Source organism: Carcharodon carcharias, chromosome 18, assembly GCF_017639515.1.
Source record: "Carcharodon carcharias isolate sCarCar2 chromosome 18, sCarCar2.pri, whole genome shotgun sequence".
In the NCBI taxonomy this organism is placed as follows: Eukaryota; Metazoa; Chordata; class Chondrichthyes; order Lamniformes; family Lamnidae; genus Carcharodon; species Carcharodon carcharias.
Genome location: NC_054484.1, coordinates 39,598,126 through 39,742,304, shown reverse-complemented (window position 1 = coordinate 39,742,304; position 144,179 = coordinate 39,598,126). Strand labels below are relative to the sequence as shown.

The window sequence follows — 144,179 nt, the reverse complement described above, 5'->3', positions numbered from 1 at the left end:
AATGAAAATAGAGTAAAAACTGGGAAATAAGAGTACTGGTCCGTACTGGTCATATATACCTTAAAATGGAACATTAGTAGAAACTGGGAAATAAGAATACTGGTCCGAATTGCTTTTTCCTATTGGGTAATTGGCTGGTGGCCAGTCCTGGCTGATGTGCTCCTAGAATGATTTGTTTGGCCATGGGGAGTTTGAGGCCAATTCCGGGGGATTCCTGGTCCTTCCGAGAGAATTGGCAACCCTTTATCCCCACATGGACCACCAGAGGTATGCTGCTTTTTGCCATCTTCAATAGCCCTTCTAGCCATTCCGTATTGTGTACTGCTCTAAATATAACTCATTATCTTATGCCATGTCGCTAACCCTTAAAGTTTTCTTCTCCCCTGATTTGCCTCCGACTTGCTGCACACCTGCCCTCAGTGTACCTGATGGCTGAGGTTTCCTAAAGGCCAGCTGCCTCCACCAAAGTCTCAAAATTTCTAAGAGTTGGCCTTTTGACAAGCCCTTAAGTACTTTACTTGGCCTGTTAATGAGCATGGGAGAACTTGGAGCTTGCGTTGTCTTTTGCCCCACAAGAAACGCGCTCTCTGGAAATGGAGGCAGCACCTCTGGCTCTGTGAGGTTGCCGCCATTTCTTTTTCCTGCCCACCTCTGTTCCAGTCCAAATTGGGCTGGAAAAATCCAACCCCTAGAGTGGGACCATGAACCCAGAACCTTGTGACTCAGAGGCAAGAGTGCTATCAGCTGAGCCACCAAACATAGCAATCAATCTCTTTCTAGACCAATACTTTGATATCTAATACAATCAAGGTAAAAGATGATATCATTTTCAAGGATTAAGTTTCATTTCAAAGCCAAAATATCCTTATAACTAAATGTTGTGGTCCTCAGTTTTCTTTTTGTCGAGCCATTTCCATAGATGGGAGTAGATATAGGGGTTTGGATTACTCATTCCCAAATTACAATCAAGTCTAGCAAGCAAATATCGGTTTTTAACTGCCTGGTACACTTTTATCATCAAGATGGCTGAGCTTAGCAGCAGGCCAAAAACTAAATACATCCCAATCCCACTGGGTATGAAAATAGAACCACCTGTAAGTCATGTCCTGTGGAAGTGATGAGATCAAGTAAGTTTTATATAAAATTTCCATTCAGCAAACAAAACCAGGTGCAAATTTGAAACTTTCAGAGGTTAACCACAGATTTTTGTTAACATACACAAACTGCTCAAACTTCAGTTCCTACATTACAGTCTGGTTACTCTGTCGGGTATGTCATCAAAAGATATTCTTGCAATGATCCATTACGTACGTTTGAACTTAAACTCCTCCCAGTATTTGTAACATAACCTGTAACAATTAGTGTTTTTTTTCCATCTGTAATAAAAGTGGTGGGCGCCGATCTAAGTTGGTGAGCGTGAGAACTTGTCAAATAGCAGGGGACTTGAAACCAGTGGTGATTAATTTCTCTGTTTATCAGACATCTATTATTACATTACAGACAATATTCTTTGTTTTCTTGTAGGTCCTGACTAGTCCTTGCAGTCTTACATATCAGGTGTATCCAGGCTGACTTAACTTTTGCCAACTTTGCACTTCTGATGTGCAAATTTGTATTTCCAGCTGCTGGCTGGAGCAGGCTTCTTATACAATTTGTCAGGCTTTAGTCTGGAGGCTTGTTCTATTGTGCTATTGTAAAACAAGTAGAACCACTTTAGTAAGGAGATTGCAGCAGTCAGCAGGCTGAAACAGGAATTGATCTGCAGACAAAGCAGCAGCACAGGGAAGGATCAGATGCCTTCTGACCACTCTCATGCCATAAGCCTTGGCCTTGTCAAGGCTATATCATGATGACAATTTCATTCACAATGTTCCAATTTGGCCGGAGGGTCAGAGGCTGGGCTGTTGAAATTTTGCAAGTGCAGTTGTGAATAAGGGGATAGATTTTTTTTCCAGGGTTGGATATGGATGGAGGCAGGGTTGGGGTGTTGAAGGTGCACGTAGCTGGTGAGTGATACAAGGAAGTGATCAGAATATCTGTAATTGATATGAGACTAGCAAGACCCTGTGAGATGGCAAAGTCAAAGGGGTCAAGGTTAAGGGTCTGGCCGTGAACATGGGTTGAGGAGAGTCAGGGAGGATAAGGGGGCAGTAAACTCCAGCATTTGACCGATTATGGTATTAAGGCACCCTAACAAAATTGAAGCCAATGGAAATCACGGGGAAAGCCTTCCACTGGCTGTCGATCCTGCTGCATGTGTCAGGACCTGGCTGCTGGTGACCTCCGGTACTGACCCAATCAAAGATTGCAGGAGTGCATCATAGGTGCCTATCTACCAAATAGATTGGAAATTGCAGCCTAGTAAGTCTAATGATAGGGCAATGAGGAAAAAGCAGCACAGTTGTGTTAATTTATGATTGCTCCAGTAAAGACACAGGATAGACATAATCAAGGAGATTTGTCTCTATGCTGTAAAAATTCCATGGCAACTAAGGATGAGCAGCAAATGCTGGTCTTTCCAGTGACACCTACATCCCATGAATGAATAAACAAAACTGTCCTGAACACACAAAAAATTTGTTGCCTTTCTGAAATGAGCTCATCTGCTTTTCCCAATCTATATGCAAGTTAAAATCCCCCATTCTCCTCTGCTACATGTTTGTCTAGTCTCTGCATCTATACATCATGGCACTTCACAGCTGCTATCAGTGGCCTATAAACAACTACCACTGCTGTCTGAAATCCTTTTCTATTTCTTAATTCCACCCATAATGCCTGCTTACCTCTCATAGTATCCTGTCTTATCTTAGGAAAAAAGCCCTTGACCCCTTTATTCCTGCAATCTATGGCCCCATCTCCAATATCCTTTTCTTTCCGAAATCCTTGAAAATGTTGTTGCCTAAAATATCCGTGCCTGGAACTCCCATGTTTGAATGCCTCCAATTCAGTTTTGCTCCTGCCACAGTACTGAAAGGGCTCCTATCAAAATCATAAAAGACATCTTTGTGAATGTCATATCCTTCTTGACCTGTCTGTAACATTTAACATTGTTGATCCTCCCAATGCCTATCCACTGTTAGGCAAGTCTAGACTCACCTAGTGCAAGGTGAGAATGGAGTTATAATCCTTGAAGTTCCGTTTTAATTTAGCTCCTAGTACTCTCTTAACAAGACCCCTTTCCTACTCTTTCATAGACTGTTGATCTCAGCATGGACTATACTCCTGCTCCAATATCCTTTCATGCCAGTTAAAAATGTCCCTCAGCCTGGTGCCAGGTGGGCAACATATCATGTGGGACTCTTGATCCTGCTTACAAAAGGTGGAACTTGTCCCCTAATTATTGAATCCCCTATTACAAAATCCACATTACACTTCCCCTACTCCTCTTGTTTCACAGCTACTCTAAGGCACCATGGTTAGCATTCTGACTATCCTACTGATAGTCTTCATCCTTATCTATCATCTCAGCCCCAGGAAAATTTCATTGACTCTTCCCTTCCTTGACTTCTCTGCCTCCATTTCAGTGACAAGCTATCAACTAATATTCACGACAAACCCACAGACGTCCACAACTACCTTGACTGCACATCCTAACACCCTGTTTCCTCTAACGAGTCTGTTCCATTCTCCCAGTTTCTCCATCTCTTGTTCAGATGATGCCACCTTCTAATCCAACACTTTTAAACCAGTTTATATTTCACCTTTTTTCTATTTTTCCTTAGTTCTGTTGAAGAGTCATACAGAGTCGAAACGTTTACTGTGTTCATCTCCGCTGATGCTGTCAGACCTGCTGAGTTTTTCCAGGTATTTTTATTTTTGTTTTGGATTTCCAGCATCCATGGTTTTTTGCTTTTAACTTCTTTCTCCTCAACCCCAGCTTGGTTGACAGGATCCTCCACCACATCCAATCTATTCCAAGCATTTCTGCTCTCATTCCTTCCCCTTCCTTCCAGAACCATATGAGGATTCCCCTTGTACTTGCCTTGCACCCCGCTAGCCTCCATATTCAATGGGTTAACCTCTGACATCTTGGACACCTCTAGTGAGCTGCCACCACCAAATAAATCTTCTCCTGCTCTCTCTCCTTTCAGCGTTCTGAAGGGACAGCTCCCTCTGTGACATCCTGGTCCATTCTTCAGTCACTGCCAACACCCCCTCCCTTTCCTATAGCAACTTTCCATGCAAGCACAGGAAATGCAATACCTACCTTATTGCCTCCTACCTTTTCGTTGTTGTGGTATAAAGATGGGACCACTCAAGTCTGAGAGTTTCCAGAAAGCAAAGGTTTTATTCAAGCATATGCTGGGAGGACACAGCCTGGTTCCACAGTGTGTGTCTTCAATACAAAGGCTGCGTAGCATATTTAAATCTTTTAGTTATCACATTTCATTACACTGCCTACTACAACCTCCAGTTACATACCTAATGACCAGAATTATTCAGGCTGATGATATCTCTGTTATGTCACTGGGAGGCTGGGAAATGCCTTGGTTCTAATGCCTCCCAGTATGTGCTCTTATTGCCCTAACATTTGTTTAGCCATCCTGTGAAGGTCATTAAGTTTTATGACTTGTGATTGGCAGCTGGGTTCCCACAGTACCCATACTCATAATGCCTATGTGTTGGCTATATTTCCCATCATCATTCGAAAGAGCTCTCATAACTATACTTACCTACTTTTAAAGCTATTATTGCTCATAACTACATTTGTCTACTGTTAAAGCTGTAGTGCTCATCTTAATATCAGTTTTAATATTGAATTATTTCAATTACTCCACTTCACCATCTATGGCCCCAAATACTCCTTCCAAGTAAAACAAGAATTTACTTACTTTTTTCAATTTAGTATACTGTATTTGTTGCTAATGACGTGGTCTTCCTTCATTGGGGAGACCAAATGCAGACTGAGAGATTGATTTGGAAAACCCTTCAGTTTAGTCTCTAAGCATGACTCTAAGGTATGTGTCACTTATTATTTCTATTCTGCACTTTGTTCCCATTCCTACCTTTTAGCCCTTGGCCTACTACCGTGTCCCAGTGAAGCTCAACAAGCTTGAGGAACAGCACCCGTCTTTTGACTCAGCACCCTACACTCTTCTGGATTCAACAACTGAATTCACCAATTTTAGATCACAACCTCTACCTCCATTGTGTTTCATTTTTTTTTTTGTTATTTTACTGTTTTGGTTTTTTCTTGTTTCTTTCTTTATTCCTTCACTTTGTATTTGGATGACTGTTACTTCACCATTCACACTTCATCTGGCCACATCTACTGTTTCTTTACTTTACCCATTACCACTTCCTTTGGCTTTTGTCATATCTTGTGGTCTCACAAGTTTGAAATATTCACACTATTAGACAAATAATATTCATGCCACATAAATGCCAGGCAATAACATCTCCAACAAAGGAGAATTTAACCATCTCCCCTTGACATTCAATGGCATTGCAATCGCTGGATCCCACACCATCAACATCCTGGGAGTTACATTGACCAGAAACTGAACTGGACCAGCCAAATAACTCACCTCCTGCTCACCAAAATCTGTCCACCATCTACAAGGCACAAGTCAAGAAGTGTGACAGAATACTCTTCACTTGCCTGGATGAGTGCTGTAGGGGGTGGTGGTGTGAGTCAGCTTCATCTCTGACTTCTGAGTGGTCCAAATTGCTCCCACTCCCTGCGTTCTAGACCTTGGACTTATTTGGGGGTTGTGACAAAGTGCAGCAGACAACTGGTTTTGGTGCAAGAAAAATTGAGTTTATTGAAATCACAAATGAACTTATAACATTAGGATTGCACTGAGATTATACAGACTTACAAAGTACACTTAGTTAAGAATGGGGAACACACGACATAATGAGGGAAAATCATGCTACTAATCCCCTTACCCTTGTTCCACCCCCAAAACCTAACTAAATTGAACTAGGAGAGGCCAGGGATCATGCTCACCAACCCGGGTTCCTTGACAGTTTGAAATCTAGCCAGGTGAGCTGGTTGCAGTTTTGGGGTACACTCTGCCGTCCCCACGTGGTCCTGGTCTGTGGAAATGAAGGTTCTTCATTTGGGTGAAGGGCACGGTTGTGGGTGGTCGATCTTCATGGAGGGCTGCGGTTGTGTCTTTGTTGTCTTCAGTTAAGCCTGCCACCCCGTGCCCCTCGCCTTGATGTTGCCTGCGGGCCTGCAAATATCCATATCTCTTCCTCCACTTGGCTCAGCTCCCTGTTTAAACTCTGCAAAACTGCTCCCAACTGCTCACTGCCCAAAACTGCTTTCAAAAAACCGTTCACACTCAGATCTGCTGGCCCAGTTATACTTTTTTTTCAAATTTCTTATCTCAATCCAAATCAAGGTTAGTTCTTTATTTGATTTTGGTGGGCTTCCCCAGGTATTTGTTGTCTCATTGATTTTAATGGGCTTGCATGATGTTTTTCATTGTCTTCCTGCCCCCATAATTAGTGTTGAACTGAAAGCCAATGTAGGAGCGTGTGTATGGTGCCACACCAAACAGTATGTGTGTGTGTGGCCACACTGAACAGCGTGTGTGTGTGTGTGTGTGTGTGTGGCACATGGACTGCAGTGATTCAAGAAGGCGGCTCGCTGACACCTTCTCAAGGGCAATTAGTGATGGGCAATAAATGCTGGTTGAGCCAGCAATATCCACATCCTGTGAACAAATAAGAAAACAAATACTGGAGCTTACATCGAGTGCATTTTTCCAGATTTCACCATGTGCTGCATAATGATACATGTTGTTCTGGTACACTGACTGCAGTTCATTAGTGAGTGATGAGGAAATTTGGATATACCTACAGTTCCTAAATCACTTTGGAATAATATAACAGCTTTTGTACCATGAAACCTTTGTCATTTAATCTCTCCAGTCCTCTGCCCTATCACAAGACTTCCCTTTGCTCTTCTACCCCTCCCGCTTTCATTTTCTAAAAATCTATTACATTTCTATCTTTCCTCAGTTCTAGTGAAGGGTCATTGACCTGAAATATTGGGCGGAATCATCTTAGATTTGCACTAAGTACGGTAGCAGGTGGGAAATGGATGTTTTACCCACTGGCCACAATGGCTGCTTTTCACGCCATATTGTCACAATCCCACCTCATTAATCATGGATTCCTGGGAAACAAGCTGCTTTGATGGCGGGCGGGCTCTCAACGGCCACGATGTCATCACCTTGCCACTTCCTCACATCAAGCGCCATATTTAACGCGTAGCAATCCACACACCTCTCAGTGCTTCCAGCCCAGGAATGCTGCACAGAAGACATGGACCTGAAAAGCAAGAAGACTACAGCCCCCTGATTTAGTGATGCTTCCTTGGAAGGCCTTTTGGATGCCTTGGAGGCCTGCTGTGATATCCTCTGCCCCGACTCTGCCCGTAGGATGGACAGCAACATCATCAAACTGGCTTGGAGGCAGTGGCAGCAGTGGTCAGTGCCAATGCCCTGCAAAAGAGGACAGCCACCAAGTGCTGAAAGAGGATGAATGATCTCCTCCGTTCCACCAGGGTAAGTCACTCTTCTCATCACTGTCAACTCATACTCACAAACCAATCACACATCCACAGGGCCCCCACTCACTGCCAGTTCAAGGGACATCACCATTCATACTCATGCTCTCACACACAACTTCATTGTCCTCATCCCATCCATGGCACCACTCACCACCCACACATGCCAGGCATCTTTATCATCTGGCCTGGCAGGCATCCTGCTTACACTCTCTCTACCTGTATTCATCCAGGACAAGCTGGCACACAACGAGGAGAGGTCACAGACTGGTGGAGGAGTGCCCCAGCATCAAGGTTCTAACACACTTTGAAAATAGAGTCATCCAGCTGGCTGATGAAGATCTGAACCGTTCCTGTGCTGACGATGAGGTCAGTGGTGCTCTATTAACTGAGGATCCAGCAATACAACATCCATCAGATAACCATGCTGTGAGCAATGTGTCCTGTTCCCCAGTCCTCTGCCATGCACTAATTATCTCTCCCTGATTTTGGAGGCACATCAGGGAAACAGCTACGGAGTCCACGACCCAGGTGCTTGACTCAAGTCCCAGAGACACCTCGGAAGAGGAATCTGCTGAAACCGCAATTGAAGACCCATCACAGCACTCACCCACACCCTCCACCAGCACAGAGACACATACCTCGGTGTGACTTAGTTCTAGAGTAGCCTCGGGGTCACAATCTGGTGAGCACATGACACTATCTGCTCCACAGCAGGTGGTGGCAGGAACTTCCCAAGTCTCCAGCACCCGGAGGACTGCTGAAAGCCAGAATTCTGCTGAGTCTGAGTCAGATGATGAGCACCTGGTCTCTGGTATCAGTTGCTGGAGCTGCAAAGGCACGCCCGGGAACAAAAGGAAGGGATGTCCGCTGCACTCCTCAGATTGTAAGGCACGATAGAGCAGTCCGTCTGCTTTCAATCTGGGGTGATAGCTCCGACATGCCAATGCACCGAGGTCAACACTGGTAGGATGGTGGCCACCATGGAGACCTTGGTCCAGCACAACGGTCCTGCACTGCTGTGAGGGCTGAACTTCATTGCTGATGCCATATTGGCTTCCAATATTGTCAATGCAAGAGGGGTGCAGGACAGCTCCAGCTCATTCCACTTTTCCCTTCTCCTCAAGGAGTGAGCCTGGGGCCCTCATGCACCATTGGGAGGAGAATCAACAGTTGCACGCCCCAGAGTCATCCACTCAGGTGACTCCAGGAGTGTCCAGCCCATCCGAATCCCCTCTTCCTGTGATCCCAGCAGCTCCAGCTCCACAGGCAGGAGGGTGCCACTACCTCATAGCAGGACCCCAAAAGCAGGCCGAGGCCCTCCAGGTCTCAGCTCTTCAGAGGATGTCCATGAAGGTCATCACAGACAGGGCGTTGTAGTCAGTAGGCTGCCCCCACCTCCGCTGTGGATGTCTGGGGGAGCACCAAGACATAGTGGCAGGGTTAGGAAGATTAAGAAGATGTATTTGCACAGCCTGGGCACAGGTGCTAATCACTTGTACATAATGTGCACTATTGTCAATAAACTCCCAAGAATGTTTCCTTGCCTATGGCTCCTTGTTCTGATGAGCAGTGTTCATGTCACTCAGATGTGAAACCTTGGTTTCTGCACAAGATAAAGGCAGGTGTCTCAGTCCAGGGCCTCTTCCCTGTGCAGTGTGTAACCTTCAGACCAAAGTGAATGATGCTGCTGAGGAGGAGATGGAGTGTCTTCCGATGAGGAGGACATTGACAGGGATGAGGGTGAGGATGTCCTTGAAGGTGAGGATGCTGACAATGAGGCCATTGCACTAGCTCAGGAGACCCTCCAGATTCAAACTCACTGGACACATTACTGATGCCTGCACCTCGATGATGCTTGTCATTGCTGCCAGGATGTGTGGGCAGGCGTAACAGAGTTCCATCATTCTCTCTGTGTGCTCTCAGCACCTTTGAGGTGGGGCTGGACCCCCATCTCTTCAGCATCTGTGACCGATGACGCTGTGCTCCTGAAGGCTGACAAAGGATCAGGAGCATTAAAGTTTCATGGCCGTGTCTCCATGATATGACCTTGATCACAGAGCGCAAGTGAGCTGCCCTCAGCCAGACAGGTGTCAAACATTCACAGAGGCAACGTGAAGATCTATTGAGTGTTTTCATCATCATGTCATCATCATCTTCCTGGAATCTAGCGACTATTAGGGACTCCACTGCGTCTCCATGACAGGACCCTTATCACAGAAGGTATGTGCGCTGCCCTCAGCCAGACTGGAGTCAAATGTTCACAGATGCAATATGAGGATTTTTGATGTTTCCTCACTGCATGTCGTCATCATCCCCCATGAATCTAGCAGCTATGAGGGTCTCCTGAGCACATCTGCCTCGTCTGGCCAGTGGGATGGCCTCATTGCCAGCATCCTCACCTTCAAGGACATCCTCACCCTCATCCCTGTCAATGTCCTCCTCATCGGACAACACTCCATCTCCTCCTCAGTAGCATCAGGCTTTGAAGGGTGCAGCGGGTGATGATGATGTGTGACACCCTCTGTGGATTGTATTGCAGGGCTGCACCAGACCGGTCCTGGCACCGGAACCTCATGTCAACATTCCGATGGTTAGTTCCACCAAGGTTCAAGCTGCACCATGAGCCTTGTTGTACCTTTGTTGTGCTGCACTCTGAGGATGCATTGGTGTCATCAGCCATGTCCTCTGCGGGTCGCCCTTGTCCCCAAAAAGCCAACCCTGCAGCCTTTGTGGACCCTTGGAGGATGTTGGGGATCTGAGACCTGCTAAGGATGTAGGAGGCGTGGATACTCTCTTGGAATCATGTGCAGACCTGCAGGATGTGTTTCTGGTGGTCACACACCAGCTGAATACGCAGCAAGTGGAAGCCATTGTGGTTGACATAGTTGACCACTTCTTGCCACAGTGATCTGCATGCCAGGTGAGTGCAGTCGATGAGACCCTGAACCTGTGGGAAACCTGAGTTCTGGGCAATTCCCAGTGTTCTTGCTTCCTGGCTTTCCTGGTCCCAAGTGAAATGCACAAAGTTCGGTGCCTTCGCGAAGATGGCACCTGTGACCTCATGGGTGGAGGGGTAGAGGCTTCTGATATCCCACAGAAGTCACCTGTGGAGCCCTGAAAGGAGCAACTGGTATAAAAACTGAGCACCGTGGGCACTTTCACTGTCACTGGCAGTGGACACCCTCCATGTTCCCGTGGCTCCATAACCTGCAGCAGGTGGCAGATGTGACCAACCAGTTCCCTAGACATGTGCAGTCTTCTGCAACACTGGTTCTCAGTCACTGCAGGAATGAAAGGCGGTGCCTATAGACCCTGGGTCTAGCTAGGTGCCGACCAATAATGGTTTGCTGTGGCTTCTCCCTCTGCGCAGCCAGGCGCCTCCATCGGTCTCTTCTCCTTCGTCTCTGTGCTTTGTAAGCCACGAGGCATACAGCTAGGTCACCAGGCTCCATGCTCCTGATGTACTCCTCCTACAGGATAAAAGAGAGAGAGGCGTGGGTTAGTTTAGGCATTCTAAGAACCTGTCTTGGTTAAGTCTGAAGGCCCCTTAATTTATCCCGGAGAGTGCTGGCCACCACTTGGATGGACACAATTTAGTGCACTGCATGGCTGTCCAAAACCACATCCACCTCCATCCCACTGACTGACTGACAGCAGCTTTGCCCATTGGACTGCATGCTGTGCTCTCAGCTCAGGTACAGACATTCTCCTAACCTGCGCCGCTTGGCTGCACTGTTAGCTTGAACCATGGGGGAGACTGATCCAAACCGGGATGATGATATTACAAGAGGCTGTGAGTGCCTCCACCAGTGACTGCTCCATGGCCAGCCTTAGCAAGGAGATTGTACAATGTCATCCAACTGTTCTGCAGTCCACTAAAACGCTCATTAAATTGCAATCTGTGCCCAAGGGGTGAAAAGCTCTGGTGGACTTGGTTGCACTTTCAGGCTTCTGCGTTGCTTGAGTGGGCAGATTATCTAAAAGCCTGACTCTAAGCAGGTCAATGCGGCTGCACCTGAACTATCTCAGCTGTGGAAGAATGGTCACTTACACAAGGTTTGCCAATGCGTGGCTGCTTTCCTCCCCACCCACCATACCAGCAAACCACCCCCCCACCCCCCAAAGCTTGTGCACTACTGTCAACCGGAGTGCTGGCCTTGCCCGCACCGCCCCCACAACTCGCCTCAACCACAGGGCAGCCCTTGCCCCGGCACCGCACTGTCAGCCAGCTGGGAAAAAGCGACTTGCCTGTGCCCCTGCCTGAATGCACAGCGCCTCAACCTTGAAGTTCAACAGTTGACCCTCGCGAGTGCTGCACAACGTTACTGCACTCACCTCCGAGTTCCCCTTGAAGTGCAGCTCGCCAGGTAAGTCCAGCTTGCCTTATAAATGCTGTTGTGAAACATGTCGGTGTGCAATCATGCAGAAGTGCTTGAATGATCCATCATGGGGGCATGATTCCGGTGAGCTGAGCTTATGATGATATACAACTGTATTACAATGAAGTTCCCAATGTCTGGTGGCGGGAAATGTGGCCCGCCATTGACGGGTGGAGCAGACAGTCGCAAACTGGTTTCATGAAGGCGTGAAACCAATTTTTGGCCTTCCTGCCATATTATCCGTGGGTGCCTACCATGACATCTGCCCCCAACAGGAGTGGACAATTCCGCCCATTAACTATGTTTCTCTCCACAGATGCCACCTGACCTGCTGAGTATTTGCAGCTTTTTCTGTTCTTAATCTGCTTGACTAACCTTACCCTACAACTCATTAAACCACATAGCTGCTTTTAGTGACAGAATACTACAAAACAAAACATTCTTAACTTAGCAATTCTAAGCTATAGGAGGCTGACTATTCCAATCTAAAAGGCCCATATTTTATCCTGGACCCATTACGTGAGGGGGTGAAATTTGAGAGAAGAGGTACTGGAAAGGCTGGCTATGTTTAGAGTGTAAGGTCACATGATCTAGATGACACAGAATGTACTCTGGGTGGGGAACTTCAATGTCCATCACCAAGAGTGCCTCGGTAGCACCACTACAGACCATGTTGGCCAAGTCCTAAAGGACATAGCTGCTACACAGGGTCTGCGGCTGGTGGTGAGGGAACCAAGAAAAGGGAAAAAAACACTTGACCTCATCCTCACCAACCTGCCTGCCGCAGATGCATCTGTCCTTGCATCTGACCTGACAGTCCCTGTGAAGACGAAGTCCTGCCTTCACATTGAGGACACCCTCCATACCACCATGCTAAATGGGATAGATTTCGAACAGGCCTAGCAACTCAAGACTGGGCAACCATGAGGCACTGTGGGCCATCAGCAACAGCAGGATTGTACTCACCCACAATCTGTAACCTCATGGCCCAGTAAATCCCCCGCTCTACCATTAGCGCCCTGTCAAGTGATCAGCCCTGGTTCAACGAAGAGTGCAGGGGGCATGCTAGGAGCAGCATGAGGCATACCTAAAAATAAGGTGTCAACCTGGTGAAGCTACAACACAGGACTACTTGTGCATCAAACAGCATAAGCAGCCAGTGACAGAAAGAGCTAAGTGATCCCACAACCAATGGATCAGGTCTAAGCTCAGCAATACTGTCATATCCAGTCATGAATGGCGGTGGACAATTAAACAATTGACAGGAGAAAGAGGCTCCACAAATATCCCCATGATGTGTGAGCCCAGCACATCAGTACAAAAGATAAGGCTGAAGCATTTGCAACAATCTTCAGCCAGAAGTGCTGAGTGGATGATCCATCTCGGCCTCCTCCAGAGGTCCCCAGAATCACAGCTGCCAGTCTTCAGCCAATTCAATTCACTCCACGTGATATCGAGAAACATCTGAAGGCAATGGATACTGCAAAAGCTACGAGCCCTGACAACATTCCGTCAATAGTATTGAAGGCTTGTATTCCAGAACTTGTCACGCCCCTAGCCAATCTGTTCCAGTACAACTACAACACTGGCATCTACCTGGCCATGAGGAAAATTGCCCAGCTATGTCCTGGATACAAAATTCAGGGCAAATCCAACCTGGTCAATTATTACCAGTCAGTCTACTCTCCATTATCAGTAGAAGGATGGAAGAGGTCATCAACAGTGCTATGAAGAGGCACTTGGTTAGCAATAACCTGTTCACTGATGGATTCTGCTAGGGCCACTCAACTCCTGACCTCATTACAGCCTTGGTTCAAACATGGATGAAAGAGCTGAACTCCCAAGGTGAGGTGAGAGTGACTGCCCTTGACATCAAGGCAACATTTGACCAAGCATGGCATCAAGGAGCCCTAGCAAAAATGGAGTCAATGGGAATCAGGAGGAAAACTCTCCGCTGGTTGCAGTCATACCTAGCAAAAGGGAGATGGCTGTGCTTGTTGTACGTCAATCATTTCAGCTTCAGGACAGCACTGCAGGTGTTCCTCAGGGTAGTGTCCTTGGTCTAAGCATCTTCAACTGCTTCATCAATGACCTTCCTCCCATCATTGAGTCAGAAGTGGGGATATTCGCTGATGATTGCACAATGGTCAGCACCATTCATGACTCCTCAGATGCTGAAGCAGTCCATGTCCAAATGCAGTTAGACCTGGACAATATCCAGGCTTGGGCTGACAAGCGGCAACTAACATTCATGCCACACAAGTGCCAGGCAATGACCATCACTAACAAGAGAGAATCTAACCATCATCCCTTAAAAATCACTGGCATTACCATCACTGGATCCTCCACTACCAACATCCTGAGGGTTACTATTGACCAGAAACTGAACTGGACTAGCCATATAAATACTGTGGCTACAAGAGCAGGTCAGAGGCTAGGAATCATGCGACGAGTAACTCGTTTCCTGACTCCCCAAAGCCTATCCACTGTCTACAAGGCACAAGTCAGGAATGTGATGGAATACACCCCACTTGCCTGGATGAGTGCAGCTCCAACAACACTCAAGAAGCTTGATACCATCCAGGATAAAGCAGCCTGCTTGATTGGCACCGCATCCAAAAACATTCATCCCTCTCCACCACCGACGCACAGTAGCAGCAGTGTGTACAATCTACAAGATGCTCTGCAGGAACTCACAACGGCTCCTTAGGCAGCACCTTCCAAACCCATGACCGCTACCATCCAGAAAGCCAAGGGCAGCAGATAGATGGGAATACCACCGCCTGGAAGTTCCCCTCCAAGTCACTCACTATTCTGACTTGGAAATACATCGCCGTTCCTTCACTGTCGCTGGGTCAAAACACTGGAACTCCCTTCCTAACAGCACATTCACTGCAGTGCTTCAAGAAGGCAGTTCACCACCACCTTCTCAAGGGCAACTAAGGGTGGGCAATAAATGCTGTCCCAGCCAGCGAAGCCCACATCCTATAAATGAATTTTTAAAAAAGACCATCCCATGCTGCTGTTGCAGTTTACTTTGCACTGCAGCCAACTCTCACTTGCAAGCAGCATGATCTACCTGTTCCTCTCTTTCTCTCTCTGCAGCATTCTGAATGCCACATTCACTTTCTCCTTTCCCTATCTAATCTCTGTTACTCCCGACTGAGGTCCTCATTTGACTTTTCCAAAGCTCCTCACCTTTCACATGCCTCCGAATACTGGCTTTTAATATATTCCACCTCTGCTGGTCAATTCCTACAGCACATTTTTCCCAGTTCTTCTTTCTCCCCTCTGTCTCCTCTTAGAAAAAACCCAGAGAATGTTCTGCAACTGCATGCTGATCTTCCTTTTCTCTAAAAATGTTTGCTAATTTTTCTTCTTTCTGTAATAATTTGGCTTCTTTATCAGCTAATTTAGCTTTATACTCCTCCAGGTTTTGCCCCTGATCATTACAACTCACTTTTATTTCCATCATCTGGATCTTTAATCTCCTGCATTTCTCCTGTAGTGCCAACAATCAAACTGCTTTTAACAGCCCGGGTTTACGTGTGGATTCCCCATCCAAAGCTCCGCCTCAAAGACTGGATCATCTGAATGTCTAATGAGTTGAATCTAATCCTTCTTCAGGGGTAACTTAGCTCTCATCCGTGGTCGTCTTCGAGCTCCTGGCAGCTCGCCAAAAATATGTAAGATGGCTTGAGAGTCCCTTTCAGAATCTCACTTAGGTTCGGAGCCGTACTCTGGCTGTAATAGGATTGAGTGACAATGCTAATAAAGTGTTAAAACAACAATCTTATTGAATGAATAATAATAATAATAATGACAATTATTATTGATAATATAAAAAGAATTAAGTAAAAAAAGAAAAGCCAACTTTATTGAAAAGAGGTAGCATGCTATATATGTTAGAAGAAAAGAAGACAGATTTGTTTTTAAAAACATAAACAATAATCTCAAATTGGTCTGTACCATGACAGGATGCTAAATTGGTAAAGATTCCCCTTGGTGCATACATACCAAGTTTCTGAGTGATGTTATGGGGGTGGACTCTTCGGCCAGTCACTCCAATGTCCCTTCCTCCCACAGTCTTCAGTGGTTGACTGTTCCACACCGACTGCATCCCTGAACTCTGGAAGCATGGAATCTTAAAGAAGTCTCTTTAAGCCAGATTTCTGGCTCCATTCCAGCCTTTTGAGACTTAGTTCACATTTTCTCAAAACAATAACACTGGAAAACGTGAATCCATGTCAATTCTCCTCACACGCATTGCAAGGCTTTGCAGACTTCACATTCCAAGTTATTCGAGAATCTTTTGATGGGGTCTTCCCATATGCCATCATTCAGGCTGTAGTCCATCAATCAAACTCCATCTCCTGTTGCATCCCGTGTAAGACCACTCTCGTCTTGGCATGTAGTTCAAGGGTCATTGGGGTCAAAATACAATAAGAACAATTCCTCTTTTTAAACAATGGAAAAATATGTGTTTTTTCTAGAAGTGTCCCAAAAATAAATGTTCAGTCAAAACAACACCTGTGTGATACACAAAAGAAAAAAATCCTCAGGAAAAAGTCCAAGTCCACATAATAATATTACTGATTATATAATTGATCACTAATCAAAGTTCAATTATGTTCAGATTTAAATCAACATCTACAAAAAATCAGAAGTGAAGCAAAAATGAAATTATGAAAAATCAGTGATTACGGATGAAGGCGTACAACAGGGAAGCCGTCAGCGGATTGGAGAGTGGCAAATGTGACACTCTTACAAAAGGCCAAAACATCTCCCCACCCACCCACCCCCCCCCCCCCCCCCCCCCCCCCCCCCCCACCCACGCTGTTCGCGGCAGGTGTCATGGCATCCAGGGGTGGACAATACGCAGGAAGGCCAAAAATTGGCTTCATGTCATCGTGAAACCAGTTTGCGATTGTCTGCTCCACCCGCAAATAGCCACGTTTTCCACCTCCGGATGTCAAGAACATCATTTTAATACATTTGCATCTAATTATGAGCCCTGCTTGCCAGAATCATATCCCACCTCAAATTTACCACCCACGACAGCGGGAAAACATGCCGGCCAAGAACACGTCTGGACAAGTGTGATATGCAGAAGTCAGGACTTACCAATAAAGCCTTGCTCAGATCGCGGACATCCACGGAGCAGAAGATACTGGAGCCCTACAGCTACCGGATCCCGGAGGAACACACGCAAGATGTGCTGTGTGGATTCTCATGGACGTGGCTCTGCCACGAAGCAGCTCATAGAAGGTGGGAGGTTCTGTTGATGTCTGGAGTCTACTTCGGAATATCACGGACTTGCCCATGTGCTGCTAAGGATGATTGGCAAGGGTTGGGGGTGGGGGGTGGTGTGTAGGGGTGGAAGGAGAGGAACATCCAGTTGTGAGTGGGAGAGGGAGGTGAAATGGTAGGGGATGAGGGGAGGTGAGGTTGGGAGGAGGGAGTAAATGTGTCAGGGGATGAGATTGGGAAGGGGAGGAGGAAGTAGAGGGGGAGGAGTGCGTAATAGGGAGAATGCATCAACTGGGGAGGTCGGCTTATGGACGGAGGAAGGTGTAAGGGAAGGATTCTGGTGGGGGTAGGGAAGGAGTCTGGGGCAGAGGGAAAGAGTCCAGAAGGGGGAAGGAGTCCGGATGGAGAAAGGAGTAAGGGTGGAGGAGGGAGTAAAGGTGGGGGGAGGTGGGGGTGGTGGTGATGTCCAGGTGAAGGTGCAAGGGAGGAGTCTTTGGAGTCAATGACTGCCTCCTGGGGAGCAAACTAAGGGTGGGTTAGGTCAGAGGAACAATGAGTATGAGATGGGTCAGAGGAAGGGTGGGAGGCTGAGGCTGCAATGGTAGCAGCAGAAGGGGCAACGATGGTGGTTGGTGGCGACTCAGAGGCATGCAAATGGGAAAGAGGAGATTGGGGAAGTCAACGTGGATGCTGGTGGGATTCTCAGGAAGGTAGGGAACATGCATGTTCACCTTGAATTCCTGAATAGAAAGGAGTTCTAGTTGGTGGGTGATGGTGGGGAGGTGGAAGGTGATGTCGGGGGGTCAACAGCGATGGGGGAATGGATGTGGGTAACTGGGAGAGGGCAAGGACAATGGAATTGAGAAATTTGACTATAACCATGCTTTTCAAATCGAAAGTGAGGGGAGATGCAGGTCAGCTCAGATGGAGAACTGAAAGAGAATCCCAGCAGGCAGCACTGAGATGAGCATTATGGAGGAAGGCTCCGCGTGTGTGGGGGAGTGCTTGCACAAAGCTCCAAAAGGCCCTGCCACAAACACACTTCTCCCTGCAGAATCTCTCATGGGCCGATTGCTTGCAGCTGAACTGTTAGTTGCGGCGGGGGTGCGGGGTGATGCAGGGGAGGACTTGCAAAATCTATAAATGAAGCTGAAAGACACCATTACATATTATTCAGTGAAAGTGAACATATTTTCAGATTATAAAGTGACAAAATGTGTTCACCTGTGCAACCACTTGTGATCAGAAGTTCTTAACTTTTCTAGGCATGTTGTGATGTGGAAGATGATGTGTGCCAGGCAGACCAGATCCACGAGGGAAACTTGGTCAGGCTATCACAACAGTTTTGCAATTTGTACATATTTCAAGTTGAGTCCACCAAGACTTTTAGAGATTTAAAAAAGTTAAATTAAATATTTATTAACAAAATAAATGATGTCAATCACTTACGTAAGACTACAATTACTAATATAATAATTCCTAAAATTCCTAATTAACCTGCCTCCCAGTTACACCCCCTTTAAGGCAATGGTCTAAAAATAGATTTTAGATTTTAAACAGATCCAGCAAATTAACACAATACATTGGACAGTGGAATTCCAAATGGCTTTTCTCCAGCTTCAGTTTCGGTAGGCAGCAGACTTATGCATAAACACTGGTGGCTTCATTAAGGCTATTTCATACACTTCTATTGGATTTCACATGGCCTTCTCCTGACACATAGGCTCTCTTGAATATGTAACTTCTATTGTTTCATATGTCTTTGAAACTGTATCTTCCTCGCAATGTAAAAACTTTCATGTTGCTACAATTTATTGTTAGTTACCTTTGGGAAACGTAAACACATTCCTTACCCTTGCTTATCTGGCCAGTTGCAAACAGACTGAGATCGCTTTAAAATCCAAATCTCCCTTAATTTATCTAAAAATACAAATTCCCTTCACACTTTACATGCTAAGCTAGCATCTGTTTTTACTTATCAGCATATCAATCATCTAGATTCTTTTGATGAGTTAGAACTTCCAGTCTACTTGATCCAAATGTAATTAAATCATACACAGGCAGACCCAACCATATTTACCCCCAAAAACCTACTTCACTAATAAACCAGAAAACTATTATGAGAATTATCATACTTTCATGACAGCCTACCTCATCTTTTAGGTGCTGCCCTAGCATCCGCAGGAGGGGTGGAGACAGCCTGTGCAATTGTTGGCCCTGATGCCTTGGCATGCATCCTCTGGAGAGCCAAGGCCCCAGCTTGCTTTGACTGTCCTCCTGTGTGTCAGCTGCTCCCTCTGCAGTGACAGAGAACAAGGTTGAGGGAGTCAGGCAAAGTGGACTCAGAGGGAGAGGACTGCTTCTGAGATTCCTGAGTGGATGACCCAGGGATATCCAGCTGCCGCTCCTCCTCCTCCTTTTGGGTGCCTGAGGGACTCGGCCTGACTCCCTGAGGGGAAGGAGCACCTGGAGGGATGTCAAGTGCCCCATTTCCCACTCACATTGCTGCCGCAGGAACCTACCCAAGACAACCATGTTGGATTGCAGGTCTGTGTGCTTCACTGCATTGTGCTGGACCATGGTGTCTGTCATCCATGAGCGGAGCCATGGATGGGATGAGGACAAGAGCTCCAGAGGATATGAGCCTGATGAAGATGTGAGGGTGTGTGTGAGAGTGACGTGATGGAGATATGAGATCTCTGTGGATGTGTGAGTTGAGAGCAACGAGGTAGTTGACTTACCCTGGCAGAATGGATGAAAGCATTCATCCTTTTCCTGCACTGGATCGCTCACCTCCTCCATGCTTCTGTGGCACTCACTGGTGCTGACTGTCACCATCACTGACTCCCAGGCCGGATTGGTGAGTCTGGTGGACCTCCTGTGGCCAGAGCGGGGTAGAGGTCATTGCGGCAGCCTTCCACTACGTCCAGGAAGTGCCCTAGAGAGGTGTCACTAAAGTTGGGGGCTGCTGTCTTCTTTGCTTTTGGGGCCATCTGTCATCTGGAAGAGCCCTGGTCTGTAGCCATGAAGTAGGTCTGTGTTCTGGTGCGCTTTAAATATGGCACCCGGAACAAGAAAGTAATTAGGTTATGGCATTGCAGGCAAATCTGCAACACCTCATCTGCTAGCGATCCGCCATGTTCCCCATGAATGCATAATTAATGAGGCTGGATGCACTGGGAATGGAACGATGCAGTGCAAAAAGCCACCATTGTGGCCGGCGGGTGGAACATCCTTTTTCTCGCCTGCTACCACACTCTGTGCAAATCTGGGATGATTCCACCCAAAATGTGTAAAGGCACTTCTCCAAGGATATTCTCCAGGGGTCAGTGCTAGGACCAATGCTTTTCTTGACATATATATATGTATATATATATATATATATATATATACACGTATAGGATTGCATAGTAATATTTTAAAATTTGCGATGATACCAAACTTGGAGGTGGCTCAATAAAAATGTATTTAATTGTTAGGAACTAGAGATATTTTTAAGCATTTGTAAGTATTAAGTATAAGTATATTTGTATTTGTAGGTGTTAGGAATGAGTTTTAGCTTTAAGTTTAAGTTTAATTTGTATTTCTATATTGGTGTACTAAGAAAAGGGCAACTTGAGAGTTTTAGTTTCACTTTAAATGATGCCTGCATTATAATGAGCTTTAATGACCCTTGAAGGGGAGTTAATACAAACACAAGGTAGAAATAACTGGGTTGTTGCTTAGCAACAGGAGTCCCACACAGATACAAGAAACAGAAAGCAATTTTAGTTCCGCTGAAACCAGCTACCAGGAGAAGCTGGACACGGGAGAGGGAAGTGCAGGAAGCAGGTTCCAAACTAAAGAAGAAAGTCCTTAAAAAGGTCCCAAGACAGTTAAGTCAAAGGACTAGGTCAGGAATCTAGAAAAAGTTAAGTGAAATTAAAAGTAAGGAGCAGAGAGGAAGGCTTGAAGCTTAAAGGAAGAAAGCTGCAGCATGCAGACTTAAAACAAAATAGGCTTGTGAGAGGCCAAAAGATCCAAAGAGAAAGCTGAAGGACTGTAGCTCTTTACTATAAGCTTGTGAAGCAGTAACGTTCTGTTGGCATGGCTGAGTCTAAGAGAGAGAGATTGTGTGGGAGAAAGGTTGAATGCACATTGAAGAATGTTTTCTTGATCAGTAAGTTTCCTTTCCAACCAGAGAGAAGGCATTGCTGGATCAAGTCCTCGGGAATGTAGGGGGGCTCATGGAGAATGTCACACTGGGGGAAGCATCTTGGGAATAATGACCACAGGATCATAAGGTTTTTCATGACCTCAGGATATCCCAAAGCACTCTACAGCCAACTAGCTACTGTGAAAGTGCAGTAATTATTTCAATCTAAGAAACATAGCAGTCAGTTTTGGCACAGCAAGCTCCTAAAGCAGTGTGATTAAGGCCAGATAATCTGATTTAATGATGTTGATTCAGGGATAAATATTGACCAGGACAAGGGTCAGTTTGGTTTCTTTGAAATAATGCCATGGGATCTTAAGCTCAGCTGAGAGAAGAGATGGGGCTTTGATTTAACAACTCATCTAAAAGACAGTACCTCTGACAGTGCAGCACTCCCTCAGTACTACATTGGGGAGTCAGCCTAGATTTTTGTGACTAAGTACCTGGGATTGGGTTGAATGCACAACCTTCTGATTACAAGGGGAGTGTGGCCCTGCAGTACTACATTGGAGAGTCAGCGTATATTTTTGCGACACGGAGCAGGAATTTTCGCACCCTGCCCACCTCCAGGATCTTCCTGTCCCGCCACAAGTCAATGGACTTCTGGCTGGGATGCCGCCTCGCCCACAGTGGATCACGCCCGTGATTGGGCCAGAAAATCCCCGGCCTAAATGTGTGGAATTGGGTTGAATACACAACCTTCTGATTATGAGGGGAATGCATCATCATCTGAGGCTGACACTATGGAGAAGCACAAGGAGCAATATAGAATGAAAATGCTTAATTAAAAGAGAGCTAATTTAGGTAAATTGAGGAGGGATCGGGCTGGTGTAAGTTGAAGTCAATTATTGGCAGGCAGAAATGTAATAGAGCAATAGTCAATCTTTAAAGAGGATATAATTTTGGATATCATTTAGGCACAGCCTTGTTACATTCCCAAAAAGGGGGAGAAGGAAGGCGACTAAAGCTAGAACTCCCTAGATGAAGGAATTAGAGAGCAGAGTGGGATGAAGAATTGTTAGGAACTAGAGATAGTTTTAAGCAAGTTATAGGTGTATTTGTTAGGTGTTAGGAATTAGGCATATCTTTATATTTAATTTTAATTTGTAATTCTGTATTTGTGCGTTAAGAAGGGAGGGAACTTGAGTTTTGGTTTCACTTTAAAAGATGCCTGCATTTCAATGGACTCTTTAATGGAAATTAAAAAAAACACAAGGTGGCAATACTGTGCAGTTGCCTAGCAACAGGGATCCAGAGAGAGATACCCACAGAGATAGAGAAACGCATAAAAGTAGTTTCAGTTCAGTTGGAAGCAGGTGCCAGCAGAAGCTGGACACAGGAGAAGGAACTGCAGGAAGCAGGGTACAAAGAAAGAAAATAAAAGTCCAGGGAGTGGAACAGGAGAAATGACCTAGGAATAAATGAAGTCAAGGGAGAAGAACAGGAATCTGAACAAGATCCTGTTCAGTGCAAGTGAAAGTAAGGAGCAGAGGGGAAGGCTCCAAGCTTAAAGGGACAAAGCTGAAGGATGCAGACTTAAAGCAAAATAAGCTTGCGAGAAACCAGAAGATTTGAGCAGGCAGGCAAAGGTTGGTGACTCCTTACAATGGGCATGTGAAACAGTGGTGTTCTATTGGATGGCTGAGTATCTGAGAGAGAGTGTGTGAAAGGCAAAGCTTGAATGCACATGGCAACCGAGGGGAGAGGAACATCTGAAGGAGTGTTTGAAACCCTGGAGGTGGACCTATGTGGAAGGCGTTTGAGAGAAAGCGTCGTTTGGGAGAAGATTCCAGAGCGAGTTCTTCGAGACCGGGGATTGGAAACCTTCAGTGAGACTAGGGGATCCCCCAATGCGATCTCCTCTACATTGGAGAGATCAAATACAGACTGTGTGACTTGCAGAACACCTTCAGTCTGTCCGCAAGCATGACCCAGACCTCCCTGTCGCTTGCCATTTCAACACCCCACCCTGCTCTCATGCTCATATGGCCGTCCTTGGCCTGCTGCATTTTTCTAGTGAAGCTCAACGCAAACTGGAGGAACAGCACCTCATCCTCCGACTAGGCACTTTTACAACCTTTTGAACTGAATGTTGAGTTCAACAACTTTAGATCATGAACTCTCTCCTCCATCCCCACCCCCTTTCCAATCCCCTTTTCAAATAACTTAGAATTTTTTATATATATATTTTTTAACATAGATTTTTCTTTTCCCACCAATTTCTATTAGTTTTAAATGTATTTCCACCCATTGTTTTATCTCTACCTTTTAGCCTATTTTGATCCCTTCCCCCCACCCCACCCCCACTAGGGCTCTCTGTGCCTAGCTTGTCCTGCTTTCTACCCTTAATGTCATCATTAGCACATTCCTTAGATAATATCACCACCATCAACACCCGTTTGTTCTTTTGTCTATGACATCTTTGGCAATCTCTTCTTTGCCTCTATCTGGCCCTCTATCCAGCTCTACCTGTCCCACCCCCCCTTCAACCAGTTTATATTCCACCTCATTTCTATATTTCTTAGTTCTGATGAAGTCATACGGATTTGAAACATTAACAGTGTTCCTCTCCGCAGATGCTGTCAGACCTGCTGAGTTTTTCCAGGTATTTTTGTTTTTGTTTCAGTGAGACTAGTTGGCTCATGGTGTGACAAGTGCCCGGGGGGAGTTGATGAGGGATCCATAGCATCTGTTTGGGGCTTCAGAGTGTGAGGTGTCTGACCACATGTCGCCTGTTGGTTTAGATGGACTATGTACTTACTGTGAACATGAGAGTATAAGATAGCTTTGTAACATGTCTTATCCTTACGAATCTGTGTATCTCTGTAAAGGTACAGTTGTGGGTGGAGTATTGCAATATAGTTCATCTTTCCTTATTTAATAAATGGTTTCATTCTTTTGTTAAAAGTTCATCAGCTAACTCCTGTGACTCTGTTTAGTAGCCGCACTCCACGCTTCTACACAAAAAATAAAAGTTAGGATCTGTTTTTGACATGGCAGATGATGTGTACCAGGTGGATCAAATCCAAGAGGAAAACTCGATCCTGCTATCACAACAGTTTTGCAATTTGTATTTCAAGATGTGTGTCCTGAATTCAGTAGGAATAAGTCCACCAAGGGCAGAATTTTCTGCCTGTCTGGTGGGCCTTGCGGGAGTGGGCAGGTGTGGACCCGATTGCTGCCCACTATCGGGTCTGCACTGCAATTTTACATGGGTGGGCCAATTAAGGCCCGCCCAGCATGAAACGCGGCTCCTGAGGACAGCAGGAGTGGGCGGGTGGCAGTGGGACAGCAATGACCACAGGGTCCAATGGTGACCCGGTGGCCTGTTTAAAAGAGCTCCTGCAGCCTTGTGAAGGCTGTCAAACAAAGCCAGCAGAAGGTCTCCCCACAGCGCTGCTGGTGAGCAGGCCAGGCAGTAGGGTAGGGCACGGGGGGGCACTGTGTTCCTCGTTTTTCAAAAGATTGCCTTGCTGCCCTCCTCGAGGAGATGGCAACAAGGCGGAGGTGCTGGTCCCCCAGGACGGGAGGAGGAGGCCCCCCCACCACATGATGAAACGTACCTGAGAGGAGGTAGCGGAGGTGGTGAGCTCCCGCGACGTGGTGCGCGCACCTGGATCCAGTGTCGCAAGCGTTTCAACAATCTCTTGCGCTCGGGAAGGGTGAGTACCATGTTGGCATTGGTCACTTAACCCAACAGGTAGGTTTTCCCCCCCGGCCTCCCCCATCCCCCCCAATTCTGAGTGTAGTGACTGCATTGAATCATTGATGACGTGTGTTGTTAGGTGGGCCAGCAGATATTGCCCATGCCGAGGTCACCCTGAGAGGGTGGTGATGAGATGGGATCTGCAACCCGCAGCATGTGGTACAGTGACACCCACATTATTGTTTTGAGGGCAATCTGGAAGAGCTGTACCTAGGCGCAGTGCTGGAACTGCAAAACATGCCAAAGTCAGGGTGCTGACATGCTGGGAGGGGAGCTTCCAGGTGGCAAGGCGCCGAACCATCTGCTGCCCTTTGCGTTCTATATGTTTGTGCCTCCTTGTTTTGCAAGGTTAGACTGTATGGTGCCAAATGTGATGTAGGCAGCATTTGGCCAAGGGGGGACAGGCCTGGCATCTTTGTGTGAGTGTGCAGCAGCTGCGAGGTGAGGACACACTGGAGCCCTGCAATGTCCCACTCTGGTTGGGGTGGGACAGCAGTGAAGAGATTCCAGATACAAGTTGCACTAATCAATGATCTTCTCTCCTTTTCAGAAGAAGAATGCTCATAATGCCACCAAGCGGTTGAGGCCTGGCTGAGGGCCGGCCCAGTTGGCCATCATTACCAGGTTCAAGCAGGAGGCCCTCAATCTGGAGAGGCGCCATGCGTCCAGGTCCACCGGTGTCGGTGAGGCTGGGGTGCCATGGGCAGGTATGTGTGCCCAGCACTGAGGGCACCATTAGTGTCCCAGCAGCCATGGCATTGCTGAATGTTAAGTGATTGAAGTTTGCAACATAGCTTGACAATTGATTACGGAAGGATGAGCGCATAATGATCCGGGGGACAGGGATGCATATTGACACTGCCTCCACGTTAATTAATTAAATGTCCTTATTCTTCCTTTCAGCATCAGCGGAGCAGGGCCGGGCGGAGGAGGCACAGGGGCCCCCTCTCACATCTGAGGGCCCTGAAGTCTCTGACCCACCAGTGTCACACCATCTCTGCCAGGCAGGCACCAGCGCAGATACTAGCACCTCGATGGGAATTAGATGATCAGCCAGTGTCCTGGGGCACAGTGGTGAGGGCACTTCTCAGTCACTGGAAGGGCTGGCGGAGACAGAAAGTGCCCATGGCGCCAACAGTCGGAGGACTGCAGGAGACCAGGCACATGCTCAGTCGGTGGCTGATGATGTGCCTCTGGAGTCATCCGTGAGGCAGTAAATGCTGTAAGTCTAGCAGGGTGTGTGGGAGAATCTGGCGGAGATACATGAGGCTGTGCTTGGCTTGGTCTCTGTGGTGAAGCGCCATGCTTCCTCCATGGAGAGAGTGGTGATTCTCGTGGATAAGGTCCTCCTGGAGACCAATCAGGGCTTCCTGGGGATGAGCTCAGACCAGCAAGCCCTCACATTGGCATTGACCTCAGCTGGTCAGTGCCAGTGATGGAGATGGTCTGGGCACCAAGTTCCCCAGCTCATTGCCCATCCATCTACAGTGAGAGGGAGGTCCGAAGTGACCTCACATTGGCGCAGCAGTTGCCTGTCCTCTCTGCGGGCTCCTCTCAGGACTCTCCGGATGAGGGCGGCAGTTCCTCTGTCCCTCTGCCAGTGACCGTTGCATCCGATGAGGTTGCGGCGACTGGGGAGATGCCAGCTGTGGAACTGGCCGCTCCCTCCCAGGCGGGGCCAGCACAGGCTCCACGGGCCAGAGGATGGCTGCTAAGATAATCGAGGCCAACAGGGCAGCACAGTGAGCAGGTTGTCTCAGATGCCAGTGCCAGCGTGTGGGGAGCACCTAGACGTGGCACCCGAAAGCGTAAAATGCTAAGGCACCTTAGGCACACCATGGGTTTCTCACTGGTGCTTTTGTGTTGCCCCGCAATGAGGTCATGATTAGTTGGTGTGCTGTTTAACATCTTTGTCATTTTGTTTCCTTAAGTTCATTTTGTTATATCATTAAATTTAGACATGTGACCATGGCTGAGGGTGACTCTTTTCCTCTGCATGTGGATGGTTACCCATGATGTTTACCCATGACAAGCAAAGTGGATAATGGGGATCCTGTAGATGTAGTATATCTGGACTTCCTAAAGGCCTTTGATAAGGTGCCGCACAAAAGATTAATACACAAGATCAGATCACACAGAGTTATGGGTAATATATTAGCTTGGATAGAGGATTGGCTAACCAACAGAAAGCAGAGAGTAACAATAAATGGGTCTTTTTCTGGATGGCAAGCTGTAACTAGTGGGGTGCTACAGGGTTTGGTCCTTGGGCCCCAACTATTTACCATTTATATTTATGACTTGGATTCAGGGATAGAAGGTACTATAGCTAAATTTGCAGATGACACCAAAATAGGTGGGAAAGTAAGTTGTAATGAAGAAATAAGAAATTTACAAATGGATATGGACAGGTTAAGTGAATGGGCCAAAATTTGGCAGATGGAGTTTAACATGGATAAGTGTGTGGTTATCCATTTTGGTCGGAAGAATAAAAAAGCGACTCATTATTTAAATGGAAAGAAACTTCAGAATGCTTCAGTACAGAGGGATCTGGGTGTCATTGTGCATGAAACACTGAAAGCTAGTATACAGGTACAGCAGATAATAAGGAATGCAAATGAAATTTTGGCATTTATTGCTAAAGGAATAGAGTACAAAAGTAGGGAAGTGTTGTTGCAACTGTACAAGGCATTGGGGAGACCGCACCTAGAGTACTATGCACAGTTTTGGTCCATTTACTTGAGGAAGGATGTAGTTGCATTGGAGGCGGTTCAGAGGAGGTTCACCAGCTTGATTCCAGAGATGCGGGGCTTGTCTTATGAGGAGAGATTGAGCAGTTCAGACCTATACTCGCTAGAGTTTAGAAGGATGAGAGGAGATCTAATTGAGGTAAATAAGATGCTAAAGGGGATAGACAAAGTAGACGTGGAGCCGATGTTTCCCCTTCCAGGGCATTCTAGAATGAGAAGCCATAGTTTTAGGCTAACGAGTGGTAGATTTAAGTCAGAGATTAGGAGGAATTACTTTTCTCAAAGCGTAGTGAATCTGTGGAATTCACTACCTCAGAGTGCAGCAAATGCCGGGACGCTGAATAAATTTAAGGAGATAGACAGATTTTTAATTAGTAACGGGTTGAAAGGTTATGGGGAGAGGGCGGAAAATTGGAGTTGAGGCCTAAGTGAGATCAGCCATGATCGTATTGAATGGCGGGGCAGGCTCTAGGGGTTGAATTGCTTACTCCTGCTCCTAGTTCTTGTGTAGTTCTTATGTTATGAGTGAGTTGTGTCACATTGAGATTTATTGATAAGGCCCTTAGTTAATGTTCTTATCCAGGCAGGTTTTGCACTTGGATATCGAGTATGGAGCCTGCTGCACAGGTTTGTGTTAGTGGTCCATATGTGGTGTTCTAGCTGAAGGTTTGTTGGATTAAAGCCTCCCAGGAATCCCTGCCTCCCTGTAGTATGCCCAGGTCAGCATCTACCCCCTCAGCATTTCCCTGTGCATGGTCATCCTTGGAATCATTGCTGAACTCATCGTGTGCAGCCGCAGCCACTGCGTTGACGTCTTCATCGGCCACTGTGTCCCCCTTTCCAGCGCAAGATTGTTGAGAGTGCAGCATGCAACCACTAACACCGACACACGATCTGGGGGGTACTGGACTGTGCCCCCTGAACGGTCCAGGCATCAGAAGCACATCTTGAGAAGACCAATGGTTCTCTCCATCACAGCCCTTGTGGAGGCGTGGCTCCTAATGTACCGTTGCTCAGCTTCTGTTCTTCGATGGCAGAGAAGCGTCATGAGCCACCTTCAGAGGGGATAGCCCTTGTCACCCAGCAGCCATCCACCTAGCCGGGCTGGAGCACTGAAGAGCCCCAGCACCTGGGAGTGTCTTGAGAATGTAGGCATCATGGGAGCTGCCTGGGTACCTTGCACAGACTTGTAGAACCAGCATCTTATGATCACACACTATCTGCACGTACATGGAGTGGAAGCCCTTCCTGTTGACGAAGGCACCGGGCTCACCTGCTGACACTTTGATGGCCACATGTGTACAGTCCATAGCACCCTGGACACGGGGGAAGCCAGCAATGGCTGCGAAGCCTCTGGCTCACTGTCTGGCTGGCCTGGTCCCAGCGGTAGTGGATGAACGTCAATGAATGCCTGAACAGAGCATCTGTAACCTGCTTGACACAAGTGTGGACAGCTGATTAGGAGATACCACAAAGATCACCCACCGACCCCTGGAATGAGCCAGAGGCATAGAGGTTGAGGGCAGCTACAACCTTTAGAGTCACTGGCACGTGGTGTTCACCCACACAGCCGAGATCTCAGGACCTATCATCTGACAGATGGAGGTGACTGTCTCCCTTGAGAGACAGAGCCTCTTTTGGCACTGCACCTCAGACATATTGAGGTAGCTGCTTTGCTGCATGTATACCCTGGCAGCAGGATTGTGGTGTCTTTTGCGGCCCCTTCTGCCTTGGACTTCCTGTTGGCTCTGCGCCTCTGCTCCCAAAGGTAGCTCCCCTGGAGGCTGAATGTGGACTCCTGGCCTCCTCCCCCTTCTGGCCCTCCCTTCCTCCTCAGAGGAGCTACCTCCAGAGGAGAGCACAACTCCCATTCCCAGGCTAAGGGAAGGCTTCCTGAAACCTGCAGGCCCCAAAAAGGATCTTCACTGTAGAGTGCTGACCTGAATGTTGTGATCTTGTCCAAGCAGCTGGTATGAGTTTTGAAGTATTTCTGCTCACAAAGGCAAGTACCAGAAACTTTCCAAATTAAATATCTGACTGAGCGGATTCGTGACCCCTCTTATCCCGTCAGTGGATGATATTTATATAAATGCGTCCTACCTGCCTGCCCATTGCGCCCATGCGACGACTTGAAGGTCGCATGGGGCCTGAAAAATCGCCATCAATCGGTGCCTCAGGGGCCTTAGGTGGCCCGTTAATTAATGGTGGGCACACATCAGAGATCATCGCGTGCCCACCCGCCGACCGAAATATCGCGATGGCGCACCGTGACTTCGGGACGCTCGCCTGACATCACTGCGCGTCATTTTACCCATCGGCATACAGGGCCCACCCCCGCACGCCAACAGGAAAATTCTGCCCCAAGACTTGAGGTTTTTTAGAAAACTAAATTAAACATTTATTAACAAAAAAGGTTTCAAGCACATACATAGGTCTACAAACTGCTACTACCAATAGCTCCTAAAACCTGTAATTAATCTGGCTTCCAGTTATACCCCAGTTAATGCAAAGGTAAAAAAAATAATAGATTTAAACAGATCCAGGCAAGTCAACACTTTACCCTGAACAGTAGAATTCAAAGTGGCTTTTCCCAGCTTTGGTTTCTGAAGACAGCAGGCTTGATGCACAAGTACTGGAGGCTTCTCACACTTGTGTTAGATCTTACAATGCGTTCCCTAACACATAGCCTCATTCACCTTTATACATGTTTCTCCCTTTTAATGTAAATCCCTGTTATGACACAGCGGAAGGTAAACGCTGAGCTGTTCAAATCCCAGAGGGAAACTTGAAACAACTGCCACAACTATTTTACAATTTGTATTTATTTCCAGAATATGTCCTGATTTCAGTGGTAACAAGATGACTGAGTCTTATAGGTTTCTTACAAAACTAAACCTTTATTCATAAACAAATTATTTTAAGCACATACAAATTACCAAGTAAGGTTTACAAATTACTAGAAGGCTAATTCCCATCTTACCCACTTAAGCTAAATCCCCATTACACAGGCAGAGTATACCCTGAACAATCAAATTCAGATTGAGTTTTCTTCACTTCTGTTCATGTAGGCATTCACAAAGGAGGAATGTTCCTACTGGGAAGACCTGGAAATTCTTGTGGTAGCACAACATGAAGTCTGCAAGTTGGACAAGTCCTCTGTTCATTCAGCCATGGTCCAATACACTATATGGAGAAAAAATGGCCGTTAGTCGAATTATTTAATTAGTGATTAAATTCACAATTAACATTGATTTCTGAAGTATTGGTTATTGAGAGGTGCATGAACTATGGCATAGTGATAATAGGAGACTTTAGCTACACCGATATTGGGTTCAATGATTGTGTTAAGGGCAGAGAGAGGAGAAATGTCTGAAGAATGTTTTCTTGATCAGTACCTTTCCTGTCCAGAGAGGAGGTATTACTGGATCAAGACCTGGGGAATGTAGGGGGGCTCGTGGAGAATGTCACACTGGGGGAAGTATCTTGGGAATAATGACCACAGGATCATAAGGTTTTTCATAAAACACAAGTATAGCACCTTTCATGACCTCAGGATATCCCAAAGCACTCTACAGCCAACAAAGTATTTTGAAAGTGCAGTAAATCTTCCAACCTAAGAAGCATAGCAATCAATTTTGTGCACAACAAGCTCCCAAAGTAGCATGATTATGGCCTGATCATCTGGTTTAACGGTGTTGATTCAAGGATAAATATTGACCAGGACAAGGGTCTTCCTTGCGTTTCTTTGAAATAGTGCCATGGAATCTTAAGCTCAGCTGAGAGAGAGGAGATGGAGCCTTGACTTAAAGACAGTACCTCTGGCAGTGCAGTGCTCCCTCAGTATTACATAGGAGAGTCAGCCTTGATTTTTGTGAATAAGTGTCTGGAATTGGGTCGAATGCACAACCTCCTGATTATAAGGGGAGTGTACATCATCTGAGGCTGACACTATGGAGAAGGACAAGGAGCAATATAAAATGAAAATACTTAATTAAAAGAGAGCTAATTTAGGTAAATTGAGGAGGAATCTGGCTGGTGTAAACTAGAGTCATTTATTGGCAGGCAGAAATGTAATGGAGCAATGGTCAACCTTTAAAGAGGATATAGTTTTGAATATCATGTTGAATATCTTGTTACATTCCCAAAAAGGGGGAGAAGGGAGGAAGCCAGAATGCCCTAGATGAAGGAATTGGAGAACAGGGTAGAATGAAGAAGTGTTAGGAACTAGAGATAGTTTTAAGTTATAGGTGTATTTGTGTGTGTTAGGAATTAGGCATATCTTTAAGTTTAATTTGTAACTCTGTACTTGTGTGTTAAGAAAGGAGGGAACTTGAGTTTTGGTTTCACTTTAAAAGATGCCTTCATTTCAATGAGGTTTTATGACTCTGTAACAGAAGTTAAAACAAACACAAGGTGGAAAAATTGTGCTGTTGCCTAGCAACAGGTGTCCAGAAAGAGGGACCCACAGAGACAGAGATAAACAGAAAAGTAGTTTCAGTTCAGTTGGAAGTAGGTGCCTGCAGAAGCTGGACACTGGAGAGGGAACTGTAGGAAGCAGGTTCTAAAGAATGCAAAGAAAAGTCCCAAAACCAGGGAGTGGAACAGGAGCAAGATCCCAGGAAGATGTGAAGTCAAGTGAGAAGAACAGAAATCTGAACAAGGTCCTGTTCAGCGCAAGTAAAGGTAAGGGGCAGAGGGGAAGGCTCCGAGCTTAAAGGGAGAAAGCTGCAGAATACAGACTTAAAGCAAAGACTTTGCGAGAAACCAGAAGATTCGAGGAGACAGCCAAAAGATTGGTGACTCCTTACCATGGGCATGTGAAGCAGTGGTGTTTTGTTGGCATGGCTGAGTATCTGAGAGAGTGTGTGTGGAAGGCAAAGCTCGAATGCACATGGTGATCCAGGGGAGAGGAACATCTGAAAGAAAGTTCGAAACCCTGGAGGTGGACCCTTGTGGAAGGCATCCAAGAGAATGTGTCGTTTGGGTGAAGATTCCAGATCGAGTTCTTCGGGGGTGGGGATTGGAAACCCCCATGTGAAAGAGGTCAGTGAGACCGGTTGGCTCACAGTGTGACAATGGTCTGTGGGAGTTGATGAGGGATCCATAGCATCTGTTTGGGGTTTCAGAGTGTTGGGTGTCTGACCAGATCACCTATTGATTTACACGGACTGTGCTCTTCCTGTGAACATGAGAGTATATGATAGCTTTTGTAACTTGTCTAACTTGTCTTATCCTTACAGAACTGTATATCTCTGTAAAGGTATAATTGTGAAGGAGTGTTGTAATATAGTTCAGTTTTTCTTTCCAAATAAATATTTTATTGTTTTGTTAAAAGTTCATCAGCTGACTCCAGAAGTAAAAATGGGCAAGGACAGATGTCAGCCTGATAGTACAAATGAAAATGAGGCTGAATATATAAAGTACAGAGAATTGAAAAAGAAAACAGGAGGACAAAGAGACAATTAGAATTGATTGGCAGCTGACATAAAAGGGAATTCACTTCTATAGGCATGCTGAAAGGTTTGGCAGGGGAGTGGTTGGGCCAATTAGGGAGACAAATGGAGATCTATTGGTGGAATCTGAAGGCATGGTTGGAAATAATAAATGGGTGTTTTTCAATAGTGTTTAGTAAGGAAGAGGACTTTATCAAAGCCAAGGTAAATGGAGATTTTGGGGTACTGGGTGAGATAAAGAGAAGGTACTTGAAAGTTTGGCAGTGTGCTGGCCATAATCTTCCAATCCTTAGATATAAGGGTGGAGCCGAAGGACTGGGGGATTACAAATGTTACACCTTTGTTCAAAAAGGGGAAAGGGTAAACCTGGTAATTACATGCATGTCAGTTTAAAGTCATTGGGTGCAGCCGGGGGTGGGGGGGGTGGTGGTGATGGGAAAGAGGGGACAGTTTTTAAAATTATCAGAAAATTGTACAAACATGGATAATTACAGAATCACACAGTGCAGAAGAAGCCCTTCAGCCCATGAAGTCTACACTGACACGTGAGCAACACCTGACCTACCCACCTAATCCCATTTACCAGCACTTAGCCCATAGCCTTGAATGTTATGATGTGCCAAGTGCTCATCCAGCTACTTTTTAAAGGATGTGAAGCAACCTGCCTCCACCACCCTCCCAGGCAGTGCATTCCAGACCGTCACCACCCTCTGGGTAAAAAAGATTTTCCTCACATCCCCCTAAACCTCCTGCCCCTCACTTTGAACTTATGTCCCCTCGTGACTGACCCTTCAAAAAAGGGGAACAGCTGCTCCCTATCCACCCTGTCCACGCCCCTCATAATCTGGTACACCTTGATCAGTCTTCTCTGCTCCAGCGAAAACAACCCAAGTCTATCCAACCTCTCTTCATAACTTAAATGTTTCATCCCAGGCAATATCTTGGTGAATCTCCTCTGCACCCCTCCAGTGCGATCACATCCTTCCTATAATGTGATGACCAGAACTGCACACAGTATTCCAGCTGTGGCCTCACCAAGGTTCTATACAACTCCAACACGACCTCCCTACTTTTGTAATCTATGCCTCGATTGATAAAGGCAACTATCCCATATGCATTTTTCACCACCCTACTAACTTGCCCCTCCGCCTTCAGAGATCTTTGGACACATACACCAAGGTCCCTTTGTTCCTCAGAACATCCTAGTGTCATGCCGTTCATTGAATACTTCCTTGTCAAATTACTCCTTCCAAAGTGTATCACCTCACATTTTTCAGGGTTAAATTCCATCTACCACTTATCTGCCCATTTGACCATCCTGTCTATATCTTCCTGTAGTCTAAGACACTCCACCTCACTGTTAACCACCCGGCCAATCTTTGTGTCATCCGCAAACTTACTAATCCTCCACATAGTCATCTATGTTGTTTTTGTAAATGACAAATAATAAGGGACCCAGCACAGATCCCTGTGGTACGCTACTGGACACTGGCTTCCAGCCACTGAAGCATCCTTCTGTCATCGCCCTCTGTCTCCTACAACTAAGCCAATTTTGAATCCACCTCATCAAATTACCCTGTATCCCATGTGCATTTGCCTTCTTTACAAGGCTCCCATGTGGGACCTTGTCAAAGGCTTTGCTGAAATCCATTTAAACTACATCAACTGCACTACCCTCATCTACACCTCTAGTCACCTCCTCAGAAAATTCAATCAAATTTGTTAGGCATGACCCCCCTCTGACAAAGCCATGCTGACTATCCCTGATCAAACCTTGTCTCTCCAAGTGGAGATAGATTCTGTCCTTCAGAATTTTCTCCAATTGTTTCCCTACCACTGATGTGAGACACACTGACCTGTAGTTCTACGGCTTATCTCTACAATCCTTCTTAAATAGTGGAACCACATTAGCTGTTCTCCAGTCCTCTGGCACCTCCCCCATGGCCAAAGAGGAATTAAAAATTTGGGTCAGAGCCCCTGCGATCTCCTCCCTTGCCTCCCTCAGCAGTCTGGGACACAAATTATCCGGACCTGGAGATTTATCCACTTTTTAAGCCTGCCAACACCTCCAATACCTTGTCACTCCCTATACCAATTTGCTTAAGAACTTCGCAGTCTCTCTCCCCGAGTTCGATACCTTCATCCTCATTCTCTTGGGTGAAGATGGATGTGAAGTATTCATTCAACACTCTAGCGATGTCATCTGGCTCCACCCATAGATTGCCCCCTTGGTCCTTTATGGGCCCTACTCTGTCCCTGGTTATCCTCTTCCCATTGATATACTTATAGAATATCTTGGGATTTTCCCTACTTTTACCAGCCAGAGCTTTCTCATATCCCCACTTTGCTCTCCTAATTGCTTTCTTAAGCTCCACCCTGCACTTTCTGTACCCCACTAATGCCTCCACTGATTTGCTTCCCTCGTAGCTGCTAAAAGCCTCTCTTTTCCTTCTCATCGTAACCTGAATATCTCTGATCATCCATGGTTCTCTGGATAATAAAGGAGAATTAACACGGATTTGTTAAGGGCTTATTTGGTCGGCAAACTTCATTGAGTTTTATGGTGAGGTAACAGAGAAGATGGATGAAAGAAGTGTAGTTGATGTTTTGCATGTAGATGTTTGATGCACAATGCAGAAAAAAGTGCAAGGTAACACATTTTGACAAACAATACAATTTTAAAGGGGGTTCAAGAACAGAGGGAGTTGGGATGTTTGTGTACAAATCTTTGAAGATAGCAGCACAGTTTAACAAAACAGTTAATAAAAAATACAGGGTGTGGGTTTCATAACTAGAAGTGGAGTTCAAAAGTAAGTTTTGCTTGCTAAAGCTACACCCCAGCTGGTGAATAATGTCCAATTTTGAGCAACATACTTTAGGAAGGATGGGAAAGTTTGGAGAGATTTAATAGATTGATTCCAGGCATGAGGGATTACAGTTAAATGGATTAACTGGAGAGGCTGGGGTTGTTCTCTTCAGAGCAGAGAAGATCAAGAGGGGATTTAATAAAGATTAAAGACAGGATAAATAAAGAGAAACTGTTTCCAATGACTCAACTGTTGGAAACCAAAGGGCAGAGGTGTAAGGTGTTAGCCAAAAGAATCAATATGAGAAACAAAATGATGCAATGAATTGATAGGATTTGGAATGCACTGCTTGATAAGGTGATGGATACAGATTCAATAGCAGCCTTCAAAAGGGCATTGGATAAATGGAGAAGAAAAAAATTACAGGAATATGCAGAAAGAGCAGGGATTGGGACTAACTAGACCACTCTTCGGAAGAGCCAGCACAGACTCGATGGATCAAATGGCCTCCTTCTGATCCATATTGTTCTATAACCCCCTTGCTGCAGTGTTCTATAACTCTAAGTAGGAAAGACACAGTGCAGCAAAAAACCATGTTTAATTCTGCTATAAATTTAGTTGAAAGATCTAGAACAACTGAGAATAACTGGCAAAGCAGTCCAGTCAAAGATAAAATATCAAGCTTTGCATTATACAAAGCTATGTGATAGGACATAAATTCACCCCACAATTTCTTACTCAGATTTCATGAGATTTCTGTTGCACCACTAGCAGAACCCAAGTGTTTCTCAGTAACAAGTTGCTATAAAATAATATTTAAGTATAACAACGTAATACTTTTATATCTCCTAGTGGCTAGTTATAGATTGCAACCGGCAGATACCCAAGAACAAGTTACCTTTTCCCTGTTAGATAAAGAATAGGGGATCTAAATAGAACAAAAGAGAATGAACAAAGGGTGACGGGGCAGTAGGGAAAACTTTTCGTGGGTGGGTTGTTGGGGTACAGAAAGTGCGATTGGCTCAACAATGAAAGAGAGTTTGCAACCCCTGTCCCTTTACTTCCCCCCACCTCACCATCCAAGGGCCCAAGCACAGCACTTCACTTGCACTTCACTCAATTTAGTCTACTGCATTCACTGTTCCCAATGCGGTCTCCTCTAATTGGAGAGGCCAAACGCAGACTGGGTGACCACTTTGCGGAACACCTTCGGTCTGTCCACAAGCATGACCCAGACCTCCCTGTCACTTGCCATTTTCACACACCGCCCTGCTCTCATACCCACATGTCTGTCCTTGGCCTGCTGCAATGTTCTAGTGAAGCTCAACGCAAACTGGAGGAACAACACCTCATCTTCCAACTAGGCACTTTGCAGCCTTCCGGACTTAATATTTAGTTCAGCAATTTCAGATCATGAACTCTCCCCTCCATCCTTTCCGATCCCCCTTTTTCCAATAAGTTATAATTTTTTATACTATATTTTTTCTTTTCCCTCCTATTTTTAAATGTTTTTCAATCTATTGTTTCACCTCCACCTTTTAGCCCATTTCGATCCCTTCCCCCCACCCTACCCGCACTAGGGCCATCTGCCACCAGCTTGCTTCCCTTAATGTCCCCATTAGCACATCCTTTAGATAATATCACCACCATCAACACCCCTTTGTCCTTTTGTCTATGCCATCTTTGGCAGTCTCTTCTTGGTCTACACCTATCACTGGCCCCCTATCGAACTCTCCTATCCCACCCACTTCTACCAGCTTATATTTCATCTCATTTCTATATGTCTTAGTTCTGATGAAGGGTCATACAGACGTGAAACATCAACAGTATCCCTCTCCGCAGACGCTGTTAGATCTGCTGAGTTTTTTCAGGTATTTTTGTTTTTGTTCAATGAAAGAGAGTTGTTGGTGATATGTGTTCTTTTGTAGCTATTCCAGCGTGAAAGCCAGATCTACTTTGTTGCTGAAGTGAGATCTTTGTATGAGGCAATTTTCACCCTTTTTGTGTATTCCATTACCAGATATCAGCTGAAAGAGCAATCAACGTATTATCAGGGCTCCAGCTGCTTCTTTACAATTAGGAGGAGATATAATATTATTCAAGTAACATTGTGATTTGTTCAGTTTTGACTTGCACTAATTGCTTATTGCTACTTTACTAGTGACATGAGTGAGATTTAATAAGTGTGTATCAGTTTTGTACCAATTTATAGAAAGTTAACATGCAGGCAACTGAAAGCAATTGAGGCAGCAAATGGTAAGTTAGTCTTTATTGTAAGGGGGTTGGAGTAAAAGAGTAAGGAATTATATAGGGCTTTGGTGTGACCACACTTGGAGTACAGTGTACAGTTTTGGTCTCCTTTTGCAAGGAAGGATTTGGTTGCCTTAGATGAGGTGCAACAAAAGTTCAATTGTTTGATTGGGATCAGAAAGTTGTTTTGCCAGGCAGGTTGAGCAGAATGAGCCTATATTCTCTAGAGTTTAGAAGAATGAGAGGAGAAAAGTCATTTCCCTGGCTAGAGAGTTTAGAACTTAGGATCATAGTCTCAGAAAAAAGGTCAGCCATTTTGAACTGAGATGAGGAAAAATTTCTTCACTGAGTTGTGAATCTTTGGAATTCTCTACCCAGTGGGCAATGGATGCTCAATTGTTGAGTGTATTCAAGATTGAGATCTATAGATTTTTGGACACCATTATAATCAAGGGATATGGGATTAGGGCAGGAATTTGGAATTGAGATATAAAAATCAGCCATGGTCTTACTGAATAGTGCAACAGATTCGAGTTGTATGGCCTACTCCTGCTCTTATTTATCATGTTCTTACGTGTAGTGGTTTCCAGTGTGAATTCAAATCCTATATTCCATTAGTTGTTGAGCTGGTGTCTTATGCATTATGGGCACCTTGGATGAAATCAATAACACCTTTTTGGTAAGCAAGAAATGGACTAACCTCAACCTAACAGAATATATTTAGGACAGTCTTGATTTGCAATTTCTTGTGCTAAAAGAAAGCCTGTATAGATATGTAGATTCAGTCCACACTTTACTCTCAATGGATTTTTAAAAATGCGATGTGGACATCGCATTCATTGCCGATCCCTTATTCAGCGGGCATTTTAAGAGCCAACCACATTGCTGTGGGTCTGGAGTCACATGTAGGCCAGACCAGGTAAGGACAGCAGATTTCCTTAAGGACATTAGTGAACCAGATGGGTTTTTATAGCAATCGGCAATGGTTTTGTGGTCATCATTAGACTTTCAATTCTAGATTTTTATTGAATTCAAATTTCACCATTAGTCATGGTGGGATTCAAATCCAGGTCTCCAGAGCCTGGGTCTCTAGAATACCAGTCCAGTGACAATACCACTATGCCACCACCTCCCCTATTGACATGTTCCTATTAAGAAATTTTCACTGTGATAGATCCTCTTTCTCTTTATTTGTTCTATATAGGTCATAGAAATAAAGTTAATAATGGAAAAATGTGATGATAATACCTGGGTGTGAAACTTGTGAGCACATGGTAAAACAAGCATGGACTCTATAGTAAGTTCTTCGTGACAGATCACACAAGGGTCTTGTTCTTCAGTCTACAAAACACAAGGATTATTTTGAGTTGCAACAATTCTTATAGTATCTCTATACACAATGGACTAATGTCCTGGCAGTGCCATTGCAGTTCTGTATTTAAAGCTAAAATTAAACTCTCAAGTGCACTGATACACATTTATTCATTCAGTGAACTTCACAATTGCTATGTTAATTGTAGATGTGCAGAAGATCCCTTTCACATATGGTAAACGGCAAGGACACATGTGTTTTGTAAGCTGAATATACTCAAAGGGATCTTTTGTGTCTTATGTCCACATGGGGAAGAATTTTACGTTGATCAGGTGGGCGTGCGCCTGACCCGATTGGACGTGAAATTGTGTGAGAAGACGTCAGGCGAGCGTCCTGATGTCATCCCACGCTTGCACGATATTTTTGTTGGCGGGCGCATGCAAAAGTCGGAAGCACGCCCACTGACAAGTAAAAGGGCAATCAAGCCCATTAACTGAGCAATTGACTACGATTTTTCGTGGCCTACCTAACCTGGCATATCTGCCAGGCGGCCTTGGACCTCATCCAAGGGTGGGGTGAGATTTCCATTATGAAATAAAATAAAAATCTGTGGGGAGCATTTTATCATCTGTATCTTCAGGTGCCTGATTCTGATGTTTGGAATTTTTTCCAGCTTTTGAAACTTTATTTGATGGTTTTTGGGTCTGCAGACCCCTGAGGCAGCTCTCTGCCTTCAGGGAGCTTTCTCTCTGTGCTCGCCAGTGCCCGCCTTGACGTCATCGCCTGCCCTCTTCCTGCCCCCACTCTGGCCATCCAATGTGAAATCGTGGTCGGGGGCCAATCACGGTCAGCAGTCTGTTTCCCAGCCGATCCTGGGCCTGCTGATTGCGCCCGCCCGCCAAGCTAAAAATTCAGGCCATGGGATAATGAGCTTTGGATGCAACACAGTCCAGCTGGTATTCTGGGGCTCTTTCTAAACACGTTCCTCTTCTGAATAATAACTATCATAATTCAAACTTAAAACATGTAAGTGATTTCCCAAAAGTATTCCTTGTGCACCGAAGTCTTCTTGAGCTCTAAGAAAGGCTACAAAGTTCAACATAAGTTTAATCTAATGTGATATCCTTCAACATTGTATATGTTATCTCTGTGCTATCTTTCTTCAGCTTGGGGGAGAGGAAAGTCTAGATAACAGACTTCTTCAGGCCACTGAAACCAGATTTTAATTGTGCTTGTTTATAACTGTTATTTTAATCCTCTTCCTCTCCATCCTAGTCAAAGATGGAGACCCAGACAAACAGAACCTATCAATGGGTCACAAAATTTCAATGTTATTTGAGGATGGGATTCAAACCAAGCCCTCTTGGAACAAGAGTTTAATTCGCTACTGTTAGCACTATCCACTGTAACAATGACAGTTTCACATAAACTGTTGATGAGGTCCCTTTTAAGAAATGAATGCCACAATCAGTACAAATGAGCAACAAATTTTCCAAATCACATTGGGGTTAATTCCAAATGAAAGTATTCTGGGAATGCATCTCATAGAATTGCGCAGTGGCAGCCTGTGATTTCTTTCATTGATTACTTTGTAAAGGTGGAAAATCACAGGTTGGGAATGCAGAGTTTCATGCCAGGAACACAGAGGAATTGTAACTTCTTAAAAAATATATATATAAACTGGCTCAAAGTTTTATATGCCTAGTGTTTCAGTACATTATGTGCTAAATGTAAATTACCAGTCCCCTGGCTCCTTCCCAAGACTTAAGTCCCTGTTGCCTAGACAAATGCCAAACAGATTGAGGAGAGGATTTCTTTTGACCACTGTTGCTGCTCTGAAATACAGAAAGTAGAAAAGAAAAATATTAATTGCTATGGGAATGAGTTCCTTCATAAAACAATAACTGCCAATTGCTTGCCCCCAATTTTTGCCAAAGCAGTAATTGCTCAAATTTACCTCTGAGAGTTTTGATTCCACTAATCGTGCTACTTTATTAACAATTTCATCGTAGGATAATCCTGAAAGGGATCCGCCATTAGACAGTCTTACTTCTTTCAAGAAATCCGTTAATGAGCTCCTAAAATGGAAACAGAAATAGTATTTTCATTTTAACATACCTCAGTTTTAAGACAATGTACTAATTATCACCATCAAATATGTGCACCAGGGAAACAAAGTTGTATTGAAGAAAATAAACTGCATTGGACACACTTCTGTGAACAAAGAATTTGAGCCATTAATATTAACCTGGTAAACTGTGGATAGGATGTTGAAAGTTTCTCCATAATTCTCTCGAAGCTGTTCTTCCCACGGATTCCTACTGCTGTTGCCATTGCCCCTGCTGCTCCTCTGCTAGACTGCTGGGATGTGGTTTGTTCAGATACTGGGACAGACCCTCGAAACTATGAATTAATGCATAGAAGCCTTTATTGATTTTAAAATTACATCAAAATTAATCTGTATATAACTTAAACCTCAACAAATCATATACTTAAAAAAAAACTGAAATTACTGGAACACAGAGGATTTTTTTTCTCTCTATTTAAACTAGTTACTTAATAAGTGTTAAAACATATAAGGCCCAGGCAGCGTCACTGAAACAAATTATGTTTTTGTTGCAGTAAACTTCAAACCTTCACCTCACAGCAAAGCATTTACAACCATAAGTCAAAGTCAGAAGGATTTGAACTGCGTCCAATATTAGGAGGGGACAGCTCACTCAGGAGGCCCCTTCTTTGTGGTTCTCTCAACAATCACAGGATACATTTGCAGAAGGCACCATGAGAATGACAAGGCACCTATCACATGTGCCCGTGCCCACATACTCTTCCCGCTCTTCACACTCAAGACCACTATCAAAATACTCCAATTCTGAAGCATGCAGCACTAACAGAAATAATAATCAGAACAACAGTCTCAATGCTTCAACAAACATTCCTGCAAATACATCATAGCTGCAAGCACCTAGGAGATTAACAAATCACCAGACATCAAGTATCATCAACAAACTGAATAACGTCTGCCCCATATTTCAAGTAGTCTCAGTTTAGTCTAGAAGTCATTGGTCTAATAGGATTTATTAGTTCCCACCTGTTCATGTACAGCTGTAGAAGCATCTGCTGGTCCTGTGATATTAATTGACCTTCCATTGGTAGACTTTAGCTGCCCAAATCCAGTCAGCATATTGTTTGCTTTTGCCTGTAAATGTTGTTCCAGAAAATGCTTCATCTATATATGAAAGGAGCCAAACACATACTACTTCAGGTTTTATGTAAACTTTGATTGCAGAGCTTTACAGAAATAGAAAATTATTAGAGCAAAATGAATCCAGGCAAAAATTTCAATGTGAAGAAATTATAATAGTAAGAACATACAACTGCATCAGGATGCGGAGGAGGCGGTGGGATTTTTATCTTTGGAAGCACACTCAGTTTAGTTCCACTCTTCAACAAACTTATCTGTTCGTCAAACTGATTCTAAGAATAAGAAATGTCTAAATTATTACAAATTAAATAAAGATGCAAATTTTTATAACAATTGATACTAGCATAGAAAGAATTGTTAACAAACTGCAGAATTTTATTACACCATACACTTGCAATAAGATCACATACATAGATTCTCTTAAAATGTATTTTCTTCCTAATTTCCTCCTCTCCTAAAGTAATTTACTTTTACTAGGTACTGTTCCATAGTCACAAGGAGCCCTCTGACCTCAATAACATAGTCTTTGTTTAAGTGCAATCCTGGACAATGAATGTTGGCAGACTATTTAATCATGGAGGACATCACAGCCAAACTCAAATTCAATCCTGCTCTCACCTGATAAACAATGCACACACACAATTCAGACAAATAAATACATAAATAAATTCATATAGATAAAGGCAAAATACTGCAGATGCTGGAAATCTGAAACAAAAACAAAAAATGCTGGAAAAACTCAGCAGGTCTGACAGCACCTGTGGAGAGAAAGACAGAGTTAACGTTTTGAATCCGTATGACTTTTCTTCAGAGCTCTTGTAATAAATTTATATAGTTTCTTTAATGTAAAATAATGCCCAAAGGCACTTTGCAAAGGATTAGTCAGACAAAATGGATATTGGACCGAAAGAGGCGATATCAAAAGGGGTCATTAAAAGTTTGTTCAAGGAGAGATGGACTTTAAGGAGGGGTGGGAAGTAGAGAAGCAAAGGAGCTTAGGGAGGAATTCCAGAGCATGAGACCCAGATGGTCGAAGGCACAAATGCCAGTGTTGGGCTGAAGAAAGGTAAGAGAGGAAGGCACTGAAGTGTAGGACTCATTCTTATCCTCTTTCTATAGCCCTGAGTGCTGAGGTCAACTGTAGCAACTAGATGACTCCTTTCTGTCAGCTTGACACAGTGATAGCATTCACATATCAGAGTTCGAAGATTGTGACAACAAATTCTGCTGCAGTAACTAGAATGTATAATCTAGACTGAGAGCTCAGCTCGGTACTGAGTTGGCATGGCAACTGAGCACAGACCAAGAATCAAACCATGACCTGTGTGGTTCAGTGCACTATAATGTACTGGTAGCTTACACATGAATTCAAAATCTAACTAGTTACTTTTGACTTCAGCAATGCAGAAAAATATAGGCACAGTGGAGGATTCCAAGATTTAAGTAATTGAATTTACAAGGCCAGGTGAAAGAGCTCATACAGAAAGGGAATTTGAACTTCAGGACATCAAAAGGAAGTGAAAGTTTGAACATTGAGTTGCTTTGACATACAGACATATTGCAATTCACAATTTCTTCTCCACTTTCTGTTGTCCAAAAGAATACCATTGGAATACCAATACCATTGTTCATTGCTTCCATAATCCCAACTTCTGCAGGTTGTAACTTGTACTTTTGTGAGAAATTTCAGCTCCACTGAGGAGACCAAACACAAAGTAGACGACTGCAGGACTCCTTTCTGTCAGCTTAACACAGTGATAGCATTCACATATCAGAGTTCGAAGATTGTGGCAACAAATTCTGCTGCAGTAACTAGAATGTATAATCTAGACTGAGAGCTCAGCTCGGTACTGAGTTGGCATGGCATTGCTCAAGGTTCTTACTTTTGGATAAGACTAAACTGAGGTCCTGTCTTTTTGCTCACGGGGACGTCAAATATCTTATAGCATTGATCCAAAACAAGCAGGGAAGTTTTCCCAGTTCCCTGACTAAATTTATCCCTCAAATAACACTACCAATAAACTGATTCACTATCTTATTTATTTATCTTATTGACATTTGTGGGAACTTGTTGTGGCATTTTCCTCTATTACATTTTCTTGTGGGAAATTCTGAGGACATCAAAGGTGCTATAATCATTCTCACTCACTCATTCAATTTCCAGAACTGCTTCATCCAATTCAGAGTTGCAGGAAGTCGGAGACTATCGCGACAGGCAATGGCCGCTAGGTATACCCAGCAACAGTGAAAGAACGGCGATATATTTCCAAGTCAGGATGGTGAGTTGCTTGGAGGGGAAATTCCAGGTGGTGGTGTTCCCATGTATCTGCTGCCCTAGTCCTTCTAGATGGTAGTGGTCGTGGGTTTGGAAGATGCTGTCTAATGAGGCTTGGTGAGCTCCTGCAGTGCATCTTGTAGATGGTACACACTGTTGCTACTATTCATCAGTGATGGAGGGAATGAATGTTTGTGGATGTGGTGCCAATCAAGTGGGCTGCTTTGTAGTGGATAGTGTCAAGCTTCTTGAGTCTTGTTGGAGCTGCACTCATCCAGGAAAATGGAGGGTATTCCATCACACTCCTGACTTGTGCCTTGTAGATGGTGGACAAGCATTGAGGAGTCAGAAGGTGAGTTACTCGCTGCAGGATTCCTAGCCTCTGACCTGCTCTTGCAGCCGCAGTATTTATATGGCTAGTCCGGTTCAATTTCTGGTCAATGGTAACCTCCAAGATGTTGATAGTGAGGGATTCAGTGATGGTAATGCCAGTGAATGTCAAAGGATGATGGTTAGATTATCTCTTGTTGGAGATGGTCATTGCCTGACAACTTGTGTGGCGTGAATGTTACTTGCCACTTGTCAGCCCTGGATATTGTCCAGGTCTTGCTGCATTTGTACATGGACTGCTTCAGTATCTGAGGAGTCACAAATGGTGCTGAACATTGTGCAATCGTTAGCGAACATCCCCACTTCTGACCTTATGATAGGAGGAAGGTCATTGATGAAGCAGCTGAAGATGGTTGGGCCTAGGACATGGTTCAGCTTTTCAGCAGGGCAGACAAATTGTGTTTCTCTAGTATTTTAGTTTCCATTTTAGACCCTTCTCACCAGGTGCTTTTTAATTTTTTTTTAATTTTCTCTTGTGCTTTGCACAGCCTATGAGTTGCATCATAGCTTGGGCTGAAAAGTGGCAAGAAACATCTGTGCCACACAAATTCTGGGCAATGATCACCTCCAGCAAGACAGAGTCCAACTCCCCCACTCCCTTAACATTCAATGGTATTACCATCGTGGAATCTTCCACCATCAACATCTTGGGTGTTACCATTGACCAGAAACTTAACTAAAACAACTGTATAAATACTGTGGCTTCAAGAATAGATCACAGGCTGGGAATTCTACAGTGAGTAACTCATCCGCCAACTCCCAAAGCTTTTCCGCCATTTACAAGGTTCAAGTCAGAAATGTAATTGAATACTCTTCACTTGCCTGGATGAGTGCACCTCTAAGAACTTGGAAATATGATGTTGTGGCTGCAATAGAGCCCTGGCTCAAGGTAGAGCATGACTGAATGTTAAATATTCCTGGATGCAAGGTGTTCATGAAAGAAAAGAAAGGAAGAAAAACGGGAAGGTATTGATTAAGGAGAACGTTGCAGTGATGGAGAAAGCAGGTATTCCAGAGGGGGCAAGGGCAGAATCTATTTGGTTAGAGCTAAGGGAAAAAAAAGTTGCAATTACATCACTCAGTATAACCTATAGGACACCAATTTCTGAAAAGATGTAGAGGAACAAATTTGCAAGGAAATTATAGAGAACTGCAAGAATTATAGGGGAGAACTTTCCCCCATTGGGGGGGTTATGCAGAGGCGGGTGCGGACCCGATTGGCGCCTCCGATCGGGTCTGCGCTGGCAGTTAAGGTCCGCCCAGCATGACCTGCACCCGGAAGCGCTGAGCGCTCCCTGTGCAGGCGGGGAGGGTTCCCCGAGTTGGGGCCTGTGCACGAAAGAGTGCAGAAATCTCCCTGATGCTTACGTTCTCAAAATTTTAATAAAGAAAATAAAAAATTTAAAGACTCGTGCCCTCATGTGACAGTGTCACATGAGCTGGGAAATGTCAATGAACATTAATGAAAAAGTTTTTTTAATTTATAAACTCTTCATGAAACCTCATCCCGCCCGTGGATGAGGCTCCATGAAAAATGTGAAGGCTGCCTAGGCTTAAGGTTGGACGGGCAGCTCAGTTTATTAGTTCAATTGATATTTAAGTGGCCTCAATAGATCTTTGACAGTTCGGCAGGCGAGTCGGCTGCGTACCCGCCGAACTGAAAATCTAAATGACACGCGGTGACATTGGGATGCCCGACCGACGTCACCCCGCATCATTTTACATTCCCACCCCCCGCTCGCCAAGCTGAAGATTCAGGCCATAGAGTATGTATAATAGGGTAACTTAATTATCCAAATACAGAGTGGGCTAAAAGTAGTGTAAAGGACAGAGGGGGACAAAAGTTCCTAAAGTGTGGTCATGAAAATTTTCTACAGCAGCATTTTTCCAGTTCAATGAGAGAGGGGGCACTGCTGGACCTGTTTCTTGGGAATGAGGTAGGCGATGTTGATCAAATATCAGTAGGAGAAAATTTAGAGGAAAGTGATCACTTTAAGGTTTAGGTTGGCTATGGAAAAGGACAAAGAATAACCTACAGTAGGAATACTGAACTGGAGAAAAGCCAACTTCGATGGGGTAAGAACTGGCAGGAAAAAAGATACCTGAACAATGGGCCACCATCAAAGAAGAGATAGTTCAGGCTCAGTTGCGGTGTATTGCCTCAAAAGGGGAAAGGTAGAGTAAACAAATCCAGATGACAAAAGAGGTAGAAATTAAAAAGAAGAAAAAGTATACTTATGACAAATGCCAAGTGGATGATACAATGGAGAACCAGGATAATATAGAAGGTTCAGAGAGGAAGTGAAACACAAATAAGAGAGGCAAAAAGGGAGTATGAAAAGAGACTGTAAACTAACATAAAAAGAAATCCCAAAATCTTCTATAGGCATATAAATAGTAAAAGGGTGGTAAAAGGAGGAGTAGGGCTGATCAAGAACAAAAAGGGGGTTTACGCATGGAGTCGGTGGCACAGTTGATGTGTTAAATGAATAGTTTGCATCTGTCTTTACCAAGGAAGAAGATGCTACCCAGGCCATGGTGAAAGAAGAGGTAATTAATACACTAGATAGGCTGTCTGTCTTTAAAGTTGATAAGACACTATGACCGGAAGAGATGCATCCAAGGATACTGAGGGAAGTGAGAGGTGAAATTGTGGAGGCACTGGCCATAATTTTCCAATCTTCCTTAGACTAAGGGGTGGCCCGAGAAGACTGAAGAATTGTAAATGTTACACCCTTCTTCAAAAAGAGTGTAAAGACAAGCCCAGCAACTGCAGATCAGTCACCAGTTAGTTTAACTTTGGTGGTGGGGAAACTTCTAGAAACAATAATTTGAGTCCCTTGGACAAATGCAGGATAATTAAGGAAAACCAGAGCAAATTTGTTAAGGGAAAATCATGTTTAGCTAACTTGATGGAGTTTTTTTGAAGATTTATCAGAGAAGGTTGATGAGGGCAATGCTGTTAATGTGTGTACATGGACTTCCAAAAGGCATCTGATACACTACTACACACAGACTTGTGAACAAAGTTATAGTTCATGGATTAAAAGGGAAAGTAGCAATACGGGTACGAAATTAGCTGAGCGGCAGGAAACAGGGAGTAGTCGTTAATAGATGTTTTTCGGGCTGGAAGGAAGTTTGTGGAGGAGTTCCCCAGGGGTCAGTGTTGGGATCCTTGCTCATCCTGATGTATAATAATGACCTAGACCTTGGCATTCAGATCATAATTTCAAAATACGTAGAAGATCTGAAACTTGGAAGCATTGTGAATACTGAGGAAGACAGTGTAAAATTTCAAAAGGACAGACAGGTTGGTAGAATGCATGGACAAATGGCTGATGAAGTCAGACAAATGTGAAGTAATTCATTTTTGTCAGAAGAGTTCAGAGAGACAATATAAAAGATACAGCTCTGAAAAAGGTGTGGGAGCAGAGGGATCTGGGTGTATATATACCTAAGTCATTGAAGGTGGCAGGACAGGTTGAGAGAGTGGTTAATAAAGCATACAGTATCCTAAGCTTTTTTAATAGGGGCATAGTGTACAAGGGCATGGAGGTTGTGTTGAACTTATGTAAGACACTAGTTTGGTCTCACTTGGAGTACTGCGTCCAGTTCTGGGCACCACACTTTAGGAAAGACATGAAGGCATCTTTAGGAAAGATGTGAAGAGGTGAAGGAGAGAGTGCAGAAAAGATTCATGAGAGTGGTTTCAGGATAAGGAACTTCAGTTGCATAGATAGATCAAAGAGGCTGGCAACATATTACTTGGAGAAGATAAATCTGTGAGGAGGTTGATAAATGGTGTTCAAAATCATGAGGCATCTGGACAGGATAGGGAGAAGGTTCCCAATTATGGAAAGATTGAGAACGAGAGGGCACAGATTTAAAGTATTTGCCAAAAGGTGCAAAAGTGGCATGAGGAAAACTTTTCCACACAGCAAATGGGTGTGGTCTGGAATGCTCTGCCTGAGAGTGTGGTGGAGGTAGGTACAAAAGGGAATTAGACTGTTATCTGAAAATTAAGAATGTGCAGGGTTACAGGAGAAGGCGGGGGAATGGCACTAGGTGAATTGCTCATTTGGAAAGCTGGTGCATACATGACTGGCTGAGTGGTCTCCTTCCGCATTGTAACAATTCTGTGACTCTGTGAAGAACCCACAAAAGAGCTTAAAACAACTTCCTGATTTCAGTACAACTTTATGATTTCACTTAAAATGTTAACCTATCATTTCCATTTATAGATGCTGCCAGTATTGCTTAGAACTTTTAGCATAGATTGCATTCACTTCAGATTTTCAGCATTTGCAGTTGTTTTTAATTTGTGGGTCTTGGGGGTTGAATTGATCCAAGTTAACATCAACTTGCCTTTGTATAGCACTTTCAATGTAGATAATTCCCAAGGGACTTCACAGAAGAGTAATCAGGCAAAAATTGACACTAAGCCAAAGTTAGTACTTTATAACAATTTAGCATGGAAAAAAATCGCTCACCTTTGTAAAATCAATTTTGTTTCTTATATCAGCTACAATTGCTTGCCAACCATCGACTGTTGCACGTACATGAGCAGATTCAGAATTCCTGTTAGCCAAGAGATACAATGGTTTTCATTAGATTTCAACATACATTACATCTTGAAATGCTTTTGTGATGTCAAAATAGTTTTTCTTTGGATGAGATAATTGTCTGCATTTGCATTTTTCATCATTTGGAATTGGTAAGGAGGACCGTTTATTTCACACTTCTGTTCAAAGAAGGGAGAAAGTGTTAAACCAGGTAACTATAACACATGCAACCTAACATTAGTGCTGGCTAAGTCTCTAGAGGCCATAAATTGGGATTAAGTTAATACTTACCTAGAAAAAAAAGCCAGTATGCATTTGTAAAAGGTAAGTTGTAAATTTGAAACAAAAATGACATTAATTGGTGGGCATTACCTATATATACATTTTTTAAAGGAATTTGATAAGAGGGTTGTAAGAGAATTGCTGATAAAAATAAGGCCTAGTTATTTAAGGAAGTGTTGATCCATGGATAGAAGTTGGTTGAAGGACAGAAAATGGAAAGTACTGATTAATGGATATTTTTCCTGACTGGAGTAATATAATCTGTGATATTCCCCAGAGGTCAGTGATGGAACCATTGTTTGCTCTCTCCCTCTCTTATAGTATCTAGTGAGAATAACTGTAAAGAGGACTGTCAGCAAATCCAGATGTGCATAAACAGGCTGGTAGATCAAGACAGATGTCAGATTAAATTGAATGGGAAAGAAATGAGAGATGATGTATTTCAGAAAAAAAAACATAAGATAAATATACCAAATACTAAGAGCAGAGGAACAGAAAGATTTAGGGTTTTAGTACACAAATATTTAAAACAAAATTTAAAAGTTGATAAAACAAGCAAATGGGAGCCTAAGTTTTATAAATAGGGCCAAGATGTATAAAAGTAAAGAGACAATGAAATGCATATGTAGTACTAAATACTGTGAGGTGAACAAGGGGAAAACAAATTTAAAATATGCATCTGATAAAGTTAGGCTAGCAATACTAAACAGATAAGGAGATGAAGCAGAAAATTAGAAGGGCTAAAAAGAAATATGAAACAAGACTGGCGAATACTATAAAAGATAATAATTCTATAAGTATAACAAAACAATAGCTAAGAGGAAGGTTTGACCACTCAGAAATGAAGGAGAAAGATTTTGCAGCGGATGATAGTAAAAGCTGCAATAGGAAATAAATATTTTGCATGAGTTTTTATAAGTGATGGTGGATGAAAGAACAGAGGCAGTAAGGGAGGATGTGAAACAGATAAGCATTAACCATATTTTTTTATAATAAGCAGAATTTAAAGCAGATAAGTCACTGGGCCTTACAAAGCAGGTATTTTAAATGTCGCTTGTATATGCTTGCAAATGAAGACCTTCACTCCCCTAGAAGTATTCCCCAATGGTCAAGCAAAAGTCCCGCCATTTCATAATGGACAGAAAAGGTAAACTATATGCAGAAGTAACTCATTAAGATCGGGTATTTTCTCTGGGTTTTTTTGGTGCAGAGATTGTGTGTTGAGGGGTTTTTGATGTATATTAATGGATAAACTTCAAAACAACTGTTTCACTGAAACCTTAACTGTAAATGAAATATTTAAGAAGAGTTCAGAGAACAGAAGAATCCTTAAAGATATGATCTGCAGTGATTCCCAGAATACAAACCTTCACTGTTCCAAGCTAAAAGTCCAATGTTTGTTGTTTTTTTAAAAAACTAATCTAAGTATTTGAAGGCTGAAGTGATAGTTGAAAAGGAGATGTGCTAGGAGATCAGCTAGTGCCAAAGTCAGCCAATCTGCATCTTTCATAAGGTTGCTGCATGGAAGAACAGCAATTCTCAGCAGACCCTGCCTGACAAATTTCTATCCAATTTTGAGAAAGGGTAACCTTCTCAATTGCTAAGGTCACTGAATTCAGCTATTTATCGTGAAAGATAATGGGGCACCAGAACATAGCAGTGGCATTGATGATAATAACACGCTTCCTTGAACAACATATAAATTGCACATTTATTGATTTTAAAACTATTGAGGTATTTCTCTCACCGTGTCAAATTATCTTCTGCTGTCCTAAGCTGAGCTGAACAATCTTGCTCAGCCTGTTGCAACTGGAAAAGGCCATGATCCCTACGGCACTCCAAAAACAAAACCTGCAACAAACATTTAAATATATACAAGAAGCACGCACATGTATTATATAACAAAATCCTGATGAATTATGTTAAAGTCAAACATGAGAGTTCATGTTTCCACCATAAAACGGAATCTATTGTGGATATGACAACCTAGAGGATAAAGCTTACAGTTTCTTTTCCATAACATATTGGGGAGAATTTTCTCCCCGTTGGGGGGGGGTGCTGGGCAGGAGCGGGCTGGCACGCAGCTGATCGCATGCACGCAAAAGCACAGAAATCTCCGAGGCACAGAGCTACCTCAGGGAGGTTAGTTTGATTTTTTAAAATGTAAATAAGGGGAAAAAAATATTTTTAAGACATGTTCCTTCATGTGACAGTGTCACATGAGCTGGGACATGTCTATGAATTTTATTAAAAATTTTTATTAAAAGTTCAAAAACCTTCATGAAACCTCATCCCGCCCATGGATGAGGTTTCATGATAAATGTGACGGTCGCCTGGGCTCTTCGCCTGCCCGCCAACCTTAAGGTTGGACGGGCAGCTCTGTTAATTATTTTAATTGATAGATAAATGGCCTTAATAGGCCTTTGACAGTTCGGTGGGCGCGTAGCCAACTCCAGTTCGCGCCCGTCGAACTGAAGATTTGAATGACGCGTGGTGATGTCGGGATGCACGCACGTCATTTTACACATTTGCGAGCGCGGCCCGCCACTGCATGCCAACCCGAAGATTCTGGCCAATCAGTAGATATTCAGGATGCAATAGTACATCAAAGCATAACAATCTACTTCAGGAGGTCCATATTAAGGGAGGAAAGCAATGAGTATAGGCAAGGGAGTGAGACTTGAGACTTGGGAGAGGCATTGATCTTTTCGTAAAGGGTTAGGCTCATTGTTAGGCATCTGTCGTCAAATCCAACAGAACCCTGACCTGCACTGCTCAGATTGTCCAATAGAAAAACAAGGGCAACAATAATATGGTCACTTTGTGGACTTCATCTGGAGTAAAACTAGAGATGGGAGAATTGGCCTCAGCACCCCCTTGCTGTGGAGGTCATTACTCAAGTTGCAGCAATCCTTGCTGGGAATGAATATGGACCTCCTGAAGTAGATTGTTATGCTTTGATGTACTATTGCATCCTGAATATCTACTGATTGGCCAGAATCTTCGGGTTGGCATGCAGTGCAGGTATATTATTCAAACTGCTAATGAGGTTAAGATAATTTTCTATGTGAATGCAGTTACACAAAATCTGTAATTCTGAAATACCCTTGTCTCAGTGCATTTGAAAAAACTCCAAATAACTCCACCAAGTCCACTGCAGGGACTAGCTGAGATTCGCAACATTTATGGGGTATAGTTCTTGATTATGCAGTTTAAACGAACTTTCTCTTCTGTCTGAAAACATGATACAGATTAACCACAAAACTAAGTCTCAACTTAGGTTGAAAGTTTGTCAGGCTATTATGATAACTGTGGAGTGGAGCGGATGTAGATTAGCATTAGGTGATAAATTTGCCATATAAACTATGTTCCAGAATACAACACATTGCATTCACTTTAGTACTAAGGAATGTGTATAATCAAGCACTCCAAGTCTGTTACCCTTACTTTGAAGGATCTTAGAAAACCCAGGCCAGAATTTTCACGTCAGAGTGTGGGGGTGGGTCCAGCACGCCGAAGCATAAAATGATGCCTGGTGACGTTGGGCGTGCGTCCCGATGTCACCGCGTGTCATTCAGGTCTTTCATTCGGCAGGCACGCACCAGAGTCGGCTGCGCGCCCGCCAAACTGTCAAAGGCCAGTTAAGGCCATTAAAAAATCAATTAAAGTAATTATCAACACTGCCCATCTAACCTTAAGGTTGGTGGCAGGCGAAGAGCCCAAGCGGCCGCATTTTTCAGGAAACCTCATCCACGGATGGGATGAGGTTTCCTGAAGATTTTATTAAATAAATTTTTAAAATTTTCACAATTCATAAACATGTCACATGAGCGGACATGTCTAAAAAATTTTAATCTTTCTTTACTTAAATCTTTCAACATGGACTTAATCTCCCTGAGGCACATGCGCGAAAGAGCACAGGCTCCGACTCTCCCTCCTCTCCCTAACCGCACAGGTAGCGCTGAGTGCTATTGGCCGTGTGTCATGCTGTGCGGGCCCTAATTGGCCCGTTCACGTAAAATGGCGGCGAGCAGCTGATCGCGGGCGGCGATTGGCTCTGCGCCCACTCCCGACCGGCTCGCCCAACAGGCAGAAAATTCTGCCTCTAATGTTATTTTTAGTGAAAGCCATTTAGTTGGCGTTAACTCTGATTCTTAAACTAAACTATCTTATTAATCATGGCTGGCCACATTGTTTCTCAATTAAAAGAGCAGCTACTTAATTTGTGCTATGACCCCATTTGATATAATTTAAAACATGCCGATAATGTTATCAGTCCTCAAAGATGACTGTATTTATATTGGAAACTCTTAAACAATTAATCTTGGCAAAACTTACATTTTACTTTTTTTAAATAAACAAGCCTATAAGCTAGCTGCACAATACCAGACTCGAACACGGCCAGCTTTAATGGCTGAAAATATCAAATAGCTTGATATCAAAATTAACAAAATATATTCATATGGTGATAAACCACCTCCAAAATTCAGAAATTTATCCACTAATTAGAACTATTTGTTCTAAGATTAACAATAATGCTTACCTCAGCAGCTACTGCTCGCTTTGTTGCCTCTACTAACTTTGCAATGTTTTTTGCAGTTACATCTTCTAGTTTAGCTTTATCCTTATTCCACAGTGACCTGCCATAGAAGGAACAACAGAGCTATAAACATTACCAATTGAATAGATGCCTGGGAGCAGACAATATTTCAATCAAAAAGTTCACTTGACATTACAACCACACAAGTTAAATCCACCAAGTTTATAATAGCCACCTAAAGCAGAGATGAAATTTCAACATCAATATTACTCCAGGGTATTCTTTTTAAATTATTTATTTTTTAAGACCAGACTGCAAACTTTATAAAGATGATTTGATATGATTTTTGGCATTTTTTTTCCCAGCTGCAGCTCTAATTGGCATGAGGATTACCAGGCTGCTCGGTGTTGTCAAAAAACGACAAGATCCACAATGAAAGGTAAAAATATTGGAAGTAACCCAGAAAATAATTGCTAGTGTTTTATTACACAGCTCTAGATTGTCATAATAGTTTCTCTGCCCAGTGAGTTCATACATGACTAGATCCCAAAATTGGCTGATTGCTTTTTTTTTGACAACGTGATGTGTTGTTTGTCTTGAGCCCTATAAAAATGTAGTATATTTTAGTCCACATCAAACATGAGTGAGAGAACCATTGAAGCTTGGCCTAAGTGGGCTGGCATCAATAATTATGATCAACGGCATAATGTGAATACAGTGAGGTTACAATACCCACCTCAATGCTCCCTCAATTTGAACCACTAAATCATAATTTGCAAATTCCCACCCAAACATATTAATGATAGAAAAAAATATTTTATAAAGTGTACTGTTGAAAGGACAACTATGTTTGAAGCAGATTTAATAATGGATTAAAATTGATCTACTCTTTAATGCTATGTCAAATCTAATTTCATCTTAAATGCAAGATTATAATGCTCATATAATCTATGCATAATGGTTTTATTTTGGAGATACTGTCATCATCATTACTCTTCTAACAATTTTTTTTCTTAAACTTTATTCAAACACAGGGTGCCAACTAGAGGGCAGGCTATATTAGACCTGACAGAGTGCAACAAGATGGTATTAATTAATGATCTCATAGTGAAGGTGCCCCTAGGTAGCAGCCACCATAATACGATTGAATTTTACATTCAGTTTGAGGGAGAGAAGAGTGAGTCTGAGACCATGTTTTTAAACTTAAATAAGGACAATTATGAGGGCATGAAAGCTGAGCTAACTAAAGTTAATTGGCAAATTAGACTAAGGGATAGGTCAATCGAGATGCAGTAGCAAACCCTTAATGGGATATTTCAGGATGCACAGAATAGATACATTCCAATGAGTAAGAAAAAGTCCAAGGGACGGACACACCATCCGTGGTTAACTAGAAAGGTTAAAGATAGTATCAAACTTAATGAAAAAGCATATAATTGTGCAAAGACAGGTGGAAGGTCACAAGGTTGGACAGAATATAGGGCATAGCAAAGGATGACTAAAAGCTTAATAAGGAGGGAAAAATTAGAGTATAAGAGAAAGCTAGCCAGAAAAATTAAAAATAGATAGAGTTTCTATAAATATTTTAAAAAGAAACAAGTTAACAAAGTGAGCATTATAGAAAGTGAGTCTGGACAATTGATAATGAAAAACAAGGAGATGGCAGATGAATTGAACAGATATTTTGCATCAGTCTTCACTACAGAGCTTAGAAGTAACATCCCAGAAGCAGCCATAAATCAGGAAATGGAAGGGAGGGAGGAACTCAGGAAAATTACAATCACCAGATAAGTGGTACTGAGTAAATTGTTGGAGCTGCTGGCTGACAAGTGCCTGGGTCCTTAAAAGAAGTGGCTACTGAGATAGTTGAGGCATTGGTTTTAATTTTCCAAAACTAGCGAATGGCAGCTGCAAAACTCAAAACAGTGTCCAACATTAGATGTAAGTCCGCAATTGGACAATATTTGTTAAATAATCCTCAACATGCTAAGAATTACACAGACAACCCATTTAAGATTGTCAGTCGGGCTTGCAATATGGCGCACTTCTATGTACTGGAAGCTATGTATATTAATACACAAGGCCCTGTTCTTTGCAGACAGAAAGAACATGTACACACATTGCGCCTGTTTCAGCTAAACAAAGTAAGTGACAGCCATTTGCTGGTTCATTCCTCAGGGCAATACCTTGACCAATCAGGGTCAAGCTGTCTGGTTTAAATTTCGAACAATGCTTAGCTGTTAACTGTCAGTCATCATCAGTGGTGCATTCTCCATGGCAATGCCACTTGCGAACCAATCAGCACTCCCTTCACACAGTATAAATTGTTGTTTTTGAGCCTTTCTTAGCACATGTTTCATGCCGGCTGGCTGTTAATTGGCCAGTCAGCATGAAATTGCATTCGGGGCCGATGGTGGGCAGAAGGGCATTTCACATCCACTTCTGGGTCTGCCAATCGCGCGTGCCCAATGAACGCAAGATTCAGGGCTATAATTCTTGCACCTCTCTGTAATTTACTTGCAAATTTGTTCCTCTACATCCTTTCCACTAACTGGCAGCCTAAAGCAATATAACTACATCTTTTTTGTTCCTTAGCTCTAGCCAAATAGATTCTGTCCTTCACTTCTCTGGGGCATCCTCCCTTTCCAACATAGCAATGTTCTCCTTAATCAATACTGCCACTCCTCCCCCTTTCCTATCCTTCTTGAACACCTTATATTCAGGAATATTTCATACCCAGTCCTGTCCTTTTTTGAGCCAGGTCTCTGTTATAGCCACAACATCATATTTCCACACAGCTATCTGCATCTGCAACTCACCAATCTTAGTTACCATGCTCCAAGAATTCACATACGTGCACAGTAATCCTTACTTAGACTTTATTACTTCCCCTCTTACTCTGAACCTATCCAATAACCTAGTATTTCCTCCTCCAGTGCTCTGCGTCTCTCCCAGTAGTTTGTGTACCTTGGCATTCCTCTTTATTATTACAACCCCCCCCCCTCCACACAATCCTGGTTCCCACACACCTGCCACATTGGTTTAAATCCTCCCCAGTAGCACTAGCAAATCGCACTGCAAGGCCGTTGCAAGGACGGCTCTGTTGAGGTGCAACCCATACAGTTTGTATAGGTCCCATCTCCCCCAGAGCTAGTCCCAATGTCCCAGGAATCTAAAGCCCTCCCTCTACGCCATCTTTCCAGTCACATATTTATCTGCTTTATTCTCCTATTTCTATAGTCATTTGCGCTTGGTATTGGGAACAATCCATTATTAATTTTGAGGTCCTGCTTGCTAATTTCCCTCTTAGCTCCCTAAACTCTGACTGCAGGACTGCATCCCTCTTTCTACCTGTCTTTGGTACTAATGTGGACCGTGATTGCTATCAAATGTTTTATTTATTGTCCTTATCTTACATCAGGGACAGAATTTCATGCGTGTGGGGCGGACTCAGCGGGGGTGGTCAGGAAGCCAACCGCCGCCCACAATCGGGGCCGGAAGGTGATTTAATGCTGGCATGCCAATTAAGGCCCGCCTAGCATGAAATGTGAGCGGCAGCGCTCCCTGTGCAGGTGGGGGGGAGGAGGACGAGCGTGAACTTCACAGAGCTGCCTCAGGGAGATGAGGAGTTATAAAAAAAGTAAAGAAAATAAAAATGTAATGAAACATGTCCCCTCATGTGACTCTGTCATGTTATTAATTAAATATTCGAATTTTTATTTTATTTTTACTTGCTTTAGGATACCTCATCCTGCCCGTGGATGAGGTTCCCTAAAAAGTGCAAAGGCCGCCACTTGGCCTTTTTGCCTGCTTGTTTAATGTTGTGTTGCTGTCCTTTGTTTTTGTTTCTTCTTGCTGTTTCTCTTATTCCAACCTACTCTCATTTCCAACTCAATTCTTTCCTTTTTTCCTCTTTGGTAATTTATTTGGGTATCACCTATTTTGAAACTGCTGTTTTGAATTTACTTGCTTTTTCACCATTTCTTTTATTATTTACTTGAATCCCTTTACACTATATGGTTAGTGCCAAAATTGTTCATGCCTCTGTACGTTGCCTCTCAATTTTCCTTTCTTGTTCACACTGCCTCATCTATCAGTTAGGGAATAGATTCTGTTCACATCACAAGGTAAGTCACATTTCCTCTAAAGAATTACCTACTCCCGCTATGAGAGCAGGAGACATTTTTTCATGGCGGGGGTAGGGGGGAGGGGAGCAGGAGTGGATGGTGGAGAAACAGAATGAACACAAATTCCTTAGGTTGTTTTTCCAAATGTGCATTGGAACATTAATCCTAAACTCAAAAAGAAAGTGAAATCAGTCTGGTTGAAATAATTGACTACATCGCATTATGTTTTTTCTTTATCCTTTCATGGAATATGGGTGTCACTGACAAGACCAGCATTTGTTGTACATCCCTAGTTGCCCTTGAACGGAGTGGCTTGATGGACTATTTCAAAGGGCAGCTAAGAGTCAACCACATTGCTGTGGGTCTGGAGTCACATGTAGGCCAGACCAGGTAAGGATGGCAGATTTCCTTCCCTAAAGGACATCAGGAACCAGATGGGTTCTTATGACAATCAATGAAAATTTCACAGTCACCACTACTGAGTCTAGCTTTATATTCCAGATTTATTAATAGAATTTAAATTCCACTAGCTGCCATGTCCCAGAACATTAGCCTGGGCCTCTGGATTACTAGGCCAGTGATATTACCACTACACCACCATCTCCATCTTGTCTGACAAAACAGCTGAGACTGCTGGATTACTTTCAGGCTTATCCTTCATTTTCACAGCTTATCAAATCAGAGTAATAACTTATTAAAGCACTAATTGATGTTTGTGGCTTTGGCAGAGACCTTACCGTTCGCTTACGAACTGTGCTGTAATTTTCTTTATTTCTTCGTCTTTGCTTTGAATTTGCTGGTTCAATCTGAAGGGCACAAGTAAAAATGTCATAGCAACATAAGAGAGAACTTCTGCCCCAACTCCACTATCTCTATATTTACCAATTTCCTTAGTGCCCAAAAATCCATCAATCTCATTCGTGAATATACTCATTTACTGAGCATTCACAGCCCTCTGGGGTAGAAAATTCAAAAGATTCATAACCTGCTGAGTCAAGAAATTTCCTCTTAGCCTAGTCCTAAAAGGTTGGTCTCTTATCTTTAGTGCATGATCCTTAGTTCTAGAGTCTCCAAACAGGAGAAGCAGCCTTTCAACATCTAACCTGTGATACATGTCAATGAGATCATGTCTCATTCTTGTAAACTCCATAGAATTCTATTTATCCTCTCCTCATAGGACAGACCTTTCATCCCAAGAATCAATCTAGTGAACTTTTGTTGCAGCCCCTCTATGACAACTATATCCTTCCTTTTGAAAGGGAACAAATCTTAGAGAAACGTGTACAGTTTTGGTCTTTCCCCAAAGCATTATATAATTGGAGCATGACTTTATTTCTCTTAAACTACATCACGCTTGAAATAAATATTAACATACCATTTGTCTGTTGTAACTGCATGTTAACTTCCTGTGATTTGTGTACAAGGACTCCCCCCCCCCCCCATTCTCTCTGAATACCAAAATTTCCTTTGAAAGCAGGCATTTTGGCTTCATTACATATCTCAAAAGGGATATTTTGTGGCTTGCAGTTTCTGTGCAAAGAACAAGAATTGGATACCGTAACATATATTAGTCCAGATATTGCAGTTGTAATGGAACCAGATCTGTTAGCATGTGCTGTCATTACTCTGGAAAACTGACAGTAACCTCTCGTGTCCACAAGTGGGCAGTTAAATGAAGAACTTCAGAAGTTATTGCCTGTGGTTCCCCACTCCTCCACAGGGTGTGCTGTTGAAGTCCATGTGGCTACAAATCAACTAAAAGTATTGGCATGAACTTCCACTTTTTACTTGATTATTATCACTGTAAAATCTCTTGAAAAGGTTAAGCCTCATTGAAGGAGGTGTAAATTAGTTTTTTTAAATGGCATGCTAAGTCGAAGTTACTAAATAACCTTTCTGGTCCTGGAAAACTAATTTTATATTTGTCAAATGTCATTTTTCTCCCTTCCATAAAAATTCTGTCGATTAAATTAATGAAGCTGTTTTTTTTTTAAAGTTATGATAGTTCAGCTTTTAATCCTATTCACATGCCCCAATCTTCATTTTCACTTTCTGAAAAATTATAGGCAGTGAATGATAAAATCTGCTCTTTACTTCCTGGTTTGCTGCCTGTGAGAATTCTTCAATGTGATTGGCTGCTTGGCAACATCACAGGTACTGGACTCTAGATATCCCCTTTAGGTGGCACCAGAATGAAATTTATGTTGAGAAAGAGGAAATCCACGCCACACAGCTCACTAGATCTTTGTGGGCAGCTTTCTTTGAAGTCAGTGGCATAAGTGTCATAATTTCATCGCTGGCCACAAAACCCAGGCCAATGTATTTTGTATCTTGACTATGAGATGTACACTGGGCATATTCTATATTGAGACATACCTAGATATTTCTAGCTGATAATGCTCTTGGAATCTTAAATACCGGTTTTCTGTGCGGGTTCTTTGTTGTTGCTCTTCCTTCAGTTTAATTATCAATTGTTCTAAATTTCTTGCAAGAGCCTGTAAAAATTTCAAACAATTAAAACAGATGCTGAAATAAAATGTTTTGTTTGTAAAGCCAGAAAATCCCCTCCATCAACAGCAACCAGTAAAATAGTTGCGAAATTACCAATCCAGTATAATTTTCCAACAGAGGTGCTTGTGGTCTGTGATCGCATATCAACAGGATTGAATGCACTGCCAATTAAATAATTTTTGGAAAAACTTACTTGGTTTTCATTTTGTAAAACAATCAACTTTTGCCTGATTTCAGATTCCTCTTTCACATTTTGCCATATGTGCTTCTGTATTTTGATGGCTCCATCACCTATCGATGGGGATGAATACAAATCCTGTAAGAGAAAATCAAATAGCTTAATCTCCCTCAAGGGTAGCTTCTGCACTGGAACAATTCACCCTTTCACCATTTCTATGCTTTTATCACTGGCAAAAATCTACTGCGAGTCCCTCAACATTTTATACTCAGGATGAGGGGACAATCATTTAGGACTGGGATGAGGGGAAATGTCTTCACTGAAAGGCTTGTGAGTCCTTGGATTTTCTACCCCAGAGGGTGTGGATGCTCCATTTCTGAATATATTTAAGGCTACGAAAGAGATTTTTGGTCTCTCGGAATCACGGAATATGGGAAGTGGGATTAGCCATGACCGTATTGAATGGAAGCGCAGGATCGACGGGTCATGTGGTTTACTCCTGCTCCTATTTCTTATGTTCTTGTATTAGTGATATGTGCAAAGATTGGGAGGTGAATGAATCAAGGCGAAACCAAATGACAATTGTCACTAACACCTCCGGCCTAATGGCAAACTCAACATCCAATTTTTCTACTCCAGAAAATATTCACCCTGAACCACAGCAAATTTTGGTTTGATTCAATGATTGACTTATCCATATTTGAATTGACCCCTGATAAGTATCAAGCCCTGTGGAGTAAGCTTAAAAAAATATATTTATAAAAAGATCACAAACTCACACTTATCGACGAGGGAACTGAGGAACCAGTGGACTCCTCATCAATGAGGGTATTATCAAGGTTGTCCAGCTCTCCATCGCTTTGGTAAGTTTGATCAGGCAAATCTTCAAGTGTGTTGACTTCATGACTTGTTAAAGAGGGATCAGTATTACAGTTGTCAGTCACAGTACTCAATACCAGTAGTGATGAGGCTGATGCACTGGCACTAAATGCAGAAACATCACAGCTACAATCTGCCACTTGCTTGTTGCTTCCATTCTCATTCAGCTGGTTCTCTTGCACAGGAATTGATAGGGTCTCACTGTTATAAATAAAACTCAGCGAGTTTACCTAACAAGTTTACTGTTAATTAAAAATAAGGACAAACTACAGCTAAAGTTTGGTACTATTTTGCAAGCGTGAAAGGCACAGTCAAATACTCACTTTTATTCACAGGGGTTCTCTTTATCTCCCACCACTTCCCACATCTTATCTGCATTCTTTTCAGAGACAATATGCACTCATACCAAGAGTACTGATCCTCGGAATGGGAAATGGCCCATTAGGCCCTTTCTTTCCAGGTATAACCTATCCTAAATGAACACTACCCAATCCATTTAAGGCTCGTCCATTGGCAGATCAAACAAAACTTCAAAATGTCTACCCAACTGACCATATACTTCTTAGATTATATTAGCATGGAAATTCCAATAGTTCTGTGTCACCAGGAATGTGGTAAGGCTGAACTTTAGCCTGCTATTCTCTCCCTGCAATGCACATGTCCCAAATCCAGGAGGCAGGGTAGTTTATATATTGGAACAGAAGTCCATGCCAGTAGCAGAGTTACTGGGGCACCTAGCCTACAAGTCCTGCTGTGATTTCAGAGTGGCACCTTGCTGCTCCATGGGAGAGAAGAGGATGGTTTGTCTTATTTCAAAGGTCGGTTTTGTTCCTTTGGTAATGAGCTTCCAATTTGATCTGTCAGGGATAAAGTTACGTTTGAATACTGTGAAGTGGAACCCACACACGCTTTGTATAGCATGTAAGCCTAATCCCAACCTTCAATGTTGTAAGTTACCACCGCCTCAAGGAAGAGGCTAAAACTCAAAAATGGATTGAATCTCAGCTCTTGGATGTTTGAGTTCTGCCTCAAAGCATAGTAGTAGTTCCAAGGTAAAGTCATGCAGTAATGTAAGAACTAGGAGTTTCATGCCCTTAGTATTCTCAAACCTGTTGTTAACAAAATAATCAAAATGCTGGAATCATTCAAATAAGTTCATAGCTGCTTTGAACTCTCTTCAATAATAAACATCCTTTTGAAAATAGGGACGACAAAATTGGCTTGGCCTATTTTTCAGGGTCTGGTCTGTGTCTTCAAACTGGTGAGAAAGCAACACGCACACACATTTCTAACTGGAAGTGTACTCAGGCAGGCGATATTGACAAGGGCAAATAAGAGGCATCCTTTATCCACATCTGAAGCAGGAGTAAGGTCCTTTGCAAATACAAATTAGGGGCCTAAAACCTACTCGAGGTCCTAGTTCCAAGATTGGTTTGCCCTGTGGCAACCAACCATGCAGAATGCCCACAAATAAAATACAAAGTTACTTTCCTATGAACATAGAGCTGGGAGGCCCTGAGATTGTCACCTTCAGCCTCCCAAACTCTAATCCCCAGGTCCCAATCCTGTAGCTCACTGCCAGCTGATACTTCTGATCCTCTGATCCTTCTCAGAGGCCATCATTTAACTGCTTCCATCACTCAACATTTTTTACTTTCTCCTGCATCAGGAGGTCAGAGGCATAATGTCTGCAGTTCCTTGGACCATAATATTCAAGGCCAGGTATCCTGAATGGGCGAGTGCCCAAAAAGAACACAGTCTCAAGGACAATTTGGGATGGGCAATCAATGCTGGCCTCATCAACAATGCTCACAATCCATGAGTAAATTAAAAGAAAAATCTATATGCCAAGGAGTCCCAAACTTTTGCATAATATTTCAATTTGAGCTCAATGGTACAAGATTCAAATCATTATTTATATTCAAGTCCCTTGTGATGTATCCGTAAATATTACCTCAACAGCAACATGGATATAAACAGGATATGCCAAGTGAAGGAATCGTGTCGAAATCTGGCTAAAAATATAAGTGAATTAAATCTAAATGTGTATAAATGAGTATATACATGAAGGGAGGAAATGGAAAATGAATTATGTTGCCAATTAAGTGCCCATATAAAGAGGTTCAGTCCATTAAAAAGGGACCTTACCGTTTGTCTGATGCTGCATCATGAGCTGTATTTTGATCCTCTTCATTTATTTGACCCTGGAAGGAAAGGACTTTGTTTCAGAAAATTTCATCCACACAGAGAGGGCCGGCAAACTTTGCCTTCCTTTCCATTGAAATAATGACTTCACATCGTTAATGAAATGCAGTGTTGATGCAGGTGGAATACAATGTACCCATGTGCTTCTTTGTATCTGGGTATTAATAAACGGATTAGAGGAGACTAAACACTGGATTTAAGTGATGATGTGTTTACCTGTATTATTACAGAGCTCTTGGCTTTGCAATTTACCGCCAGTGTCGTGGGTTATCATTCAATTATTATCAGCTCCCTGGAATTGCTTTAAACATAGTCCTTGTATTCTGTCTATTACTGATTTATCTATTTCCAATTGCTTAATGCTTTTGATCACAAAGTACATTGCCAATTTAGTTTATTCCACGGAGACACTCGGAGCACATAGTTGATTTACATTACACTGCTCCTACTGAAGCTACGCAGGGTTACTTGGCTTCCACAGAGACAGGTTGCATCACAGGCCGCCGCCTGCACCATGTGGCATTCTCCATTGACATGGGCACATGCAGCTATGAACCTTGCATGCACTCAAACATGTTGAAATAACATTATCCTGACATCTCACAGTCCAACCGGCTGATGTGACACTAGGATCCCACATTTGGACCATGCAGAAACTGACGATGCCAATATTGTACACTCCTGAAAAAGGAAGTGTGAAACAGCAAGGCGGGCCCTACAGCGAAGTTATATAATGGCCAGGTACCCTGATTGCAGGTCAATTAAATTTTATGGAACCCTCTCTCTACTGAAATGTGTCTGAAAGCACTCTTTGAAACATCTTGGTGCATTTGCCAGAGTGTGTTACTGAATCCTCACAGAGGAGTAGGTGACCTCTCTGCACAAAGTCTGCAACAGGTACACAGCAGAGGCAGTGTTTTTCACTCTGCAGCAAGGTTATGCCACTATCCGCTAGCTAGAAACTTCACTACTAAAAGAGTCAAGAACTTCTTCTGTTATTACAATGTGTTTGCAAAGCATGTTTGTGCAATTAAGAAAAATTAATGTGAATCATAACCATAAAAAGGAGCAGGGAATAGTTTTTTTGATTGGTCATCAGAAGTAACATATTGAAGTAACATGTTTCTATACATAATTAATTGTGGCTAGGATTACAAGAAGCAAATACAAACACGAAGCTCCCTCCATCAACAATCATTTAAACAACGTGCATGCTGACCTGCCATGTGATTTTTACCTCAGAAGACACTTTTTTAATTCTGTTAATTGATAACACAACTTACCTTTTTACTTTTAGACTTTTTCTTTTTCTTCTTAGACTTGGTTTTGGCTTTCAATACCTACAATGGGACCAAAAAAAAAGTGAATCCGTGAAATAAAGCCTTCAACTAAAACTTTTCACTAATCTTTCAGTTCCAAGCAGTGACCAAGTGTACGATTTCTTTCCTTGATGGGCAATTCAAATTTGAGTAGGGTGATCTTGTTGACAATGTCCTATGTGGCTGCTGGCTGCAGATTAGGCATTTCCAGAGCTGTACATGGATGTGTAAAAATGTCTGACAGCAGGTCTCTCATTAATGCTACAGCTGCTATGGCTGGGAAAGAGCAGCAAATCAAATAGCTAAATGATGCAAGGTTTATAAGGCACTTGGCATACCTGCACTAAACAAATGCAATGTAGAGCTGCAACATTTCATCCAATTGTACTACAACATCACTACAGAAGTGTATTTGATAGTATCAAGTGTTTTCTTCTTGCATTAGTAACACAAAATGTATTGATTAGAATAAAATCAGCAGCAAGGTCGTGTCCAAGAGGAACCAAATTGAAATGGAGTTAACTGGGCCTTTTTCTGTTAGAGACTTTCCATCTCTTCCTCCACATTCCAGAGGTGACAGAACCATGTCCTATGTCATTATTATGGTCACATCTAATTAGTTTCCAAACATGGCAAGCGATCATTTATAGGAGGGAGATCATACCGTTGAGTCATCATCATCCTTTAACTCTGTTGGCTCCATTATTTTCTCACTTGTTTCTACTGGAGCAGGAAGTGTAGGCAAGCCTGTCGCTAAAAGAAATAAGAATTTGTTAGCCGAACGTTTGTTTCATAATGCATATGGTTAAGTTTCTCACTTTCAGGAACTTTTAGTGTACTGGTTAAACCAAACAAGTTGGTGATACTGTTTGCAATAAAAAAAACATAGTCCATACTGTTGGCTACTATTAAACCATAAACCACACACTGAAAAATTATGCTCCCATAAAACTAATCCTAAATCAAGATCACTTCATTAATCTGATTTTCTTTCTGAAAACATGAGGAAGGGGGGAAAAAAAATTAGGACAGGCAATCACAACTGTTAGTGAAGGTCTACTGACAAGAGGACTCATATGTCAAATGAAAACCAATTCCTGTACTACTCAGAAACCCATTAACCCGGTAAACACAAGTTTTGTTTCGGAATTCTTATAGTGGTTTCAAATCCAAGAGTAAAATGACAACTAATTTCTTCTAGTAAAAATGTAATGAGTCAGAATGGTACCAGACACATTTCTGATCTGCAGTGCTCATTTCCAGATGAAAGGGGGCGTTATTGCTAAGGACCTGACCTTGCAACAGTATGTAATTGGGCCCATCATGTACTGTTCTGTTTGAAAAAAGCTGATCTCGAAAGTGAAACTGTGGGTATTGTACTGACACAAGCACTAAGTTCAGTTCATTAATATAAACAAGGCTTGGGTAAGAAAACTAATGCATTATAGGAGATGGAATGGTAGGAGACTCATGTGGAGCATAAATCCCAGCCCAGGCTAGTTTCTGTAAATTCTATAGAATTATATATCTAAAAGATTGATGGATAAATGTCAACTAAATGGTTTTGTTGATTTGAAGTTTTTGTCTAATTGATTCTCAAATTTAACAGTACAGCAGCAATTTATCAAGAAATTCAAAGTGACTTTTATCTAATCTCATGATTGAAAAACAATTTATTCTCCAAAATGGATATTAGTGCTGAGGATTTTTCATTTTGATGCCAAATGATGATTTATTAGTGGTGCACCCTCAGCAGCTGCCCAAAGTGGCAGTTGGTTTTGATTCAAGAGGTAAGGTAGTGCACAAGATTTCCATTAGATTTTCCTGCGTAAACTGTCTTTTTATCTGTGAAGAAATGGGAGATCTGCAGTTGAAAATCCTACAGCATAGTCAGAATTTAATGCCCTCCTGGGCAGTGAGTTTGGAGGCATTTAATGGAGCAGTAGTATGCAGGGTAGGTACCCCGCTGCTTTACTGCCTCCACATGATTAAGTCAGGGGTGGGAAGGCTCTTGGAATGCCTTCCTGCCCAGGCATTGAGGGCCTTAAGTGGGCAATTAATGGAAGCCTGAAAAGCAAACCCAGGGGAGTCACTCATTCAAAGGCATTCACTGCCTGCTTGAGTGACCCTGCAGCTGGCCCTCTGAGAGCCACTCCTCTGTCAATTCTGCCGACCTGCGACCCCCACCCTGTCCTAGTCTATGGCCTGCTTCCTTTGACGATCCTAGGCCTCTTGTGGATACATTGCCGGCAGCTGCCTCCAATTCAGTGGTGGTGATGGGCAACAGAGAACTGCCTGCCTCTGATTGGTCGGCAGCTCCCAGGGTCCTAAATCCCGGGGAAGGCCTGCCACTAGTAAGTTAAGTGCCTAATTGACACTTAATTTGGGTTCTGGCAGGGCCACTCAGCTCCTGAGCTCAATTCAGCCTTAGTTAAAACATGGACAAAAGAGCTGAACTCCAGAGGGGATGTGAGAGTGACTGCCCTTGACATCAAGGCAGCATTTGACCAAGAGTGGCATTAAGGAGCCCTAGAAATACTAGAGTCAATGGGAATCAGGGGGAAAACTCTCCACTGGTTATAGTCAATCCTACCACAAAAGGAAGATGGTTGTGGTTGTTCGAGGTCAATCATCCCAGCCCCAGGATATCACTGCAGGAGTTCCTCAGGGTAGTGTCCTAGGCCCAACCATCTTCAGCTGCTTCATCAATGAAGTTTCCTCCATCAATAAGGTCAGAATGGAGTGTTTGCTGATGTTTGCACAATGTTCAGCACCATTTGCGACTCCTCAGATACTGAAGTACTCTTGTCCATATGCAGCAAGACCTGGACACTATCCAGGCTTGGGTTGATATGTGGCAAGTAACATTTGTGGCACACAAGTACCAAGCAATGATCATCTCCAACAAGAGAGACTATAATCATCTCCCCATGACATTCAATGGGATCGCTTTCGCTGAACCTCCCACCATCAATATGCTGGGGTTGCCACTGATCAAAAACTGAACTGGACTAGCCACATAAATACTGTGGCTACAAGAGCAGGTCAGAGGCTGGAAAATCTGCGGCAAGTAACTCACCTCCTGACTCCCCAAAGTCTGTCCACCATCTACAGGGCACAGGTCAACAATGTGATGGAATCCTCTCCATTTGCCTGGATGAATGCGGCTCCAATAAAACTCAAGAAGCTTGACACCATCCAGAGCAAAGCAGCCCGCTTGATTGGCACCCAATCCATCACCTGCAACATTCACTCCCTCCACCACTGATGTCATGTACAATCTACAAGAATCACTTCAACAACTCACCTTCGACAGCACCCTCCAAATCCATGACCCCTACCACCTAGAAGGACAGGGGCAGCATATGCTAGGAACGCCACAACCTGCAAGTTCCCCTCCAAGCTATACACCATACTGACTTGGAAATATATCGCCGTTCCTTCACGGTTGCTGGGTTAAAATCTTGGAACTCCTTCCCTAACAGCACTGTGGGTGTTCTGACACCACATGGACTGCAGTGATTCATGAAGGAAGCTCATTACCACCTTCAATTAGGGATGGGCAATAAATGCTGGTCTAGCAGGCAATGCCTGAATCCTATTAAAAAAACAATAAGAGTATGCCTTCCCCAACAGGGGTGACACACGATTCTCACCGGATCTCCAGCCGACATGCGAGACCCCTGTCGTCCGGATTAAATTCTGTTCCACGTGTTAGATTTTCCATCCACTTAATGTCAACAGGTAGAAAATCTAACTCTATAATCGGAATTTCATCATGTAAATTTAAAACAGTGATATGGTTCACCATTAGTGAAAATTAATATCCAATGTGACCTTAGATAGTCAATCTGAAATAGGTACATTATTTTAATATGTTACTAGAAATCCCAATTAGTCCTCAAGTATGCCATTTTTGGCGAAGATAATAAAACTGAATGAACACATTACTGTAATGTAGTTCCAAAGAGCATCAGTACAGCCAACTGCTTACTGTTTGTTGATGTTGCTCCTTTTGTCTGTATGGGCGTTCCTACTGGAACAAAAGCATGAGAGAGTTTTAATAGTGATCGGTCACCTGGGAGAATCTTCAGCCCTCAAGCCACATTTTAGTATTTTTGAATTTATTGATAACAGCAAAACATGCACATAATTTGGCCATTTACAAAAATTGCTCATTTAGTTGTCCCTAAAAATCAATCAGTTTGCCCAACAGAACGGGAAGCTCCCATTTCATTTAGGTAGGGAGCTAATCCTACTCTATACAATTGATGTGAAACAACAGTGTCAGAAGGTAAACTGTTATTTTATTTCCTGCTGGTCTTGTGATTATGATTAATGCAGTTTTTTTCCATTGCTTTATTCGGGTTGTTAAAACATAATAGAATATGGAAAAAACAGACATTAGAACTGTAGTATTTATATTCAAGGGCTGACATTATACTAATGCGCATACAAGAAACATTTAGCTTGGCCTAAATAGCCAAGTGGTTATGGTACTGGGCTTGTAACCCCAAGATCAAGAGTTCAAATCTCACAATGGCAAACTATGAAACAATGTAACTTCATCTGAATAAAAACAGATGGAAATGTGTTTGTACTCGAAAGAGTTACAAGAAACATTTAAAGAGTATTTATAAAGACCATTACTGAAGATTGCTCCTATGGGAGGTTATAGTTTACTCACTCAGGTTCGGAATCCTGGAAGTAGTTAGCAGCATCATGAACATGCACAAGTGTTAATAACTATTACAACTATGAATTTGCTGTTACATCGGCAAATTAGTAAGACTCAGGATTATGAATAGAAGAACGAGGTAAACTTAGAAGATATTCCTCCCTCACAGACAGTTATTAGAATTATGGAATACTTTATCATAAGGGGCTACCTAGTAAAAGACAAGCGTCATTTGAAGAGGAATTCGATAAGCATTTTTAAAGGAAGAATAGAAACTGACATAAGGAGGGCATGGAAAGAAGATTGGATAATTTTTAAAAATTCATTTATGGGATGTGGGCGGCGTTGGCTAAACCAGCATTTATTGCCCATCCCTTATTGCCCTTGAGAAGGTGGTGGTGAGCTGCCTTCTTGAGCTATTGCAATCCATGTGGTGTAGGTACACCCACAGTGCTATTAGGGAGGGAGTTCCAGGATATTGATGCAGCGGCAGTGAAGGAATAGTGGCATAATCCCAAGTCAGGATGGTGGGTGGCTTGGAGGGGAACTTCCAGGTGGTGGTGTCCCATTGTGTCTGCTGCCCTTCTCTTTCCAGATGGTAGCAGTCATGGGTTTGGAAGGTGCTGTCTAAGGAGCCTTGGTGAGTTCCTGTAGTGCAGCTTGTAGATTGTACACGCTGCTGCCATTGTTCGTCGATGGTGGAGGGTGTGAATGTTTGTGGAAGGGGTGCCAATCAAGTGGGCTGCTTCGTCCTGGATAGTGTCAAGCTTCTTGAGTGTTGTTGGAGCTACACTGACCCAGGCAAGTGGAGAATATTCCATAACAGTCCTGACTTGTGCCTTGTAGATGATGGACAGGATTTGGGGAGTCAGGAGGTGAGTTATTTGTCACAGGATACCTGGCCTCTGACCTGCTCACAGTATCAATATGCCACAGTATTTATATGGCTAGTCCAGTTCAGTTTCTGGTCAATGGTAACCCCCAGAGTGTTGAAAATGGGGGATTCAGTGATGGTAATGCCAGTGATGTTTAAGGGGCGATTGTTAGATTCTTTCTTGTTGGAGTTGGTCATTGCCTGGCACTCATGTGGCGTGAAGGTTACTTGCCACTGATCAGCCTGAGCCTGCACACTGTCCAGGTCTTGCTGTATTTGGACATGGACTACTTCAGTATCTGAGGGGTTGTGAATGGTGCTGAGCATTGCACAAACAGCAGCAAGCATCCCCACCTCTGACCTCCTGATGGAAGAAAGGTCATTGATGAAGCAGCTGAAGATGGTTGGGCCTAGGACACTACACTGAGGAAACTATCCCAACAACCACAATCATCTTCCTTTGTGCTAGATATGACTCCAACCCACGGAGAGGTTTCCCCCTCGATTCCCATTGACTCCAGTTTTGCTAGGGCTCCTTGATGCCACACTCGGTCAAATGCTGCCTTGATGTCAAGGGCAGTCACTCTTACCTCACCTCGGGAGTTCAGCTCTTTCGCCATGTTTGAACCAAGGCTGTAATGAGGTCAGGAGTTGAGTGGCCTAAACTGGGTATCAGTGAGCAGGTTGTTGCTAAGCAAGTGTCGCTTGATAGTACTGTTGATGACTCCTTCCATCATTTTACTGATGATCGAGAGTAGACTGATGGGGCAGTGATTGGCCAGGTTGGATTTGTCCTGCTTTTTGTGTACAGGACATACCTGGGCAATTTTCCATGTTGCCAGGTAGATGCCAGTGTTGTAGCTGTACTGGAACAGCTTGGCTAGGGGTGCAGCAAGTTCTGGAGCACAAATCTTCAGTACTATTGCCGTAATTTTGTCAGGACCCATAGCCTTTGCAGTATCCAGTGCCTTCAGCCGTTTCTTGGTATCATGTGGTGTGAATCAAACTGGCTGAAGACTGGCATCTATGATGCTGGGGACCTCCAGAGGAGGCCAAGATGGATCATCCACTTGGCACTTTTGGCTGATGATTGTGACAAGTTCTTCAGCCTTATCTTTTGCACTGATGTGCTGGGCTCCTCCATCATTGTGGATGGGGATATTTGTGCAGCCTCCTCCTCCACTGAGTTGTTTAATTGCCCATCACCATTCATGACTGGATTTGGCAGGTTGCCAAGCTTAGGTCTGATCCATTGGTTGTGGAATCACTTAGTTCTGTCTATCACTTGCTGCTTGGCATCGCAAGTAGTCCTGTGTTATAGCTTCACCAGGTTGTCACCTCTTTTTTAGGTATGCCTGGTGCTGCTCCTGGCATGCCCTCCTGCACACTTCATTAAACCAGGGTTGATCCCCTGGCTTGGTGGTACTGGTAGAGTGGGGGGATATGCTGAGCCATGAGGTTACAGATAGTGGCTGAGTACAATTCTGCTGCTGCTGATGGCCCACAGTGCCTCTTGGTTGCCCAGTCTTGAGTTGATAGTTCCATTTGAAATCTATCCCATTTAGCACAGTGGTAGTGCCACACAACACGATGGAGGGTATTCTCATTGTGAATCCAGAGACCCAGGGTAATGCTCTGGGGACCCACGTTGGAATCCCACCACAGCAAATTGTGCAAATTGGTCTCCACAAGGACTGTGCGGTCAGATGCAAAGACAGATGCATCTGTGACAGGTTGGTGAGGATGAGGTCAAGTATGTTCTTCCTTCTTATTGGTTCCCTCACCACCTGCCGCACACCCAGTCTAGCAGTAATGTCCTTTAGGACTCAGCCAGTCCAGTCTGTGGTGGTGCTTCCGAGCCAAGCCACCAGAGTACATTCTGTGCCTTTGCTACCTTCAGTGCTTCCTCCAAATGGTGTTCAACATGGAGAAGTACTGATTCATCAGCTGAGTGGGGGCGGTACACTGTAATCAGCAGGAATTTTCCTTGCACATGAAACTGCATGGGGGCCAGAGTCGATATTGAGGACTGCCAGGGCAACTCCCTCCCTACTGTATACCACTGTGCCACCACTACTGCTGGGTCTGCTGGCAGGACAGGACATACCCAGGGATGTTGATGGTGGTGTCTGGGACATGATCTGTAAGTGATATTTCCGGGAGTATGACTATGTCAGGCTGTTGCTTGACCAGTCTGTAAGATAGCTCTCCCAATCTTGGCACAAGCCCCCAGATGTTAGTAAGGAGGACTTTGCAGTGTCTACAGGGCTCGGTTTGTCGTTGTTGTTTCCAGTGCCTAGGTTGACGCTGGGTGGTCTATCTGGTTTCATTCTTTTTTATTGACTTTTAGTGGCTTGATACAACTGAGTAGCTTGCTAGGCCATTTCAGACGGCATTTAAGAGTCAACCACATTACAGCAGATCTAGAGTCACATGTAGGCCAGACGGTAGATTTCTTTCCCTAAAGGACATTAGTGAACCAGATGGGGTTTTACGACAATTGACAATGATTTCATGGTCATCATTAGGCCTTTAATTCCAGATGTTTATTGAATTTAAATTCCACAATTTGCTGTGGTGGGATTCCAACGTGGGTCCCCAGAGCATTACCCTGGGTCTCTGGATTACCAGTCCAGTGACAATACCCCTGCCTCCCCACAGGTGTTAAATGCTAGTTGAAGAGCTAGCATCAGCATAGGAATGGGCTGAAAGGTTATAGTACAGGAGACCAATGATCAACGGGACCATAGTTTAGTGCCTAATACTTGATTGATGCATGTTCATTGTATATTTCCAAAAGCTTTTTCTATTCAATTCTAAAAATATTAATTTCTGTTTCATTTGTACCATACCTTGTTGGAAAAATGAGAGGAGCAGTTGCATGACATCTGCTACAGGTTTGCCCAGGTAACCAGCCAGTCTATGGTGATCCTCCCAGAGTTTCTCAACAGGACAACTTTTAAGCTCCTTTAATGTTTGGCTATCTGCTCCAAGGCTCACAAGAGATTCTGTGATTCTGTCCCACTCAGCGGTAAATTCAGGTTCCTCAATTCCCGTGTTCAGAGTTTCAAAAAGAAGTTTGTTTCGAAAGTTACAAAGGCGCCATATAGCAGCACTTTTACTGTGATCATTTGCCAATGGTTCAGTGTCCCACCCACGGCGTGGTGCAGGAAGGATCTTCATGTGTCGAATAAGTGATGCCAGTAATGTGATGTCAAATCTCTTTGAGTTGGGTTGTTCATTGTTAGGTGGGTAAAGTAAGCTCCATTCTCCTGTGTTAAGCATACTCCTTGATGAACCCTTGTGATAAGGTTCCAGAGTGCGTTTATTTTTCAGTAATTCCCTCTTCAGTATCTGAGGTGGTACTGCTCGATCAAATATCTGCAAAATGACTTCAGTACCCTTTATTATGAGCAGATGAAGGAGACGGTAAAATAGGGAATAATCCATGACTTGGGAAAGAGGATCCACGGGCAAAACATTTCCAAAATTAGGGACACGTCCTTTGTCTAAATGTCAGCAAGCATTGCATTAGTGGAAGAACATGTAAAATAAATGGTTTACCACTGTAATATATCATCTACGTAGGTACCACAGTTACAACTTTATAGCTCCACAAAGATCACGCGGAAAAAATATTTTAGCCAGGAAATGTGTCATGTTCAACTAAACTGTCAATTTATCTTTGATCACACAAGCAAGAGCACAAATGATACATATGGAATCTGTAGCAGTTCTCTGTAAAACTAATATATTACCCTCTTAATTCCACAATAGGTTTGGAGCAACTGAATAAAAAAACTACAATTCCACTGGTAAATGTGTTAGCTGTTCCAGCAATGCTGAGAGTTATTTTGAATGAGATTGCGAATGGCAGCCATTTTGGAAGACAGCAGTACTCAATCAACTCTGAACACAGTCCCAGGCCTTCTGCCTGTCTCCACTTCTGCATTCTAGTCTCCATCATGCACCACCTACCAGCCCTTATCCCACTCAACGTTCCACATATCTGGTATAGGCAGGGGCTGAATAGTACTCAGGGGGCCACTTAATGCAAATGAGAGATCATGGCCTCTATTTGTTTCATGCCATTCATACACTTTAAATGTTGGACTCAGGGCACCTGCCATCCAGAACTATAAGACTCCAGAGAGGGCTTCTAATCAAATACAGAAAGAGGGTTTGCTTAAATGCTGTTAGTTTGCAAACTAGTGCAGCTAGTTTGTGCCTCATTGATCAGAAGAGAGACACTTGCATAAAAGCCACTTCCTTATTAACTCTTTCTTCCTCTGTGAAAACGCCCTGAAGTCTGATACTGTATTTTTTTTACTTCAAACTGTTACTGCTCCCTGATGGAGACCAGACCAGTCTCCTATATGTAAATGATGCTGGGCCAAAAATATAATCAGGGTCAGGAGGCATCTCAGCAGCTGGTGCAAGCTTTGTGTGAGGAGGCTGTGAGGATGATGCAGAGATGCTTCAGGATGATTTGGACAAGCTGAGTGGGCAAATGCATGGCAGATGCAATATAATGTGAATAAATGTGAAACTATCCACTTTGATAGCAAAAACAGGAAGGCAGATTATTATCTGAATGGCTATAAATTAAGAGAGGGGAATGTGCAACGAGATCTGGATGTCCTCGTACACCAGTCGTTGAAGGTAAGTATGCAGGTGCAGCAGGCGGTAAAGAAGGCAAATGGTATGTTGGCCTTCATAGCCAGAGGATTCGAGTACAGGAGCAGGGATGTCTTGCTGCAATTATACAGGGTCCTGGTGAGACCACACTTGGAATATTGTGTGCAGTTTTGGTCTCCTTATCTGAGGAAGGATGTTCTTGCTATTGAGGGAGTGCAGCGAAAGTTTACCAGACTGCTTCCTGGGATGGCGGGACTGACATATAAGGAGAGATTAAATTGGTTAGGATTATATTCGCTGGAGTTCAGAAGAATGAGGGGGGGAATCTCATAGAAACCTATAAAATTCTAACAGGGCTAAACAGGGTAGATGCAGGAAGGATGTTCCCGATGGTGGGGGAGTCCAGAACTAGGGGTCACAGTCTGAGGATACGGGGTAGACCATTTAGGACTGAGATGAGGAGAAATTTCTTCATCCAGAGAGAGGTGAGTCTGTGGAATTTGCTACCACGGAAAGTAGTTGAGGCCAAAACATTATTTGTTTTCAAGAAGGAGTTAGATATAGCTCTTGGGGCGAAAGGGATCAAAGGATATGGGGAGAAAGCGGGAGCAGGCTATTGAGTTGGATGATCAGCCATGATCATAATGAATGGCAGAGCAGGCTTGAAGGGCCGAATGGCCTACTTCTGCTCCTATTTTATATGTTTCTATATTGTCTCACCTATCCCCTCCCTCATCACCCCTGGAGATGCTCCCCAGTAAAAGAGGCGGGGAATGGCAGACAGTCTCTAGGCCATCCTGTTAGGCCATGGATATACCATGGGTTAAGAGCTCTAATCATTCAATTCCCTGCTATAGATCAGAATGAAAGTGTTCTTAAGAGATAAATTGAGTGGGTGGGAAGAACTGAAAAACTTGAAGTCTGCAATATAATTATTAAATAAAAACAGGTGACATCTTCCTCTTTGGTTCCAAGTTAAGGTCACTGTCTGACATGGTTCCTTCTGCTTGCAGATCAAAAAGTGTGAAAGGAACATTTGAAAATATGATTAATCAATCACAGAACATAAGTACAATTCAATTCTCTGCAGTGACGAGTGCTATATGGGAATGTAGTAGGTAACTTCAAGAGCAGCTATGCCATTAGTTTTGGAGCTAAAGCAGGCATCAGTTGCTTCTGTCTACTTGCGTACAGATTGAAGAGTGCTGTCCTCACATGTTGTTTTTGACATTTTGAAATGTAAAGCTTAATTGTATCAGTCTGAATAAAACCTGTTGAAACTGTGATCTTGTTCTCAACTTACTGAATTGCTCAAACTCTCGGTCAAACTCTTGAAATAAAGGCTTCAGTTTGGGTATCCTCTCTTGTTCTTCAGCCAGGGCAAACACTAGCTCTCCCATCTGCCAGAGATCTTTCTGAGTGGTCATTTGTTCCATCAGGACACCCGGCCTTTGTTCGGATGGGGTTACTGTTAGCACCTTTATTTCCTCTTTACTTATGGCCTTTCTTGACAGCAGCTTTTGAACAAAGATGAGGAGATTTTCCACATCATACAGAATCTGAATTATAGCTTTCTTGTAGCTATACAGAAAGCACAAACTACACTGATCACCTAAACAAAAAAAAAAAAACACCAGATAGGAAGCATTAGCAAATCTCATTCAGACACAAAAAGGTGATGAAAGTGGTCAACGCCAGCAATGCAAAACGGGCTCGTAGCAAATCAGCAGTTGGTTTTCCGCTGCATCAGTTTTTTATTTTCCATTGAATTGGAAAATATTGCACAAAATCTTTCATTTCAAACCAAGTGAAAATAACAGTGAAACTAGAAACAGGCTTCCAAAAAAAGTTTGAATTATTGTTCCGTGAATTTCAAAGGAAAGATTGGGTACAGTGAAATAGTGGCTGCTGATTTGCTACAAGCTCATTTCTCGTGGCTGGTATTGACCAATTACATCTCCTGGACCAATTATAAAACACTAGAGAAATTAAAATTTGAGTAACCTGCCAGGGTCTTAGGAAAAAAAATGGGTTAGAATGGGTGGCACAACTAAGGCAGCACCACTGTTTTCAAAAATGCTGACAGGACTTAACCAGTTACTGGTTAACAGGAACTTGCATGTAAAGAAAAATAAAGTGAAGCAAAAAAAGCTATATACATAACTGTTACTGCAGAAAAACAATAATCTCAGAATTTTTTTTATTCATTTACAAGATGTGGGCATTGCTGGCTAGGCCAGCATTTATTGCCCATCCCTAATTGCCCTTGAGAAGGTGGTGGTGGGCTGCCTTCATGAACCGCTGCAGTCCCTATGGTGTAGGTACACCCACAGTGCTGTTAGAAATGGAGTTCCAGGATTTTGACCCAGAGACAGTGAAGGAACGGTAATAAATTTCCAAGTCAGGATGGTGAGTGACTTGGAGAGGAACTTCCAGGCGGTGGTCTTCCCATGTGTCTGCTGCCCTTGTCCTTCTAGATGGTCGTGGTCATGGGTTTGGAAGGTACTGTCTAAGGAGCCTTGGTGAGTTCCTGTAGTGCAGCTTGTAGATGGTACACACTGCTACTGTTAGTCGGTGGTGGAGGCTGTGAATGTTTGTGGAAGGGGTACCAATGAAACAGACTGCTTTGTCCTGGATGGTGTCAAGCTTCTTGGGTGTTGTTGGAGCTGCACTCATCCAGGCAAATGGAGAGTATCCCATCACACTCCTGACTTGTGCCTTATAGATGGTGGACAGGCTTCTGGGGAGTCAGGAGGTGAGTTACTCGCCGCAGGATTCCCAGCCTCTGATCTGCTGTTGTAGCCATGGTATTTATATGGCTAGTCCAGTTCAGTTTCTGGTCAATGTTAACCCCCCAGGATGTTGATAGTGGGGGATTCAGCCATGGTAATGCCATTGAATGTCAAGGAGAGATAGTTGGATTCTCTCTTGTTGGAGGTGATTGCCTGGCACCTGTGTGACACGAATGTTACCTGCCACTTGTCAGCCCAACCCTGGGTATTGTCCAGGTCTTGCTGCATTTGGACATGGGCTACTTCATATTCTGAATGGTGCTGAACATTGCACAATCAGCGAACATCCCCATTTCTGACCTTATGATGGAAGGAAAGTCATTGATGAAGTTGCTGAAAATGGCTGGGTCCGGGAAGCTACCCTCAGGAACTCCTGCAGTGATGTCCTGGAATGGAGATGATTGACCTCCAACCACCACAACAATCTTCCTTTGTACTAGGTGTGACTCCAATCAGTGGAGAGTTTTCCCCAATTCCCACTGACTCCAGTTTTGCCAGGGGTCCTTAATGACACACTTGGTCAAGTGCTGCCTTGATGTCAAGGATAGTCACTCTCATCTCACCTCCGGAGTTCAGCTCTTTTCTCCATTTTTGAGCCGAGGCTGTAATGAGGTCAGGAGCTGAGTGACCCTAGCAGAACCCAAACTGAGTGTCAGTAAGCAGGTTATTGCTAAGTAAGTGCCACTTGATACACTGATGACCCCTTCCATCACCTTACTGATGATCGAGAGTGGTTTGATAGGACGGTAATTGACTTGAGTTGGATTTGTCCTGCTTTTTGTGTACAGGACATAGCAATTTTCCACATAGCCAGGTAGATGCCAGTGTTGTAGCTGTACTGGAACATCTTGGTTAGGGGTGCAGCAAGTTCTGGAGCAAAGTCTTCAGTACAGGTGCCGGAATATTGTCAGGGCCCACAGTCTGTGCTGTATCCAATACCTTCAGCTGTTTCTTGATATCACGTGGAGTGAATTGAATTGGCTGAAGACTGGCATTTGTGAAGCTGGGGGCCTCCAGAGGAGGCAGAGATGGATTATCCACTTGGTACTTCTGGCTGAAGATTGTTGCGAATGCTTCAGCCTTATCATTTGTACTGACATGCTGGGCTCCTCCATCATTGAGGATGAGGATATTTGTGGAGTCTCCTCCTCCAGTGAGTTGTTTAATTGTCCACCACCATTCACAACTGCAATATGGCAGGACTGCAGAGCTCAGATCTGATCTGTTGATTGTGGGATCGCTTAGCTCTGTCTATCTCTTGCTGATTATGCTGTTTGGCATGCAAGTAGTCCTGCATTGTAGCTTCAACATATTGACACCTCATTTTTAGGTATGCCAGATACTGCTCCTGACATGCTCTCCTACACTCTTCATTGAACCAGGGTTGATCCCCTGGCTTGGTAGTAATGGTAGAGTGCGGAATATACCAGGCCATGAGAAGACAGATTGTGGTTGAATACAATCCTGTTGCTGCTGATGGCCTACAGCGCCTCATGGTTGCCCAGCTTTGGTTTGGTTGATCTGTTCGAAATGTCTCCCATTTAGCACATTGGTAGTGCCACACAACACAATGGAGGGTATCCTCAATGTGGAGACGGGGCTTTGTCTCCACAAGGACTGTGTGGTGGTCACTTCCATCGATACTGTCATGGACAGATGCATCTGTGACAGGCAGGTTGGTGAGGATGAGGTGAAGTGTGTTTTTCTCTCACTACCTGCCAGAGACCCAGTCTATCAGCTATATCCTTTCGGACTTGGCCAGCTCAGTCAGCAGTGGTGCTATCGAGCCACTCCTGGTGATGGACATTGAAGTCCCCCACCCAGAGTACATTTTGCACCCTTCCCGCCATCAGTGCTTCCTCCAAGTGGTTCAACATGAAGAAGCACTGATTCATCAGCTGAGGGGCAGGGGGCACTACTTGGTAATCAGCAGGAGGTTTCCTTGCCTATGTTTGACCTGATACCATGAGACTTCATGAAGTCCGGAGTCGATGTTGAGGACTCCAGGGCAACTCCCTCCCAACTGTATACCGCTGTGCTGCCACCTCTGCTGGGTCTTTTCTGCCAGTGGGACAGGGCATATCCAGGGATGGTGATGCTGGTGTCTGGGGTATGATCTGTAAAGGTATGATTCTTTGAGTATGACTATGTCAGGCTGTTACATGACTAGTCTGTGAGACAGCTGTCCCAATCTTGGCACAAGCCCCCAGGTGTTAGTAAGGAGGACTTTGCAGAGTCGACAGGGCTAGGTTTGTCATTGTCATTTCTGGTGCCCAGGATGATGCCAGGTGGTCCATCCAGTTTCACTCCTTTTTATTGGCTTTTGTAGAGGGCAGTTAAGAGTCAACCACTTTGCTTTGTGGCAGTAGTCACATATAGGCCAGGCACGAATGGCAGATTACCTTCCCTAAAGGACATTAGTGAACCAGGTGGGTTTTTACAACAATTGACAATGTCACTTTTAATTCCAATTCAAATTCCACCATCTGCTATGGTGGGATTCAAACAGAGGGGTCTCTGAATTAGTTCAGTGACAACACCACTACACCACCACCTCCCCCGGGAGAATAGATTTAAGATTATCACTGATTTCAGGGAAAGAAAAGCTAAGGAAAATAAATGACTACAGCCTATATTGCGCTTAATGGTGATGATGTTTCAAGGTGAATGACTGTTACGAAACCAGATTTTGAATTAATATGACTTTTTGTGAGATGAAAGACATGAACAGATGACAAGATGGATACAGAATCACAAGTTTGCAGAAGTCAAGCAGGAGGAGAAATATCCTGGATACTTCAACAACCCTAGTCTTGAAAGGGTTCCCAAAATCCATTTACATCAAACTTGTCAGTCTAATTAAAATGATGATTTCCATTCATGTCAAGAAGGCCTCTGTAGTATGGTCAACTCAGCATAGGGAAAATTAAAACACAAATCTTACCCAGTTCCAAAATTAATGTTATCCATTCCTTTAGTTCTGAGTGATTAGAAAGATCCTCATCTTTAAACAGAATTAAGAATTGGCGGATTTTAAAATTGCAGTTCCATCCCAAAACATGGTCTAGAATCATTTCTGCAGTAATTTCACTGCTTTTCTCCATTAATGCTTCTTTCAGGCCACAACGGATCATTAGCTCAGACGCTTTCCTGGTTTCAACAATTACATTTTCAATCAACTTTCTTTTCAGAGTGACTTCACGGAACAGGCGACAATTATCTGCAAGAAGCAACAGAATTTGCTAAACTTGAGTTATACAATAAAAGTCAGATGTATATTCACATATACACAGATTTATCAAGTAAACCGCTGTTGAAAACACCCTCCATTTTACATTCCTTTTCATTGGAATGTAGTGTGACAAGTATAATCAAGCCCGCTGAATGTACTAATGTTTCAAACAGATGTATCATATTGCAGCTGCATATTAGGTTGATTTTAGAATTACCACTTTATGGTCTTTTTGAAAATGATAACAACAGTAATACCCTGTAAGTTTCTGTTATCATTGAAGTATCATATCTCAAAGAGTTGCAATACTCATTGGAAATTCACAAACCCATTTTGCATGCATAGATGCACATCTGCATGATGTAAATTAATAAATGGAAATGAGCAAGTCCTCTTCAATTTTAATTCAATGAAATTTCATACAATACCTACTGAACAAATATTTCCTGGTAATTTCCACACATTTATTTCGTATAATGACATCAATACTAAGATCACAGACAATAACTGTTAGTACAAAAACAACTAAATAGAATAATTTCCCCAAAACTCCTCAAACCAAAGAAAATTAGAACTACACCCATTTATATAACAAAGATTTTTTTTGAAAATCTAGAACATATAATGGATGCAATGACAAGGCAACATGAAAATTGACCTAAAAGCAATGTTACTGCAGGTTACGCATCATGTTTAAATTGATCCCTGGCTACTATTTGATATATAGTGTGACATGTTTATTCTTATAGAATGCAGCGGTCCAGTGCATCTGGTTTTGGTGGGAGTGTAGGGCAAATGTGAAATTAAAAAAGGGAAACCTCCAGTAACCACAGTTATTTGGAGCATATTTAGTGCTAGAATCTCATGATATTAGGCAAACTAAAGAGTTAACCTTTGAACAAATGATTCATTGCATTAACTAGACCTTTAAAACACAAGACAAAAAATGTGATAAAACCCACTCTGGACCAGCACAGCATTTCCGCAACAAAATAAAATTATGACCCATTATTATTTAATTATACTGTGAACTAAGAGCTGCTACACGTGCAAGGGAACAGAGAGATGAAGCATGCAACACCCTAATGTCCTGTAGTACAAGTTCGCACTCACTAGGCTGGATTTTGTAAATGTGACTCAAGTCCTGCTGCCAGAGTTGAAATGGAAAGCAAGGCCACTTCAGCCAACGTCAGGACCCTGGGGTAGCATCTAGCCATGGTGGCCAATTAAGTGGCCACCGCTGGGGGTGCCATCCATTTAAGGAGGATGGCCTGTGCCCAACAGCTGTCAGTCAATCACAAGGCCAGCAGCTCAGCAGCACCACGCTAAAGGTGGCCAGTGGTGAGGCTGTAGTTGCAGGATTAGCAAGCATGCCTCAATGACCAGGTGATCTCTAAGAATCTGAAATACTGTTGAGGAATGCCAGGGCCAGGCAGCCATGCCTAGGTGACTGGGGCGGTTCATGTGGTTAGATATTTGAAGGTGACAGAACAAATCAAGAGTAATTAGTGAAGCATATGGGATCTTGGGGGCTTAATAAATAAAGGTATTGAGTCCAAAAGCAGGGAGTTATGCTGAATCCCTGGTTAGGCCATGAATGGTGTAGTGTGCCCAGTTCTAGTCACCACACTTTAGGAAGGATATGAGGGTCCTTCAGGGGATGCAGAGATTTACCAGAATAGTTCCAGTGATAAGGAAATTTAGCTACAAGATTAGGTTGAAGAAGCTGAGGTTGTTCTCCTTGGAGCAAAAGGAAGTTGAGGGGAGATCTAATAGAAGTATACATGATTATGACAGGTTTAGGTAAGACAGACAAAGAAAAGCTGTTTTGATTAGTTGATTGTATGAGGACAAGGGAACACAATTTAAGAATTGGGCAAGAGATGCAGCGGGGGGAATGTGAGGAAGAACCTTTTTATGCAGCGAGTGGTAATGACTTGGAACTTGCAGCCTATGAAGGCAGTGGAAGCAGAGATTATTAATAATTTCAAAAGGAAACTGGATGGGCATTTGAGAGAACTAAATTTTCAGAGTTCCAGCTGAGGCAATGGTACTGATTAGACTGCCTACAGAGAGCCACAATGGACCTGATGGGCTGAATGGCCTCCTTCTGTGGCAAAATAACCCCATGATTGTATTGCTCCCTTTACATGAGATACTTATGGACTTTCTGTCATTTACGTAAGTCATCATATGGTGGAGTTTTAGATTATGCAAAATATTGCACCAATTTTATTAAAATCAGGTGCAAAGTGCGTGCGGAGGAACTGGCGGGTGGGGAAGTTCCAAAGGTTAAGCTGAGAAAATTAAAATTACCTCCTGAAAACTGTGCAAACATATTAAAGAAGAAACTTTTAATACACCATGTAGCCAATAAGTTCTCCTCGACCAGTTTTGATCATCTCAGTGCGTAGGAGAAGAATTTTCCAGATTTGCTTTCCCTTAGTGGCCCTGGGTTTCTTCTGGGTTTTTTTGCCTCTGCCAGGTGCTTTCATGGAGGTTAGGAAATGTCTAGTCCTTATGCTTCCAGCACTACGGGTGTGGGGCAGCCTTGACTGACCAGCTAGTTTTTTCCTGCTTATTGTTTTTAAAAGTTCCAGGAAGGCAAGCACAGAGGTAATTTCCTTTTTTCTCTTCAAAAATCCCTTTCCTAACCTATTCCCTACATGTGAACAGTGAATGCACTTCAAAAGTACTTAAATTGGTTGTAAAGCCATTTGAGGCACCCTAACGTTTTGAAAGGCGCTATATAAATAGAAGTCTTCCCTTTTTTCTTCATTCCACCATCTGAACAACAACTTCCCGGTTATATATTAAATACATATAAAATGTACTAAGGCACTTCACAGAAACATAATCAGACAAAAAACTGACACTAAACCAAAAAGGGTATTATGAAAGAGTGATCAAAGTGATAGATTTTAAGGAAGATCTTAAGGAGGAGGGTTAGGTTCAAGGTGCTTAGGGCTTAGACAACTGAAGGTACACTCATCAATCATAGGGCTAAGAAAGTGAGCAATGCATAAGGCCAGAGATGAAGGAATGCAGAATTCTCTGATCTGGGGTTGGCTATGGAAATAAGAGTGAAGCCGTAAAGGGATTTAAATACAAGGCTAAGAACTGGAAAGGAAAATAGCCATACTAGAATGATTAACATTAGAGCAGGCAAACCTGTCAGTAGAGATGAATCTGCTCTTTTCTCTTCCTTTCCTATCTCAGTGTCATTCTGCTTATTACATTCACTGGGTTCCTCCAGGGCACCCGCTTTTCGTTCATTTTTTCTATAAAAGAGCAAAATATTAGGTCAAAAGGATACCCAACTTTTCTTTTGTAAAACAAGTTGAATATATTGAATCGATTTATAAGACACAGATCTAAGCTTAGCACCCTAATTCAGGGATCAAAATAGGATACAGTTTTGCAGGTTAATAATTACTGATTCTGTCCTGTTGAATTTTGCCTTGTAATGCTCCTTGATACATTTTATTACAGTAAAGGTATTATATAAATAGCTGTAAGGTGCGACATAAATACAAGTTGTTGTTATTCTCCACTTTTGAACCTTTCACTGTCATGTGGAGTAGTAAATGCTCCATTGCCATGTTATACCATATAAAATTCTATACCTGATACAAATCAGTAGGGAAAAAGTGTACATGGATGGGGAAGAAGAAGTAAAATTTCCATAAGGGCTTTAGGGCATTAAGCATGCAGATGATTCAAATATTTGTTACATTTTTGGGTCTTTTCTGTCCTTCTTACTCTAGGTTATTTTGGCTCCCCCATCTTAGACATTCTCAGCAAATCCCAACTCCTCAGATCTTCAAAGTGTCTCTCCTAGCCTTGAGATAAAGGTAAAAACTGAACTAAATTAAACTTTTTGAAAAACTGCTATCTGGCAAGCAAAGTGTGAGAAGTGATTCAAAGTCCCCAATGGCAACAAGAAAAAAAAACGATCAAAAGACCCACCTGTGGAAAAAGAAAATCACTGCATCTTTAGATTAACATTTCCCATTTACTAAAACAAAATAAATGAGCTGGGAATTACCACAAAAGCAGCTAACTAAAATGGTTTATTTTCAAATCAAAACAAAAAGTGCTGGAAAAATTCAGCTATGAGTCATATTGGACTCAAAGCATTAACTCTGTTTCTCTCTCCACAGATGCTGCCAAACCTGAGTTTTTCCAGCACTTTTTTCTTTATTATTTCAGAACTCCAGCATCTACAGTATTTTGGTTTTATTTTTAAATCAAACTGCTTTGAGGTACCATATACTTGCTCCCAAGCCCTTGTCTGCTCCATCAGGTTTTGCTACACCGTGTAAGTTAACCCAGAGCTGAACTTCAAATCCATATCTATTCATTCCATGTAATTCTGTCTCTAATACTTTTTGCCTTTATCTACTTCGATTTCATTGATTAAACTCTTTGTCACATCAAGATTCAACTTCTAAAACATTCTCTTCCCTACATCAGCTCAGACTTATGTAAAATTCTGTCACCTATGGGCAGAATCTTCTCTGAATTGCACTAAGTGTGGTAGCAGGTGCGAGAAAAGACGATTTTCCCTCAGGCCGCAATGGCGGGTTGTTGCACCACATCATCTGCTTCCCGGCGCGTCCCACCTCATTCATAATACACGCATGGGAAACATGCCGGATCGCTGGCGAGCGGGCTCTGATTTGCCTGCCACACGCTTCCTCGCTCTAGACGTCATATTTAAAGTGCACCAGTGCTCAGCCTACTCCATGTCTTCAGACCAGGACTGCTCCAGGCAACAGATGGCCCCGAAAGCCAGTAAGACAGCAGCACCCAAATTTAGTGACGCTTCATTGGGGCACTTGCTGGATGCCACTGAGGCTCAGTTTTCTACCTCCCACTCCGGCCACAGGAAGTCCACCAGAGTCACCATTCCGGCCTAAGAGGCGGTGGCAGCAGCGGTCAGCGCCAACAGAGCAGAGAGGAGGGCAGGCATCCAGTGCAGGAAGAGGATGAATGCTCTCATCCGTTCTGCCAGGGTAAGTTAACCACCTCATCACTCGCAACGCACACTCCCAAACCCATCACGCACCCACAGGGATCTCACACCTCAAGGGACAACACCATTAACTCTTACACACACCCTCATATCACCATCAGGTTCACGTTCTCATCCTGTCCATGGCTCTGCTCACACTCTCTCCATCTCTGTTCATGCAGGAGAAGCTGGCTCACAACAGAAGGAAGAGGTTCCAGACTGGGGGGTAGGAGGGGTGGAGTGGCTGACATTAGGCCGCTCATTACTTTGAGGAGCATGTCATTGCGCTGGCTGGCAAGGGCATGGATCGTACCCTCAACGACAGTGAGGTCTGCAGCGAAAACCCAAGTGAGGATACTACGGCAGTTCATCCCTCTCTCTCAGCGCAACTGTGAGTGCTCTCTCTCCTGCTTTTGGCTCTGCTGCCATGCACTAATTATCTCTACTTTGGTTCACAGGGAGCTCTGCCAAATGACCAACACCCTCAGCCAGCCAGTCCCTCAGCTCCATCCACTTCCTCACCTCCAGCCAAGAGGACATCTCCTCCATTGAACAGCTGGAAATAAGCAGCCTGGAAGACCCATCACAGTGCTTACCCACACCTTCCACCAGTGCAGAGACACACACCTCATTGCAACCTGGATGTAGAGCAGGCTCGGGTTTACAATCTGGTGGTCACTGCACGGACAAGTGTCCGCAGCAGGAGGAGGCAGGTTCAGGTGAGCTCCCTGGCACTCGGAAGATTGCTGGGGAAGGTCTGAGGTCTGAGTCAGATGACAAGGCTCTGGGTTTGGCCTTCCAACTCATCATGGTGGGGGATATAGGACGCATAATGCGTGGGAACATCATGGAGAGCTGTTGGAAGCCCTCGACAGAGTGGCATATAAGTCGGAGGAGTGTGTCCACCTGCTCTCTGATGAGGTGGTGCCCTCATGTGCATGCATGGAGGTCTCCAAGGGAAGGATGGCAGACATCATGAAGGTCCTGGTCCAGCAGAGCATGGAGATGCGCGCAGACTTGCACTCCATCGTAGTAGCCATGGGCAAGTTCCTACAGTGGCAATGCGAGAGGGAAGAGAAGCACCTTGGCATCCCTTCAGATGCTCCATCCCCTCGAGGAGTCAGGTCGGGACCCTCAGGCACCCAAAGGGAGGAAGAGTGGCTGCTGGACACTCTTGGATCATCCACTCAGGAATCTCAGAGGCTGTCCGCTCTCTCCATGTCCCCTTTGCCTGTGACTCCCCTCAACCTCATCCATTGTCACCACAGAGGGGGCAGATGGCCCACAGGACAGCCTAATCAAGCAAGGGCCCTCCAGGCTTCGGTTCTCCAAAGGATGTACACCAAAGTCATCAGAGGCAACAGGGCCAACCACTGCACAGGTTGTCTCCACCCCTGCTGCGGATGTCAGGGCAGGGGTGCCAGAAGTCAAAAAAGTTTAATCACAAGTGGTTGCGTGGGTGAACACATAATCTGAAAATATATTCATTTTCACTGAGTAATGTGCAATGGTGCATTTCAACTTCATTTACGGGCTTTGTGAGTCCTCCCTCTGCATCCCCACCCCAACTAGCAGTTCAGCTGCATGCAGCCAGACCAGGAGTGAATGAGGAGGAAGGGTAGGTGTGTGTGTGTGGCAGGGCCTTTTGGAACCTCGTGCACGCACTCTCCCACGCATGTGGAGCCTTCCTCCATCACACTCATCTCAAAGTCCCAAGCATTTTCAATGCTGCCTGCTGGAGTTCTCTTTCAGTTGTCCATCTGAGCTGACCTGCACCTCTGCAGCCCATCCACTGATTTCACTCCCACACAGCGTCTGTGCCCATCCAACAAAAAGCTCCATTCACTTTCGATTTGTGTGATATGGTAGTTGTTAAGTTTCTGTTAGGTTCCCCCATAATTTCCTCCCCCGAGTCACCCATGTCTTTTCCCCCATCACAGTGGGCCTCCCGGCATCACCACCTCCCCACCTACAGTCCGAATCCTTCTCCTTCAGGATGAACATGTCCAGGTGAACATGCACATTACCAAAACAAAAACAGAATTACCTGGAAAAACTCAGCAGGTCTGGCAGCATCGGCGGAGAAGAAAAGAGTTGACGTTTCGAGTCCTCATGACCCTTCATGAGGACTCGAAACGTCAACTCTTTTCTTCTCCGCCGATGCTGCCAGACCTGCTGAGTTTTTCCAGGTAATTCTGTTTTTGTTTTGGATTTCCAGCATCCGCAGTTTTTTTGTTTTTATGCACATTACCAACCTTGGTGAGAATCCCACCCCATCCACATTGACCTTCCTGACTACCACCTTCCCACACTCATGGTCTGTGTCTGCCTCCATGACCCCACCAACCACTCACCCCAGTCCTTCTACCGGTACCGATACACCCTCACCCTCCCACCCTGCCGGCTCCTTCTGTCTCCTCTCACAATCACCATTCCATCTTACCACATCCATTCTGAGTTCACTCCCCAGGAGGCTCACAATGATTCCACAGGCCTCTTCCTTGCATGTTCACCTGGACGTTCTGGTCCCCCCCATTACAACTTCGACCCCCCACACCTCCAAACTTCAACCCCCAACACCGTCCCCACCACCACACAATCTCACCACACCCCCCAGACTTCCTCTTCCACTCACACCTGGACCTTCCTCTCTTTCCCCCTCTTCCTTCATCGCTCATTATTACCTGCCCATGGCAAGGTCCCTGGCAGATGGCACAAGCCCATGGCGATGTCCCTGGAAGATGGCATGAGTCCATGGCGAAGCCCCTGGAAGATGGCGCAAGCCCATGGCGATGTCCCTGAAGTTCCGAAGTATCAGCGAAGTCCATGAAGATCCAAAGCCTCAGCGAAGTCGAAGCTGCTATGTGGAGACCTCCCATCTTCAGAGAATTACTTTACAGTGGAGCTATGTGCATGAGGGATCCACACACCATGCAATATATGTGTTCCTTCACTGTCTGGTAGCTGTTATTACCTGCCCATGGCGAAGTCCCTGGAAGATGGCGCGAGCCCATGGTGAAGTCCATGCAATGTATGTGTTCCTCCATGGTCTAGTAGCTGTTGGCCTCCAGCATCATCTTCTCCTCGGATGCCCGCGATCTGAGCAAGGCCCTAAAGGTAACTCCCAAATCATGCATGTCATGCTTGTCCCTGGAAGATGGCGCGAGCCCATGGTGAAGTCCCTGGCAGATGGCATGAGTCCATGGCGAAGTCCATGGAAGATGGCGCGAGCCCATGGCGAAGACCCTGGAAGATGGCATGAGCCCATGGCGAAACACCTGTACCGGCGTGTTTACCCACCAACATAATGGCAAATCAGGTGTGGGAGGACGATTCCAGTCAGGCCTTACTTTGCATCCTATGAGCGGGATGCAAATTGGTTTCAAGCCGGCCTCCAGCGGTATTAGCGGTCCGCCATGGCGGAAGCCATCGGGTGATCCCACTGTGATTTCATGTCAGTGTGAAACCAATTTTTGTCCCTCCCTCCGAATTCTCTTCCCCCACCCGCCATGACGCCTGCTGCAATTGGGAGCAGAAAATTCCGGCTCATATATTTAACTAACTTGATTGAATTTTTTGATGAGGGAACAGAAATAGTCGATGAGGGTAATGCAGCTGATGTGATAACATGGCGTTTAATAAAGTGCCACGTAATAGACTTGCCAGCAAAGTTGAAGCCCATGGAATTAAAGCAGAGTTGGCAGCATGGATTAGAAGTTAAGTGAGTGACAGGAAACAAGAATGGGAGTGAATGGTTGCTTTTCATGCTATAGGAAGATATAGTGCGAAATTCCCCAGGGGTCTGTACTTGGACCACTGCTTTTCTTGATAGATACTCATGACTAGACTTGGATGTGCAGGGCAATTTCAAAATCTGCAAATGATACAAAACTTGGAAATACTGCGAACTGTGAGGAGAGGTTAGTGATATAGGCTGGCTGGTCGAATGATTGGACATATGGCAGATGAAACTTGATGCAGAGAAGTGTGAAGTGATGCAATTTGCTAGGAAAAACAGGGCAGGCAAAATAATGGGTACAATTCTAAAGTGGATGCAGGAAGAGAGAGGTATACGAGTACAATTTGTTGAAGAAAATGGCAAAAAGACATATGGATCCTGGGCTTTATAAATAGAGGCATTGAGTACAATAGCAAGGATGTTATGGTAGATCTTTATGGTTGGACCTCAACTGGAGCAGTGTGTTCAATTCTGGGCACTGCACTTTAGTAAGGTTTTGAAGGCTTTACAGAGTGTGCAGAAATTATTTAAGAGAATGGTTCCAAGGATTAGGGACTTCAGCAACGTGGATAGATTGGAGAAGCTGGGGTTTTTCTCCTTAGGGAAGAGAAGGTTGAGAAATTTGTTAGAAGTGGTCAAAATCATGAGGGATTTAGACAAGAGTCGATAGAGAGGAACTGTTCCTGGCGATGGAAAGCACCAAGGAATACAGGGAGAGAGTGGGAGCATGGCGTTGAGATAGAGGATCAGCCATGATCATATCCAATGTCAGGGCAGGCTTGAAGGGCTGAATGACTTAGTCCTGCTCCTATTTCCTATATTTCTAGAACCAGAGGACACTGGTTTAAAAACAACTAATGGTGACAAGAGGAAAACGTTTTTTATATAGCAAGTAGTTAGGATCTGGAATGAAATACCTGAGAGTACAGTAGAGGCAGATTCAATTGTGGCTTAAAAGGGGGATTGGATAAGTGCCTGAAGAGAAAAGATTTGCAGGGCTACAAGGAAAGGGTGGATAAAGTGGGACTAGCTGAGTTGCCTTTGCAGAGAGCCAGTTTCCTTTGCCCGTCATCCTGAGCTTCACTGACCTTGGCTCCAAATTCAAAATTTGATGGCTTTGCCACTTCTTCCCACATGCTGTTCCAACCTTATATTCCAGCTGCACCCTACCATCCTCTGCTTCTCGCTTTCTATGCATTCCCACTACCATTGGCCTTCCCGCACTCTCTCAGCTCATGCCCTCTAGCTTTCCCAATCAAGCCCTGTGGCTTTACTACCCCTCCACATCAATTGTCCTTTTGGTAGATTTCTCTAATGTTCAAGCTGTTTTCTCACATGTGATGCATTTATGATACTGAGCAAAATACAAATGCAGTTTGTTCTTTTAAAATACTTACACAGCTGGAATTTGACGCGACGGATTTGGAACTTTGATTTCAAACTACAAGAAAAATGTTTTAGAAGTAAAAAAAGTTGCAAGTTTAAAAAAGATAAAACACCAACTACAACCATTATACATATTATAGACAGTATAGGAATATAGCATTTTATGGAAAGGAAACATCTAAAAAAAACAAAGCTTCATAGAGAAAGATAAGTTCACAGGAAGAAAAAGAATCTGTGGAATATCAAAACACAGTTGATTTGTGATGATATTTGCCTTGCAATCTCTTGAGTAGAGTTTTCCAGAAACCATGATTCATAGTAACTGGAAGGTCAAGAAAAGATCAGAGGATGCATGAAATTGCTTCATTAGGTCACAGGGAGATTCTGCAGGGACAAGTAGATAGGTAGTGGGAGCTTCTGCAGGAGGGGATTTGGATCCAAGAGGTCTACTTCAGCAGAGGTTTCTAAGGATTAATGGAGGAAGGCATATGAGAAATCAAATCTTGTGAACGTAAAAGTGAGAATTAGAATTCAACATTGCTGGGGAAAAGTAGGGGCATAAGCACCCAATGCACCAGAGGGAGAATAAAGTGATTTTGTCAGCAAACAGATAAGGGATAAAATAAAACCTCATCTCAGGGTTGAACATGAGCATGGAGGCAGGGATGTTATGGAGAGTTGGCGCTAGAGGCCTGTAACTTTTGACAAAAGCCATAAGGCAAAAATGGCTTCATTTTTGCTAATGTTGAACTAAAGAAAATTTCAACTCATCCAGATTTTGATGTTGCACAAACTGTCATTATGATTAGCAACAATCTTACAGGCAATGTTGGTGCATGCATGTGTAACCCCTCTGTGCTTGTGGATGAGATAGATTATGACTAGATGGAGGCCACAGGCCCTAGAACATGTTGATGTGGCCATGCAGATACAAGGGAGAAAACAATAGACATACAGTGCCAAGAAGATGAGTCACAGAAAACAGGGAGACAGCAAATAAGTTCAATTTTTCACATCATGTGAGGTTTAAGAGAGAAACAATTAAGAAGCCCCAAACCAAAGTAGATTCTGAAATTTAGGAAAATTGCCTTGGGCAAAAGAGATTGTCTAAATAACACAGATTACAAAAAGCTCCAAAAAGATGCCAGAGACAAAACTCAGACTTAAACACAAAAATTTAGAAAATAGAAGCAGGAGTAAGTCATTCTGCCCTTCAAGCCTGCTCCACCATTCAATGTGATCATTGCTAATCCTTTATCTCAACACCATACTCCTGTGCTCTCCCCATACCCCTTGACGTCTTTAGAGTCTAGAAATCTATTTGCTTCTTAAATACACTCAGTGACTTGGCCTCCACAGCACTCTGTGGTAGAGAATTTCGCAGGCTCACCACCATCAGAGCGAAGAAGAAGTTTCTCCTCATCTCAGTCCTAAATGGCCTACCATGTATCCTGTGACTGTGACCCCTTGTTCTGGACTCCCTCCAGCCACAGGAAACATCATCCCTGCATCCAGTCTGCCAACCCAGACAAAATTTTTATACATTTCAATGAGATTATCCCTCATTCTTCTAAACTCCAGTGAATACAGGCCTGGTCAACCCAATCTCTCCTCATACGACAATCCTGCCATCCCAGGAATCAGTCTGGCAGACGCAGGCTGCACCCGCTCAACAGCAAGCTTTTCCTTTCTTAGGTAAGGAGACCAAAACTGCACACAAACCTCCAGGTGTGGTCTCACCAAGGCCTGGTACAGCTGCAGTAAGTCATCCTTGCTCCTGTACTCAAGTCCTTTTGCAATGAAAGCCAACATATCTTTTGACTTCTTAACTGCTTACTGCACCTGCATGCCTGCTTTCAGTGATTGCTGTACAAGGAGACCCAGGTCGCTTAGTACATCAATATTTCCCAATCTATCACCATTTAAATAATACTCTACCATTCTGTTTTTCCTACCAAAATGGATAACTTCACACTTACCCACCTTATACTGCATCTGCCATGTTATTTTCCCACTTGCTCAACTTCTCTAAATCGTCTTGGAGCCTCCTAACATCCTCCTCAGCACTCACATTCCCACCAAGTTTCATGTCATCAGTGAACTTGGAAATATTACATTTGGTTCCCCCATCCAAATCATTGATATATAATGTGAATAGCTGGGGCCCAAGCACTGATCCCTGCGATACCCCACTGGTCACTGCCTGCCACTCCAAAAAAGATGCATTTATTCCTACTCTCTGTTTCCTGTCTGATAACCAATTCTCAATCCATGCCAATGTATTACCCCCAATTCCATGTGCTTTAATTTTACACACTAACCTCTTATATGGGACTTTATCAAAAGCTTTCTGAAAATACAAATACACCACATCCACTGGTTCTTCCTTATCTATTCTGCTAGTTACATCCTCAAAAAACTCAGGTAGGTTTGTCAAACATGGTTTCCCTTTCATAAATCCATGTTGACTTTGTCTAATCCAGTTGATATTTTCTAAGTGTTCTGTTATCACATCCTTTATAATAGACTCTAGCATTTTCCCTACTACTAATGTTAGGCTAACCGGGGGGTCTGTAATCCGTTTTCTCCCTCCCTCCTTTTTTTTAAATAATGGGGTTACATTTGCCACACTCCAATGTGCTCGGACTGATCCAGAATCTACAGAATTTTGGAAGATGGCAACCAACGCAACTATTTCCATGGCCACCTCCTTTACTACCTTGGGTGTAGATTATCTGGCCCTGGGGATTTATTGGCTTTCAATTCCATTAATTTCTCCAGCACGTTTTTTTAAGTAATACTAATTTCCTTCAATTCCTCCTTCTCACTAGACCCATGGTTCCCTAAGCATTTCCAGGAAGTTACTTGTGTCTTCCTCCATGAAGACGAACTAAAGTGTTATTTAATTGTTCTGCCATTTCCTTGTTCATCATAATTATTGTCGCGTTTCAGACTGCAAGGGACCCACACTTGTCTTCACCAGTCTTTTTCTTTTCACATAATTATAGAAGCTTTTACACTCCGCTTTTATGTTCCTTGCAAGTTTACTCTCACATTCTATACTTCCCCTCTTAATCGATCTCTTGGTCTTCCTTTGCTGAATTCTAAACTGCTCCCAATCCTCGAGTTTGCTACCTTTTTAGCAACTTTATATGACTCCCCTTTGGATCTAATACTATCATTAATTTCTTTTGCTAGCCACAATTAGGCTGCTTTTCCTGTTGTGTTTTTGCACCAGAAAGGAATGTATAACTGTTGCATTGCATACATTCATTCCTTAAATATTAGTCACTGACTATCCACTGTCATACCTTTTAATGAAGTTCTCCAATCTATCTTAGCCAACTCACGCCTCATACCTTCGTAGTTTCCTTTGTTTAAATTTAGCAGCCTAGTTTCGGATTGGACTACTTCAGCTTTCCATCCTAATGGAGAATTCTATGATGTTATGGTCACTGTTCCCTTAAAGCACCGCGCACAACAAGATTATTAATTAACCCTTCTCAGCGCACAATACCAAATTTAGAATAGCCTGTTCCCTAGCTGGTTCGTTGAAGTACTGGTCTGAAAAAAACCCATCTCGTACACACTCCAGGAATTCATCCATCACAATATTATTGCTAATTTGGTTTGCCCAGTCTATATGTAGATTAAAGTCGCCCATGATTATTGTAGCGCCCTTGTTACATGCATCTCTAATTTCCACTTTAATGCCGTCCCCTACCTTACCACTGCTGTTTAGAGGCCTATAGACAACTCCCACTAATGTTTTTTCCACCCTTTGTTGCTTCTTAGCTCCACCCAGACTGATTCCACATCTAGATTTTCTAAGTCAATATCCTCTCTCACTACTGCACTGATTTCATCCTTAACTAACAATGCCACCCCACGTCCTTTTCCTTTTTGCCTACCCTTCCTAAATATCAAGTACCCTGGGGATAATTGGGGATCAAACACAAAATCTGGCAGGAACCAGTAACGGACTGAATTCCGGCTATAATGCTGGGTTTAGTTTGGATTGGAACTTGCTGAAAAGTTCGCCTAGCTTGCTAGCCTCTATCCGGAAGAGGAACCCACATCCTGTGTAAGAATCAAAATGTGAAGCTAAGCATGCATGAGGGGAGTGTTCTAAGTTCACTAATGCTACACTACCCTTTAACAGTCTAACATACCTAACAGTCTTGTAGGTTCTTACCTCAGTCTGTGCGCTTCCTGAAGCATTGTGAATCACAAATTTTATGAAAAGACCTTTACAATCACTGCTCATACATTTCATTAAACAGAAATCCTGAAATAGGTAAAAATAAATGAACTTAAGTTATTTTAATATGAAATATATCAAAACAAATGCAACATGAAACATGGGCCAGATTTTTGCAGTTAGGAAGAACTCCACAGTCCTTTAAAAATGGCAGTGGGACCTGGATGCAGAAGCCCAGCCTCCATTTCCAACAGATCCTATTTTTGCTGGTGGGGGAAGGGGGCCAAGGCGTGATTCACACAGGCGGGAAACCCAAACTCAACAGGGCCAACTGAACTTAGTGCTGTGTTCAAACGGACCCCATTTTGGGTTTTCCAAGGACCTTAATTCACTATGGGAGTCACAAATTGATGGAATAGATGTACATGCTTTGAAGGGCAGCTAAGATCTGTTTAAGTGCCATGATATGAAATATTTTAAAATTCCCTTCTTTTTAAACTTGAAAAAAAAAAATAGGCTCAAGCTGTCAGTGAGAGTTTTTAAAAAGTCTACTGGACTGCTTTGATTGACAGGCCATCTGGTATAGGTTAGAAGAAACACAACTACCTGTTCCACAATTTCAAGAGAGTTTTTTGTTGTTATTTCCTAAGGGATGTTAATATGAATGCTTGGCTGAGTCTCAAAACACAAAGCACTTGCAGGGGGCTCTGAGTTCACAGTTTGATTGACAGTTTAAAAGAGGATATTAAGTAGTTAGCGGTCTTTGATGTGGCTATGGAATAGGCATATATGTTTGCTTTTATAACAGATTAACCACTGCAGGAGGTTTAAAAGTTTGATTGGGTTTCTTGAATGGGAGGTTTTTTTTCACTATTAAGTGTATTAATGAGATTTCGTCCATTTCCGCAGGGCTCCTGAGGTCTGCCCATGGTGGATACTGGGAGATTGGCTATGGAAGTAGCATGAGGGTATAGAGGGACATAACTTGGCATGGAGTAAGTGGGGGTTGAATGGTGAGGGCTAGAGAACCTTGCAACTTCTAAAACAACTGGGATGAAGTCCTAGAGAACAGAGGCAGGCCTTCTTATCAGCCTGCCTCAGTACTGGCACACTCCCTTGGCCCCTTACGATTTGCTTCTGGGACAAACTGGTCTGACTTGCAGTCTCCCCAGAGCGAAAATTTGGTCTAATTGAGCCCTTTAAACCAAAGTGGATTTGCCAAATAGAGAAATTTCCTGACTTGAGCTACCCACCTTGGTAGTGAAAATTCTACCCTTGGTCTTCCTTGCCAACAGAAACTGTATTTGGACTACAGGAGCAGCATTAGATCTAGCGTTGTGGAGTATTAGATTTGATTTCCTGCCCTCTTGCTTTCAACAGCAGATAAATGAAAAAGGAAAGAGAAATTAAATTTGAATATTTCTTACCTGATTAGTTTTTCCACGATACTGAGAGTCCTTTAGCTTTTTCCAGCAAGTAGTATGATATGCTATCAAACAATTATTATCACAGCAAAGTTCAACATAGCCCTGAAACGAGACAAAATTACATGTGCTGATGTTTCAAATGTCAAAGATTTAAAAACAAATGTTCCTTACTGTATTTTGGGAGGAATGCAGGAAAAGAGGGGAATAAGAAATTGAATTTTCAGAAACCTCTTGATAAAAGAAAAATGGCGGTTGAACTTTTAAGGAAATTAATATAATAGTACAAGCAGAAAATAGGGAAATAGACTTCCTGTTGATAACCAAATTGGGCCCAATCATAAGTAGTATGTCCTACAGCTCTGCTGGGTCCTTCATTGCTTTTATTACCTATCTTGAGGAATGCATGATAGCAATTTCAATGAACAACACAAATGTCTGGCAATCAAGTTTTTTCTCCTTTTAAATGTTTTCAAAATATGTTTATAATATGCATATTGTCGACAGGTTGGTAGATTTATGGCTTAGCCTGAATCAAACATAAATATAACTTTTGTGAATAAACCTTACATTGTGCTGCAATAGGATTTAATCTATATTTAGAGTAATGTGATGTCAAGAAAAGTCTCAGAAACAAATCATGAGTTATTTCTCCTCTCTGCAATGTTTCATTCAAGTAAACTAAGAGTAAAAATAACAGGAATGGTTGGTGGTATCTAGAGCTTGTGCAATATTTTTACATCTTTAAGCATTTTATTACAATCCAATGCAAACTGATGGGAATTAAGTTGTTCACTTTTCTTCTTCTTTTGGCTTTTCCCATTTTACTTGGAGTTGCTACAATGCTGGTTGATCACCCTTCTCCATCTCCTCCCATCAGTCACCCATTGTTCTTCCAATCCCACTGCATTTAAGTCTCTCGCCACTGCATCCATCCATCTGATCTTAAGCCTTCTTCTTCCTGGCAGTCCAATTTCCATCATCTGCCTCACCATATTTCCTCTCTCTCTCTCTCTCTCTCTCCACAATAGATGATCATGCCAGTTCAATCTCTTCTCGGCTACTTTCTTCGATGCTCCCACAACCTTTACCGACCTCTTTTCTCATTACTCCACACATCCATCTCAGCATCCGCATCTTATTAGTATCCAGTCATTGTTCCTCTCTTCTTGAGTTTCTTCACTATATAATAAAGCTGTTCTTTTCCTATAACACTCCACTGCACTTTCTCCAATTACTCCAACCAGAGCCAATCTGTTGCTTAATTTCCATTTCCATACTTCTATCTTCTGCCACCACTTTCCCCAAACACTTGAACCAACTTACTTTCTCCAAGTCATCATCCAGACCCCTTAACTTTGATCCTCTTCTCTAGGCTCGAACTTGGAGTCCATAAATTGGGCCTTTGGTCTACTGTGGCTGGGTCAAATTCCTGTAGGTGTACCTGCGCCACATGAACTGCAGCAGTTCAAGAAGGCAGTTTGCCACCACCTTCTCAAGAGCAATTAGGGATTGGCAATAAATGCTGGCCAAGCTAGCGATGCCCACATCCATGAATGTATCAAAGAAAAATGATCTTCATACCCCTGTCAGCCAGTGCTTTTCTCCAATTCTCCAGATAATTGGTCATATTCTCATCACCCCCAACACATAGCTCAATGTCATCAGCAAACATCTCATTTCCACCTCACTTTTCAGTTGGAACATTCATGATAATCAGGAATGGGAAGGGGCTCAGTGCCAACCTTTGGTGTAATCCAATTTGGGCTTCTAAACTCTCACTCTCCCCCCACACTGCTTCCAACTCTTGTCTGGCACTCCTTGGTACATGTCCTGTAATAGTCATACATGCTTCTCAGGGACTTGATGAATTATAGCACATCTCCAGACTTCCTCCCTAGGCACCCAGTCATAAGTCTTCTCTAGATCAGTGAATACAATCTTCATGTTGTACTGATCTTCTCAATATCTTTCCATCACCCTCTCCACTTGTCCCAAAACGAAAACTGGTGTCAGTTGTGTTTCTTCTGGGCACAAATCCAAACTGACTTTTGTGGATTTCCACTATTTTTCTCAAGACTCTGATCTATAACTCTTTTGAAGGTATGTGGTAGGACTTTAACTCCTCAGTAGTTTTTGCAATCTTGAATGTCTCCCTTTCCTTTGAAAATCGGTACAAAAATGCTTTGCCTCCATTGCCTTGGGTATTTTAGTAGATAATGCTCTGCTCAGGTCTACAAAGATAGGAGGAGGAAGAGAAGACTGTGAAACCTATATTTTTTTATTGCATGTAAACAGCAGGGGCCTTCCTCCTCCAGGACCTCTGCAATGATGTATTTTTGCAAGGCAAGATTTTGCAGCATACAGCAACAATAACTGAAACCCTGCCAGATGGCTCAGATCTACTGCATTGCAGGTAACTGAACTGCTGCTTCAAATGCCAATGGTGCACACAGTAGTTACTCTGGCGGAGCCAGCACTTCATTATATCTGTGCTCAACTGTTGAATTGTAATAATGCATAAGGGTAAAGGGTAATGAGCAATGTATGGAACGGTATCATTGATCATCTAGAAACTATCCTCTGATTTGGCTTTTTGGACAAAATACTGTGCAACAGACAATTATCTCAAAATGAAAACATGAGAAGTGACTCTGATTTTCATATTCAAGAACTGAGATTTTCAAAGACGTTTCACTGAGAATGGAGTTGTTTCATATTCATACAAGTAGTGTCATTGTGCTCCATTACACAAAGAGCTACCTTAAAGATTCTGCCACACTATAAAAATTGCACAGCCCTCACGTGCTGTTGTTGGTTGTCTGCTTAAGTTGATGCTTATTGAACAAATAAGATATCAACGAATATCTATAGATACCCGAAAGGCCACCTGCTCTGCCTTGGCTCTTGGATAAGCAATCTTTCTTGGATAAATGGATGAATGTCTGCCCATGCATTTCGGGGTGTAGATACTGCTGGATGGGTGCAAGTGGCTCTGGGGCAGCTTCAGCTACCTCGTCACCCCCCACCATCTTCTCAAGGGCAATTAGGGACTGGCAACAAAATGCTGGCCTTGCCAGTGTTGCCCGCATCTCAAAGAAGAGAAAAAGATGGGTTTCTCCTCATCCAAAAAGCAGAATGTGGCAGGATGACATCCGAGGCCAAAAAAAGGCAGCAGTAAACAAATGGTCACAGGACTCTTGAAAAACTGCAATAAGAAATGGGTGGAGGGGAGCAGGAAAAGAAAAGCTTCTCCAATTACTTTTTTTAAAAAAGGCACCTGCTCATTTTAAACCAGACTTCTGTACTGAAATCAGCACTTTGCAACCCTCAACATTCGAGTAAATGGGCTGAGCAGCATAATATGGACAAAAAGAGATTGAATTACATTATTAAAATCCTGATTAGTAAATCAGAACAAATGGAAGTAGGCAGATATTCAGCATGGTAGATCTCAATCTGATTTTCTAATTGACAATGCTCATTGACATTTCTTATAACCAGTATCCAAGTAGGTTTCAAATTCCAGATTTATTTTTAAATTGAAGTTCCCTTTCTTACCTTGGTAAAGACAATTGGGAACTGTATCCCATTACAACTTCTACAAGGTCAGTGGGGAAATCTAGCATCAACTTTTTTCAGCAAGTTAGACATCAAAAGATAGCTGACAGCAGGGAGCCATTTTAGAATGGCTTATTACATACAAGTGCTCTATATTTTGAAAAATACTTCAAAGATCTGACCTTTAAGTACAATCGAAATCGTTTTGGATTTTCTTATTAAGACATACCTTGTAATCAGGGTCAGAAGCATATATTTCCGTCTTATAATATCCCTGACAATTTGCATCTTGGCAGACGGCTATAGGATCAGGAGCATATTTACACAATTCAACATATTCATTTATTTTGACCTATGGGATAACAAAAGCAGACTTTCTGTAGCCATATCATTTGTGCATATAAAAACAGAATTCAAGTTACCTGTATTAAATATTTTATAGTCTCAAACAGTATTTGGAATAGGATAGGATATTAACTCAAGCCAAGTGGTATGGTTACAAAGCAAAAGGAGTGTTAACTAAAGTACTTTAAAAAAAACCAATGGAAGTAGATTGGCGGCATTTTCATCAGTTATTTATACTGAAGCAACATCTTTTGATATTTTAATATGACACTACAGTAATTAATTTTACTGAAAAATCCCCAACAGCGAGGTGATAATGAGTATGCTTTTTATATGGAAGAGCAGTCACGTAAAACATAACTGGGAAAAAGCCCAAAGCAAAGTTTTGCTTGCTGCACCACTGCAAGTATGACTGAATTAACCCAATTAATCATATTTATAATGCCTGCAAAAGCACAGAAGACAAAGTTTTGGGTGACAACTTCTACTGTGCCTCATCTCCACTGGGGCCAACTCAGGAGAAAAAAATAAAAGAATAATCTGGTGTGGTAATATTACTAACCGTGAGTCTTCACTGAACAATCAAAAAAAATGATTGGGAGAAAATACTTCTTGCAATAGCTAACATCATAGACCCATCACTGAGTCAGATACTAATTAGCACTTGATGAAAATAAGAGGTGCCTCAAACCGAAAAAGCAAGACAACTTGCATTACTGTAGCATCTTTCATGACCACCGGGCACCTCAAAGTGACTTGCAGCCAATAAAGTACTTGTAAAGTGTTATCTCGGTTCTGGAAAGCGTGGCAGCTAATTTGTGGACAGCAAGCTCCTACATGCAGCAATGTGATAATGACCAAATAATCTGTACATGCAGTGTTGATGAAGTAAGTGATAAATATTGGCCAGGACACCAGGGATAACTCCCTTGCTCTTCTTTGAGTTAGTACCACAGGATATTTTACATCACCTAAAAGGGCAGACAGGGACACAGACTAACATCTCATTCAAAAGATGGTACCTCCAGCAGTGCACTCATTTAATACCATAATATAACGTCAGCCTTGATTTTTGTGCTCAAGTCTTGCAAGTGGGGCTTGAATTTGGAACCATTTTACTCAAAGGCAAATGGGGATGGTAGGATAGTGGTAATGTTAATGGACTAGTATTCAGAGGCTTGGATTACTGCTCCACAGACACGAGTTCAAATCTCACCACAGCGGCTAGAATAAAAAACGAGTCTCAGTAATAACCATTATGAAACTACCAGATTGTCATAAAAACCTTTTGAGTTCACTAATACCCTCTGGGAGGGAAATTTGCTATCAAAGCAGCTCTGAAGTCCAGCCTAATTCGGTTGTGGATGGTGGTGGACAATTAAACAACTCACTGGAGGAGGAGGCGGCTCCAGAAACATCGCTGATGGAGGAGTCGAGCCTGTGAGACCAAAAGACAAGGCTGAAGCATGTGCAACCATCTTCAGCCAGAACTGCCAAGTAGATGATCATCTTGGCCTCCTCATGAGGTTTTGAGCATTACAGATACCAAACTTCAGTCAATTCAATTCACTCCACATGACATCAAGGAACGACTGAAAGCACTGGTACAGCAAAGGCTATTGGCCCTGATGATATTCTGGCTGTTGTATAAAGACTTGCGATCCAAAAGTAACCACAACCCAGGCTAATCTGCTACAACAGCTACAATACTGGCATCTACCTGACAGTACAGAAAATTGCCCAGGTGTGTTCTGTTCACAAAAAGCAGGACAAGTCCATCCAGCCAATTATCGTCCAATCAGCCCCAACTTGATCATCAACAAAGTGATAGAAGGTGTTACTGACACTGCTATCAAGCAGCACTGTACAGCGATAACCTGCACACCAATGCTCAGTTTTAGTTCCATCAGGATAACTCAGCTCCAGACCTCATTACTGTCTTGGTCCGAACATGGACATAAGAGCTGAATTCCAGAGGTGAGATGAGAGTGACAGCCCTTGACATCACGGCAATATTTGACCGAGTGTGTTATCAAGAAGCCCCAGCAAAATTTAAGTCAGTTGGAAGCAAAGGGAAAACTCTTCATTGAGTCATACCTCACACAAAAGGAAGATGGTTGTGGTTGTTGGAGGCCATTGCTGCAGGAACTCCTTAGAGCAATGACCTTGGACCAACCATCTTCACATGCTTCATCAATGGTCTTTTTTCCAAAATAGGTCAGAAGTGAAATGATAACTCATAACTGCAGTGTTCAGTAAAATCCATATCTCTTTGGATACTGAAGCAGTCTGTGTCCACAAGCAGAAAAACCTGGACACATTCAGGTTTGGGCTGATGAGTAACAAGTAACATTTGCTCTAGACAAGAGTGGGCAATAGCCATCTCTAACAAGAAATAATCTAACCACCTCCCCTTGATTTTCACTGGCATTACCATTACTGAATCCACCACCATCAACATCCTGAGGGGGCTATCATTTAACCAGAATCTTAATTCACTGGCTGCAACAGCAGGTCAGAGGCTGGGATTCCTGTGGCAAGTAACTCTACTACTGGCTCCTCAAAACCTGTCCATCATCTACAAGACACAAATCAGGATGGAATACTCTGCTCTTACTCAGATGAATACAGCTCGATCAACAATGAAGTAGTTTGACACCATCAAGGATAAAGCAGCCAGCTTGATTGACACCCCAATCACCACTTAAACAGTCACACCCTCCGTCACCATCGCATCATGGCTGTAAGTGTGTACCATCTACAAGATGCAATTAAGTTCCCAAGGCCCCTTTAAGAGCCCCTTCCAAACCCACAACCTCTACCACCCAGAAAAAAAAGGCAGCAGACATATGGGAGCACCACCATCTGCCTGTTCCCCTCCAAATTACCCATCATCTTGACCTCCAAATATATAGTCTTTCTTTCATCGCCGCTGGGTCAAAATCTTGGAACTCCCTTCCTAACAACACGGTGGGTATGCACTCAAGGCAGTGGCTCACTACCACTTTCTCAAGGACAATTAGAGTTGGGCATTAAATGTTGACCTTATCAGTGATGTTTACATCTCATGAATGAATTTTTAAAAACCCTTACTGGAAAATTTTCTGGTTTAATCTCTTCCGCTTTTAACACCACATCAGTCCACTCTATTGATGGTGGGTTATCTTCAAATTCTTGCTTTGATTTTTGAAACCATTTTATAGCAACTTCAAATCTGCAAAAGAGATTTTGAACCTTAGATCACTGCTCATATAAGCACATAGAGATACATGAATTTGGTTAGATCAGAGCTGTAATTAGTACAACATATAATCAAAAGGGTATAAAAATGTATATAATTTAATTTATGGAAAATTTGAAATGACACTATGGCTTTAGACCAATGTCTCACTAACATGAATTGCCAATTTTGAGTCAAACATCAAGAATTCTTTGATTCTTTAAAAAAAATCTTTGGAAATGCTGCTCACACAAGCTTCAGGATCCAATGGAGAGACACCAACCAGAAAAATACAGAAATGGATAAAAGGAAACAAGGGGGAGAGACACAAAAATCAAAATAAAGAAAGGAACTTTTAACTGTGAGGAAGTATCTTTTTATAATGGGAAATTAATAATTGGAAACCAGGAAGCTACAGAAGCTTTGAACAGGTATTTTGTATCTGGCTTCATTGTAGAAGACACAAAACACCTGAAGAATACTTGAAAATCAAAAGGTAAAAGGGATGGAAGAACTTAAAAAAAATCACACTCACTAAGGTAAAGGTGCTGGGAGAACTACTAGAACTAAAGGCTAACATGTCTTCTGGGCTGGATGGCCTGCATCCTAGGATCTTAAAAGAAGTGGCAGCAGATTTGGTAGATGCATCTTTAGAGTAGAGATAGTAGAAGATGTGATCTTCCAAAATTCCCTAGATTATGGAAGGGTCCCAGCAGATTGAAAAGCCACAGTTGTAACATCTCTAGTCAAGAAAGGGGGCAGACGGAAAGCAGGAAACTATAGGTCAGTTAGCCTAACATCTGTCATAGGAAAATGCTAGAATCCATTACTAAGGAGGCTTTAGTAGGGTACTTGGAAAATCATAATATAGTCAGGCAGAGTTTGACTAATTTAGTAGAGTTTTCCAAGGAAGTAACAAGAAAGGAGGATAAGGGGGAACCTATTGATGTGGTACGCTTGGATTTCTAAAGGGCATTTAATGCTACAAAGGTTACTACATAAAATAAGAACTCATGGTGTAAGGGGTAACATATTAGCATGGATAGAGGATTGGTTAGTTAACAGGAAGCAGAGAATAGGGATAAATGGGTAATTTTTGGGTTGGCAAGCTGTTACTAGTGGGGTGCCTCAAGGATCAGTGCTGGGGTCTCAACTATTTACAATCTATATCAATGGCTTGGATGAAGGGACCGAATATATGGTAGCTAACTTTGCTGATGACAAGATAGGTAGAAAAGTAAGTTGTCAAGAGGAGGTAAAGAGTCTACAAAGGGACATGGATAGGTTAAGTGAGTGAACAAAAATTTGGCAGGTGAAGCATAAATGTGGGAAAATGCAAACTTGTTCACTTTGGCAGGAAGAATAGAAAAGCAATATATTATTTGAGTGGAGGGAGATTGTAGAGCTCTATGGTTCAGGGGAATCTGGGTGTCCAGGTACCTGAATCCCAATGGATTAGTATGCAGGTGCATTAAGTGATTAGTAAGGCAAATAGAATGTTGGCATTTATTGCAAGGGAAAGAGAGTATAAACGTAGGGAAGTGTTGCTACAGCTGCACACGGCCTTTGTTAGACCGCATCTGAGTACTGTATACAGTTTTGGCCTCCTCACTTAAGAAAGGATATAACTGCATCAGAAGCAGTTCAGAGAAAGCTCATTTGACTGATTCCTGAGATGAAGGGGTTGCATATGAGAAAAGATTCAGCCTGTACCCATTGGAGTTTAGAAGAATGAAGGATGATCTTATTGAAGTATATAAGATCCTGAGGGGATTTGACAGGGTTGATGCTGAGAGGATGTCAAGAGTTAGGGGACACAGTTTAAAAATTAGGGGTCTCCCATTTATGACTTTGGAATTCTCTTCCCCAGAGAGCATTAGGGGTAGAAAATTAAGTTGTCAAGTTCTAACCTATTGCATATATTCAAAGCCAAGTTAAATTTTTGATCGAAAAGGGAGTCAAAGGTTACGCAGGGGTAATCAATTGAAAGTGGAGTTGAGGCCATAACTCAATAATTTTATCAAATGGCGTAGCAGGCTTGAGGGGCCAAATGGCCTATTCCTAATTCTTGTGTTAAAAAATATGCTTTTAAAAAATGATTTAAAAAACTGCTGCATCATCAGCAGTTTAAATTATTTTGGACATTAGGGCTTGGGGAAGAGATGAATAGCTCTGGTCACATCAAGGATAATCTTCATGATTTATCATACATTGCAATTCCTTCCCCTGGGTTTGCAATTTTCAAAGCAGGCTAATCTTGGCTAGTTCATTAAATTAAGCTTGAATGCCTTGATGCCCCACAGCTTTAATGCCTTATAGTAACAGATATTTAACGCTGAATTGCATATTTGAAGTGTTGCACTTTCACTGAAAGCAAGCACTTCCAGTCTACTAAAACATGCTTCCCAATACCACATTTATACATAAACATCTAACATTATAAATTCCTAAAGCCACACTTAAAACAGATTTTATCTATCTAAACTTACTACACTGTAATTGCATGAATGGGATATAGGATGGCTTTTCCCCAAAAATTATTTCTTACAACATTTTTTATTGATGCACATTTTCTTCCTCAGTAACTGAAACTTCTAATATCCAAAATAATGGTTTGAACAAAATATATCTTACAATAGCATAAGTAAATCTTTTCAATGGTTGTCTTGTGTCTTAATACATTCACAGAATATAAAGAGATTAATACTAACTTCTGTACTGTTAAGCTAATTTTATTATAGTATATGTTATTCTACATAGGAAGAAAACTTGATTTCTTTCTTAAGGTCCTGCCCCCCAGCCCCCACCACACATGAAACAAACCCAGAAATGTAAATTAATATCACAAAACATACAAGTATACAAAACAGGGCATAAGTACGACACAGGCATGTTCAGATGATCTCATTCAAACACAATGTTTGTTTCCAATGCAGGTAAATTCCTGCATGTGTATTTAATTTTAATATCCAATTTCAAACTCAGATTAAAAGCAAAATACTACGGATGCTGGCAATCTGAAATAAAAACAGAAAATGCTGGAAAAGCTCAGCAGGTCTGACAGCATCTGTGGAGAGAGAAACAGAGTAAACATTTTGAGTCTATATGACCCTTTTTCAGAGCTCAGATTCCTTACCTATTTTGTTTGTAGTATAAACAGCCTAATGAATGATAGGCTATGTACAGAAAACTCTGACATTCTGGTGTCTCCTTTGTCATTTTTTCAATTGTCTTAATCTGCTTTTCAGCTTCAGACAGATCCTACAGAGATAAAATTACATAAAATGGCTGCAAAGCAAATAACACAAAATCTCCAGGAACCGCGGGCTAAAATCCAAATAATGCCAATAAATGAGTGTAATTCATGATCTGCCTGCACTGGTTCCAGTGGAGGTGGGCAGCAGACAAATTCAGTACAGCCCACTTGTTTCCATGATTGCAGCTTAGGGCCGAGCAGCTGTTGCACTACTGGCTGCCTCTGTGTATTGCTTGCTGTCTCTTTGCTCATTGGGGAGCTGAACAGTGCTGTGCTGCGAGCATATGGAGTAGCCAACTGTCTGTTCTTAAAGGTGTCTCTTAAAGGGAAGCTGCACTGAATGGCAGGAGGCTGCTGCTGAGTATTACTGCTGCAATTCTAAACAAGGAAAATGGAACACCAGGGCAAAAGGGGAGGCTTCAGGGTTGCTGATGTGGCACTGGAGGCCTTAGTGGTGTAGGTGAACAGGAGGTGAACAAGAGGAGAAATACCATGATTTCGCAGGGGGCAGAAGCCCTTTAAGGTCAACCTTCAGAAGGAATTAAGATCAGGTGGCCATTTCTCAGTGTCTGAACCTATGCACTTGTCAGTTGTGACTATAGATGTCCAGGGACCTCGCACAGATAGTCAACATTAGTGAATACGTCCTCACATGACATTTCCTGCCCCTACAGCCTCTGATGCTGCTCAATACACCTCACACCCATCAGCAGCCCCTGGCACTCAGGACTCACATCTTACATCCACATACTATACTTCACCCACATGTATCTTCCAACACTGCCAGCCTCACACCTACCTCTCACCAGCTATACCTCCAGCTATTCAGCTATGGCAGGCACATCGCCCTAACACAGTGCAACACATTCTTCCTGGTCTTGTTCAGAACAGGATGGAAGCGAGAGCAAAATAGAACAATAAGGACACTCGCATCTTGTAAGCCCTTCAGAAAGAAGGTGGCTCTCTGCATCATGGGGCCTGTTGCAATAGAGTGCATGGCATCCAATGTCGCTGAAACATTACTGGTGTGTTGAGCAAGCTGCAGATGGTGTAACCATGGACTTTTGGCAAGATGTCAAAGTCTTAGAGAAGGTGCAAAAGAGATTTGGTAGCAGGGATGAGGGACTTCAGTCATTTGGAGAGACTGTTGAAGCAGGGAGGTTTCATAGAAGTGTTCAAATCATGAGTGGTTTTAACTTGTTTCTAGTATCATGAGGGTTAGCAACCAGAGGACACAAGTTTAAGTTGATCAACAAGAGAAGCAGAGGCAACATGAGGAAACATTTTTTTCCCCCCTCATAGCGAGTTGGTGTGATCTGGAATGCAGTGCCTGAAAGGTTGTCGATAGTAACTTCAAAGGTAAATAGGATAAATACTCATGTTGCCTCTGATTCTTTTGCCCATTAAATATATTTAAATATACAAGTCTCAAGATCACATCATTGAGACATCTAAAGAACCTGGCTGGCAGCTGTGGGATGTCAGCACTATCCGCATATTACAACATGCGTTGGCAGTGGTGGGAGCTCCTAAAAGACATCACATCAACGGTGACCTGAAAAGTGGAAGCATTTTAAACAATGAACCCAGAACAGTATGCCAAGGTATGAAAAACTAACAGCAGCTGAAGCCAAACTAGAGACATGTGCACCGAAGAAGGAAACTTGAAGAAAATTCATTACAGGCTTGGAACTGAGGAATCCGCCAGAGTGAGTGGAAGTTCATTACAGTAAATTGCAAGAACCTGATTGACACAGTTCATGAGACGGGAGGGTGAGCAAAGTTCTAAAAAACAAGCTGCAGTTACATTATGTAATAGGTGGCAGTCCCAGAGCTCAGCAGATTGCAGCCACCGGTGGCCACACTGCACAGAGGTTTAAAAAACAATCAGGTAAGAGAGAAACCTGCAAGGCACAGTAAGAAAAAGAAAACTTGCAGAGTTTAAAAGAAGAAATCACTGCAGAGTTGACAGCTGGCAACATTTTTTTTTAAAGAAGCGCGCACCCGCCAAAACTCTCGGAGCGCGGGACATTCAAAATGTGTGGGACACATTCAAAATGCAAAGGATGCACAGAGTGAAACAAAACAGGAAAGAGTTGCCACAAAATCAATTTTTAGCGCCCAAAAAAGAAACGCTACAGCATTTTCTTCACATTTTTTTTCAAAAAACTGAAACGCGCGATCGCCAGAGAGGCTGCCAAAATCGAAAAAGTGCAGTAAAATCAGACAGAGAAACTGGCAGCTGCAGAAACAACCTGAGAGAAAAAAAAAGTGACTGCATTGACAGCTCTTAAAGCCATAACGATACTTAAAGCGGCAACTACAAAAGGAAAAACCAGCCACATATGGAAGATTAGATGAACCAGATCCATTTGTGCTAAGAAAAGGACTAAGTCAGACAAAAAAGAGTGGGAGTCTTGGAAAAGACAATTTTTAGTTTACAGAAGAACTACAAGATTAAGAAAGGAATCAAAAGAAGTACAAGTTGATAAGTTTTTATTCACGTTTGATTCATTTGCTGGAGCAGTTACCATAGCCAATATATAGATCAATATTAGACAACATTTGGCAAGATATTAAAAGGCTTTGATATTTAAAGCTCAAAGTTGTGGAACAAACCCTGAACAAACTGAAGAACCAGTTGGCAGAGAAGACTCAGCAATGTTCTATATTCCAGGAGGAAGCCAAAAGCTACAAGAAACAGACTGAAGCGCTGGAGAAGCAGTTGAATAAAAAAGAGATGACTTTGAAAGGAAAAGGCGTACAACTTTTCAACTGCAAGAGGATAATGAAGCAATGAATTGCACAATTAAACAACTGAAACAAGACAAGACTTTGCTGGGGACAGACCTGGCTAACAGTTCAACCAAAATGAAGGACAAAGATGAAGTTCTGTTGCCGAGAGAGAAAGAAAACACAGCCATGAGATCATAAAACGTACTCCGACACTGAAGCACAAGGTGCTAGAAGAAGAAAAAGCTGAGCCGAATGAGAAGATTCATAAGCTTGCAAAAGGATTTGAAAATGAAACAGCAAATAAGTGTTTGGCTGAAATTGTAAAACAAGTGGAAATGAAAGTTCCATCTGCAAACCATGTATGTCCGGCAAAAACATGGTGGACACCACAGAAAAGGAAAATTCGTGTCGACTCTAGGAATGAACATTCTCCTCAGAAGGAACAGGACAAACCCACCGTGTCTGAAAAAAGCAGACAATTCGTTAATAAAGAGAAACGCTACTTGAAGGAGCGTAAAAAGCGAATCAAATGGAGATAGCCAAGTACCAGAAACACAGAGTACTACTTCCTTTCCTCCAAATGTGACAGACCCAAATGTGGAAGAACTGTCAAGCCTCAGGACCTTATGAATTTGTAAAGACAGAGACTTGAGGTGGGGGAGCAAGGATAGCAAGTAAAGAAAGTATTATAAACAGTTAAACGCCATTGGAAGGGAGGAAAGTTTACTTTGGAGAAGAAAGGGGGATATCGTAGCATGGGATGGATGCCATTGTAATGTAAAGGTTTTCGACAGAGCAAGGGTTAATGTGGAACTGGAGAATAGCAACGCCCACAGTGTGATGTATTGAGTCACATGGTAATAGACTGAGATTACAGTCTAGAGAGAACACTCTGGAACCGGTCTGTATGGAGGCAACAGCACCATGCATGACAGCAATCTGGGATCTGTAAATAATTAAATGTTAACAATAAACAGGTCATGTTTAAATACACAAGTCTCAAGATCTCATCACGGTAACATCTAAAGAATCCATATTACAATAGCAATCAGGAACAATTTTGTAGAAAGTGGTCAGATAACTTGCAATGTTGAATACAGGATACATTCCACCTTACCAATAATCTTTCCCTGTTCAACTTTTCTTCATAAGAACTCTATTACCTGTAGCATTCTAATTGTCAATTCTACTCACTATTACTGGTCCTACAATTATTATTTGTTTCAAGGATGTGGATAGTGTTGACAAGAGCCTATTTATTGTCAATCCTTAGATACCCTGAAAACGAACTACCAGGTCATCTTCAGTATTTGTGGGATATGGCACTTTCAGAAAATGTTAAGTGGGGACTTGACATTATATCTTGCAGACCTTTGGTCACTCCGCCTCTCCATTCCATGACAACACTAAAAGCATTTAGAGATGATTTTGAAGCATTTTGCTAGGTGCCACTATTAGAAAAACAAGTTCAGAGTATCTGGCAAAATTCCATTTCATGTTAATTAATATTACAAACTCTATTATTAGGGACAAGTGACAAACTTGGTCAAAGGGGTAGGTTTTAAAGGATCATATTAAAGGAGGAGAGGTGTATAGAGACATAATTCTAGTACTTGGGGCCTAGACAGCTGACAACAGCTTTCAATTGTGGAGCAAAGAAAATAGGGGAATGCTCAAAAAGCCAAATTTGACCAATGTTAAAAATCTTGGAGGGCTTGTAGGAGGTTACTAATGGAGTTCCGCAGGGGTCAGTGTTGGGACCACAACTTTCCACTTTATACATTAATGATCTAGATGAAGGAACTGAGGGCATTCAGGCTAAGTTTGCAGATGATACAAAGATAGATGGAGGGACAGGTAGTATTGAGGAGGCGGGGAGGCTGCAGAAGGATTTAGACAGATTAGGAGAATGGGAAAAGAAGGGGCAAATGGAATACAATGTGGGGAAGTGTGAGGTCATGCACTTTGGTAGGAAGAATAGAGGCATAGACTATTTTCTAAATGGGGAGAGAATTCAGAAATCTGGAGTGCAATGGGACTTGGGAGTCCTAGTCCAGGATTCTCTTAAGGTTAACTTGCAGGTTGAGTCGGTAGTTAGGAAGGCAAATGCAATGTTGGCATTTATTTCAAGAGGTCTAGAATATAAAAACAGGGATGTGCTGCTGAGGCTTTATAAGGCTCTGGTCAGACCACATTTAGAATATTGTGAGCAATTTTGGGCCCCGTATCTCAGGAAGGATGTGCTGGCCCTGGAGAGGGTCCAGAGGAGGTTCACAAGAATGATCCCAGGAATGAAAGGCTTAACATATGAAGAATGTTTGAGGACTCTGAGTCTATACTCGATGGAGTTTAGAAGGATGTGGGGGGATCTGATTGAAACTTACAGAATACTGAAAGGCCTGGATGGAGTGGACATGGGGAAGATGTTTCCATTAGTAGGAGAGACTAGGACCCGAGGGCACAGCCTCGAGTAAAGGGAAGGCCTTTTAGAACAGAGATGAGGAGAAACTTCTTTATCCAGAGAGTGGTGAATCTATGGAGATTCATTGCCAAAGAAGGCTGTGGAGGCCAGGTCATTGAGTGTATTTAAGACCGAGATAGATAGGTTCTTGATTGGTAAGGGGATCAAAGGTTATGGGGAGAAGGCGGGAAAATTGTTTTGAGAAACTTATCAGCCATGATTGAACGGCAGAACAAACTCGATGGGCTGAATGGCCTAATTTCTGCTCCTACGTCTTATGGTCACATTGAGTAGAAGGGGGAAGGCTATGAAAGGATTTGAATACAAAAATATTAATTTCAAATTGAGTCATTGTTAGGCAATGACAGAGAATGTGAGTTGGGACTAAATGTGAGGTTGTGGTGGAAAAATTAATCCAGGCTGGTCTTTTGGTTTAAGAAAGATTATTTTCAAGACAACTCTTCAGTACTACTAACTTCCAAGTAACTTCCACACAAAGCATTCCAGCTGTATCTTTTTATTCTATTTAGATAGGATAATCAATGCTCATCACCTGTTTAACTAGCAATTGTTTTTAACAAGTTGATTGCCATATTAACAGTGGGCAACAGAATTTGAGGTGAACCGAAATTTATGGTGGATGGGAAATGGTACGGCCAGCTAGGAAATCATTGATATGCTTTTATATTGTCCAGAATGAACTATTCTAAATGTTTTCCTGGTTGGCCTTCCATCCTCTATAAACTTCATCTTATTTAAAACTCTACCCCCAATTTAAAATTCTCATCTTTGTATTTAATTTGCTTCATGGTCTCACAACCCTGCTCCCATCTCTAACGTCCTCCAGTCCTACGACCCCATCCCCCGCAACTCTGACCTCTTGTGCATCCCTTCCTCCCCTTTCTTGATGATCATACCAGCAGCCATCTAAATGCTATGCTCTTAAAGCTCTTCAGCTCCATCTGCTTCAGTGGCCTTCCTTAAAATCCACATCATAAGTAAAGCTTTTAGTCAACCCTTTCAGTATCTCAGTCAGCATTCATTTGTGTCCTATTATCCATCTGTGAAGTGCCCTGTGACATTTTTGTTTACACTAGAGGCGATACATAAAATACATGTTGCTGTCAAATGTTAACACAGTTTAGCACACAATCCTTTTATGTTTCAGTAAAAATGTAAACACTCATTGGCAGTACTTCATCGAACCTTTGTTTAAGCTCTCCTAAAATCTTGGATACTATAAAACAAAGCATTTGGATTTGGAAGTAACAGCCTACTAATGGGTAAACCTCAACAGTTTGAAATGAATTTTAATGGAATAAAAATGTACCTGTGCCTGGCCTCTAGAACAGAGAGTCATAACGAAGTAATGCAATAGTAAAAGATATTGTACTTCACTTAGCTGTCGCACCTAAGAGCAAGAAACATAGGAATAGAATTAATCTGCAGAATTGTTTTTCTACAAACTTCTGCAAGAAAATAAATATATAGCGCATTACATGACTGCAGGACACCCAAACTGCTTTACAGCCAATCAAGTACTTTTCAAGGGTATTTACAGTTGTAATGTAGGAAACTGAGCAGCCAATTTGTACACAAGCAACAATGGGATAATGACCAATTAACCTGCTTTTGCGATAAATATTGGCCAGGAAATATAGGAAAACACCTCTGCTTTCCTTTGAACAGTGCCTTCAGATCTTTGTGATCCACCTGTGAGGGCAGGCAGAGTCTCAGTTCAATGTCATATGCAGCTGACGGCATCTCTGAAAGTGTAGTACTCCCCCTGTACATGCCTGAAGTGTCAGCCTACGTGCTGAAGTTTCTGGTTTGGGACATGAACCTACAGCCTTCTGAATATGGTGCAAGAGTGCTATCACTGAGCCACAGCTGTTATCTCTCTCCAACGCTTATGGTTTGACAGAAAAGGTGGTGCTTAAAAAAACAAATTTAATTTTCTCCAGTTCTCAGCATTGTTGTGATAAAAATTCCACCACTCTGGTTGTCTCCATCACCTTGCCTGAGTAGCAAATCTTTAAGCAGGAAGGATGTAATAAGAAGCTATATGATGAAGGTATTACCCTCCCCCTTCACCCAATGTCTATATACACTTCCAGCAAAAGTTACTGGGTAGTGATCAGGACAGAGAACCCTGGCTGTTTTTTTTTCTCGCTGCCCTTAATTAAGCTGTACTGTCTTCAATTGGAGCACCCCTAACCTCTGAGTACTAACTAAGGATGAAACTGGTATGTATGGTTCAGTTCCCCATGCAGTGTATTCACCTAACAATTTAGTTAATCAAGGAATATGGGGACATGTGAAGAAGTGGGGGCAGGGGTAAAAGAGGTGGACTTTGAAATGCAAGTGCAGGGCTGCTGGCATTTATTAATATTCCTGGTCTTGTTGGCAAAAATGATTAGACAAAAAAAATCTAAGCTCCAGGCATCCTATCTATACATAATTACAGACATATAAGTACATATATTGCTTCTGCACTAAAATCATTTGTAGAATAAATCATCACTAACATCACTTTCTCAACTGACTCAACAAACCAATTCCATACTTTTTTTAATTCTTTCATGGGATGTGGACATTGCTACAAAGCCAGCATTGGTTGCCCATCTTTAATTGCCTTTGAGAAGGTGGTGGTGAGCTTCTTGAACCACTGTAGTCTATGTAGTGTAGCTACACCCATGGTGCTGTTAGGAAGGCAGTTCCAGGATTCTGATACAGCGCCAATGAAGGAACAGGGATATAGTTTCAAGCCAGGATAGTATGTGGCTTGGAGGGGAACTTGCAGGTGGTGATGCTTCTTGCTGCTCTTGCCCTAGGTGGTAGAGGTAACAGGTTTGGATAGTGCTGGCAAAGGAGCCTTGATGATTTGCTGCAGTCCATTATATATATAGTACACATTATTCCCACTGTCCATCAGTTGTGGAGAGAGTGAATGCATAGGTTAGTGGACGGGGAGCTTTGTCCTGGATGGTGTCGAGCTTCATCCAGGCAAGTGGATGAGTTCTGTTCACAAAATGGATAATGGATGAGGGCATGAGGACGATGAGAAGGGTGGTTTAAAGTGAGGAAGGTTCAACTGTATATTAGGTGAGCCAGCAGTGGACTAAGACTTTTTGGGATCAAATTTTTTAACTTGTCCTGAGCTTGGTTCACCTCCATTTCCACCTTGGGCCTGAACCCCAGAAGACCCCAACTGCTGGCAGTCTTGAGATTCCGGATTAGTCCCGCCTCCCGATTCCCACCTACAACATGAAAATCCACACCCCGCAGCCCCCCCCAATCCCCGAAGTTTCTAACATTTTTGCTTTGTCCAATTGCGCTTTTAATATGACCAGAATGGGACCCGGGTGAATGACATATAGACAAGTTAGCGGTTCCTTTTGTAAAAATTTCCAATCTTAGCACTTATTTTCATAGGCCTTCCTCTATGATAAGATTCAAGAAACATTACAAGGATAAAGCAGCATACTTTGGGTTACCAAAAGCCAAACTCTTTCAGATTCATCTCTCTATACATGACATATACACTATTCAGGGGAAGCACTGGACACAGTAAAATGCGTGAAAAGGGTTTTTTTTGTATTACATTAATACTCACCAAATCACTCATCAGTACAGTGGTGAGGAAGATTTGGAATTGCTTAATCTTTTCATCAATACTCATTGATGAGTAGAAACCAAGTTTCTGGTATATGTCTAACGAATTATTTCTGGATTGCTCTTCAACATGGTCATTCTCCACCTTAGAAAATACATTGCATCAGAATCAATGAATGTAGCTGTCCTCATTTTTTTCAAGAATAGAGTTTAAGTACTTTCAATACAAAAATAAGTCTTTCAATTCTATCCTGATCTTATGAATTACAGCAGAATGAACAACCTCGAAACTACAAAGCAATGAACTCTATTGCAAGAGCAACTTGGAATTAAATAGTACCTTTAATAGAGAAAAATATCCCAAGGCATAAAAGCATAATCAGAAAATTAAATGATGCTGAATAAAAGGAGATAATAGGATGGGGAACTAAAAGCTTGGTCGAAGCAATGGATTTTTAGGAAGGTCTTAGAAGGAGAGAGGGAGCTGGGGCTAGGCAGAGAGGTTTAGAAAGGAAATTCCAAATTGTAAGGCCGAGACTCTTGATGGCACAGCCAACAAGCATGGGAAAGTGGGCCCACACAAGGCCAGAGTTGGAGGGACAGAAGATTCTTGGTAAAATTGTAAAGCTGAAGAAATTTACAGAGGTAGGGAGAGGTGATAAGATTTAAATATGAAGGTGAGAATTTTAAACTGAAGTGTTGGCAGATCAAAAGTAGATGGAGGTCTATAAGCATAGGGGTGACAGGTAAATCAGACTTGATCCAGGATTGGACGAGCTGAAGTTTATGGAGGGTAAAAAGCTGTCCAGTGGAGCATTGGGTCACTCAAGTTCAGAGGTGACAAAGGCCTAGTTGAGATCTTGATAGCAGATAGACTGAGGCAAGGCAGAGGCAGGTGATGTTATGAGAGTGGAAAAAACGGTTGCAATGGAGAGGATAAGTAGTTAGTAAATCAGCAAATCGTCAAAACTTCTGAAAAATGATAAACATTTGAAACATCAACCTGTTATTGTTGTTTCCAGATGTCAACTGACCTAGTCTGTATTTTTTTCATCTTATTTCGCTTTTGAAAAATAAATTTTTGAGAATGCAAAATGGAAAATCTGGCCTACCACTAAAGAAAATGTTTCTTCTTCAACCTCAGGACCCATCTTGATACGGTGTTCTTCTTGAACCGTCACAGCATCAACTTTTACAAAATTTATACAATCTGCAAGACAGAAAAACAGCTCACGGAAAATCTACTTCAGTTCTACTGTGACAGTAGTTATATTCTTTATGGGCATTGGGAAGTCCCTGAGTAGAACATAACTTCCCCCAAATTTCTTTCTAAAAGATCCTATCCTTCTGAAGGAGGAACTTGGTGCTCAGTCAATTAGCGATTCCTCGTGCGAATCTAGATTGTGTGCTGGCAGACCATGTGGGTCATCACAGTTCAGGCTCCATTTTAAAATCTATCTCACTGACCACACAAGCACTATCCATCAGGTTTGAACAGAAAACGCTGGAAAAACTCAGGTCTGGCAGCATCTGTGGAGGGCGAAGCAAAGTTAACGCTTCAAGTCCATATGACTCTTCTTCAGTCATATGGACTTGAAACGTTAAGTCTGTTTCTCCCTCCACAGAGGCTGCCAGACCTGCTAAATTTTTCCTGCATTTTCTGCTTTTATTTCAGATTTCCGTATCCACAGTATTTTGCTTTTATCCATCAGACTTGGCTGCCTTCGCCACTGCTCTGGCTAAAAACAGATAACACAGTATGGAAAATAAACTGTACCAGCGATCTTGCTAATCTCCAAGCCACAGAGCATGTACCAACTCTGCCCTCATAGGGCCGAATCTCAGTTGATTCCAATTAAGTAGTTTAGGGACAGGTTTATAATACAAATCTAAATTCCAGAAAAAGAAATCCAATTAACTCTATGGAAAGGGAAGAAGGAGGAAGTGTGTGGTAAATAAAATTCTAAAGTTGCTGTCATGTAATCTGTAGACTGAGTTAGATGAGGTTTCTGGGGAAAAAATAAGCTAAATTGGTGCACAAGATGCAAATTTACATCTCTAGAGACCATCTAAATTCATTATCAGTGTGCATGCTGTCCATATAACCCCAAGATCCACATGACACTGATAAGCAGCAAAAAGTACATTCACGCAAATCGAAAATCTTCACAAAAACAACCATAGTTTAAATGAGTCGAGTTCCAATCCATTACTACAATTGATAACCTGAGTTAATTACCAGCATTCTCCAGAATATATCATCTTTTATTGCTTATACCTTACATTTTTGTTCTTAAACTAATTAGTATGAGTTGGATCAGAAAAATACTTTAATATCTCAAATGAATTGGGGCTACTGGAAACAAGCATTCTGAATATTGGGTTTCAAGCAATGTGAAGCCATTTATCTGGAATTGAAGAATGAAGGTACAACTACTTAGGTCACCTTGTATTTTTTATAGAAAGCAGGTGCTAGTACTGGTCATTCAGTATAGTTTTTAAACCTGCATGGATTTTACATGCAAAATAGACAAGAGCAGGAAAAATTCCTGAAGACCTTGAATCTAGAATATATGCTAAATTTAAGCCCACACTTTGCAATGTAGGAAGTCTGAGATAGCATTAAACTCATGCAGGAGGTTTGAAGAATGCATATTCTAACTGCCACTTCCTGGTTTAAACTTTTGTATGTCTTAGTAAGAATTCTTTAGCCTGTTTAGTTAAGGGACATGGGTGGAATTTAGTGCAGCCCGCTGTAGTGGGCAAGATGGTGTGTGGAAATGAAGCGGGAAGCCTTTCGTCTGACTCCCAGTAGCAGGAACGCAGAGCCTCTGGACACACAGGGGAATTTTTCTCATATAGAACAAGGGTGGATTATTTCAGCTTCCTGGCTGGTATCACAATGTTCCAACAACTTAACTGGGGTTTTCAGCTCTGAAGAAGAGTCATATGGACTCAAAACATTGACTCTGTTTCTCTCTCCACAGATGCAGCCAGACCTGTGGAGATTTTCCAAAATTTTTTGTTTTTATTTCAGATGTTGGAAATATCCAGAACTGTAATATTGAAATATCCAGTATACAAACTGGCCAACCAGGAGACACAGAGCTGAGGTTTTGTAAATACACAGTGAAAGACACTTCACGCTTCTATATCACTGCTATAAGCACAGCCCCAATACTATTCAATATCAGGGCACCCATCCCAAACTCAACAATATCCAATTTATCCTATTTGATTGGGAATGGAGTTTAAAGCCCTATATCAAGTTAATCACAAGATCACCTATTTACATCTCTGCAATAGTGTCCACCCAATTGGTCCCTCTGATCTATAGCTATTTGAAAACCTCATCCACACTTTCACAACTAGACTCTGCCAGTCACTTAAAGTCCAACCTGCACAAAATCCACGAACCCTGGACCCCACTAGCCAAAACGCATTCTGTACCAAGTCCTGCCCCTGGTCAACCCAGTTTTATAATCACCCAAACAGATTTCAAAATTACTGTTCTCAAACAATTAGGCACTGAATAGAGGTTTTGGAAACTGCTGTCAAAAAAGCTGTTGACACAGAAAGTAACCGCCACCTACTATCAAATAGTATAGCCCCAACACCATCAGTCATGGTTGTACACACCCTTCTTACTGCTTACCATGGAAAATTTGTGGGTTTTTGTGCTCAAACTTAAGGTAATTAAAAATCCATTTCAGTCTGCTGCCCTACACATGGGATCTTGGACCTGTGTGAACAAGGAAAGCAATATCATGAGCGGAATTTAGTTGTGGAAAACTAGTTGGAAAACCAGTGTTGGCTTGCCACAGGAAGCCTGATGCAATTACAAGGTAAGTAGGCACTTGCTTGGACAGCATCAGGCGTCATATCGGATTAAGCCCCCAGAAGGTGGAAATTTGCTCCACTGGCAGCTCTCCTTTATTGGCAGCATCACTGGGTGAGGTGGCTATTGTCAGGAACACACTGGGGCCTTCACCAGGGATCAAAGCTGGATTTGGGAAAAAGGTTAGTGGAGCAGGAAGGAGATCGCGGGGTAGAGTCACTGACAATATGGGGCGGGAGGGAGGGGGGGAGGAGAAGTGGAAGGTGGTCAGAAGGGCAGAGAGTTGGATCTCAGTGGCCCTTCTCCCTTCTTGATTCCTTGATCTGGCACCAAGATCCACTGGACAAGAGGCCCCCTCTGGTAGACCACTGCAAACCAGAGTTTGCTAGGTGGCTTAGTGGAGCTACTGGAGATGGAGATACGTGCAAGTCTCATTTAATCCCTGACCAACCATTAAATCCGAGTAGGCTCAGGATAATTGGTTTTCAGTGGTGCATTAACAAGCCTAATTTTATTCCTGCAGCGATCTGCCCATTCCCGCCAGTCACTAAATATGGGACTGTTTTCCTGCTACTGGGAGTCAGGCGCAAGGCCTCCAGCTTCATTCTCTGGGCCCACACACCATCTTGCCCACTCCAGCAGGCTCCACTAAATTCCACCAATGTCTCTTAAACTAAACAGGCTAAAGAATCCTTACTAAGACATACAAAAGTTCAAACCAGGAAGTGGCAATTAGAAGATTTATTTCAATGCAAAATCATGCACAGAATGTGAAAGTAAGAAAGGGAACTAAAGATGTATTTGAGAGAGAAATGAGAGGGACACAAAGTTAAAAAAAAGGTCTTATAAAACCTTCAACAATAATTAAAATCTATAGGAATGAGACTCCACACTTGTAAAAGTACATTCTCAATGCCAGAGGTGTTGTTTGGCAACAAACAGAATTTATCTAATATGCTGTTGAAAATTCACTTGAATGGATAAGCCCTAACTTTTCTTTTTTTTTTATTCATTTATGGGATGTGGGCTAGGCCAGCATTTATTGCCCATCCCTAATTGCCCTCGGGAAGATGGTGGTAAGCTGCCTTCTTGAACCGCAGCAGTCCATGTGGTGCAGGTACACCTGCGTTGCTGTTATGAAGGGAGCTCCAGGATTTTGACCCAGCGACAGTGAAGGTACGGCGATATATTTCCAAGTCAGGATGGTGAGTGGCTTGGAGGGGAACTTCCAGGTGGTGGTGTTCCCATCTATCTGCTGCCCTTGTCCTTCTAGATGGTAGTGGTTGTGGGTTTGGAAGGTGCTGTCTAAGGAGCCTTGGTGAATTCCTGCAGTGCATCTTGTAGATGGTACACATTGCCACGACGGTGCTTTAGTGGTGGAGGGAGTGAATGTTTGTGGATGAGGTGTCAATCAAGCGTGCTGCTTTATCCTGGATGGTGTCAAGCTTCTGGAGTGTTGTGGGAGCTGTACTCATCCAGGCAATGGGGAGTATTCCCTCACACTCTTGACTTGTGCCTTTTAGATGGTGGGGAGTCAGGAGGTGAGTTACTCGGCGCAGGATTCCTAGCCTCTGACCTGCTCGTGGAGTCACAGTATATGGCTAGTCCAGTTCAGTTCCTGGTCAAATGTAATCCCCAGGATATTGATAGTGGGGGATTCAGTGATGGTAATGCCATTGAATGTCAAGGGGTGATGGTTAGATTCTCTCTTGTTGGGGATGGTCAATGCCTGACACTCGTGTGGCACAAAAGTTGCTTGCCACTTGTCAGCCCAAGCCTGGACATTATCCAGGTTCTGCTGCATTTGGACATGGACTGCTTCAGTATCCAAGGATCACAGAATCTCACAGTGCAGAAGAAGCCCTTTGGCCCATCGGGTCTGCACCAACACATGAGAAACACCTGACTTACCTACCTAATCCCATTTACCAGCACTTGGCCCATAGCCTTGAATGTTATGACGTGCCAAGTGCTCAACCAGGTACTTTTTAAATGATCTGAGGCACCACCACCCTCACAGGCAGTGCATTCCAGACCGTCACCACCCTCTGGGTAAAAAGGCTTTTCCTCACTTGCCCCCTAAACCTCCTGCCCCTCACCTTGAACTTTTGTCCCTTCATGACTGACCCTTCAACTAAGGGGAACAGCTGCTCCCTATCCACCCTGTGCATGCCGCTCATAATCTTGTACACCTCAATCAGGTCGCCCCTTAGTCTTCTCTGCTCCAATGAAAACAACCGAAGTCTATCCAATCTCTCTTCATAACTTAAATGTTTCATCCCAGGCAACATCTCCTCTGCACCCCCTCCAGTGCAATCACATCTTTCCTATATTGTGGCGACCAGAACTGCACACAGTACTCCAGCTGTGGGCTCACCAAGGTTCTGTACAACTCCAACATGACCTCCCTACTTTTGTAATCTTTGCTTCGAATGATAAAGGCAAGTGTCCCATATGCATTTTTCACCACCCCACTAACATGCCCCTCCGCCTTCAGAGATCTATGGACATGCACGCTAAGGTCCCTTTGTTCCTCAGAACTTCCTAGTGTCATGCTGTTCATTGAATACTTCCTTGTCAAATTACTCCTTCCAAAGTGTATCACCTCACACTTTTCAGGGTTAAATTCCATCTGCCACTTATCTGCCCATTTGGCCATCCCGTCTATATCTTCCTGTAGCCCAAGGCACTCAACCTCACTGTTAACCACCCAGCCAATCTTTGTGTCATCCGCAAACTTACTAATCCTATCCCCCACATAGTCATCTATGTCGTTTATATAAATGACAAATAATAGGGGACCCAGCATAGACCCCTGTGGTACGCCACTGGACACTACCTTCCAGTCACTAAAGCATCCTTCTGTCATCACTCTGTGTCTCCTACAACTAAGCCAATTTTGAATCCACCTCATCAAATTATCCTGTATCCCATGTGCATTTGCCTTCTTTATAAGTCTCCCATGTGGCACCTTGTCAAAGGCTTTGCTGAAATCCATATAAACTACATCAACTGCACTACCCTCATCTATACACCTGGTTACCTCCTCAAAAAATTCAACCAATTTGTTAGGCATGACCTCCCTCTGACAAAGCCATGCCGACTATCCCTGATCAAACCTTGCCTCTCGAAGTGGAGATAGATTCTCTCCTTTGCGAACGATGCTGAACATCGTGCAATCATCAGCGAACATCCCCACTTCTGAACTTATGATGAAAGGAAGGTCATTAATGATGAAGCAGCTGAAGATGGTTGGGTCAAGGACACTATCCTGAGGAACTCCTGCAGTGATGTCCTGGAGCTGAGGTGACTGACCTCCAACAACCACAACCATCTTCCTTTGTGCTAAATATGACTCCAACCAGCAGAGAGTTTTCTCCCTGATTCCCATTGACTCCAGTTTTGCTAGGGCTCCTTGATGCCACACTCGGTCAAATGTAGCTTTGGTGTCAAGGGAAGTCACTATCACCTCACCTCGATGATAGTGGTCGTGGGTTTGGCAATGAATAGTAAGAACCACAACTTTTGTTGCACAGTGGGCAGCCTCTGTGCCAGAAGCTCCGGATTTGAGCCCCACTCCAGGACTTGATGACCAAGGAAGGTTTATTCATAACGTGGGCAACCAGGTTGAGTATCAACCTGTAAATCCCACCAACCCACGCCAACGGCAGGTGGTAAGAGCAGGAGGGATTGATGAACAGTCATGTGATGGAAAGAACATTAAGCCTCCACTATCACTATACAATATGCAGACTACAATATGCAGGTAAAAGTTCATGTTGCCATAGCAACTCGGACTCCCCACATGAATTGTAACACACCAGCACAAGTTCAGGCCCCTCGTAAATGAATTCTCAGTCTATCAGCGAGGTACTAGTGTAACAAAGCTTGTGGAAGAGGAGCTCAACTCAGATAGTAACTTCCTGATTTCTGCATTTTATTGCGCAAGTTTGAACGTTGGAAGTTGCTCTCAGATTTGCACTATAATAAGTGAGCACCAATAGCTTCGCCATTATTCTTACTGCAAAATCCAAGCAAACATGTTTCATTGAAATTCACTGAGGGATAAATGTTGGCCTGGACCCCAGGGAGAACTCCACGCCCCTTTGTTAAAACTCCCTTTCACGTACAGTTAAGGGGAAAGACAGAGCCTCAGTTCAACATCTCATCTGCAAGTTAGCGCCTCTGATACTGTAGCACTCTTGCAGTACTGTACCGAAGGGTCAGCCTAGATGCTATGCACAATCTTTGGTGTGGAACTTGGAACCTTACAACGCAGAGGCAATAATGCTACCAAGTCAAGGCAGGTTCCTAGCAAAATACAAACAGGAAGTATTCAGATGAGTCATACAAGATTTTGGGCAGTCTTAAGTTTCACATCTTTTTCTGAACTGAAAAATATCTTTGCTTCTAATTTCCGCTCTCCTAGTTTCTGTAGCATCTGAAAAGGTGATGTTATCTTCCATGCCAGTGTTTCCAATACGTCTTCTATTTTTGTCCTCAACCAAGCAATCCCCTCCAGCATGGTTGACCCAACCCTCAGCTGTGTCCTTCTCATTGCCTACACTTCTTTCACCCTTACCCTCCCTCACAGGACCACAATAGAATTTCCCTATTTCCCAAACGGCTGGATGGCCTACCCCTGCTCCTAAGTCCTATGTTCTGGGTGCTCACCTGCCACCCCACCAGCTTCCACATTCAATAGATCATTCTTACTTATTTCTGCCATCTCTAATGTGACACCACTAGCAAATACATCTTCTCCTCTCTTTCAGCATTAACACTCTGCAACACACTTTTCCACTCTTCAATCGCTCCCAAGAACCCATCTCCTTCCCATGACAGTGCAGGTTGATGTTCATAGTTGAGTTGTTACTTCAGCTGGAGTGAAGGTCTTGAAAATGCAGAGATTTCTCGGTAGATGTGATAGTTCCTAGAGTTGATTGGCCCAGAGATTGTTTACACAGGCAGGCTTCAAGATGGAACAGGTTAGAGGAGAGAGAGGCGCTTAGTTTCTCTTTCAAAATATTGTAGGCAGTTACTTTGCAGCTGAATTAGCTACAGTGGTCAATGGTTTTGCCTGTTGAACTCTCTCTCCCCCTCTTTCTCTGCTGGAATTCTGTGTCTTTGAAGAAGTTTCTGAAAAACAGTTTGAAATTTCTGCTACGTTTTTACCAGAAAGGCAAGATGGCTACTTTATCATGGGACTTCAGTGTTGGGTTAATAAGGGATTGTGGTAATTTAATTAACAGTCTGATGTCTTCTCCCCAATGTGGCTTTTTTTAAGATAGCCAAAGCCTTTAGCTTTGACAAGGCAAATTTGCATTTTCACTGTAGAAGGTATCGGTGAAGTTTTGTTTAATTACCCGATTGAAACTAGTGAGCCAATATCAGAAAAGATATTTTTGTCCTCGAGAGATAACAAATTTCATCCACAAAATGGTCCAGTAGCTCTGAGGAGCTATCTTAAATTCCGGATTTATTTCTAAATTCTAGATTTTTTAATGTCCCTAAAGATCTGTAATACCAATACCATAATGCAGGTACTGTGTCATGACAGTTGTCATGCTCAGTACAAACATGAGGATGCTGGATATTATGGACTGCAAGATCATACTTTGTGAAATTGGCCACAAATCTTTTAAGATGGCTGCAACTTAATATGCGACTATGGGCATGTAAACTGTGGACAGTATTCAATTCTGTGCCGATATTTAAACGTGGACATAAATAAGGGTACTTCACGGCCACCTGTGAAGTTTAAACATCTCACTGCATAAGGATGAACCACCACTTGAGGAATATGAAATCTCTGGGCTGTTAGCTCGGAGTGCCATTTTGAATGAAGGAGACACTTTCAGCTCAAGATGGGACAGAGATAAGAGTGAATGATCATCGTCAACTGTTAGATAAAAACAAGAAACTGCGGATGCTGGAAATCCAAAACACAAACAGAATTACCTGGAAAAACTCAGCAGGTCTGGGAGCATCGGCGGAGAAGAAAAGAGTTGACGTTTCGAGTCCTCATGACCCTTCAACAGAACTGAGTGAATCTAAGGAGAGGGGTGAAACATAAGCGGAAATATAAGAAATATAAATATATTTCACCCCTCTCCTTAGATTCACTCAGTTCTGTTGAAGGGTCATGAGGACTCGAAACGTCAACTCTTTTCTTCTCTGCCGATGCTGCCAGACCTGCTGAGTTTTTCCAGGTAATTCTGTTATCATCAACTGCATCATGATGGTCTGGACCCAGGAAGTGTTACCCCTACCGTCATGTGATTGAAATTAATGATCAGGGTCTGCAGTAGAATGCAACCTGAACAAAGCAATGATGCAAGTGAGAGAAACATCTTAAGTACCAGGAAACATCTGAAACAGCTGAACCATTATAGCTGAATGTCTTCTAAAGCATCCAAAATACTGTATTTGTTCCAGCTTTCAAGTCTATCTGAGCTATCCTGGCTATTTGTCTACAAGAGGCTTCACAGCTTCATGAGAATCCTTTTTTTCCAAAAGAACAACGCTCCAACTATTAACATGCCTGCATTATGACTGTCTTTGTGTGTGAGTTGAGTGATTTGAGAAGTTGCGTTCAAACATCCAGGGCAAATGTGATCACAAATAGCTTGCGCTTATTTTAAAAAAATCACCAAAAAGCCTGCTGCTAGAAGTGATTTACCCCTCTAGGGTAACAAAATACACACATTACATACAAATATCCTGATTATGGATTCAAAAGGACCACACAAACCTTTTCCATAACACACCACTTTACAAGACTTCCAGGCTGAATATTGAGTTCAGATTTTAACTGCTGCTCCTTTTTAAATCTAGACAGCAGTTGTTGGCAACAATTCTGCTATTTATACCTCCTCTAGATCTAGTTTGTTTCTTTAACTTGTCCCATTATCATCCCATTTTGCCTTGGACCATTATCCCAGTACTTTACCAGGGTTTGAACTTATTCCACAGGACATTCAGTGACTTATCAACAACTCCATAGCATACATTCTCTCAGTATGCACTGAAGTAGAAACCCAGGTTACATGCTGAAACTCTGATGCGCAACTTGAACCTTTCAGATTCTGAGGTGAAAGAAACAGTGACCTTTAAAAAATGTTTTTATGTAAGAATTGTATAGTAGTCTAATGGGATTAGCTGGCACAGCATTAATTCTTCCTCTCTAGGAAAAAAACTATTCTAAAGAGTCAGGGCCCAAGACAAGGTAGAGCTAAATGTCATAAAGATGGTGCTCCCCACATTGAGGTCACTAGACTCTATAAGCATTCCTGACATGACAGCAGGCATCCTGTCTGGTGCCTTGCGTACTCCTAAATCTAGCAAATGGCCTCCAGCATGAGGTAAGTAAAAAGGTGATTTCAAGCCAAGTGATGGATGGGGTGGGGGCCGTGCAGAGGTCATCACAGTGCCATCTAGGGTACCCGTCCTCTTTTCATTGGTCAGAAGGGCTTGAATGGGTGATTGACATGGTGCAATTAAAAGTATATTAATGAAGTGCAGGCAGATAGAGAAAGTCCTACTCCCGCAGCTGCTTCCTTCAGATGGAAGATGCCCAGGGAAGAGTGAGGAAGACCGGCGTAAAGAGTTTCTTGACACTTCAGCTAGACAGCAGAATGAAGTTATCACAAGCTACTGAAATCAACAAACTCTGTGCCAACTGTCCATTTGCCCTCTGGGATTAGTGAACCACTTGCAACTGTCACTGGCTGTATTCTTTTCCTCTATTTAGCTAATGCATCATATCTAAACTGTTGTTTATTAGTGAACTTAATCAACTCTTCCTCAAAATTACTTACAAATGCTCAATTGCCTCTTACGTTTCTATGGCTCCTGATTGGTGTCAGGAATGGGACCCAAATAGTTGGGGTGTCAGCAAGTCTTAACTTGTAGTTAAACACACTTCGAGTAGTTATTAAATGAGTCACAATGGCATTCGCATATGCTAGGGAAAGACAATTTGACTGACTGAGAAAACAGGCATGCTGGGAGCAAGGGATATCCTGGGAGCTACAGAAGAGTGCAATGGGAGTTACAAGTATATTTTTGAAGAAAGGCTTTCTAAAGAGATTCAGAAAGACACATTTAAGCTAAAAATAGTCTGGAATAATAAGAAGTACAAAGGAGTTAAGAGAATGGGTAGATATGTTGTAAAAGGGAGGAGGGGATCATTGCTGGGAATGGAAGGCACATGATAGAGCACGTCATACAAGGAAAAATCTAGAGCAAACACTGGAACAAAATGCTGTAAGGGTTGTAAGGGTTTGTTCTGTGTCTCACTGAGAGATCTGGAGGCTTATGTGGTTGAACATCAAATGTTTATTTATTGGGAACACATATCTATATATATTGTATTGCCATACTAGATACTATCTCCCTGCTGGATTCTGCTAGGCTCTACCATACTCAGTCCACTATCATGTGACTCTCTACATCACATAGTAGATGGTACTGTTCTCCAGTCCCACATTAATCCTTGCGATGCTGAACACCCTTATACCACACCCCCTCCCCAAATGTCCTTACCCAAATATATTTGCAATACAAATCCTTCTTTACTTGCTACCCCTTCTCCCCCCACTCAAGTCTCTGACTTTATAAATTCAGACGGTCTGGAGGTTTGGCAGTTCTTCCAGATCTCATTCTGGTCACATTAGGAGGAATGGTACGCTCAGTTGCTTTGGGCAGAATGCTGTTACTACAAGCTACTGAAATCAACATACTTTATGCCAACCATCTCTTTTGTCCTCTGGGATCAATGAACTGCTCTCAACTGTCACAGGGTTATATACATTTCCTGTCTGTTTAGCTAATGCATCATATCTAAACATTTGCTCCTTGATAAACTACTGCTAGGATCCCTGATCCCCTCCTCCCTAAATTACTTACAAATTCTGGACTGCTTATCTTAGGTACCCGTGGCTCCCGAATCCAAAATCTTACAGGGACAACAGTGTTACCACTGAGCCAAGCCTAGTCTCTTGTACCTACACAGGTACAGTGTCAAATACAGATACACCTGCACTGGGGAAAAACATTGGCAAAATGAGCTAGAACTCTACTCTTGTAAAAAAGCAAACATAAGCAAAACCGATCCCATCCATGCAGGCCCATGAATTCTCGCAAAAACCACTTCAAGGTCATCCCACAATCAGCTCTGGAGGGAACTAGAGATACGAAGGGGCGAACCTTATGGGGTGGGCAGGGCAGAAAACTCAGTCTTGGGCTGGCCAACCGCCTATAAATAAAGGATGCAGTGATAATACGTTGGGGTGGCCTTAACAAGCTGACAGTGGGAGAGCAATTTCCCCAGTATTTGTAGGAGCAAAACCTACAGCTTAATTTGAAGCTTGATGGTCCCTAGTGCCCCAGATTCAAAAACTTTCAGTGAATTAGTAGACCTCCGTAATGGACATTTCCAACCCAAGCCCTCAGTCACAATGCAGAGGTTAGGTTCAAATGATGGAATAGAGCCCAAGGGGAGAGCATTGCTACCTTCGTGGTGAAATTAAAACAACAAACGGAATATTGTGATTTCGGTGAAACCCTGAATGACATGCTCAGGGATCGTTTGGTTTGTGGCGTGCAGGAGGATGCTATTCAGTGAAGATTGCTGGCTGAAGTGAATCTTGATTTTAAGTAAGTGTTAGAAATAGCGCTTGTGATGGAAAGTACTGTAAGGGATTCACAAGTGACTTATGGGGCGCAAAATGATGCCATTCTCTTAGTTGGGCGGAAATAGCCCCTGCTAACCAAAAACTTAAGAGGAAACAGCTTAGCAGCAAAGTCAAAAACTAATTTTTATCAGCATGGAAATAATTATACTCCTAACAATTAGCAATTTAAAAAGGTAGAGTGTCATTTTTGTCACAGAAGTGGACAAATATTGAAACATTGCAAAGTGAGATTTAAACAGGCTTCCAGGCAACAAACGAAGTCCAATGAAGTCTATAGTGTAGAAGAGCCAGAAACAACCAATTCTGACATTTATTCATTATTCAACCTGAAAGTTGGGAAGACAAAGCCAATTATTGCCACAGTGCAAGTGAATGGTAAACCATTAAAAATGGAAATAGACATGGGTGCTTCTATCACGGTAATATGAGAACACACTTTCAAATATTTAAATAAAGGTGCTCAACAATTAGATTTGGATCAAACATCTGCCAAGTTGAAAACATGCACGGGCGAAGAAATCCAGGTAAAAGGTGTCACCAGAGTAACTGTTCATTATAGACACCAACGGCACAGCCACCACTGATGGTGGTAGAAGGTGAAGGACCAAGCCTTCTAGGTCTTGATTGGTTGAAAAATCTTCCAGTTGTGAGTAGGTGGACTGCCAGAGCTGCTAAAAAAAAAACACCGTCTTGCAGGATGAACTGGGAAAAATCCAAGGTCTACAGGCCAAGATTTATGTGGATCCAGAAGCAACCCCTCGCTTCTTGAAAGCAAGACCGGTGCTATATGCTGTGAGAGAGAAGGCTGACGCTAATTTGAACCAGCTGGAGAGACTGCATGCCATAAAAGCAGTTCAGTTCTATCGTGGACAATACCCATAGTCCTTATCCTTAAACCAGACCAGACCGTCTGGAACTGTGGGAATTATAAACTAACAGTCAACAAAGCAGCCAAACTGGACAGGTACCCTATTCCCAAGACTAAAGACCTCTATGCCAAACTAGCAGGAGGGGCAACGTACACAAAGCTTGACATGAGGCCTGCATAACAGCAGAACTGAATGATGATTTCTGAGAATTTGTGACCATAATACCCACAAAAGGTTATATCAATATCCATATCTGCCCTCTGGTGTTTCCTCGGCTTGAGCCATTTTTCAGTTGACAGAGAGCTTGCTACAAGGATTACCTCAGGTTGTGGTCTATCTAGACAATATACTGATAACTGGATTCACAGGAAAGGAACATTTGGCTAATATAGAGGAAATCCTGAAATTATTTTTTGAAGCAGGAGAATGCCTAAAGAAGGAAAAATGCACTTTTCAGGCAAATTAAGTTCATTTATTTGGGCCACCAGGTAGATGCCCAAGGGTTACACCCTGTTGAAGAGAAGTTTAAAGCAATCAGAGAGGGACCTGCACCTAAGAACATCTCTGAACTTAAATCATTTTTAGGGATGGGAAACTATTATGGCCAATTTCTACCAAATTTATCAATGGTTCTAGCCCCTCTATATTCACTGCTAAAGAAAAACCAGCATTGGGTTTGGGAGTCAACCCAAGAAGAAGCTTTCATGAAGGTAAAACAGCCCTTGCCGCTTCAAATTTGTTAGTGCATTATGACCCAACAAAGGAATTGGTGATAACCTGTGATTCGTCCCCCTGTGGAATGGGAGCAGTACTATCTCACAAGGTGGATGACAGTGCAGAGAGGCCGATAGACTATGTATCCAGGACACATACCACGGCTGAAAAAGGGTATTCTCAGATCGAAAAGGAAGGTCTGTCAACTATTTCTGGTGTAAAAAAATTCCACCTATATGTGCATGGGCAACATTCCAATACAGTATCAGATCATAAACCACTTTTGGGTCTGTTTAGTGAAGAAAAGGCTATATATCCCATAGCTTCTGCACAAATACAAAGATGGGCCTTAATTTTGGCAGCATACAAATACACTTTTGTACATAGACCAGGGATTCATATAGCAAATGCTGATCCCCTAAGTCACCTTTCTTTGCAAGAGAGCAATAACCATGTCCCAATTCCCCAATAGCTCGTATTAGTGATGAATTTCCTGGATTCCTCACCAGTCTGTGCCAGGCAGATAAGAAACTGATTGAGTTGTGATCCAGTCCTGTCTCGAATGAGAGACCAAGTGTTACATGGTTGGTCCCAGGAGCCAGTCTCTGGTGAATTGAAGACATTTTTCAACGGACAATGGACAAAGAAATAGACAAGTTGCAAAAAAATGTTTTGGATTGGGGAGAGCAGATTTTAGTAAAATAAGGCAGGATCTGACCAAGGTAGACTCGGGACAGCTACTTGTGAGGAAATCTACAGAGGAGCAGTGGGGGCCATTCAAAAAGGAAATGGGGAGGGTACAGGCTCAACATGTTCCCTCTAGGGTGATAGGAAGGAGCAACAAGCTCAGAGAACCATGGATGACCAGAGATATTCAGGATACGATGAGAAGGAAAAGCGAGGCTTTTAGCAGTACAAGGGAAGCAAGTCAGTGGAGGCATTAGTGGAGTACAGAAAGTGCAGGGTGCAGCTTAAGAAAGCAATTTGGAGAGCAAAGAGTGGATATGAGAAAGCTCTGGCTGGTAAAAGTAGGAAAAATCCCAAGATATTCTATAAGTATATCAATGGGAAGAGGATAGCCAGTGGAAGAATAGGGCCCATTAAGGACCAAGGGGGTAATCTATAGGTGGAGCCAGAGGATATCAGTAGAGTGTTGAGCGAATACTTCACACCCAGCTTCACCCAAGAGAATGAGGATGAAAGTATGGAACTCGGGAAGACAGGCTTCGAGGTTCTTGAGCAAATTTATGTAGGGAGCGACAAGTTATTGGAGGTGTCGGTAGGCTTAAAAGTGGACAAATCTCCTGGTCTGGATGATTTGTGTCCCAGACTGCTGAGAGAGACAAGGGAGGAGATTGCAGGGGCTCTGACCTAAATTTTTAATTCCTCTCTAGCCACGGGGGAAGTGCCAGATGACTGGAGAACAGCTAATGTGGTTCCACTACTTAAGAAATGTAGAGATAAGCCAAGGACCATGAACCTCACATCAGTGATAGGGAAACTACAGGAGAAAATTCTAAAGGAGAGAATCTATCTCCACTTGGAGAAGCAAGGTTTGATCAGGGATAGTCAGGATGGCTTTGTCAGAGGGAGGTCATGCCTAACAAATTTGATTGAATTTTTTGAGGAGGTGACCAGGTGTGTAGATGAGGGTAATGCAGTTGATGCAGCTTATATGGATTTCAGCAAAGCCTTTAACAAGGTCCCACATGGGAGACTTATAAAAAAGGCAAATGCACATGGGATACAGGGTAATTTGATGAGGTGCATTCAAAATTGGCTTAGCTGTAGGAGACAGAGGGTGATGACAGATCCTTCATCTTTGCTTTAGTGACTGGAAGCCATTGTCTAGTGGCATACCATAGGAATCAGTGCTCAGTCCGCTATTATTCGTCATTTATATAAATGACACAGATGACTATGTGGGGGATAGGATTAGTAAGTTTGCGGATGACACAAAGATTGGCCGCGTGGTTAACAGTGAGGTTGAGTGCCTTGGGCTACAAGAAGATATAGACGGGATGGCCAAATGGGCAGATAAGTGGCAGATGGAATTTAACGCTGAAAAATGTGAGGTGATCTACTTTGGAAGGAGTAATTTGACAGGGAAGTATTCAATGAACAGCATGACACTAGGATGTTCTGAGGAACAAAGGGACCTCGGCATGTGTGTCCATAGATCTCTGAAGGTGGAGGGGCATGTTAGTGGGGTGGTGAAAAATGCATATGGGACAGTTACCTTTATCAATCGAGGCATAGATTACAAAAGTAGGGAGATCATGTTGGAGTTATATAGAACCTTGGTGAGGCCACAGCTAGAGTAGTGTGTGCAGTTTTGGTCGCCACATTATAGGAAGGATTTGATTGCACTGGAGGGGGTGCAGAGGAGATTCACCAGCATGTTGCCTGGGATGAAACATTTAAGTTATGAAGAGAGGTTGGATAGACTTGGGTTGTTTTCGTTGGAGCAGAGAAGACTGAGGGGCGACCTGATCGGGGTGTACAAGATTATGAGAGGCATGGACAGGGTGGATAGGGAGCAGCTGTTCTGCTTAGTTGAAGGGTCAGTCACGAAGGGACAAAAGTTCAAGGTGAGGGGCAGGAAGTTTAGGGGGATGTGAGGAAAAACATTTTTACCCAGAGGGTGGTGACGGTCTGGAATGTGCAGCCTGGGAGGGTGGTGGAGGCGGTTGTCTCACATCCTTTAAAAAGTACCTGGATGAGCACTTGGCACATCATAACATCAAGGCTATAGGCCAAGTGCTGGTAAATGGGATTAGATAGGTAGGTCAGGTGTTTCTCACACGTCAGAGCAGACTTGTTGTAGAAATATAATGGATTTTACACTGTTTGAGAAGAGGTGAAATGAGATAGAAAGTCAACTAAGGAGAGATTGACAAAAATGTCATAGACTCAAGACAAAAGGGAGTGTTAATGGTAGAGGTAAAGAAGGTGTTGATAGTGACTGGGACTGTGTGTGTGATTCTGTGAACTGAGAAAACAGGATGAGCCCTCAAGACGGTATACTATTATGGCATGCATGGGTAGTAGTTCCTTCACAAGGAAGGGAACCACTCTTATAAAAACAAAAAAAACTGCGGATGCTGGAAATCCAAAACAAAAACAGAAATGCCTGGAAAAACTCAGCAGGTCTGGCAGCATCGGCGGAGAAGAACAAAGTTGACGTTTCGAGTCCTCATGACCCTTCAACAGAACTAAGTAAAACTAGGAGAGGGGTGAAATATAAGCTGGTTTAAGGTGGGGGGGGGGGGGCACCTTAAACCAGCTTATATTTCACCCCTCTCCTATTTTTACTTAGTTCTGTTGAAGGGTCATGAGGACTCGAAACGTCAACTTTGTTCTTCTCCGCCGATGCTGCCAGACCTGCTGAGTTTTTCCAGGTATTTCTGTTTTTGTTTAGGGAGCTACACAGTGCCCAGGAATCTTATGAATGAAGACTATAGCACAAAGTTACCTTTGGTGGCCGGGGATGGACGACGATATTGAAAAGGTGGTAAAACACTGTTTGCAATGTCAATAGCTATAAAAGTTACCGGTGGCAGCCCCATTACGCCCATGGGAGTGGTCTGGTTGATTCCGGGTAAGATTGCACAAAGATTACGTCAGTCCTTTACTTGGAACTGTGTTTCTACTGCTTACAGATGCTCATTCCAAGTGGTTAGACGTTCACGAGGTAAAGTTGCCAACATCAGGCGCTACTACAGAAAAACTACGCCCATGTTTCGCCATCCATGGATTGCCAGAGGTGATCATCTCAGATAATGGTACTGCGTTTATGAGCGCTGAGTTTCAACGATTTGTCAGCCTCAGTGGTATCAGCCACATGAAGACTGCAGAGTACCATCCGTCATCTAACAGACTGGCGGAAAGAGCAGTACAAACTTTTAAGGCGGTAATTAAAAATTTCACAGGTGAATTGTTGGAATCTAGACTTGCTTGTTTCCTATTTCACTACAGAACAACCCCCCACACTACGACAATACCTGCAGTATTACTGATGAAGCGCCATCTTCAAACTAGACTATGCCTGATACTTCCCAAGCTGGAGGGAAGGGTGGAGAAAAGTCAAGGGAACTAAAAAATGACTTGTGATTTGCATAGTAATGAGCAACAATTAACTGTTGGAGAAGCGGTATGTGTAAGGAATTTCAGTGGAGGACTGAAGTGGTTACCTGGTACAGTAAGCTCAGTGACCGGACCATTGTTGTACCACGTGAAAGCGGATTACCCATAAGCATGTGGATCATTTAAGGAGAAGAGAGATACCCCAACAAAAACATGTTCCACCTGTAACCATTCTGAACCTGTGGTTCCTGTTGAAGTTGCTCAGCCAAGGATAGACATGCCTGATGTCTCTGTCGGAGTGAACGACACTGAACTGCCTATGCCTAATGAGGTACCTGATGTTAATGCGGTTCCAGAGAATGTGGTTCCTGCAAAAAAAAAATCGGAAGTCGTGGAGCTACAATGTTCCACATGGATCAGGAAACCACCTGGAAAGACTGAACTTGTAACTTCATGACCTGTGTAAATAATGTGATGTCATGAGATAAATATCCTTGTAAATACAAAATGTACAGAAAAGTTAAATGGGGAGGAACGTAGTGATTATAGTTTTGGTAAACGTAGGACTTTAAGAATAATCCAATGTTGCACAATCACATGATCTGTGTAAATAAATGAGTTAGTAGCAGGAGGAAACTCTAGGAGGGGGTTCTTCTTTAGCCAGAGTTTGATGCACAGGTAGTTGCTGCTGCTGTCTTGTATGTAAAGTTAAATGCCAGCCGCACGTATTATTGCGATGGAGGCGGAAACAGTAAGGGGTCCAATAGCTCTAAGGGCTGGCAGGCTATCTGATGCCTTATATGCCCACATATTATCTGGAGATTGGGCAGTAGCAGCTCGGGGCTAAGTGGGAAGACAGTGGACTGGCCAATCCATCCAATTTGACGTGTTCTCTGCCCCTCCCGCAATTACGCCGGCTGGGGGATGGGCCGTAAAATTCAGCCCGAGGTGTTCAAATCGAACAATTAATTATATTGAACTGCATTTTAAGTCGTGTTTATTAATAGAATCGCCTCTTTTTTAAAAAAACGCCATATACGCTTTGACATCAGTGCAAGAATCAGCTGGGCTCGAGTTGTGTTGATGTGAAGGACACGTTCAAAGCGGAATGGAGAATCGCCTCTGCATTTAAATCCCTGTCCCTATTTCCGCTAGTGTGTGTGTTGGAGGTACATACTCAACTCACCCATCCTTCATTTAACATCACTGAAAAGAAGCAACAACTAAAATCAAGAACGTCGGTAGGATTTTATTCCGGGAATTAGGTTATTGGCTCAGTGCCAAGGCTTCGTCTGCGGTTGAGAGAGACATTTCCGGGCAAACGCGTTTAATTCTCGAGCCTAAATAGAGAAAGCAGCGAAGAGGACTATCCTGCGACAGACCCTGACGCCTGGTGAACTTACCTGTTCCAGCCATGACTATGTATGTTGAGTGAGGCCTCTTTCGAATTTAATCAGACAATGAAATACCAGCCTGCCGTACGTGTCGCAGTTTCGACGTCCAGTTCCGCACAGGCGCGGCAAGAGCTAGTAACGCTTTATGTTGACACTGAATTCAAGCTCTTGCTCGTGAGATCGAAAAGCGCCAGTTTCGGTTGCTGCCTCATCCCGCCCCTACAACCAGTCAGTATCTAATAACATGTAATACTACAAACTGAAGCCGCCACCTGCTGGCCCCAACATATCCTCCAAACATGCCTAATATTGAAATTCTGATTTCAATTTTATTGAGGGATATACAGGGCAAGTTAGGTCACAGAGCAGTCATGATCTCACTGAATAGAGCGGAGCAGGCTGGAGGGACCTACTACTTATGCTCCTATGTTCCCCGCCAAATAGGGAACTCCCTCAGAGGGAAGAATTCACCAAACTCGACTGCACTCCTGATTGAATCCACCCATTTTCCACATTGCCGGGTAGATGCCAGTGTTGTAGCTGTACTGGAACAGCTTTGCTAGGGCCGTGGCTAGTTCTGGAGCACAAGTATTCAGTACTATTGCCGGAATGTTGTCAGGGCCCATAGCCTTTGTAGCATCCAGTGCCTTCAGCCATTTTTTGATATCACGCGGAGTGAATCAAATTGGCTGAAGACTGGCATCTGTGATGCTGGGGACTTCAGATGGAGGCCAAGATGGATCATCCACTCGGCACTTCTGGCTGAAAGTGGTTGCAAATGCTTCAGCCTTGTCTTTTGCACTGATGTGCTAGACTCCCCTATAATTGAGGATGGGGATGTTTGTTTAGCCTCTTCCTCCAGTGAGTTGTTTAATTGTCCACCACCATTCATGACTGGATGTGGCAGGACTGCAGAGCTTACATCTGATCCGTTGGTTGTGGAATCGCTTGGCCCTGTCAATCGAATGCTGCTTTTGCCATCTGGCATGCAAGTAGTCCTGTGTTATAGCTTCACCAGGTTGGCACCTCATTTTTAGGTATGCCTGGTGCTGTTTCTGGCATGCCCTCCTGCACTCTTCATTGTACCAGGGTTGATCCCCCAGCTTGATCGTAATGGTAGAGTGGGGGATTTGCCAGGTTACAGATTGTAGTTGAGTACAGTTCTGCTACTGATGATAGCTCACAGCAGCTCATGGGTGCCCAGTTTTGAATTGCTAGATCTGTTCGAAATCTATCCCATTTAGCATGTCGGTGGTATCACACAACACGATGAGGAGTATCCTCAATGTGGAAATGGGCCCTGGTCAGAACTTCATTCTCCCAAGGCTATAGTCCCTTTCTTTGCCACTTCTGGAACTTATGGTTAGGGTGACCAGACAGTCCTGGATTCTCATGAAACACCCCAGGCTCCTGAGAATTTCCTCAAAAGCATTCAAGTGTCCCAGTTTTCAGCTTTTCTCTCTCTTTGGATAACCTTTAAGCTATACTAATGGGAACAAGGCAGTGGCAAAATGCCAAAGGAACCAGAATGTAAACCGAGAAGATAAAGCAGAGATGGGAGGATCTCAGGGAACCACCCCATGCCAGGCTTGTACTCCAGCAGCGCTCTCAAGAAAAGTCCAGCTACTCTCCTGGATGTGCTGTTGACAGTGTCTCTTAGCAACTGTGAACTCAGGATGGTAGGGTATGTGCGGCAGGTGGTGCTGCTCCAGGTAAAAGTGCTTAATAAGGGGGCCAGGAGCAAACAGCTCAGTACTACACTGGGGTGGGGCACAATCACATAGCCTCTCATATTCCCTTGATTTGAAACTCAATATCACCAGGAAAGGTAGTCAATGTGTCCTGATTTTTACTTTTGAAAATCTGGTCACCCTACTTATGGTGTCCTCCAATTTCACCACTATCTTTTTGCCCTGTGGTTACTTCTGTACCTTGTATAGAGCACCACATTGCTCCATATTCCCATGTAAATACTCCAGCAGTGTGTCCTCCAATACACTAAACTTCAAATAATTTTTGGCTCACTCACCTGTCTCCAAACCTGGGCAACAGTTTGTTGATGCAGCATGTCAACTCCACCCTACCTACATTTATCCCACCATGAAACCTCTGACTTCAATTACGACTCTCTCCTATTATCTCCTGTCTAGTCTCCATTTATAGCCAGGATAAAAGTATCCTAATCCTGACACATAACCCGGGTTATGCTGATCATTGAGTTCGATGAGGAAAGACAGGAGGAGGCTCCAGTGGAGCGTTACTGTTGCATAGACTGATTGGACTGAATGGCCTGTTTCTGCTCATTTTGCTTGCTGCTTCAGACCTGAGCCCATCGCTTTCACTTTCCTCTCCCCTTTTTCTCATTATTTATCCTTCCTCGACACCTCTCCCCTGTTGTCTTTCCTCTTTTCATTTCTCTCCTCTTGGGTACTCTGCCCTTTTAAATCCCTATCCCAGGCCTTCAGCACTTCTCTCCTTCCTCCTCTCCTGTCCCAAACCTGATTCCCTTTTGGATAAGCCTGCTACTTCCCTCCTTACCTGCATTCTCTGAAGGACCCATCAAGGAAACACACCATAGCTTCCTTACAAACAGAAACCCAACTGTGCCATTCTGCTCCTTTGCTAAACTTTCTACCCAGGGGCACCCACAGGGTCCTTATCTTTCCTACCATCACTCAACCCTCCCAATACTGGACTCTGGCAGTGGATCAGCTATCAGCACCCATCCATACATATCCCTCCGGAATGTCTGTTCACTTATGAGCAAAGCCCTTGCCATCCATGAACTGCATGTGGGTGATTACATTGACATCATGGCTTTAATGGAAACCTGGCTGGGGGTGATGATACCTTCCCCCAGCCATATGTTCCAGCACTTGCCCAGCCCAAACTGTGGCAGCAGCAGTGTACCTTTTATCACCAAATCACACCCTGCTCTGCTCCCCTCGGCCTCTGGCACATTCTCATCCTTTGAGCATTTCACCTTGTTCCATGTTTCTCATCTCTCCATTAAATTCATGTCCCCTACCACCTGCCCATGTATCATGACAGTTTGTGTACCAAGATATCTTCACTCCTTTCCTGCCAGAGCCCCTGCACCAAGCAGATTCTCATCCTTGATGATTTGGATCTTCATCTCAAATCATCCTGTTTTCTCCCCTGAGTTCACCCCTATTCTCTCTTATTCTCTCCCTCCATGGGAGTAAAAGGCCACTTAATATGACAAAGTTAATAGGATGACCGTGAAAATCCCTTTCAATGGCTTCTCTTCCTGTTCCCAACCTTTACCTGTCAAGTCCCCCACAGATCTATCCTTGCCTCTTTCTATTTCTCATTGATATGCTGCCCTTCAATGACATCATCTGAAACCAGAACATCAGACCATAAGACCATAAGACGCAGGAGCAGAAGGTGGCCAATGGGCCCCAAGGGCTCATCAAGTCTGCTCCGCCATTCAATGAGATCATGGCTGATCTGATAATCCTCAACTCTACTTTCCTGCCTTTTCCCCATAACCCTTGATTCCCTTACTGATTAAAATCTCAGTCTTGAAAATACTTAATGACCCAACCTCTACAACCCGCTGCAGTAAAGGATTCCACAGATTCACTACCATGTAAGAGGTAGCGGTCCCATTAGTATGTTGATGACACAGCTGTATTCACTACTCTCTTGACCCCCCTACAGTCTCTAAATTGTCACACTGCTTGTTTACATCAAGTACTGAATGCACAGAAATTCCCTCCAATTAATTATTGGGAAGGCCAAAGCAATTGTCTTTGGTGCCCGTTACAAATATTGTTCCTTAGCTACAGACACCAGTCCTCTCCCTGTCAACTGCCTGAGACTGAACTAGACCATGGCAACCTTGGTGCCATATTTGTCCCAGAGTGAGCTTCAGACCATGTATTCACTCCACTACAACAACCAGCTACTTCCGCAACTGTAAAACCCCCACCTTTGCCCTTACTTCAGTTCATCTGCTGCTGAAACCCTCAATTATGTCTTTGTTACCGCTAGACTTCATTATTCCAATGCACTCCTGGCTGGCCTCCAACATTCTACTCTCTGTAAACGTGAGATCATCCAATAGGGAAGGAAAATGGAATGTTGGCCTTTATTTCAAAAGGAATGAAGTATAAAAATAGGGAAGTCTTGCTAAAACTATACAAGGCACTAGTTAGGCCACACCTAGAATACTGTGAACAGTTTTGGTCTCCTTATCTAACAAAACATATACTGGCATTGGAGGCAGTCCAGAGAAGGTTCACTAGGTTGATCCTGGGTATGGAGGGATTTTCTTATGAGGAGAGGTTGAGTAGGTTGGGCTTGTACTCATTGGAGTTTAGAAGAAGAGGAAACCTTATTGAAACATATAAGATTCTTAGGGGGTTAGACAGGGTGGATGCTGAGTTGTTGTTTCCTCTTGTGGGAGAGTCTAGGACCAGAAGGCATAATCTCAGAGTGAGGGATCACCTGTTTAAGACAGAGATGAAGAAGAATTTCTTCTCTCAGAGGGTAGTGAACCTGCGGAATTCTTTTCTGCAGAGGCTGGTTCATTAAGTATGTTCAAGGTGGAGATAGACAGATTTTTAATGAGTAAGGGCATCAAGGGTTACAGGGAAAAGGCAGGAAAGTGGAGTTGAAGATTATCAGATCAGCCATGATTTTATTGAATGGCAGAGCAGAGTTGATGGGTCGAATGACCTACTTCTGCTTTTACATCTTATAATCTTAGAACTCTGCTGCCTGTGCCCTAACTCATGCTAAGTCCCATTCACCCATTGCACCTGTGCTTGTGACCTACACTGGCTCCTGGTTGAGCAGTACCTCAATTTTACAAATCTCATCCAAATCCCTCCATGCTCTTGCCCCTCTGTATCTCCATAACCTGCACCAACCCTTATATCCCTGCAAGATATCTAAGCTCCTCCATTTCTGGTTTCTAGCACATCCCCAATTGTAATTGATCTGCAGTTAGTGCCCACGCCTTCAGCTGTTGAAGATGAAAGCTCTGGAATTCCTCCCCTGAACCTCTGTCTCTTTGCCTCTTTCATTGCTTAAGACACTCCTTTAAACCAATCTCTTTAACCAAGCTTTTGATCATCTGCACTAATATCTCCTTGTGTGGCTCAGTGCCAAATGCTGTTTATAATACTCCTGTGAAGCCTTTGGGACATTAAAAGTACTACATAAATGCAAGTTGTTGGTGTTGAAATGAAAGACAGGGAACTGCTGCCTGAAAACCTAGGGATCAGTGTTTGGGACCCCTGCTCTCCCTGATATATATTAATGAACTAGACCTTGGTGTACCGGGAACAATTTAAAAATTTGCTGATGATACAAAACTTGGAAGTATTGTGAACTTTAAGGACGATAATGTAGAACTTCGAAAGAACGTAAACAGCTTGGTGGAATGGGTAGATGGTGGCAGACGAAATACAATGCAGAGCGGTGTGAAGTAATTTACTTGGGTAGGAAGAATGCAGAGAGACAATATAAAATAAAGGGTACAATCCTGAAATGGGTGCAAGAGCAGAGGGACCTGGGTGTATATGTGCATAAATCATTGAAGGTGGCATGACATATTGAGAATGTGGTTAATAAAGCATACAGCATCCTTTATCAATAGGGTTATAGAATACAAAAGCAAGGAACTTACATTAAACTTGTATAAAACACTGGTTCGGCCTAACTTGAGTATTGTGTTTCGTTCTGGGTGCCACACTTTAGGACAGATGGGAAGGCATTAGAGAGAGTGCGGAAAATATTCATGAGAATGGTCCCAGGGATGAGAAGCTTCGGTTACATAGATCGTTTGGAGAAGTTAGAAATATTTTACTTGGAGAAGAGAAAGTTGAGAGGGGATTTGATAGAGGTATTCAAAATCATGAGGAGTTTGGACATAGTAGATAAAGAGAAACGGTTCCAATTGGTAGAAGGATTGAGAACCAGAGGGCACGTACACTTTTCAGGTAATTGGCAAAAGAAATAAGGTGACATAAGGAAAAACTATTTCACACAGTGATTAGGATCTGGAATGCATTGTCCAAGAGTGTGGTGGCGGTGGGTTCAGTGGAAGCATTCAAGAGGGAATTGGGTTATTATCTGAAAAGGAAGAATGTGCAGGGTTAGGTGGGGAAGTGGCACTACTGAATTGCTCCTTTGGACAGTCAGCACAGATATAAAGGGCCGAAAGGCCACCTTCTGTGCTGTAACAATTCTATGGTTCCTTGAAAACACAAGAGAAGTGGGTTTACTAGATTAAACTGAATCTTTTCCAAATGATCCAATTGAGCCAGATT

The 144,179-nt window shown here is 43.0% G+C and overlaps 1 protein-coding gene across 10 annotated transcripts; it reads right to left on the bottom strand.

Annotated features, from left to right (window-relative positions):
* Positions 1-30,682: 30,682 nt before the first annotated feature.
* LOC121290548 (E3 ubiquitin-protein ligase DZIP3-like) lies at positions 30,683-138,036 on the bottom strand. Of its 10 annotated transcripts, none has more exons than XM_041211055.1 (32): positions 137,884-138,036; positions 118,388-118,485; positions 117,277-117,420; positions 114,991-115,071; positions 108,344-108,468; positions 105,081-105,201; positions 101,872-101,994; positions 98,085-98,186; positions 96,652-96,744; positions 92,468-92,511; positions 85,486-85,595; positions 82,027-82,302; positions 77,594-77,902; positions 74,505-75,161; positions 70,095-70,136; positions 66,765-66,853; positions 66,065-66,121; positions 64,725-64,780; positions 62,477-62,777; positions 61,713-61,835; positions 61,385-61,503; positions 59,746-59,814; positions 54,885-54,981; positions 52,089-52,192; positions 49,988-50,075; positions 43,003-43,104; positions 42,719-42,856; positions 41,876-42,030; positions 41,585-41,705; positions 41,367-41,462; positions 39,564-39,656; positions 30,683-30,988 (listed from the first exon to the last, which is right to left on the bottom strand). In XM_041211055.1, the coding sequence occupies exons 1-32, from the start codon at positions 137,894-137,896 to the stop codon at positions 30,878-30,880; spliced, it is 4,257 nt and encodes a 1,418-aa protein (XP_041066989.1). In that variant the 5' UTR covers positions 137,897-138,036; the 3' UTR covers positions 30,683-30,877. The 10 variants fall into 10 exon arrangements, with proteins under 10 accessions (XP_041066989.1, XP_041066990.1, XP_041066994.1 ...); XM_041211056.1 differs by having other exon boundaries at positions 70,095-70,133; XM_041211060.1 differs by lacking the exon at positions 137,884-138,036 and adding an exon at positions 120,931-121,017.
* Between the last annotated feature and the right edge of the window lie 6,143 nt (positions 138,037-144,179).

What these genes read in the sequence shown, in the direction of transcription:
- LOC121290548 (XM_041211055.1), bottom strand. An exon ending in TTAAACCAGAAAATTTTCCA is followed by an intron (nt 101,995 to 105,080) that starts GTAAGGGTTTTT and finishes GTTATCCCATAG; the next exon opens with GTCAAAATAAATGAATATGT. An exon ending in TATCAGCTAGAAATATCTAG is followed by an intron (nt 59,815 to 61,384) that starts GTATGTCTCAAT and finishes TGTGCCCTTCAG; the next exon opens with ATTGAACCAGCAAATTCAAA.